Below are 144,179 nucleotides of genomic sequence, written 5' to 3'. Positions count from 1 at the left end.
CTTGTCATTGACTTTGCGCTTGTGTTTTTGCAGGAGGTTGGAAGCATCATAGGGAAGGTATTTATCAGCAACAATGGATGATTCACATCAGTTTATTGTCTATTTAAAAAAAACACACAGCATCTAAACACTGTTCTTCTTTCCTCTAATCCCCAGAAAGGAGAAACGGTGAAGAAAATGCGTGAAGATGTAAGTATTAGGAAAATGTATACAGGAATGTCTCAGAAAATTAGAATATTGTGATAAAGTTCTTTATCTTCTGTAGTGCAATTAAAAAAACAAAAATTACTTTTTCATGATATTCTAATACTTTGAGATAGGATTTTTGAGTTTTCTTAAGATGTAAGCCATAATCAGCAATATTAAAATAATAAAAGGCTTGCAATATTTCAGTTGATTTTTAATGAATCCAGAATGTATGACATTTTTGGTTTTTGTAATTGCATTACAGAAGATAAAGAACTTTATCACAATATTGTAATTTTCTGAGACAGTCCTGTATTTTAGAATCTGAAAATATATGGGGAAAAAATGTATTCCTGTTTCTTTATTTATTCATGGACAAAAGTTACCAAAAAAAAACCCTGAAAAATGAGAAAAAATTTTAAAGCTTCAAGATTCAAAGCGTTTATTGTCACATGCACAGTGTAGAAACAAAACATTGAGTAAATGATGATTTTTCAAAAATACAGGATCACTAAGAGAAGTTAACTTTTAAGAAAATAGAGAACATTAAAAAGGGTAAAAAGTATCAAATTACTGATATCGATTGGGGTTCAGACCAGCAAAAGATTTATGCATCCACTAAAATGAGAGTCAACTAAAATGGAATAACATTAAAATAAAAAAAGATCGCATAATTGCAACAAAAATGTTATTTTTGTTGACTCTCATTTCACTTCCTACTTACAGTACCCAGTCTGATCAGGAATCAAATACAACTACATTCAAAGATTCAAATTCATATATTGTCATACATTATATTCATATTCATATATTTTATTATAAATTCCTACTTTGCTGTCCTTAGTGCATTTGCATGTGTGCTGATAGGAAGAGTTTAAACATTATTACAAATAATATTATAGATATAGAGCAGTGGTGGTGCATTAAGATATTTGAGTGCAGCTTAGTGTGTAACTCACTTTATATGTGCAAGAAGAATGAGTGTCAGTTGTTTAAAAGTCTGAAAAGTTATCAAAAATCCATATTCTAGGGTTAGATTTGTTCATTTATATTTTAGTTTGACCCAACTGATCATTTTATCTCTTTCTTCCGCACAGAGCGGTGCCCGTATTAACATCTCAGAAGGAAACTGCCCCGAGCGAATAGTCACCATCACCGGACCGACAGATGCTATTTTCAAGGCCTTCGCTATGATCGCGTACAAGTTTGAGGAGGTACAACACGAACATCCTCAGCACCACAAATAAAAGCCTGGCCCTGCACAACATCGCACAAATAGAGCCGCTGACGGGTCCGCCTCCGCATATCTCCGCATCCATGCAAACTCATTTTCATTGGAATTCAAAGCAGGCCCGGCCCTGTTATGTAGGACAGAAATGTGCTGATATAACCTTGCAGCGCCCTCTGACAGTTGGCCGGTAAAGTGTTTCGATTTGGGAGCCCCGACCGAGCCCTGAAAAACATGCACCCCTCAAATATCAGACAGACCTCAGTGAAAAGCAAAATCGGAATGAAGGGAACAGTGTCATTATCATTATTACATTATAATATTGATTAATCTTAGAATGATCGACCACTGTATTCATATCCAAATGGGTCCTGCAGATTATCATAATTATGTTATATTATTTCACTTTTCTGAGTATTTTGATTCATGTCAAAGTTCCTATGTGGCTCGGTATGACCTAAAAAAGATTTAATGAAATCATTGTCTGTGACAATAATGCTGATTTTACTTGTAAGATGTCATTGTATGCAGACAAAGGGTCTACTTGACTGTTTGATAATTACACCACATTGCTGACGTGAGCATCTCCCGTTCACGCGGAGGTCAATTCAAAACGTCCCGAAATGTGACCCTCTTAATTTACATCTCTAGAACATAATACAGCTGTTTATCATGTCAAGTTGTGACAGGAAATGTTGCTAAAAGTGCTAAAAGTTAATTGAAACTGTTAAAGGGGATTTTTTTTTATCTTATCAGTAGAGGCATTGTCCAACAATGTTCTTTTTCCTGAAAAAAAAAATCAAAATATATTGTACTTGGCATATAATGTAGTAAATGCAAGTACTTTGGATGTTTCCTTTGATACTGCTGAGGCTTAACTACAAAAATATTTCATTCAAAAAGAAATTAAGTCACAATGAACTGGATTTTCCTTTTTAAGCAGCTGCATGACCACAAACCCAAACAGACCCTTGATACGGTAAAAAGGTTACAGTCAACAGTTTGGATTTAGCAGGCAACGCCTTCAGGAAGGCTTATCGGGTTTCGAATTGTGCTGCCGGGTGAACGAGGAGGCGCTTGGATTCGATATGAGGTTTGTCCGTAGACCTGCCGTACATCTGACAAGGAGACCACCCCGGCCCGCGGGCAAAGTCTGGACTCCGTTCTTTCTATCTGCCGCCTCGGATCTGAACTTCCTGCCAACCTGCGGTCGTAGTTTTCTGCGGAAACGAGGCCGCAAAACCGCTCGAGGGCGGATTCCTACACAGCCAGAGTTCCACAATACCGGAAAAAAAAAAAGTGTCTGTCCTCCTTTCAGGATATAATCAACTCCATGAGCAACAGTCCGGCTACCAGTAAACCCCCTGTAACCCTGAGGCTGGTGGTCCCGGCCAGCCAGTGCGGCTCCCTCATCGGCAAAGGAGGCTCCAAAATTAAAGAGATGCGCGAGGTGAAATTTCACAAAATATTGTTTTCTACAAATATCAGTATAGCCTGGAAATAGGAGCATTTTTTTATACTACTTTCAAATATTTATTCATTTTTTTCAGTTGCTGCTTTGCTCATTTTTGAAGGAGTTGGCTGATGATGATTTTAAAAGCGGTTTTGTTTTCGCCCCAGTCCACAGGGGCTCAGGTCCAGGTCGCGGGCGACATGCTTCCCAACTCCACCGAGAGAGCGGTGACCATCTCGGGGGCGCCGGAGGCCATCATCCAGTGTGTCAAACAGATATGTGTGGTGATGCTCGAGGTACAGCATGAAGGAGCGGAAACTAAATCACAAACAACCGTTATGGGTGACTGGACAGCCGGTCCCAATTAGTGGCTTGAGCTTCCTTATCGTTTCAGTTCTGATGGTGAAAAACACTCGATATTCACGGCCGGAATCAGCATCGGTGATGCTTTCGGGGTCAGACTGTCTCTCCCAGACAATCAAATACGTTTAAAGGGGAGGCAAAGTTACATCAGTAATACAATTTTATGATGTTTCTTCACAATCAAAGTTTCTACTAGCGGTTTAGCATCGGGAAACTGTCTTTTTAAGTCATGAAAAGCTCAGACTTCCTTTTATTAATGATATTTTCCTGATTGATTTTCTTCATTTTCAAGCTATCCTTTTCCTTTGTTTGTTTTTTGGTTGCTTTTAAATTGTCATCTAATTCCCTGCTCAGACTCAAGTAATTGTCTGTACATTTTAATCTCATGCATTTATAAAAATTATATCCGGGATGATACATGAAATCAACGGGATCAAGTTTAGTCCACCGAATTATCAGTATTGAGTTTTATTTGTCACATTCGCGTCTCTAACCTTTACAGTGCAGCCGCAAACGTATCTGCGTTCTACAATTCCCAACTGATGACCTTCAGTGTAGAAAATGAAACAAAGTCATAAAAAACGATAGAATCTGCCAGGAAACGATCAGCGTGCCGTCAGATCTGCAGGCACGATTTAACATCTGTTGATTTTGACGACATGCTTTCATCCGGCGTCTCAGCTGTCAGACGGGCCGATGAATGGAACATGTCAGCAAATAAATTCAATTCACACAGACGTGTTTTGCTTTTGACCTCTGAATCCCCCGCCGTTATTTTCTGTCTTGGAGAAATAAATGGGAAACTCAAATACGTCCGTAAAGCGCTTTGGATCGCAGGAAAAGATCAGAGTGGTGATTCTAAAAGGTGATAAAAAGTACCTATATTTTCGGTGAGATGTTTTAACCCTCATATTATGTTAAGGGTCAATTTGACCCATTTCACCCATTGAGCCAATGGGTCAAATTGACCCTTAACATAATATGAGGGTTAAATGCAATGAAAATAGCAGTAATACACGAAAAAATAAATATCCGATGGTGCTGATTTACAACATGACGGTATCGCTGATCCCGATTCAAGCATCCGTACATGTTAACTAACTTAATTTTACAGCCCGTTTCTAGCCTTCGTGACTCTCGCAGGGTTTCTAGTCGCTAATAGTCGGTGAACGCGCTTCTCTACATTTTGTTCGGGCTCTGCAATGACAGGCTAAACATGTCGGGTGTCTCTCTGTTTCTTGCACCATTAATTCGAACTATCTGCACAGCCGGTTCTCCATTGGACCGTCACGATGGCACCAGCCATGGATACTAGGACTTTTGTCACATGACTGTAAGTCTCCGCGAGCTCGACCGAAAAAGATGTTTTAAGGAATTTCTAAAAGCCTTAGCGTCATCATTATCCAGTTGAAAGTGATGTTGCGGGAAAAGTTTAGTCGTGCACAGACACACATTCTGGACGTGCGCATGTACACAGTGAAGAGCACTTTGTGTCACAGGTCTTCCCTCAGGCACTGTCCCTCCTGGTCTCACTTTTATGCAACTTTCTCTCTCTCTTTCTTTTGTTTCTGCTCTAACACTCTCTCCACGTCTCACCCTTTCTTCTTCTCCCCCCTCTCCCCACTCTCTCCTCCTCTGCTCTCCCCAGTCCCCACCGAAAGGTGCCACAATCCCCTACCGCCCAAAGCCTGCCTCCACCCCTGTCATTTTTTCAGGTGGCCAGGTAAGAGCAGACCCACTGGGGGCGTCCACAGCCAACCTCAGCCTCTTACTGCAGCACCAGCCACTGCCTGTTAGTGTCGCACCAGGTTTTATTCACTCGTCCCCGACCCGTCCCTCCTCCTCACTCCCTCCACCCTCCCGCCCACCCTGAGACTAGCATGAAACCGTCACTGCTGTCGACCGCGTCCTCGCTCTCATCCTTCACCGCAGAACCGGGATAAATGGCATTAGTCATTAAGAGGGTGAACTTCTTTCACTCCCAGACAAATCCATCAATTTTTTCGTGGGAAATTGGCCAACTTACCGAATAATTGATGAAGACGGAGGGAGAAAAAATGGTAATCCGTGTATCTCTGACCATAACCCCCGCCCCCCCCCAAAAAAGTCCCTTTAATCAAAAAAAAAAAGTGTCAGATTCTTTCCAGACAAGGTATAGAAACTCAGGAAAAAGGAACCAAACTGACAAATTCATTCATCTGAAGGAGTTTGGCGACACGAAATGAATGTCAGGATGGAAAAGATTTGGGATCACTAGTGGACAGGAGAGGCATGGGGGGGTTTAAATGACGAATTACACATCCGAAAAAACGCAATTAATTATTCGTAAAAATAAAATCTGCTATATTGTAGTCCGCTATAATTGACAGCGCTAATTTTATCATTAATGAAATGTCTACCTCAAATAACTGCCTCAAGGACCAAAAACAAGCACTTGTAACAAATAAATTAAATTTCTGATGACTTGATAAATCCATGCATTTATTTATCTTTTTTGGAGTTGTTTTAAATTCTCTTTAAAGTTTTTTTTTTGTTTGTTTTGTTTTTTGCAATGGAGACATCTAAACCACAAATCATCTCTCTGTCTGTGTTTTACAAATAAAAAACCTGAACACAATCAAAACAGGGTTTCAGTTCAGTCACCTTGGGCAAACATATCATAGATAAATGGAAATAGCTGAAAACAACACCATAATACCAATAACAAAAACATCTTAGGCCATAAAAAGGACAAACCCTACCTTCCTGACATTATATTTATTAATTTGTATTGCACCTTAGAAAATATCTAATGGTCTGAATGAATCTCCTTTTATTCTGTAAAATAGCAAAGTGACTCTAAAATAAAGCCCAAACTGTGCTTGATGCTGACAAGCATCTCAAATTATCACAGAATGACTGGTTCATATTTGATTACCGACATTTAAAATCTATTGTATTGCACAGTCTCACACCTCCAGCAAGAATATAAAATATTCATATCTATATAAAATTGACAGTGTGTTTGTTTTCAGTAAAATCCTATTAAATAATTCTTTGTGTTTGAATTAGTTTGAAGCATTCTTTGTTTATATCACTTCACTGTTTCTTTTTCTTTCTTACTGCCCATGGGTGGATTCCACCTCTTGGTTTGTCCAGCAGGCTGGTGGCCACTGTTTTATGCTGGAAAAATAAAGAAGTTAAATCATCTGCGACACAAGATTGATCATGGCATCAATTTCATCACCCACCAAAAACCTAAGGTTATGTTGGTGGAGTGCATAATAGTCAATGATTTCTTGTATAGTTGCAAAGGAGTCTTACTTCAAATCATTTACACTACAACATTTCTTTTTAATGGCTATTTTCTGCCAGTGAAATCTAACAATTCTATCAGCAAAGTCCAAACTCTTGCCCCGTGGATAAGAGAGAAATTATTTCCCAGCAGGATTAAATTAAAATGGAGAGCAGTGAGATCTTCCATCACAAATAATGAAAAGGAAAAACATTGATTTTGCATCATCTCGCAAGAAATGAGGGCTCTGCATAAATGCGATCCCTTAGAAGAGCTCGTAAAAGACGTCCTGGATTTGCCTCAAAATAAATTCTCCCACGTCCGGTGAGTTTACAGAGAAAAGCTGAGTTTTCTATTTGTCGTCCCATTACTGAGATTAAAAACAGCAACAATGATAGTAATAATAAATACAATGGATACGTGATAAATGATCACACCATAAACAGCTGTATTTCAATGGAGCTGTGAGATGGGACTTAGATATAGTCTGTTTGTCCAAGACGACAGAATCACTGACTTGTAGGTTAAAAAATGATAAATTCACCGTGGCTCTGATTTTGCATGTTGTTTTCCTGTGAGCGGGAAACAGACAGCGTCTGAATCCTGTTGAAAAGCACCATTTTTTCCATCCCAACGTCATATGACATTTTACCGTTTTCAATCTGAATTCACATGTTTTTCCACCTGCACACAACGTCTATCTATTTATTTGTACGTTTGTGTGCTTGATTATTCATTTTGATTTCATTCACTCAGTTATTCATTTGTTGTTTTTTTTTTTACCAACAAAGGTGATATTGTCCAGTAATTCATTACACTCATGGCAAAAATACATTTCACATGAAAGTCTTCTGTAATAAAATTGTGGCATGAGTGACTACATTAGTCATTAATAACAAAAAAAATTAAAAAAAATTAAAAAAAATTCTAGATCATCGTGAGCCATCGAAAGCATTAGATGTTTTTAGAGAAAAACAAGGTTAAATTTGGCCATGGACTGCCTTTGAGTGAAGATGTTTTCTTTCTTGCACCACTTTCTGGCTGGGCTGATGAAACGAAATTTAACTCGGTTCTGACCTCTGTGACCCCCACGACCCCCATCCAATAAGTTAAGGCACATCATTCCTGTGAGGGCGGCTCCTCCGGCTCCGCTCCTCCTCCTCCCCACTCTCTCAGTCTTCCCTTATTGATTTGATTCAACTGGATCTGATTGATGAATAGTATGGGAATATAACAGGGATTTTGTACCACTTGATTTTTCTTATTACAAGGAGAAAAATTAACTTAAATAAAAAAAACTTTCTGACTACTAAGTGTACAAATGTTACCTTTTTAGATATTCAAAAAAAGTGTTTTTTTGTGTATTTTTAGCATTGTATCCAATGATAAACAAGTTCTTTTTCTCATGTTCGCAGGCTTATACCATTCAAGGACAGTACGCCATCCCACATCCAGATGTGAGTGCTAACCCCCACAAAGCAGCGCGCACTGCATACTTCATCCAGTTTTCTCTCTTATTTCTCTCTTCCAGCCACAGGCTCTCTTCCCCCCATTTATTAATATTAAATGTTAATATTAATACATCGTTTTACTGATATGGAGCTTTCTCTGACGTCTCTTTGACGTTCAAACCTCTTGGGGCTTGGCCTGCTGCTGTTTTCAGATTTGGCTGGAAATGTTGTTATCGTTTGAACTTTAAACCAAGACGTTTATTATTCAGGACATTTTCCATCTGCCCAGGCAGCTGGTGGTTTCACCTTACTTTTAATACAGTCATCCTCTGGAAAAGCCTTATTTGTGGGTTTTCCAAATACATTGTCATTCAGATGTCAGTGACATAAAGGCCAGGATCAGATTTGGGAATTCACCAAATTACATGGACTATTTTCCCAAATATGCCAACGATGGTTATTCTAGAATTATATTCTATTCACGATTTGCGTAACAAAATACCTGTTAAGAGTCTCATGTCCAATATCCTATATGAGATTTCCGAATGGTGCTAGAATTTACCAACACATTCTGCAATTAGGCTGTCTGTTTTATATTGCATCTATGAACTGGCACATAAAAAAGACAGTAAAAGCACATTATTCATTTAACAGTACTAATGATGGAAACACATGAGAAGTTAATAAGACACAAAAGCACATGACCATTTAAGCCAAGAAAGGGGAAATTAAAACCTACAGTAAAGCCATTATTCACAGAAATTGCTTCAGTATGCTGTATGTGTTGAGTACAATAAGTATTATTGAAATTATTTGCAAGATTTGTTTAATGGGCAAGTTCAATAATTAGCAAATTCCAATATAAAATGTATAGTTCTGGATCCGCGTCATTATTGATGAAATAACTATTCAGTAAAAAAAGTTTGTATGTGTGTGTTTGTGTGTGTGTGATGTTCATGATTTCATAATTTCACCGGCTGCCTTAACTTCTATAGGAATACAGCATATTACAAAATTCTGGAAATCGACAAAAAAAAGAAAGAAATGATTTAGTCTCCTTGCCACATGATCAATAAACATATGGATTTGGGGCAAATAGTGTGTTTACAATCCAAACTGCCGATTTTGTAACAGTCAGTGACCAAGCTTCCATTCTTCCTTCTATCCTTGAACAAGTGTCCATTTTGCTATTTTTACCACACAGTGAGGCTTGTTTAGTGCCATTAATCCTTTTGCCTGTGAATTTGAACACTTTCTTTCATTTGATCAATCTGGAAGAGAGATATTTCCTCGCTACATTGTTATTATTTGAGTTTTCTTTGCTTACGCCACAGTGGCACAGTGAGTCAGTATAAGATGTTAGCTTGCCAAAGTGTCCTGAGTTCCTGGAGTCCTGGTACACCTGGTATGATAAGGGTTTTTTCTCAATATCAGGGTCACGGCGTAAACTGCGTTTCTTAAATTTGGATGATACATGTATGTCTGCAAACCGGTGACCATTTTTAAAGCAGTCCAGTCTGAACAGGTTTTGTATGTCCTGTTTGTTTGCCGGATAAAACTGTCTCTGTGTGCCGGGGGGGGTGGAGAGAGTCCATGTTGCAGTCGGTCGCCGTGGCGTCCCGTGCAACAAACTGGCATCGCACACCGATACCGGCTAGTTTGGCTTGCATTCGGCAGATACCTGTGCAAAACAATTCCTCGGTATTTTCGACACAGCTTTCAAAGCTGCATTCTCGAATGCCAGAATATAATGCACCTCCAGGGAGTTTACGGAGGCTACTTAGTTGCTGTGTGTCCGCTGGTTGCCTGGCTCCTTAAATCTCAAAGCAAACAATAAGGAAGGTTTGAAGATCGTATTGGGAATTTGAAAAAAAAAAAAAAAAACACCACTCTTAATCTCAGGCCAAGTCCTTTCTGGGCTTCTCTTCTCTCTTTCTGTGTCTTTCTCTCAGTCTTTGTCCTTCACCTTTTTGTGCTGTTACTTTTCCTCAGATCCTCACTCGACTCTTGTAGCCTTTACGGACAGACCTGTACGTGCGAGTCTGTGAGCGCGCGAGTGTGTGAGAGAGCGAGTGTGTTTTTTTAACGATGACCTCATAGCTCTGCTGTCCTCCTCCTCCCCCCCTCAGCAGTTGAGCAAGCTCCACCAGTTGGCTATGCAGCAAACCCCCTTTACCCCCCTTGGACAGACCACCCCTGCCTTCCCCGGTACGTACCCACCTACACGACGACCCTCTTGACCAAAGCTCCTTCTCTCGTTTTTACCTGTAGAGATGAACACACTCTCTTCCTCCTCACTTCTTTTCTCTCTTCCTCTCCTGTCACTGTCCTTTCTCTTTTTCTTTTTCTCGTCGTTCTCCTCCTGCTGGTCTCTGTGGTGCACTGCCATTGACATGGCCTGCTGGTGGTCTGCTCTTGTTGATGTTGAGGTTTTTTTTTTGTTTGTTTTTGTTTTTTTTTTTTTGCTTTTTTTTGGTTTCTCCCATAGCATCCTTTTTTGTTTCAAAAAAATGATGCACAAAAGACTTTTTGTTTAGAGAGTACCTGTAATAATCAGGGGCCTGTTCAGGGTTCGTAGGCTCCGCTCGGGGCCGAGCCAGACTTCGCGGTGACGCACAACTAGGCAGGCAAAGACGATCACGGTCTCCACTCTATCAACGTGCCAAACTGTATTTTATTCCCTCCTCCCTTTTTCTCTGTCATTCTTTTGTGTTCAGCAGCAGGTCTGGATGCCAGTAACCAGGCCAGTACTCATGAACTCACCATTCCCAATGATGTGAGTACATTCATTTATATGCTATTTATTTGTTACTTTACTTCTGGCAAAGATGCGGTGATTGTAAATCAGAATGCGTTCGCTTTCAGTGAATTATTTACTAAAAGGAGGGTATTTATCATTAGAGATGCATGGTTGCAACATTACTGGAAAAAATGCACTAAGTAATGAGACAAGAGAATCATCTGATTATAAGCCAAATATAACCGAAGTCACTGAAGAGTCAACAGCAAATTAATTTGCAAAATTAAATTACAAGCAAAACATTTGCTTGAAATGCGCTCAAATGCTCTGGTCATCCTAAGTCCCGCCCCCATTTTCTTCCCAGCTAATAGGCTGCATAATCGGACGCCAGGGAACCAAAATCAACGAGATCCGTCAGATGTCTGGGGCGCAGATCAAAATTGCTAATGCCATGGAAGGGTCATCGGAGCGCCAGATCACCATCACAGGGACCCCCGCCAACATCAGCCTGGCCCAGTACCTCATCAATGCAAGGTCAGAGCGCTCTTTGCAGGGAAACATTATCACAATACTTGGGGTTCTTTCAAAGCAACAAGCTGGAGGTTTGTGTTTATTGAAAGTTCTCAACTTCTGCCTGGACTTTTTTGCATTCTAAAAATCTCCTCGCACAAATGTTAAAAATCCTTTGGCGTGATTGGCATGCGGTTACAGTTCGAGATTGTTGCTCAAATACACCATCGCATTGTTTTGTCGACGTGGTTGAACCGTGTTCAAGGGGTTAGAGCCATTTGAATATGGCTACTGACTTTGCTTCATATTTACCTGAACAATTTGCTGCTTTATGTCACGCTATTAGACCAGGCCTAATCCATGTAGCTTTATTTCCTATATCTTGAATCAGACACTGAGATTGGAGATTTTGTCTTTGTAAAATATATTTATCTGGTGTTGCTGCGTGAATGAAATTAACTTAGAACAGCGTGCAAGAAGGACATCATGCACAAGGGATATTTGCACAAATACAGATTATAACTTGGTCCACTGACATTCAAAGAAAATGTCCGAAGACTTCAACCTTCCTGTATGTAATTTGGATAGTTTTCTGTCAGATTCGGCTTGGGCTTCTTAAGCGTTTATCTTTTCTACAAGGAATAAACTCTTTTATCCCGTCCTCTGACCAGCTCCACTGACTGTTCGGCTAGACTTTTGTGTAGCGGTTCAAGCATGGTCACTAGTCCTCTTCTCTGAATATTCGTGTGCCGGCGGCATTGATTATCCGTCAGCGATTAGCAAATGTATTTCAAAACGTCAAAAAGAAACTAGTGAAAACATATCATTTTCCAGCAATGGGAAATGGCTCGATGTCGGAACGCCTTGACACATTTGAGAGGGCTGCTTGAACTGAATCAAGTAGAAAGCAAAGTCTCATTTCAACAATTTTAACTTTCAATTGAATTTGGTAGCAGTTTTCATTTGAGTGGCAAGCGGTTGGAGTTTTCTTTTTTCCACCTCTTAGATTCAGTTACAATATTTGCCGCCTCATTTTGGCTCTTTATCCTAGTTTTTCAAATAATAGAATGGTCTATTGTGAGTCCAACTCACAATATATGTAAGAATAAGACATGTATGTTGCATTCTTGTATATATTGATTCAGTTACGGATGGTATATTTGAATGATTTATTTGTTTATCCATTTGCGTGTCTATTTTTTTCACTGCTTATTTTCAATTTGGGGACAAATTAAACAAGGCTTACTCATGTGATGACAAATTCGTTTGATGCAAAGTTCAAGTATACTGCTTCCAGTTGCTAGCCAATCAGAGGCTCCGATTGTGGGTGAGATCGTCCCAAAATTCTCCCTCGTTCTTCCAATACTAAGGCTTGGTGTTGAAATTTTGGGTTTCCTCGACGGAAAGCAATGCAGTGTGGGAGCACCGCAGGACTCGAGCGCTTGAGGACCTCAGCTTGAGGTCGAGGGAGACCAAAGCGCGGAAAGAATCGAACCCTGGGAGCATTGATTTTTATTAACGTATCGAATCTTCATTGATCGACTGTCGAAAGAAAATAAAAAAAGCGGGCTGCAACGTTTTCCGACCCATCCAAATGTCCCCCTCTAGGTTTAGAGACGTGGCGGCTATGTGGAACGACCCATCTTCCATGACCACATCCTGAGATCCCTGACTGGCTCCTCCGTTTGGCCCTCTCCAATGCCTGACTTCTGCAACCCCGGTGAAGCCCTTTGGACTCTGGCTCTGGCTCTCTGAAAACCATGACTACCAGCCACCCCGGTTTCACTGTACTCCAAAGACTGGGGTGGGTTGGGGGCTCATTACTATTTTCAGAGAGCCAAAATCAATCAAAATTGAAAAAAAAAAAAAAAAAAAGAAAAATACTCTGTTGATTAGGTTTTTTTTTTTAGACAATTGTTGAAGCATGTTGAATGTTTATTAGGATCGAAATTGTGTTATTCTATTCTATTTCTTTCTTTCTATCTATTTCTTTCGCTTTCTCTCTGTCAGTGCTGCGTCATAGAACATCATTTTAAAAAGTATTAAAAGTCATAGTAACTGATCGAAAACATTGTAGAACGTAGTTATTTGCATATATTACAGCTGCTCAGTGATGCTATCGGCAGAGTGTGTGTGTGGGATGTAGCCAAATTATCAAATTTTATAATATATTTTACAAAGAGTGATATTAAAAAAAATTGGACTGCTCTGCTTTCATCCCAATTTGCATCTTTGTCTGCTTACATCACATGACCCTTTTAAGCCAATGGTATCACTCCTTGAGCCTCCCTTCTCATGATCATTTCCTAGATTTTCATCATTTATTATATTGCATGTGTTCAGTGTCGTATCGTTGTGTATTTGAGTAAACCTGTTCGGTGTACGTGTTCCTTCAAATGCTATTATTATATCTTTGTGCTCCTGTTCTATTCCGCTATTTTTCTTTTTTTTTTTTTTTTTTTTCTGTGTTTTTTATTTTATTTTTTTTTTTTGGTTTGTTTGTCTTTGGCCATTCACATTCAGTCCTACACCCTGCCCAGACAAAAAACTTTCCGAGATAACCTCCCTCCAACAGTACCAATTTTTAGGATATAGATGCATGAATGGAAATTAGTGACAAATCAGTGGCTATAGCACTAACTGAAAAATTTAAATGATTGTTTACTAACTTATTATTATACTGTTTTGTTTTGTACAAGGACTTTTATGACTTAGCACATTTGTCAACTACGCGGCGCTCATGCAATAGTCTATTTACCACTTTACTGGACTGCCTCTGACGTGGGAGGAATTAGTTGGACTTAAAAGCCAAGTGTTGCGTCTTTTCAGCTTCCTTCCCTCGTCTGAAAAAGAAGGAAAGAAGCAGAATCCTCACACATTTGGACGAAGCCAAATGGTATTTTTAGGGCCAAGGAATGTTCAGGGGTTCATTGGGGGGAACCCATGGGGCCTGGGCGGGCGTAACCACTCAGTCTCTTTTTCACGATTGTTCATTTGTCATGTTCTTTTTATTGTCATATAACGGTTGATTTGATGCTTTAGGTTTGAATGTCTTTTTTTGTCACCACTTTGTCAGCAACTTAAACGTTTTTATTTCTCAGAAAAAAAAAAAAAAGAGGACAAGTTGGATGACAATTCCTCCCTCGCTGGTTTTGCGCCCCCGTAAAATACAGCGAGTATTAATTTATGGTGTGGTGATGCACATATGACTTTTTTTTTTTTTTTTTTTTTTTTTTGTCGATCATGAAGCTAAATTATTTATGTCATACTGTTTTTCATTTGAGAGGGAGGTAAGGATGATATTGGGTACAGCATTGAAACCGGAAAATTTTAAGGTCCTCTCATTACAGAGCCTCAGCTGAGCTCAATTCAGTGTTGATGCATATAAACAGCTGTTGAATGTTATTGTCGAATCACATTATCTACTGTCCAACACATCTGTATTTTTAGCATCTTCGTACGAACTACTTCGTTTATTTCCCAGCAGCCAGCGCTGGGCATGACTTTGGCTCTGTGGCAGAATTGTAATGATGTAAATGGACCAAATGCTGTATCAATATACTGAACAATGCATAGTCAGTGATTACTCTGCAATAATTCTTATATTTTGTGAACTGAAGTAGTAGTGCTTAGAATTGAAACTATGAATTTGTTTTCTTTCATTATTAGCTAGAAAGTTTGTCAAACAAACAAGCTGAGATTCTGTTTCTGACAAACTTTAGCTCGAGGTTATTCGTCACGAAAATACACCCACGTCCTGGTACATATGCGCACCCTCAAGTGTGTCAGTATCAGCGTGTTAAGCGCTCCAAAACGCCACATCTGTATGGATAAACAAGGATTCCTGGCTGAGTTTGACAAATTCGATGTTGTTGTGTAATGGGTTATGAATTTGATTGCAAAGCGGGAATGTTATGTAGCGACAGTGTGATTTCAATAACATCAATATTCATGTATTATTCAGTGTTTGAAAACTGTTATTTATTTGAATTTGTGTATATGCCTGACTTTGAAACAAACTGCAACTAATGCAATAATAGGGTGCAATGTGCAATTATTTATTCATTTTCTTACTTATTAACATAGGAACAAAGGAGCTGTGTAGAAAAAAAATGTCGTTTTTTTTTTTTTTTTTTAAACTCCATTCATTTTTCACGTGGCAGCAGCAGCAGGTTTAAAAAAAAGAATGATAAGACATGTTATTGTTTTTCAGCTTTTCTTTGTGTGTATTGCAGTTTTGGGCGGGAGGGTGATAGAAGTTGGTAACTATTTTTAATTGATTTATTTGCTATGTGCAGATCTATATTAGTTGTGAGTAACTACATAGGTTTTAATTTCAAAGTGTTGGTAAGTATAAAACAAATAAAGTTTCATTTTTTTCTTTCTGTGACTGCTTTTTCCCTTGTGTCTCTCTGACTTCCATTTATTTACATTCCGCAGAGGGTTCGAGCCTTGATTGACAGCTCACTCCATTGCAAAGCCATTGTTGTAACCAGATTATGAGCGTAATCTCATTTTAACCATGAGTTATGCAATGAGTAAATAACATTTTATTTCACCTTGATGCCGACCGAATCAACAGCATTTTATGTATTTACAACAGTGCTCATACTTTAGGGATGTCACGGGGGTTTATTAGCATTTAGCAGCAAAATGAGGACACCATGTAATACTCTGTGATTATTGCCACAATTTAATTTGAATTCTTTCTTTGTCATTAAGAAAACTGTTATAATTACTCTTTCATCACATGAATATCTTCACCAGCAGCACGGGGGGATAATGTAATATGATATTTTATGATAATTAAACCCAAAAATTATCATTTAATGCTGAAACATAGCAACTCACAGCCTTCTTATAAGTGGTGTACCACATCCTTATTTGATTATTTTTTCTGCCATTTATCTCCTTGCTCGCCATTTGTTGATCCTCTTTTCCCTCCCAAAGGATCTTTTCAGTCATGGGGGGGGGGGGATTCTTCGGACAGAAACGTCACCAAAACCAGCAACAAAAACAACAAAACATATAAATTTAAGACAGGGCCTTATGATGCGTCCTCCTCAGGTTTGTGGCCATAGGGTTAATAATGTGTCATGTTTTAACATCTTTCTCTCTCCTTTCTGTAAGATTGCATCAATTTGACTGCTGAGCTTTTCTTGAAACAAAGAAAAACACGGACAAATTATTGTGGATACTGGATATACTTTCCATTACAGCACAGCGATGTTGTTTTCACGCCCAAAGCCCAAAACCACGTCAACTAAAACTCAGGTGAATGCTGACTGCAAAACTCAGAACCCTCTCTGTTAACAATCTAATACCTATTTCTTCATCTTCTGGTTAACAGGAAGCCTGTTTAACACGTGAAGTGAAAATATAGAGAGAAAAACATGCAACACACTAAGCCCCTTGCATTTATCAAAGGATTAAAAAAAACAATAAAAAAAGCCTCCATACTACTTTGTGACGGTGATATCAATCATGGTTAATGCTACGCTGGGCTTTGAGATCCTCCTCCTGGGTCCTAAGGCCTCTGGGTTCTCCACCTGAATCCTGAGGAATTTCCCAACAATCTAACTGACTCCAGATGGTCACAGTACTATTTTTCCTTATTATTCTAATTTCTATATGCTTTTTTGAACAGTTTATTTTTATGTGTCTACCATTAGTTGATTTTTCCTTAATAAATCAATCTACATCAAATTGTCCAGGCACTTCGGAGCTGACTTTGCCTCTGTTATTAACATATGTCCTCCCTGCTTCAGTTTTACTTCACAAATTAACAACAGAATACAGTACTTCTCCTTTTACTTTCTACTTTTCAAATCAACCACTTCCACCTGACACCTATTCTCTGTATCCTCTTACCAACTAACTTCCAGTGGCATTCCTCTGGAACGATATTGGCAATTGTAAGAACTCAGAAGAGTTTCTTCTTCCTGATAGTCTCATCTCATTTTTTTTTATAAAACTGACACCAATTTTAGGTCTTTTCTTCATTTCTGTATGAAGTCCACATGCATATACTTCTTCATGAAAAGCTCTGTTACATTGTTGTAAAAGTCCTTCTTTTTTTCTTAAATTTATCTTATTTATTTTATCCTAGGAGGAGGACAGCACTATCTAGCACCTGCCAACTCACATACGCCCCCTTCAGGTGAGGCACAGTATTATCTGCCTCACCTTGTGACTTTGTACTGAGGTTTATTTCCTGATCGGCAAGAATAATTGTATCACCCATTTACGCTGAAAACATTACACAGCTTGTAGAAGGTTGTGGTAAATATGATAGCATAATCATTATTTTCCACAAACATTCTATTGGCGACATACTGAGAAACAGAAACAATCATGCGTTTGTGAGGGACTGCGTGTGCAGAGGTGAGCTCGGCTGACGCACCCTGGGTTACATTTGTTCAGGAAATGCGCAAATTCAGTGATTTTTTTCACTTGGGAACATGTAAAAAAAAAAAAAGACTGGAGTCATACAAAAAATATAATTATGAATCAGATCAGTGGAAAAATATTTATCTTGTGTTATCCTTGTTTTTTTTTTGTTTTGTTTTTTTTTTCATTATGACAGGTGAAGCTCTGCCTCATCTGCCTCCCCTGACCACACGTCAGTGCAGACACAAGTCCTTTTTCACTAAATCCATAAATCTTCTCTTTGGTTTTCCATGAGGCAGCTCAAAAAAATCCACAGGATAGCAAATTAAAGTTAGTTTCTAGATGTAACATCCTGCCTGTAAATATTTTTTCCAGGTGTTTTATATTAAAGTGATTGGTCATGTATTAATTGGCTGCTACAAAGTTGGTATTGATGAATTTATCTTTGGGGGTAACTAAGGGCACTGCACTGTCAACCGTTTCCTCGCGGCAAATTATTTTTTATTCAAACAAATCACGCCTCCCCCCTCAATCTTGCTTTCGGCTTGATGGCGGAATTTGTCAGATAGAATCCAAATCTATTTTTTTGCCCATCGATGTTGAATTTATTTCAGCGCCTTGATTTAAGCTGTCTTGCCGATGAACTTTGGAAAAAGCTTTTTGAGAGAAACACTGTTTTGTAGCTTTTCAAATTTTTCATACCTGCCGAACATGAGACAGCCTTTTACGTTTTTAATTTACAAACTTAGATGCTTTTCTTTCCATGATTAATAAGAACAATGAATAAATCCACGCGGGTGCTCTCACTTTCTTTCAACCTGCTAATAGGATTTGAAAGCAGCACAAAACAGGGGAAAAGTTCAGAGGCAGCACAGGATTTTGAGAGGATTCTGTCAGCTGAAGTTCAGGAAACGTTAGGGGAGTTGGTATGTCGGTGTGCGTCCTCTGGATTTGCTCTGTAAGGCCGAGGAGATACCGATGGACGGAAAGCTGGACTTATTACACAATTTGTGACAGAGAGGTAAGAAATGGCCAGAATGATAAGTTCATGTCAGACCAAAAAGTAGCAACAGGAAATGTAAGGTTCACACAGGTCAGACTCCGATACCCCCAGGTTTAACACGGATTAAGGCTCAGTGGTGGAGTGGCAACGAAAGAATAAGAATTTCCTGGTGAGAGAAAAGGATCTTTCAGATGAATTTATAGGTTTTCAGAGTTTAACAGTCGAGCCAACAAGCCTGACTCAGCCACACAGCTGTTAGGAGAAATGTATCCACACTGTGTAGTTTATGTACAGAAATGTCAAGGAGTGTTTTATCAGGAGAAGATTTTTTTTTTTTTTCATATTATTAAAAAAAAAACAATTACTCATGAGGTGACATTTCATGCGGCGCATATAGCAGAAAAACTGAAGGAGGCGGTGAAGCCACTTTCAGAGTCGTGATAAAAAGCGAAAGGAGTCGTCTTTGTCTTTCTCTTAACATATAATTTTCCCAAGGTTTGTTTCACAACCATCAAGGATCGCAACGAGACTGAAAGACTTGACGCATCACCTTGTGTGTGTGTGTGTGTGTGTGTGTGTGTGTGTGTGTGCGTGCATGTGTTTGTGTTTCTGCACCACCCTTTGAAAAATGTTATTTTCAGCATGTAAAACTCATTAATCATTAACAACAAATGATATTAGAAGTAATCTATTTATATATAACAGATGTAACAAGACCTGTGTGTGTGTGTGTGTGTGTGTGTGTGTGTGTGTGTGTGTGTGTGTATATTTACTCACTGAAAGCAAATGAGGATTTCTCCTCATATATTGCCACATAGAGGATATACTGTATATTAGTTTTTATGTATATGTGCATCATGATCCCAATCAATTTGTGCAGAGTTGACATCTCCACTTCCAGACACCCAGGTTCACCTCACTTCCATTGCTATAGAGTTATAGAACATGGAGAGTGAGTCGAGACACCCATGAACAATATTTCACGTCAGCATGTCAAATGATAGAATGCATTTGAAATGTGAATGTCTATACATGCAATTAAAGTAATGATGCTGACAAATAAATCATAGAATACACAGGCAATTTAGTGATGTGATAACATTTAAGGTAATTGCACAACCGCATAGTGATAGACGTACATAACTTATAATTTCATTAATATACAATGTTACAATAGACTATTGTAAAAGAGTTTACTACATTAAATTGACTTGATTGATTTGTGCAACACACACACAGACACACTCAAACTTTTCATCTAAATATTGCAACGTGTTCTGAAAACCTAAAACAAACTCCAGAGTAGACAACTCAGCCTATATAGGAAGGATATAGAAACTTTCTGTGACATTTTCATGTTATATCTGAAATCGGAAGTATCAGCCTTATGATTCAATTTGGATGACCAGTTTTGAAGTTTTGGATAAAAAGCAGACGAGCCTGATGAAACTTTTTACATATCTTGTTTGAAAAACACACCTTGGTGAATCATAGACCGAGAGCTGGAAGTAATACAAAGACATACAACACAACTGAATTGTTATTTCAATGTCTTTTCTATTTGGGAGACGGCAAAAACTTTATTTGTATAATGAAAATGACATCTAGCCAACAAAGTTTCCAAATGATTCAAATCAGATGACAACTGAATCAAGAAAGTCGAATAGGCGTGGGTGGACGGCTTCGACGGCACAGAGATGCTGACGTTAATTATAAAGATACACTGAAAGTTGACAGTATTTTTTTTAACTTTTATAAAGGAAAGAATCAATTATTTTAATTTAGAGTTTAATGTTAGTTTAGTGTTGCAGAGGTAGTGAAAATACAGCAGTTTAATGTCTGAATGAGCTTTGGAAGTGTTCCAGTTGCCAGTCAGCTAATACTCTCCTGTATATGCGGAAAGGTTAAAATAAATTCAGAGGAAAACCTGCAACTTTATTACAGTGCGCCCTCCGCACTGAAAATAAGTCACCCCCTTCGAAACTCTCGTGGAGTCAGTTAATCAGATGATGGAGCTTGGCCAATACTCCCTATATCAAATGCAAAAGTGCAACTGTAATCAGCATATACATCTGGAAATATTCTCAAGAATTACCACACTCTTGAATTTCATAAAAGATCAGTGAGTTATTTTTTACCATGATGAATCCCAACGTGTTTCTTTCTTTTCAACACTCTTTGTGATCATGCATTTCAATACAGCCCAAAAACATGACAAACTACAAACTGAGCATCTGGTCCTTATTGCTGAAATTCTAGTTAATTGACATGATATTGTCTGAGAAATAAAATTTTGATTATTCTTTGGATAATAAACTTGCACCTGTTCTAGTTTCGATGAGAATTTTCCATTTGCATTGTTTTCACTGACACTGCTTTAGTCTGGGATTGATTCTCTGACTTCCACGGCCCAGGAAGATTTTTTTCCCAGGCCTCTGCAGAGTTTCTATCACCTCCAACTTCATGGAGAGATCGGCCTCACAAATTTGTAAGAAATGTTGTGCTTATTTTTAATTTATGTATTTTATGTCTGTACACACTTACTAGAAAATTAGTAAAGATATATGAAAAAATAAGTATTTTATTTTATTTTGTTTTGTTTTATTAAAACAACTTTTTGATTAAAATGATATATATATATATATATATATATATATATATATATATATATTTTTTTTTTTTTTTTTTTTTTTAAATAAAATAAAATAAAATAAAATTAATGTGTTTTCACCTTGAGGGGAATGATCTTTGCCTGCTCATGAGTCTCCTGCCTCTAGACATGGTGGATCCAGATCCAGTTTCGTTCCTCAAGACAGAAAGTTCTAAAAATCTCAATGACAGTGAGTCCTGCAGCCGGAGAGCATTATCCAGTGTACTGGCTGTGGCTTGGGAGAGGTCAGTGAACACTGTAGGGCAGCACTGTGCCGCTTTCATGAAGTGGCTGCAATGTCATCTGCAATAAATTATGCAGGAGTGCATATGGAGGGGATGATGTCAAATATCCTGTGGAATAATGTGAAATAATCATCTGCAGCAGTTAATCTGTTATGACAGTCTATAATTCAGTCCTAACAAAGCCTCAGTCAACTGGCTGAGCTCCATGTCATTGGCATCTTGGAGAGAAGTTTGAATACATTTAAGATAGGTGACCTGGCAGGAATGTTGCCAAGGATGAAACAAGACGCGGAAGATGTTAAACAAATGTCTTGGCAAGTTTCAAGACTGAAATGAAATTATCAGGCCGATATCACATCTGGATTGTTTGATTTTGAAAATAAAAAAGTGAAAATTTTTTTTTTTGAAATATAAAAATGATCATTTTGAATTTGCATTACCATATAAAAGGCTACAGCAATCCCTCCTACACAAGTCAATGTAATCAATGATTGTGCCTTTCAGCAGAATGACAGGTCTGAACTCTGCACATGGCCACCATTTAATCATAGCGAAGCTCTGGGAAGTGGGCTGGCTCCTTTCAGGTGGCCATAACGCTCCAGCTGAGACACCCTGCCAAGGTCCTCTGTCAGCACGGGAGTGTCGAAGTCCTCCATTAAGATAGGACAATGAAATCGATGTTTATGAAGAATGACGGAGCGTGAAATGTGGAGCAAACATCAGTCATAGTCACTGCATGACAATGAGGTGGCGCAATGTTGCTAGAAATGGGGTTCAGGGGCCACAAGATGTCCTCAGAGGGATTCAAGGTGAGTTGTTCGTACACAATTTGGTCTTTTATCTTATTATCTACAGTCTCTAGTTATTGACATTTTCATGGCTAATCTTCCTCGAACATTATTACTAAATCGCACCCAAAATACATCAGGTTTAGTAATAATTTGCACTTTTTTCACCTGTGTGTATCCTTATAGAATAATTGATAAAGTTGTACTGAAAGTGATTTAGAAGCAAAACCACTGTTAGAGAAATAATTAAGAGTGTATTGCAGACCCGGGCATTTTTTAAGCCCACGGGCCACATCCGGCCCATTTTGCTTTTTTATCCGTCCTGCCAAACTATTGTCTTTGAATAAGTATTTTCCATCAAAGTTGAATTCAGAAACTCCTAATTTTTTCCTTTTGTTCAATTTTGTATGGATTTTTGCATACAAAATAATGTCGATACATTTATACGATCATTAATGATTTTGAAGTTGAAATAAAATGCCAAAGAAATTTAGGTATTTAGATTTCAATTTTTATTTTGTTCAGTTTCCATGATACCTAGTTGGCCCGCCCCTCGCATAAAAATTGAAAAGTCAAAATAATTGCCTACCACAGGTATATTGGAAGTACAAACTTTTTCTAATTAAAATGTTTAATTTGTAAAAAATGCATTTTTTATGTATTTTTACTAGGCACGTAAAAGATATTTGCTGATTGGTCATCACAGGAATTACAGGAATACATACATGTACTGTTTAAATGAACCATTAAAGGCTTTTGGGACTTTTTTAAAAGCAGGAAAGTAAATGTTTCTGCTTGTGGGTCATGGAAGAGTTTCAAATTTACATCTCCAGCATCCATTTACTGAGCTGGTGTATTTAAAAGAAAATCTTTTTCTAGGTTGACTCGTTCCAGATTTACAAACATTTAAACATCGATCACCTCATAAAAGTATTGATCTCTTGTCAAGCCTGGCGTATCCAGACCAAATTGCCATGGTTTATCGTTCTGGTCTACATCGCGTCCTGTCAGATGTCCAGGAAGCTTTAACAACGGCCACAGACTAAACGCTGCCGGGAACAGCAATGGCTTCAGACTCACAACCAATCGGAGTGAAAAGAAAGGGGATGGACGGCGAGTAAGAGATAACACATAAGGGACATTGCAGTCAGAGTATCAGAATGTAGGAAAAATAATGGAAAAAAAAAGCTGCTAACAAACACCTTTGAACTCAAGAAAACGCGGGGGAAGTTTTAAAGGAGATGTCTGGAGATGAACTGGGAAACTTGGCCAGTTTTCATGAGTGTTGACACCGTTTGGAAAGATGCGAATATGCTAAAATTAAGAAAATATACTTACATTGATCCAGAGAGAGCCATTGGCTGATTTTTATTTGTAGTTCCTTGAGTGGATTGGATTTCCCTTGAATGTTTTATATCTCTATTTTTGTTTGTTTTTTTTGTCACTGAAATGTTTTTGACCTTTTTTTCATTAGTTTTTTTTTTAATCTTTTCAATTCTCAACTGAATTATGCCTAAGTGACCCCAATCAACAAAATAAATTATCTTTTACAGCAATTCATAATAAATGTTTTTTTTTTCTTTTTCTGGCAAACGTCTATTTGACCTTTCTAATAAGGATTCACTGATGGCAGGTTTCTTTATGTGTACATGAATAAAATACTAAAAGTGTGAAATTCGAATGTGACATGAAAATCACAGTGGGAAGACATCCAGAGAAAATAAAGAGGAAGCTTAAATGTCATGCAGTTATTCAAGTGAGCATGAAATTTGAATTTGATACATCAGTGGCTCGGGTAGAGTGAACAGACACATTTTCATAAAAGGGCAGTTCCAAAAATAAAAAAATAAATTCTCCATCCAATCAAATTGATTTCAAAAAATCATAAGCGGCAGAAATATTTCCATCGCGAGACAGTTTCCTTGTACCTTTTCCTTGTTCCTTTAGTCGTCTCCCGGAGACGCGAGAAGATGGTTTGCGTCAATCGACGACGTTGCTAACATCTATTTACTGTCAGCTCAAAAGAGCATCAGTCAGTCACTAAACAATAAACATTTATTAATAAAAACAGTCACATCCAGCAGCTGCGGCTCTGTCTGAGGCCTGTGACCGATAAACCAAAACAACAATAGAACTCTTAGTAAAAACACAAAGCAACAGAACTGGTGACAACTATGCTTCCAAAGATGTTTGAACATCCTGCAGCCAAAAATCCCAAGATCTCATTCATGAAAGGATAGAAATAAACCCATATGACCATACGTTCGCCCTCACGTTGTACCGGAGCAGTTGTTATTGTGTATTACTATCAAGTATTAAGGTAGTTAATGTTAAGTTCCGCCCAAATGTGTGGTGCTAAACAACGCGGACGTACGTCTACAGTCGTAATAAGAAGCTCTGCAGGCAAAGGTGATGTCAAACTATCTCTACGACTCCGCTTTCAGAATGATCTCAAAGCTGTTTCCCTCGGAGACTGGCTAAAAACACAGTCCGCTGTTTCACCTTCAGTCTCTAAAAGCCGCATAGTTCACACATACAGTTTTACTGCCGCTTCAGCTGCTCGCTGCTCGCTGCTCCGAGGATGATATCTATAAAGCTGTCTCCCGGCCTCTCGCTCCAAACAAGGCTTCCATCGCGGACTGCATCACTAAACAATTGCTTCTTTGAATATGTAACTAAATATTAGATTTCTTAAATTTGTGTCCAAGTGTTCCTGACATATTATCTATAAAGTAAAGCCTAATCAAGAACCCTTTGGCATAGGCTTTTATTAATATTATTTAAAGATTTAATGGACAAGATGTTTCCTATTATTCACTCAAAATTCTTTGTGACCTGAGGGATTTTATTTTCCATGTCACACACATGTGGTGAACACTGGGGCAGGATTGTTCTCACTGTGCACATTTTCATAATTCTCCTAGCAGGTTTCCTCCTAAATAAGACTTTATTTGAGAAACAATGAGATTTTGAATGAAAAAAAAAATGGTGAGGTTAAATGAAAAATACCTTTATAGTGTAAATCACTGATAAATATAACCATTTTATTCTTGTTGTCAATTTAAATTTTTTTTCTTTCCAAGATTGGTGAGTGAGGCACGGTATCTCCTGCCTCCCTGTGTCTGAGTCTGTGTCTGTCTGTGTGTGTGTGTGTGTGCGTGTGTGCGTGTGTGTGAGACGCATCATTGGGCCAATGTGCCCCAATTTGTAATGCAGGCATCCCTCTATACAGAAGGTTGGCAGTTCAACCGCTGTCGCCCCGTCTGCACGCCAAAGTGTCCTTGGGCACGACCGCCCCATTTGCACGGTTGGCTGGTACTCAGAACCAGAATGATCGTTTGGAAGGAAAAACCTTGACATGTATGGGTAAAAACAAAAATATCTTTTTTTTTTTTTTTTTCCACAATGAAATTCCTTTTTTTTTTTGTCACTCTGTTATCTGTTTTTATCCCTGCTGTTGTCTTCGTCCTTTTAATTGTCTCTTTCTTTCGGCTTTTCCCTTCAGGGGTCGCCACAGCAAATCCACCTTCTCCATCTGATCGCATTCTCTGTATCCTCCTCTGTCACACCAACTACCTTCATATCCTCTCACTACAACCATAAATCTTCTCTTCGGTCTTCCTCTAGACCTCCAATTCCAGCATCCTTCTACCAATATATTAACAATCCCTCCTCTGTTCATGACCCAACCATCTCACTCTGGCTTCTTTGACCTTCTGGCCAAAACATCTAACGTGCTGTTCCTCTGATGGACTCATTCCTGATGCTATCCATCCTGGTCCCTCCCAAAGAGAGCCTCAGCATCTTCATCTCTGCAACCTTCAGCTGTGCCTCCTGTCTTTTTGTCATTGTCACTGTTTCGAAACCATAAAGTGTCGCTGGTCTCACCACTGTCTTGTACACCTTTCCCTTCATTCTGGCTGATGGTCTTCTATCACATCGCAATCAGAATTCTTTATTGATCCCCCAGGGAGGAATTGTTTTACATTGAAAGCAGCTCCTGCTACAGAGTCAAGTGGGGAAGAATCAAAACAGAACTCTATGTAAAAATAAAGAATACAAGAGTGAATCATGAAAAGAAAATAAAAAGAGCAGTCAAGATCAAAACAAATAAATAAAGTTAAATGTATGTAAGATTATATATAAAAAATGTAACGTATATACCTGTACCCCTGACACTTTTCTCCACCCATTCAAACCGGCTTGAACCGGTTTCTTTACCTCTTTTTTTCCACGCTCTGTTGCTCTGGACTGTTGACCCTAAGCACTTGAAATCCTCCAACTTCTTGTTGTCTCTCCTATTTATATTCATATTTATTAATATTGTTGTGAAACGAATTTCCATTCTGGGGATCATTAAAACAACATCTTATCTCTTATCTTATCTTATGGTATTTAAATCTGTGTGTTTTCCTAATCCTAAATTGCTTTCTTCAAACCAAGCAGAACTTTACTTTGTGCGTGTGTTTTTTCTGATAAAATGGTTTAATTCGATTTTTTTTTTTTCTCCAAGTCTTTCAAGACTCTCACCCGGAGCTTTGCGTCTTCGGGGTGAAGTTTGGCGGAGTGGGCGGGACTTTCTGCGGGTTCCCCGCTCTCTGAGGGCGGGAGAGAAAATAAGACCACCGCGGTGCTGGATGCGCTACCGCATCCACGTGCACGCACACATGCACACGCTCTCTCTTTCACACACACACACACACACACACACACACTCAAAACCGATGCATCCGACAGAGCAGGTTAAAGTGACCGGACCGCTGGATCCACGGCGGTTTGCGCGCTTGACGCTGCGCAAGTGCGTGACGTGAAGGATGTTCTCCAGGTCCTGATGCCTTCCGGATGTTTCCCTGGAGTCCAGGCAGACCGAGAAGATCCTGCAGAAACCAGGACCGGGACAGGAGCCCCGAATCCACTCTGCAGCCCCGGGATGGAGTTGCGACTCTGACGAGCTTCGGAGGAAGAATTGGTGAGTTTGCTGTTTCCAGATGTTTCCAGATGTTCATAGACAGATGATCTTCAACAGATGCTCTATGTTTGCAGAAAAAGTTGCTCAGGATACATTTGGTTAATACTCCCCATTTCAAATTTTTTGTTCTGTTCATCCTGTTTTTTTTTTAATTATTTTTGCATTTTTTTTTAATATAAGCCGCGATAGATACACTAATGCTCTGGGTGAAAAACTGGGAAATTGAATTTCTCTTGTAAGTGCGAGGGGAACGATCAATTATACTTTAAGCAGTTATTTGCAAACACTTATCAAAATAAATTTCCCTTGTGTTGTAGCTTTTATTTATTTATTAATTTAGATAATTTGCTTTATTTTATTTTATTTTAATGTTTGATTAATTGGGGCCAGGGGTTCACATTAAGGTAGAAGCTGTTTAATTTTGTTACAAACATTTGTTTTTCCTCATTCTTGCACATTCCTGGTTATTAAAGAGATGGTAAGTTTGATTTCAATTTGAATATAAATGTGTTAGATTAAAAAAAAAAAACAGAGGGCTGATGTTGAAAGTGTTTACAGAGATTTCTAATCATCCTTGATAAGATTTGCCAATTTCTGCATTTCTCTGAGATCATTCTCTGATCTTTCTTACCTGTATTTATTTCTAGTAACTTATTGCCTTCAGGTAAGTTATTGCTTATTTTTAAGGCTTTACATTATTGAACAGAATCTTTTTGTACTATTTTTGCTAGGATTTCTCAAATATGTTCCTATGATCTTCCTGCTTTCTGCCTCTTAGTAAAAGAGACATTACGTTTATCAGTATTAATTTCATTAAAGTGTGCAGGGGAGTCAGAAGCAGGTCCAGATTAGCTCGCTTGACATTCATGCTCCCGATGCTTCCTGCTTATCAGCTCTGTTTGTTGCTCTGATATCTTTCAACCCCCCGCGACGTGTCATCGTGCACGCTGACCTTCAGTGCTCCCACATGCATCACCATTCATAATACAGAAAGAAATCCGGGTTTTTCAAGACTTTGCTCGGGGTTCGAGCCAATCGTCGTCTCGCAGGGATGCGCTTCCTCTCAGCTGATGGATAGACGCCACAGAGGAGACATTTTATTGTGATAATCCTGAACTTTTGCCACTTCTCCCTCCAAAAGGGAGGTAAGGTCAGAAAAAAGGAAAACCTTTACCAAAATGAGACGTTGATCCAATCACATATCTGCAAATATTAATTGGATTAAAAGTTTTAAACAGGGGGGATCATTTACCTGACAAATTGAGCACTGACAGGGTTGCAGAGCCTCCTTTGTGTCATGTTTTCACAAGACAGCGATAGCTTAACCTGCCAGAATCAGCCCTTCACCTTCTATCATCTATTTTGTACTTTAATTATTCATTTTTTCCAACCAAATCCTTGCTTCGGAACTGATTTGACAACTGTAAAGTGGGGGGACCCATTTATCTAAGCAACATGGTTTTACTGCAAAGTTCATTTTTTATTTTGTCAGAAATAAAAGCAATCCAAAACGCAAAGCAATCCATCAACGCAAATAAGAGGTTTCAGACATATTAAAGGCAAAAGTTCAATTTGGTTTAACTCTATCTATCTATCTATCTATCTATCTATCTATCTATCTATCTATCTATCTATCTATCTATCTATCTATCTATCTATCTATCTATCTATCTATCTATCTGCACATTTTGGAGTGATTTTATAAGTCCAACATAAGAAAGTGTTAAAAATTATAGACACGCGTTGAACCTAAGTGTGGTGTTTGGTGGTCAAGCACCTCATGAAAGTTGAACCTGCAGCTGGAGGGAAAAGATAAAAAGTTTAAATTGCAAAGTTTTGGTGATATTAACAGACACATGGCCAGTTCCATCTAAATTGGAACCAGGTACAGAACCATGTTATCAGTGCAGAGCGAGTGGAGCAACTGAAGCAGATCCATCTCCTGTATTTAGTCAGCAAGGACATTCTATCCCTTTAAAATAAGCGTATCTTAATTTTCTCTGACAAGTAAATGAGGAAATTCAAGCAGCTTGTAATCAGAATCAGAATAAGTTCTTAGATCCTCAAGGGCAGCACCTACTCAAGAGATAAAATATAAGCATCATTATACTTAAAAAAATGTAAAAAAAATATGAAAACAAATTGTATATAAAATGAAATATACAAATATATATATTATATTATATTATATTATATTATATTATATTATATCATATTATATTATATACTTGGTATATCCTTTTATATACAATTTGTTTTCATATTTCCTTTTTTTTACGTTTTTTGGAATGGGTTGGAATGGGTGGGTAAAAGTGTGAGGGTTACTATGAGATAGAAGAATATCAGCCAGAATAAAAGGAAAGGTGTACAAGACAGTGGCGAGACCAGCGATGCTGTACGGTTTAGAAAAAGTGACAGTGACGAAAAGACAGGAGGAAGAGCTGGAGGATGCTGAGATGAAGATGTTGAGGTTCTCTTTGGGAATGATGAAGATGGATAGCATCAGGAATGAGTCCATCAGAGGAACAGTACGTTAGATGTTTTGGAGAGAAGGTCAGAGAAGCCAGACTGGTTGGTTCATGTGCAGAGGAGGGATGGTGAATATATTGGTAAACGGATGCTGGAATTGGAGGTCTAGAGGAAGACCAAAGAGAAGATGTAGTGAGAGAGGATCTGAAGGAAGTTGGTGTGAGAGAGGAGGATAAAGAGAATAGGGTTAGATGGAGAAGGTTGAGTCGCTGTGGTGACCCCTGAAGGGAAAAGAAGAAGAAGAAGTTCTGGGTCACTGCACTACACTCACCATAAATATAAGTTACTGCAAAGAAGGAATTATTGTACAAAATGAGTCCAGCCAAATAATTCAAATGCGTGTGAGACTCAGAGCGAGGAGTTTGATTCCTGCCAAAAGCAGGAATGATTTCCTGTGGCGCCCTGTAGATTCAAGATTTGAAGGGTTTATTGTCATATGCACAGCGTGGTTTCCCTGTCCAGTGAAAATCTTACTTTGCTGTCCGCAGTGCATTTGGATTTGTACTGACATTAGACAGGTAGTGTAGACATTGTTATGTATATGAACAGTTTCTCGTTGTGAGGACGGCGCCACACTAATCCGCTGCCATCAGGGAGGACAAAGGAGTGATCAAATTTATAGCGATGCTGCAGACATTGATTGAGCTGATTTTATAACTTTATTGTCCCTGAACAACTGAAGTGATTAACCAATCAGCTTTGGCGGTCCACCAGATAATAGCATTGATTAGCTTGGCCGCAGTAAATAAGGCAACTTTGTCAATCTTTTCTTTTATTTGAATTCCAAACATTATAATACAAACCTGTAATTACCTGTGACTGGTTGGTCTACCCTCAGGTTTAACAGTTACCAGTTTTCTTATTGTGATAAACATAAAAATACTATTTCTGTCATTTATATCTTAAAATCAAATACATTTTTGTATTTGTATGAGTTGTTATCTGGTGTTATCCGGGCATGTCACAGCCCGCAAAATTATTTTCTTTGAATATTTTAATAATTATATTCAATTAATATTAAATTTAGAAACTCCTTAATTGTTTTTCTTTTGTTTAATTTTGTATGGATCATTACATACAAAATAATGTCAGTATATTTATATGATCATTAACGATTTTAAACTTGAAATAAAATGCCCAAAAATGTAAATATTTAAATTGCAATTTTTATTTTGTTCAATTTACATCATACCTTGTTGGCCCGAGCATAAAAATTAAATAAGAAATGTGGCCCACCAGCCAAAATAATTGCCTACCCCTGATCTACACCAATGTCTCACTACTTTTGTTAATTGGATAAGGCCTTTAACGGACAACAATTTTCAATTTTATCCCCTCATGTCTATATTATCCTGTTAATGTATTATTGGCCTCATGCCTCTGTACGATTATATTATATTTTATTATACAAGCGTGGAAGATTGATTAGGGGATGTGATAATGTACTTTCCAAACTTGCCCCCCCATTTATATGGAGCACTATTGGGGTTTCATGTCTGAGGATATTTTACCCAAGCGATAAAACATAATGCGCTGTGGTAAACACGATTTAAGTACTGGCAAGTTCAGCTTGGCAAGAAAATCAAGTTTAGAGTAATGTTATGAATCTTATGCTAAACCTTCCATATTTCAACAATCCTCTCTCATCTTTCAGTGACACACTGATTTCCCGGAGTCAGCGAACTTACGGCGGCCTCCTAAACCCGAAACGCAGCGATGACTTTGCCCGTCGGAAGCTTCTCCTCCCGCCTCTCCTTGCTGGATTACGTCACCTCTGCTTGCTGACACCTCCGTTTCACTGCAATGCAAACCCGTGCACACTTGATCCTTCGGTGTTGGATCGGCGCCCGGTCACCCGCAACTGCCACTGTCAATGATGAACAGTAATTTGACGGTGAATGTTGAAAAGTTCCCGGAGAATGAAACTTTAGCCGCCCAAGTGCAGACTCATGGGGACCTCTCAGAGTTGCGGGTCATCCATTGCGGCTTCTTCCCATCGTTCTTTTTGCTTAGCGGGAACATTGTGGCTTCTGCTGACGATCATGGCGGCGTACGCTTGCCCTAGGAGCTGCCACTGCTCGGAGCGGAATGGCGTGGTGGTGCAGTGCACCTCCCGGAACCTGGAGAGCATCCCGCCGAACCTTCCCAAGGAAACGGTCATTCTCCTGCTCTCCTCCAACCGAATCAGATACATCCCCAAGGAGGCCTTCACGGATCTCCACCGTCTCAGGGAACTGGATCTATCGCACAACGCCATCGAGAGCGTGGAGATCGGCGCGTTCCACGGAGTCTCCGAGGGCCTGAGGGCCTTGGACCTCTCCAACAACCAACTCAGCAGCCTCCCGAAGGACACTTTCGCCAAGCTGCACGCACGGATCCGCCTGTCCAACAACCCGTGGCACTGCGAATGCTCGCTGCAGGAGGTGCTGCGGGAGCTGCGGCTCGACCCCGAAACGGTCAACGAGGTCAGCTGTTACACCTCGACGCAGGAGGAGTACGTGGGGCAACCGGTGATCCAGGTGCTGGACTCCGGGATCAACTTTTGTAACTTCCACCAGAGGACGACGGACGTGGCCATGTTCGTGGCCATGTTCTGCTGGTTCTCCATGGTGACGGCTTACATCATCTATTACATTCGGCACAATCAGGAGGACGCCAGGCGGCACATGGAGTACCTCAAGTCGCTGCCCAGCTCTTCCCACATCAGCAACGACACCGCAAGCAGCGTGTTTTAGAGCGCCATTACGCCCGCGGAGAAAGACGACACGACGGATGAAATTGCACGGAAGAAAACTGATGACGGAAATTACATTTTCGGGAATGTGAGGGAAGTCGAGAAGTGGCAGCTTTATAATGAGGGACATTCTGCTCTGTGATGGAAATGCGACACAAGCACAAAAACGTTACGTAGACGTTTTCAAATCTCACTCGAGCTAGAAAACTATGATTATGATAATTCATCTGGTGAGTTTTACCACTTTACGCAAATGTGTGACATCGGGGATGGTTGAGATGTTGAAGATTCACTCCCCTGCCTTTCAAAACGACACAAGAGGGTCAGATTTAGAAAAAAAAAAAAAAAAAGTTGACGTTTTATGCGAAATACATAAAATAATCCCGGAGGAAAACTGTTTTGGAAATCTTGATTGTGAGCACAATGGGGAAAAAGGATGCAAACCTGCAGACAATCAGAGCTCTGAGGAATGAAGTACCTGGAGCAGCAGGGTAGGATCCTTATTTAGATTATAGTTGTTTCCTTTCTGAGGAAAAGGGAGAATGTTTTAGTTTACTTTTTTAATGTACACAATGGATCTCTATTTGTGTTGCAGTAAACAAAATAAGAATACTTATCTCAAAAGATGGCCCAGATTTTTTTACAATCTCTGCTTTCACTGTTGTTACTAGATATCAGAGGAGGATGTTCTGTATTCTATTGAGAAAAACGGACAAACAAAAGTTATTCAGATAAGAGAAGGGGAAAGAAAATGCAGGGAAATAACTGCAGCATGTGAATAATGCAGGTGAGAAGGATAAAAATGAAGAAACTTTTTGAAAAAAAAAAAATGAGAATATTGTTATGTTTAAGTACATTTATGACATGAATGACCAGTTTTTAAAACTTTTTATCTGATGATTGTGTTGGTGATGATTGTGTTGGTTGACCCAACTCAAAAAAAACAAACAATGCGTATAAATTAACAATAACATTTTTGTCTTAAACTAACCACTCTGAAATCTTCTGATATTCATTCAGCCTGAATATTCTGGTTGGCAACACAATCATATAATCATGTGGATTTTTTTGACTTTCAAAAAAAAAAAATCAGGAGGGTCAAATGAATAAAGATATGCATTAATTCTCTGTCAACGACCTGTATTTTTGCACTGAATCGCTTCATTGTAATTTAAAATTGCTTCATGTTGTGGAAAAGAAACTTGCCATGTATTTTGGAGACTATGGAGAGACCTTTTATTCAAGAAATTGGATTAATCTGAGGGCAGCGAGACTGTACACGACGCAAAGCAGGATGGTTTTAGCTTGAGGGAAACCTGATGCGATGACGTGTACACACACACACACACACACACACACACACACACACACACACACACACACACATTCATCGTGAGTTTTTAAGTCATTAATCGCACAAAATGATTGTAAATGACATGTAATTGAATTATTACATTTGTTTTAAATTGGTTCTACATTGAATATTTTCATTTGATCAGGTCAGTGTTCAGTGAAACATCTAAAATTTGTTGATAAATAAAAAAAGAAATAAAACCATTACTCTTCTCTTTTACATAATGTTGCGGCGGTGTTTCTGTCAATCAGATGTGTCACAACCACAATCAATCTGAGTAAGATGAGACACATAAATCTTTCATATTAGAATTTTTTTATTATTATTATTATTATTATTATTATTATTATTATTATTATACTAACTATGCTTCTGTGGCAAAACAAGTGAGCAAGAGAAAGACAGGGATCATAATTTGAGTTAGACTGTAGAATAACATATTATTCACTTTGCAGCAACTGATCTCAACCCTCTTATGAACTTTATGACTGTAAACAACCTCACACTTATTCCCTCATGTGCCGCTAATGGACACGAGCAATAAGTCATCCAGCAACGTATTCTGCCAAATTGACCGGAGTTGCCGTTTTTCTTGGACAGGCTGTCCCATCAGTCAGTGCTTTTATCAGCTAAAGCCCTGCTTTTTGATTTAGAATGATAAGACGTGTTGCATTTTTAAATCAAAATCTACTCCTGCGTGGCTGCCGCTTCGAGTCCATTTTCTGAAGGCTGTATTTACGCTGAGCTGCCGTCCCTTCACGGCTCTCTGAGCATCACTGCCTGCCACTCACAGAATCAGACCGCTTCTTATCACACAAAGCTGAGTTAATCTGGCTTGATTTGGACAGAACAGTTCAACAAATTGAAATGCAATTCAAGGGTTTATGTTTGAATTACATTAACTGTCTATTTCACGACATTTATTAAAAACTGACAGCAAATTATAAGAAGTTAAGAGCGGAACAATAAGAAACGCAAGCGATACAATACATAAAGGCTTAGAATAAATACTACCCAAAAAATATTGCTTGAGTACCCCAATACAATTATAAATTAAAAAAAATAAAAAAAACTTATTTTTTTGATAAAGTAAAATGTCAGTGTTATACTGTTTTTAATGTTCATATGTGGTAAAAGACAAAAGTGGTTAACATTAAAAAAAACACCATAAATTAAGCCTATATTCTGCTAATTAAACAATGTCTATATCCAACTATTATTTTCATTATTTATGAATCAATTATCATTTTCATTTTTATTTATGAAATATTGGAAAAAAAAGCCAAATCAAAGCCTTTAATGTAATTCAATGAAAACTTGATTTTTTTTAGGGTTATTGTCAAAACCCATAAACACACCGCCACCCCAAATAATGCTCGCGGAGCTTCCATGCAGTCTTTTACCAGCTCGTCTGACGGCAGAACACATCCCTCACAATGAGATCCAGTTATTTATCCTGCCAAATGAAAAATAGCCGCAGCTCCAAATATGGAGCACATTTGTCTTCGGCTCCATACTCGGGGATGAGGGAGAGTATTAATACCTTTCTTGCTCCCCAAAAATAGTTTAATTCCACGAACAGATCAAATCCATAAATCTAACAAGGCTTGGTGGGACGTATTTCAAAGAGACACTCAATTGTCACAGTCCATTTACTCTATATAATCATCAGCCCATCTGTTTATTCATCAAGTGCTATTCACTTAGATTTTTATTACATATTTTGCCCTTCCTGTCTTTGCTATTTCTTTATTTTTTTTCAGGATTTCACCAACCTTGTAGTCATCAAACGGACTGCAAATGCTCCCAATATGTAACCTGTGCCAAGAGCCAACGTCATAATGAAAGGAATAACATTAGTTTCAAACTCTTAAGGTCAATGTGCTTTAAACAGGTTTCAAATCAAGTGAAGTAGTTTGCCTCGGCATCAATTAAAGTTTTTTTTTTTTTCCACTAAAAGTAACAAGGCTGATCCATGCGTTAAAGAATTACCGCTCACTGAGTTCAATTCTCTGCTTAAACATCACCTGCACACAGGAGCCAGAGAGATGTGACCAACTTTGGAAAAAAAAACAAATTATAAAGCTTGCCATTTCTCTGGCTATCTTCCAACCGTCTGTGTGCCAGAAACGTTGGCTCCTAATAGCTTTTTAATTCTAAATTTTAAAGCCTGAAACCACAGCCCCTCTTCGACTTTGCGGTGTTTCTCAGGCTTACCCGGGCTTTCGTAAAATGACTTTCTGAGATTCGCCCACGGGTTCACGCACAATGCAGTCGGGCTTTTTCTCAATTCCCGGAACACTTTTCTGGCCTATCGTTCGATGTTTTAAAATCTCAGATGTGGTCCTGCTAAAGAAGAAAGCTCAAGATGAACATATCATCCAAGATATCGCACTCTCAAATCAAATTGCCTGTTCATCCTGAGCCTACGGTGTCTATTTTACTGAACGACGGGGACGATCGGCAAACGGACCAGCAAATTGTATTCATTACAAAGAGAAGTGGAACGTGGGCCTTCAGGCACCCCAAGGACAGATTGTGTTCGATGGATTTTTGTTCTTGCCAGTGAAATTAGGGACGGGCAATTAGCTAACCTAGGAAATTCTGACGCGCTAAATGAAGCCATTTTGTTGAGAGGCTCTTCAAAAGGCAGAAATTTGGTTCCCGCTGCTCAGAAAATAAGACATCCATTTGAAAAATGGTCTTGCGATAACAATGAAAGTAATGCCACCGGGTGGCTCTCACTTCCCCTGGACGAGTGATGAATTTGTAATGTGTTCAGCAGCATTGATTATTTGATGTCAAAAGATACATTTTTCTACCTAATTACAGAAAATATAAATTCAGTAAGTAACTTGCACTTGGTGCCCAGTCATAATTTGAAATGTACAACACAAATATATCATATACTTAGTTGGATAAGAACCACTTATCCATGTTATTAATTTGTTCAGATCTCCTGATGGTAAAGTGAGAAACACACTATAATAGAAATTTTCTACCTCTTTCCCCTTGATGCGATTTTTCCAACAACGCCTGCAGATTATGGGATGGGCGCCAGCCTGCAGCTGGAAACAGTCGCCGTCAAGAAAACTGAAAACAGCAAGGAAGTGAAGTCATATGCAGATCTTTCTCCTCTTTTTTTCTTTTCTTTTTACTCTAAATAGCCAGTCGGATTTAGGGTTCTTTTGAAAGTCAATTAATTTATTGACAATTGGTGATTTAAAGTCAGAAAGACTTTCGTCTGAAGGTGACACCACCTTTGCGAAACAAATACAAAAAAAAAAATGTGGATTTTGTGCCCAGTAAAAACTGAAAGGTGTGCGGCAGACCGATTTCTGCTCCTGGAAGCTGAACTTCATTTCTGACACCTCACTTTCCTCAACGTTATTAATAAATATACTCGAAAATTAAAGTGAAAAGCGCTGGGTGGAATAAAAAAAAAGGTCTAGACAAACTGATTAAATTCGTTTATTCAGAAAGACTGTTGGCTCATTTTCACCCTGCACACTCAGGGAGCCAAGATGAAACTTTGGAGATGAGTACGACGGAGCGTATCCTCTTTAATCGTGACTAATGGGCAGTGAACTGAGCGTGACATGTTTGCTAAATGCAGCCACTGAGCGGCTGACCTGATTTCAACTCTGTAATTTACACTGTACAGTCCATAGAAACTGAAATAAATTTTAAGAATATATACACTTTTTTCAATTACTTTGATGAGCAATTATATCCTGTAAAAAAAAGGGGCTGTGTGAATATAGAGTTCAGAATACTGAACTGTCATATTCTTTTTTTTTTTTTTTTTAATCAAAAGGAACCCGACTTTAGTTTTGATATCCACGGTCTCTAACAAGCTGAAATACTTTGAGGGCCAGTGAACTTGCAGCCTTCATTTTCCCATGGAGGTGTGAGACGTGAATTCCCTTGCAAACTAATTTTGTCTTTTTTTTTTTCCACCTCAAAACTCTGAAGGTGTGTTGGCTGTGGAACTCACACAGGACACGTTCTTCAGTCTTTGACCCCTTTTTCTCCGAAAAACAGAGAAAAGAGAGTAAATTACACCGAGGCAGCGCAGAGACAAAGTTCATTTGGAGCCTATAGATATTCACAGAAGAGGATCCTGATCCCGCTTTCACCGCAGTGCCAATGTTTAAGGTTTAATAAGAGAGTGAGTATTAACACCTGAGCCGTGCAGCTCAAACACCTCCGTCCAACAAAATTAAAGCACATTCCAATTTTCAGCGCCGTATGAACATTAGCATCCCATTGTCTAATAGGTGCCAGACTGTAGGTGCAGAAGATCTTATGACCCATCTTGTGGGCTGCAAAATAAACCGAGCGTTCTCCAGTAGATTATTTTCCCGCAGGATAATCATGGAACTTGGGTGAACTCCTGCTGCTTTCTCAATTAAAAATTAAGTGAATTTAAAAAAAAGCCCAGCTAAAGGTATTAATGATAAAACAATACGCTTGTGCAATGCAGTAGAGCACAAAGACAAAAACATAAAAAAAAAAAAAAAAAAAACCAGAGTGGACAAAGGGATGTAACACCTCTTTCCTGAGAATGGTTCCTCACAACGGCCAAAAATTAAAAGGAAAAATTGATATAAGAAAAACAGGTCTGCAGGATCATCCTCCTTGGAAAACTAAGAGATCATTGCTTCTACATTAAAATAAATTTCACACAAAGTTGCTCACCTGAACACACAGATAATTGTCAGATCAACCTTGGTATCAAAAAATAAGCTAATAATCTCAAGTTGTCATTCATTCAATGTGGTACAAACCAGAGCAAATGGAGACGCACAACAACACAAACAATGTAGAAAAGGAACAACTGAATGACTGAACAAAGAGTTTTTTAAGATTAAAATAAATAAATAAAATTATTGTTATTACTATTTTGGCAATATCTAGTAGACATAGGTTTTGGTATTCTAAAGATAATCCTGAATAGGTTATTGTTTTTTGGGTGTCACGTTAACAAATAGTGATTGAAAGTCATGCAACAGCAATTGATTTCACTTGAAACCTGCACGGCGTTATTCATGAATACGGTATTATGAAACAATGTGCATGAAATCGCAGAAAATGTGCTAACACTATTTATTATTCATTAATTCATAATTTATACCACTTATCCTGCAGTCAGAGTTGCAGAGCTGCTAGAGCCTAGCCCAGCTTTCATTGGACAAGAGCCTGGTTCACCTTGGACCGCCTTCCTGTCAATCAAGATGTACAACCATTCACATGCTCGTTCACGTGTTTGGGCATTTTAGAGTCTCCAATGAAGCCTCTGCAGGTTTTTGGGCAGATGGAGGTAACCGGAAAACCCGGAGGAAACCCACATAGACATGGGGGGAACGTGTAAACTCCAATATCGATTATACGTTTGCTAAAAATCATTTGAAAAAAATAGGGATAAATAATTGTCGTAAAAATGATTCATCGATGATCTAACAAGATGCAAAATATTACTGAAACCTTCTGCAAGAAACAAACTTGCCTAAATTATCAGATAATTACCTAAAAAGCTGCAATCTTCTTGTCAAAAATTGAAGATGGCAGACTGATGGTGTGTTTTATGCCGCTCGGCTCTCACACATCCAATGCAATTAGTAAAATTTCCCCTTTGATTGGACAAAGCAGACACTCTGATATTTGTTGCAAGTTTCCTGTCCTTTGAGTCATGGAGATTTGTCAGGTTATATTCTTCTTCTGACGCAGACTAAACAATTTGACGTGCCGTGTCTCAACTTTTTCCCCAATGCAATACTTGACATGCTTGTCACATACCCATGAACACACACACACAAACACACAGACTGAGAAATTCATTTGATGGGAAATGGTTTCTGAGGATGAATGGCAATAGGCTGAACCCATCTCATCACAAAAGACGGAGGGATGCTTTGAATACAAACGGATGTTGGGACACTTAAGGACCACAAAACGTCTCGTGGTCTCCGTCTGTTCCCCTGAATTGCAGGGAATGTGTGATAACAGGAAGGGCTTCAGATTTAGGAAGCGTCCCCAGAGCGCAAAGATGACTGTCGCTGCATTTCTTTTCTTATCTCGGACTTCATCGGACTATTCATTAAATATGTAATGCCAATGGAAACGGACAGAAACAGAGAAACGCAGGCACTCACGATTGAAAAGGCTGAGGGACTGCCGGGGACGGTTTTCAATTTCGGACGGAAGATGCACTGTTTGGGCTCAGAGAGAATCATTCACGGTCATTGTGTCACACAGGGGTGGATGGACACTTTGTGAAAAGGCCATTCAGCTTTGGGATGAAGACTCCAAGATGAAGAGTTTACGAGGAGTTTGTGCACGCAGGAGCGAGACAAAAAGAAAAAGAGATGAGGATGATAAATTTAAATGAATTCTTCAAGTAAACTCCTAATGCAGCATGTGATTCAGGATGGATCCGCTGAAAAAAATCTCAAACGAGTTAGCAAGGATATACTGAGTGCATTTCTCTGCCAAAACTAGATAGATAACCTTGCAACCTTAGTGATAAAGAATCTACTGTTTTAACTGCAAATCACAGTTTTACTGAAATCAAGCAAAATAAGTTGTATAAAAGGACTTTGGTCTCTCTACAGGTTTCCTGCCGGACCGTTCCAGCCTCAGCACCCTTCCACCACTATATTCACTATCCCTTCTCTATACATGACCAACCACCTCAGCAGTCTGATCTCCAAAATGATTTTATCTAACATACCTAACTACCTTATCTAACATATGCTATCCCCCCCTGTGGATTCATTCCTGATGCTCTCTGTCATCGTCACTCCCAAAGAGAACCACAACATCTTTATCTCTGCTGCCTCCAGCTCTACTTCCTGTCTTTTCTTCAATTGTACTGTCTCTAAACCATATAGCATTGCTGGTCTCACTACTGTCTTGTTTGCTTTCCTTTCATTCTGGCTGTTATCACATCTTACAACCAAGATGGTGGTGAGATGTGCTTACCACACATCCTCCTGCTTGAACCCGTTTTTTACCTTGTTTCCACACATTGTTCTAGACTGCACATCATAAGTACTTAAAACACCTTCTTTGTCACTCATTTACATGCGTTCTGTCCTACTGTGACTAACCTTCACTCAAGGATTCAAGGATTTCCTCTCTTTCCCAGAGCATACCTCTACCTCTCAAGACCTTCCTCCACCTGCTCCCTGCTTTCACAACAGATCACAATGTCATCTGCAAACATCACGGTCCATGGAGAGCCCTGTCTAACCTCATCTATCAGCCTGTCCATCACCACTGCAAACAAGAAGGGGTTTAGAACTGACCCCTGATGTAGTCCCACTCCACCTTAAACTTCTATGCAACACTTTCTCACACAGCTCAACAGTTTCTCAGCTGGCATACATGTCCTGCACCAGTGTAACAGTCTTTTCTGTCACTCCAGACTTCCTCATACTGTATCTTAGTTTCACTCGTATCACTCTGTTGTATGCTTTTTTTTTTTTAGGTCCACAAAGGTATATTGTAGCTCTAGCTCCCTCTGACCTTCTCTGTACTTCTCTACCAACATTCTGTTAATAAAAGAGATTCTTGACGTAAAGCTCAACACTGTCTCAGCTGGCATACATGTCCTGCACCAGTGTAATATTCTTTTCTGCCACTCTAGCCTTCCTCACACTGAATGTTAGTTCCTCTCTTGGCACCCTGTTGTATGCTTTGTTTTTAGGCCCACAAAGATACATTGCAGCTCCCTCTGACCTTCTCTATACTTCTCTACGAGCATTCTGATAATAAAAAAGATTGTTAACATAAAGAAAATCATCAAGATTTCTATTGATATGCTAAAAAGAGAAGAAAAACAGCCCCAAATCATGTGAAAATGTGCAGGAAATGCAGCAATAAGTGATATCATTACACTTATTTTACTGAAGTGTTTTTGAGTTGTTGAACAAATACCTGAAAGCTGCATTCGAAGTTATTATTGAGTTTCACACTCAAAACAAAACTCCCTCTGATGGTTCCAAAGTATTACTTATTGATTCTTCTCAAGGGAAGTGTTAGAGGCTCCCCTTCCCCAGGAAACCTTCCACAAACTACGGACGCCTTTCTGGAATATGTACTGCACATTGTTCTGCCTCCATGGATTCAGACTGACCTTCTGAAACATTTTGATGTGAGTTTTGATTTGTTTCCGTAAGATAACACTGAAACAATTGGTTTGTAATTAATAGCCTCCTTCCCTGGAAAGTTTAAATAGTACTTTGTGTTTTGTAATTAGTGAAAACATTTTTTATGATGTTGCCCTAAACCCTGTTTTCCCCCGAGGAAGCCTGACTCACAGGCCGTTACGGAAGATTAGTAGCAGATAATGAGAAAAGCAAGACCCTTGTGTTCTGTTAGTCACCTCAGTTAGTGTAAAAATACGGTTAGCAGCTCCATTCTAACATTTACACACCTCCTGTGTCCCCAAATCGATATTGATACCCCAAGATAGATCCCTCTCTATTCCTTTTTTTCGTTTTTTTGGGTATATATATATGTCACTTGTTCTAATGTTGAAGTGTTTGGCTCTGAATATCAAAACCTAGTTTGAATAAATCTGCTATATATTATATATAACCATGATTAAGCGTGCCTGCAGATGGAGAGGTTCTTTAACAACGCTGCATTCAGACGCTGCAAAATCAACATTTTCATTCGTCAAGTTTAGAGATATACACAAGCGTTTTCTTAGAGGAGAGGATCTTTATTGGTTTGCAAAGCCTCACCCCATCGTCGCGCAAATAAGCCACGGCCTCTGCAGCCGTATCAGTGCCCTCAGCAAGCCATTATAACCACCAGCTGGGGAAGTCATTTATCAGAAGGGGCTGTGGCTCTTGTACCGAACAGCCCACAACAAAGAGCTTGTTTATATCTATAAAGGAAAAGTTAAAAACAACTGCATCACTGCTATAAGTGAACCTCTGCAGAATGAGAGGTTTAATCCCTCAGGGCTGCAGTAAGTACACTTAATCTTTTATTCCTGCAGCTTTTGGGCCGCAGGATCGCCTGTGCCGTAAAAAAAAAAAAAAAAAAACACGAGTCGTGTGAAAATGTTTAAATACATGAAATGACTGCGAGGGGTTTCTGCAGGTATTTTTATCATCTCTCCTGAAAATAAGACGGACGTAAACTCCTCCACGACATATTTCAGTTTCAGCTTTTTGATAATACAACTGTCAACACATCTTTCTATATCACACGGACACAAAGTGTAAGCGCAAGAGAGCAGTTTTCTGGATTAAATGTCCACGCTGGCAAGAAATGTTATGCGTAGAATAATATATCTGTAGATTTAGAAGAAAGGGGTTCGTGAAAGAGCAGCCTCAAAGGTGTGTCCTTACATGCCTTCTTATCAAGAGAGCCCTAATCATCCCAACCTGGATCTGTCACCTCTCTGACTTGGTGAGCTATCAGTGGATTTGCATTCTTATGCTAAAAAGACCTTTCGTGGATTTCAAAGTCAAAAAAATACAAAATTGAGATTTTCCAGGAATGTGCCTGAGATATGCTCAGATCTAAATAAACAACCGGGGCCAAAATATCACTGACTTCCAGAGGACATTTCCAGGAGGGTGCTGAAGGTCTTTGAGTTGTGTGTGTGTGTGTGGGGGGTATTTTTGGCAGCCTTAAAATGCACGGAGCCTCTCACCGGACAGGATGCTTGAGAGAATCATCCTGGCTCAATTATGGATGCATAGCTGAGCAAGCAAAGGACTCCCGAGAGTGCTGTGTGCCAATATCACAATGCTGTAAGATACACTCTGGCACCCCATTGAGCTTAAGTTTCAATGCATCTGCACAGTGACAAAAAGAGCCGCAGAGAGGGGATTCAGTCGATAATCCTTTTAGAATGAGATTTTATATATATTTATATGAACCCTTTTACCCTTAAAAAAAAAAAAAAAATCTGAAAAAGTAATAAATAAATAAATGATTTAAGCGTTCTCACACAAAAATGGTATGACAAGTGGATGTTACTTCTTGGTTTGAAAACAAGAAGCCTTTTTCAACCTCCCTCGCTCTCTGGTTACGGTTGCTATGTTTATAAATTTGTGTTTGATCCATACTTCTACAAACTGCATAAAAACTGGAATAACACCTCTTAATGTATTTTAGACTGCATGACATGGTTTAAAAAAAAACTTTCACTTGTTAGCTACCATTGCTGTTTACGTTGCAGTGCTGTCTGGGTAGTGATGTCATTAGGTTGAACTGGGCTCAGTCCCATTCATTTTACCGTACGGTGCAAAAACATGTCATCTGAGCGAGCCTTCTCTCTGAACCCCAGAGAGACGGGAGTGAGGAGTGAAAACGCTGATGATAGAAGTCAAAATGAGCTTCAAAATGAAGACGAACAAAGAGGCAAGAGTCAGGAAAAGTCACCAGTGTGCGTACAGCAACTGTGTTGCTATGCTAACAGGATTTTGTTATCCACTGATCGTGCTAAGTTAGTAAGTTAAAAGTGAGTTAAAATGTGATATAAATTGCCATTTTTAAAGAAATAACAATTCTTTGTGGTTTTTAAAGAAAACATCCTGGTGTGGGACAAACACTGAAGCATGTTTATGCCAATTAGTCCTCCCAGACGGGGGTCCTTTATATACCCAGCATCTGAATCGACGAAAGTTTTATAAGAAAAGGACATAATTCAGAGAAACAGTCTTGCAAAAGGAGCACCGCATACAAAGTTGGTTCAATTTAAACTTGCAACGGAAAACCATACGCTTACATCAAGAATCGCACAAGCTCATCCATGCAGTCATATCCAGCCATGACGTCTTGCTTGTTTATTTATTTATTTGTTTGTTTGTTGGAATTTCATTCTTTTTCCTGTCCCCCGATAGCCTGATGGTCCGACGGACAGTTGAAAATGCAAGAATGGACTTCATTGATTACTTTCCACCCTATCTGTCTAACTTTGGATCCGTCTATAATCATTCACTTCCAACAGAGGCTGAGGAGTAAAGTACCGAGTAGAGGAAATAGTACCACCTCTATCGACCTCCTCTATCTAACCCTATTCTCTGTTTCCTCTTCTTTCACTGCTTCACCCTGAATCAAAAAAACAAAAAAGGGTTTTGACAAGTGACCTCTTATAAGATGGCATGAAAGTCGGCAGAACAGGGTGCGTGCTCTAACCATGACCCCATCATAACTCTTGAAGTTGTGAGTCAGCAATCTAGCCGCCGTCCGGACAGGGACACGGGGCTCACCTTTGAAAAGAACGTAGATAATTGGACAGAGAACCCGCAGCTTTGAATAATACAAGTAGAGGAGATGAAGTGACCTACAACATTTTAGTAATGTTAAATGGTGCCGTATCCCTTTCTCGATCCATGACACCTTCGGTGACATTACCATTCCTTACACTGGACGGAAGGCACGCACAAAAAAAAAGCGACGTGCTATGCATTATAATTCGCCAAATATACTGATAACATATTAATGATAATACTTGAGTGGATCCTATTGTGTCACTCTAGATACATAAATATGTGTGTGTGTATATGTACATATGTATCATGAGTCAAGAGGAAATATCTATTCTCTAAATATTGAAAAATCTATTCTCCAGTGGGCCGGATGGGTAAAAATCATGGCATAATGACAATTTCTTTAATTGAAAAATCGCAACTCGTTTTTATGCTTTGTAAAATAATCTTGCGGGCTGGATTAAACCTGTTGGGCCGAAAGTTTGACGCCCCTGGTTTAGATCAAATTTCCATCGTCACACATTGCTCCGTAACAGAGGATAAAGCAGGGTGTACACACACACACACACACACACACACACACACACACAGTTCTTGCTCATAGTCGAGTGCAGGGGAGGCAGGTGAATTTTGTATTTAAGTCAAACACTTCCTGTATATGTGAAAGTAACAGTTACCCATAGCTTTGATGGGTTCATTTTTATTTATGAATCGGCTGAATGGCTGGATGATAGCAGTAATATAACTGTAATATTTGTTTTCTGTCTCCAAAGAGGTATGCCTGCAGGACGCTCATTCATAATTTGATAACACTTTAGTTGATCCTACTTTAAGAGATATATTGTGCTCTAGATATAATATTTATCTAGTTATACATATTTACACACATTAATTTGTGCGTGTGTATATACGTACATATACAGGAGTGTCTCAGAAAATTAGAATGTTGTGATAAAGTTCTTTATCTTCTGTAGTGCAATTACAAAAACAAAAATGTCATACATTCTGGATTCATTACAAATCAACAGAAATAGTGCAAGGCTTTTATTATTTTAATATTGCTGATTATGGCTTACATCTTAAGAAATCTCAAAAATCCTCTCAAAATATTAGAATATCATGAAAAAGTGTTTTTTTGTTTTTTTAATTGCATTACAGAAGATAAAGAACTTTATCACAACATTCTAATTTTCTGAGACAGTCCTATATATCAGATATTTCCTCTACACCAGGGGTGGCTTTTGAAAATAATAAGTAAGTATTTAATGAAATTTATTTTATTTTAGTTTGTTTTTGTTGCTCTTAATAAGCAACTGCACACGCCAGTAAAAGGGTGGCAGGCAGAGGGAGGTTTGCATTTTTGTTTTGCTGCCGGTGGATAATTTAAGTTTGGATTTCTTTTTTCATAAATACAAGAAGGACTCAAACAGGCATTGAATAGTTTGCTTAAAAGTAATCTTCTTTCAAAACGTTCATAATGTTTGTTGCATGTAGAAATGTAGTTTAGTTTTCTCTACATTTGTTCATTGATTTAAAAAAATGCAAGGCACATTTTTTTTCACACATAACATAAAGGCAAAATAAGAATAACATTACATGCCATGTTCAATTTCAAAATGTCCCTGTGTTTTCTTTACTGTGGAGAAACGGGTCCAAAAGGTTGCCGACCAGCAGTAATATAACTGTAATATTTGTTTTGTGTTTTCAAAGCGGTGTGCCTACAGGACACCATTTCCTTTTGTTGTCCTTCCTGGAGATGATTATTTCACCCTCCTTGTGTAAGTATGTGTAATATGCAATTGTAATCTTCTTCATTTAAATGGATATGTCCTTCGGGATCCCGAACTATAAAGAATTTACAGCCGTGTGTTTAAGGTGACTTTACAGATGACAAAGTAATGATGATGAAGCTGGTGTAACTTTGAATACTAAAAAAAAGGTTACATTTAATATATTTTCAGGTGAACATATGACATGGTAGTGAGACAAGGGGATTATATCAATGTCAGTTTTGGAGGGAAGAAGCAAATGGATTTCAGAGATAGAAGCACAAGGGTAATTAATAATATTCAGCCTCTCACTGGAGTAAGCCTCGCTTCATTAATGGCATTGATTGCCCCCGTGTTCTTTTTGCATGTCATTTATCTCTGAATATTCACAGACAAGTTGTGATTTAACCTCGCAGAGTTCAGAGGAGGGTCTCTGTGGGTAAATAGATAAAGTCCAATAATCATCCAAAAACCAGACCGAGCTTCTCTTTCTCATGTATTTTTCATGCTTTTTGTGTGCACGGAATTTTACGACATTTTTTTTATTTCGTTTATATTCAGATTTATTCTCATGTTGCAACTATTTTTCTGGAAAAGGTCAGGCGTAATCAAAACGGGTAATAAAAAATGATGATAAAATGAATATACCAGCAATAATTCAAAAAGACATAATGGAAATGTTGACAAGTTGACTCTTGACATTTTCCCAAATGACAGAACAATAGCAACTACATATTTATAAAATTTTTAAATTACACATGTATATTTACAAAAATACAGGGAAATAAAAAACAAAGTACTTAACTGTGCACATAAATGTTGCTTATTGACATCTCTTACACATTGAGGTCCTCTGCTGTGCGGTGGCGTAAGAGGGAACGTTGGTCCTGTTTTCGGACAGAGTTTATGGACAATCCCTGCGCCGGGCTGACGGGTGGCGTCGCACCGCCGTGGCCCCGCTGCTTCGACGGCCCCTTGGGGAGGGCAGGGCTGCGACGCCGGCCTTCCAGTCCCAGATGTGTGCTGATCTGAGATGACCTCAGGCTCCTCATCAGGCCTCGCGCTTGCAACTCATACAGCTCAGCTGATGTTTTCTTGTACCTGCAGAAAACAGGGCTGTTATTTTTTTCTCTGACGTTTAAATCATTTGAATAAACAGCAGAAAAGAATCGTTGTATGGTTGGTAGCAAATTCTTGGGACAGAATTGCTACCAATTAATAACAATTTTTGTTGTTAATTTCATATTTATCCTAAATATTACTTATTTAAGCTCTTGCAACTTTGGGGTTCCATGAGAGGACATTTCATTTTAAGTTCTCTACACCTTCTAATACAAACTATGTAGTTTTGACTTGCGATCTTTACATATGGCAACACTGTGCACCTTCTTGCAAATAAAAATAAATAAGCAAATTTAAAAACAAAATTGCCCAGAAACACTTAAGCAGATACATAACTACTGTTAAACAGATGCAAAAACTCTTTCACTTTTATGAAACAAACTAATTTCTTTTGTTTGCAAACTGTTATGGTCTCCTATACTCTGACTCGATGATATGATATGATATGATATGTTGTTTAGTTTAGTGTTTAGTGTTTGTTGATGTGTGTTTTGGTTTATTTTACTTTATCTTATTTTATTTTATTTTATCTAGGTACCGGGGAGTCACAGAAGGTTGAAGAGCAACTGACTCAAAAACTATTTATTGGTTTTACGGTCGGATACAATTACCTAAAGCAGGGGTTCTCATCCTTTGGGTCAAAGCTGCCTGTGACCCCACAAAGCAGGCTATTTCCATGCATTATTATGGTAATGAAATGGAAATTTCAGGTAGTTTTTTTACTATTTTTTTTATCCTTTTCAGTCGTCTCATCTCTTCCCTGACAGACAACACACCAAGTCCTTTGTCGTTCTCTCTTGTTACTGGCCAGGGGGGACTTGTATGTAAATAAAGCAAGGACTGAGGGATAAGGGATATTTACCAAGGGACTGTTGTGTCTATTTTGGAGAGGGTTTGTTAAGGTATATACAGTTAGATATGTCATAACTATTCCTAGGTCTATTAAAAATCAATTGATGAGGTGACATTATTATTACTATTATTTGAAGAGGACAATACATTTTAATTTCCTTTTCATTATGCTCTTGTTAATATAAGGGTGCAGTCAACAGCATTGCATTTTTTATCGTGCAGCATTTCCCTTCACTTTTAAAAGTTGTATTATCAAGTTGAAATTAAGGACCTGTTGTACTTAAATGGACAAGAGGGTTTCTATAGTGTGCAGAAAATAAATATGCATTTACTATGCATTTTTAATCATTTATCCTTTATTAATCCCCATAGGGAAATTTGTTGAGGCTGAATTCTCAGGACTCACATTCTGAGCAGTAGAGAGGACATCACCACGGAGACCGAGGAGGCGGCCATGGCAGCGGAGCCCATCCAGGGCTGAAGGATGATGCCAGCCGGCATGAACACACCTACAATCAGCAAGAGACGTGAATGCAATGACCTTTGAAATAAATATTGTTTTTTTTAGAGCACAGTTTGCTTCAATTTCCCTCCTGTTCCTGGTTGCTTTTTGATTTTTCAGCAGAAATTTGTCCGATATGTCTTAAGGGACTCACCTGCAGCGATGGGAATTCCTAGAAGGTTATAGACGAGGGCGAAGACAAAATTGACCCTGATTCGCTGAACCGTCTTCTTGGACAGCTCCACGCTGGCCACCACATCTAGCAGGTCATTCTGCAGCACGAAACACTCTTTGGTCAGACAGAATAAAAATGCTATTTTGTCTTCAGATAAAACTGTCACTTACTCTGATGAGGACGATGTCGGCCGCTTCTATGGCGACATCCGTGCCCGTCCCGATGGCGATGCCAACATCGGCCTGGGCAAGGGCAGGTGAGTCATTAACGCCATCCCCAACCATGGCGACTCGCAGGCCTTGCTCCTGAAGCTCTTGCACTTTGGCCACTTTGTGTGAAGGCAGCACCTCGGCAAATACTTTTCTAATCCCCACCTGGAGTAAAACATCCTGGAGTGACTTCCTGCTGCTTTATTATATGAAAACCAGTGTACAATCTACGGATCCATTCTTTAAACTCAACAGCATGGTAGCACAGAAAATGCTGTGGTGGAATTATTAAAAAAAAAAAAAAAGTCTATTTCTCATCAAATCAAATGTGACGTGCAGAATCACCCACTTTTACATGAATAATTTTAATACAATTACTATACATGCTGAATTGACCATGATCAAATTTTGCATTTGTGTGTTTTTGGAGAGAGGGCATTAGTCAAAGCCAGATTCCTCCAAATTTACTTGCCTAGAGAAACGTTGCACAGCAATATAGATATGTTATGTCTGTATAAATATACATACAGTTCACAGACAAATTACTGGGGAAATGAATGCATATTTTTTTTATTTTCTACTGGTCAGTTTCTGAAATAGATTAAGAAATAATTATAAACGGATGCATGTATGAATGATCTTCCATTTTTAGCCTGTTTACCCCCTATAATACCTTTTACATGCTGTGTTACATAAATTTACAATACATTTTATTGGAGTCACACTGATTTCACAGAACTTATAAGCTATATTTTTTTTATTTTATGATATAAGCTACATCTATATACTTCCAGTTCAGCTGCTGCAGAATATCGCAATATTACATAATTAATTTTAACACAAATACTATGCATGCTGAATTAAACATTTTCAAATTTTGCATTTGTGTGTTTCTTCTAGAGGACATTAGTCAAAGCAACATTTCTCTGTGGAAATGTATACATATATTTGTTCCTTTCAATTAGTCCATTTCAGAAACAGAATATTTACACTTCTTATCCTTGAGAAATAGAGTGAAAGCCGCTTCTCGCCCAATGACAGTTGGGATTGGCTCCAGCACCCCCCGCCACCCTATACTAGTAGAGCACTACAAGCCGTATAGATAATAAATGAACGAATGCATGAATGAGCTTCCATTTTTAGCCTGATAGCTCTATAATACCTTGTACATGCTGTGTTTCATTAATTTTATGATACATTTTATCATAGTCACACTGATTTCACAGAACTTGTGATCAGCTCTATTTGCTCACCCTGTGAAAATGAATGTCGCCATTATCGTTTGAGATTACACTTTCTGTTCAGCAGCTGACGGTAATGCGGCCAAGATTTAACATTATATCTGTTAATGTAACCGCGTTTGAGATACAAGAGGAATCTGAACCTGAGCAGCTATGGCTTTTGCTGTTCGCCTGTTGTCTCCGGTTATCATGGCCACCTTGATGCCCATGCTGTTGAGTGTGTGCACTGCCAGCGCTGACTCTGCCTTCACCGTGTCTGCAATAGCAAACATGGCGCACAGGACGCCTACAGAGGAGGAACAAATACTGGAATTATTAGACAGTTGGGAGCAAATGCAGTAAAAGCTGCAGGGGAAGTAAATGTCAGCCATGTTATCCTCACCCTCTATAGCAACCAGAATAGCAGTCTGCCCTTTCATCTCGTGACTGGACATGGCGGCATCGACGTCCGCTCCAATGTGGTGACCGTTCCTCCTCATCCATTCTCTGTTTCCGATCAGCACGGAATAAGACAAAGCCTCACCTGGAAATGTCACCGAAAAAAAATAAAAAATGCTCAAAACTCTATTTTACTATAACTAAATTTTAGTTAGCTGAAATTGATTCACCTTTATACTCTACCGTTTCTCTGCAATATTTTTTTATACTCTTGTGCACTCCTTGTCTTTCACCTGGTACTTAAGACCTTAAGACACTTTATAGCCTTGACTTGTTACTTAGACACTTTATAGTTTATTTGTATTTCTTATTCCCCCCCCCCCTTTTTTTATGTTTATACAATTTTCTACTATTATTTATTATTGTTATTTTTTACTCTTAACTCTGGCACAACAATTCTGTTATAAATAGAAAGGCAGAAGGCAGGAGATGGCAAGACAAAAAAAAATTAAAATCCACAACAATTTCCTTCGGGATAAATAAAGTTGTTCTTATTCTTATTCTTATATAATCACATTTGACCAGTGAATGAATTATGACTACAGATTTGAAATATGTTTTTGATGAGTTTATTAGGCTAAAATACAGGCTGAAATATATTATAAATATATCAACTTGTTTTTTTTTTATACTCTGGAGCACTATCACCAAATGTAGAAATATCTTTGGGAAAAAAAAACAACAAAAACTAAGCTGTTCTTTCCCATGGATTTGTTGGTAGAATCGTCCGTTACGTAAAGCCGACAAGCATCAGACCTGCAGATGGAACATCGTTGGCAGACAGCAGGCTGCTCTCGTCTGTGGTTGCCCCTGGCAGCACGAAACGCTCGTCGCTCTGTTGCTGCAACAGATGCTCGATGTTGGAGACGCAGCAGCTGATGCCACAGCCTGGGACGGCCTGGAAGTCCTGGCAGAAGCCCAGCAGGTCAGAACCCAGCTCCTGTTAGAACAGCATCCCGTAATGTTTATATGATAGCTGCACGCTGAAACACACGCTTCCTGAGAATCCGGAGGAAACCCACGCAGAGATTTGGGAAATTCCACACAGAAAGGCTCCCTTTCTGAATCGACCCCGGACCTTCTCGCTGTAAGGCAGAATTAATAACCGCTGCATCACCACGGTGCCCTGCTCGGAATAATGTATTTAAAAAATCCTGTGTTTGGTGGAGATACGGCACCTTACGCTGAACTCGAAAGTTACTAAAGACAGAACAGAACCTGGTTGGGGGTTAAAGGTGTTCAGACGATAACTTTTTCAACTGACAATATTAAGTACGCAAATCAACATTGCGGGCCTTTTTTAATTCAATACCATGAACAGAAAATGAATGTGATGATAATGAGGGTAAGTTTTATTATGGTAATATTATTATAGAGGAAACTGAAAATATTGTTGTATTATTAGAATGAGTTTCACCTCTTCGCACACTCCGATCAGTGTAATAATAATGTGTAATAATGTGTTGTAATAATGTAATCGGAGGAGGTTTCTGTGAGGAGGCTAGCTAGGGGAACGTCATGCCATGATCAGTATAAGAGTATAAGAAAGTATAAGTATAAGAAAGCAGGTAGACAGCTGAGTGTGAGCCGTATTATATTGGCCAAACAAGCCGCTGAGAAGAGATCGGCCACTGACGTCACTCTCCTGCGCCACCTCGGATTGCTAATCCAAAATGATTTTGGTGATTTTTTTTGCTTGGCGGGGCATAAAAATGGGAAAGCAGAGTTCTTGTTGTTTTCTTTTTCAATTGTGTTATAAAATGTGCGACCTGAAGAAGAAAATGGAAATGCAGTTCGGATTACTTATTACTAGTTTTATTTAGGAGTCAAAATATGCAGCCGCATTCTGACAATGAAAAATCACTTCTGATAATGCATTTAAATTTTCTAATTTGACCTTTCTAATTGAAATTTGATTAGGAATCTGTGGGGGTATGTTTTGAAAATTAAATCCTATTTTTTTTTTTTTTCATTTGGTTAAATCATAGAATGAGCAGTCTGGAGGAATAAATGAAAAGGCATATTGCAAATTTTATTTATAACAGTGGTCCCCGACCCCCTCGGTCCAGGGACCAGTCCGTGGATCATTTGTTACCGGTCTGCAAAGTAAATCTATTTTGGTACAAATTATAATTTTTTCATTAGACCTTCTGGATCTTATTTTGAAAAACGACTGTTTCCGCCTTCGCCTTACTGCCACCTAATATAAACTGTAATCATCGTGATCAGATTAAATACTGTGAACTGACAAAAGTTTTTATCATTTGAACCCCTGTGCTTCCAACCAGTCCGGGGAAACATTTTCATGGATAAAATCAGTACCTGGTACAAAAAAGTTTGGGGACCACTGACCGCATTTACATTTGCTAATTTGACATTTGTAATTGAAATTTGGTAAGAATTTGCTGGGGTATGTTTTGAGAATTAAATCCTAAACATCCTTTTTTTTTTTTCCATTCGGATTAAGTCACAGAATGAGCGGTCTGGAGGAACAAATGAAAATGCATATTACACAATTTAGTTACGAGCCAAAACACGCATCCACATTCTGATAATGAAAAAGCGCTTGAATTATGATCATTGTTTACATCCATATAAATGTAAAGCAACTTTTGCATTTAAGGGATTCCTTGTGCCACAGAAATGACGCCTCTCCATGCTCACCTGTTTGCAGTGCTTGGCGACCGCCATGCCGAGCGGGTGTTCACTGCTGGCCTCTGCCGTTCCAACCACCGCAAGGATCTTCCTCAGGGGCATTCGCGCCATTTCCCACAGAACCAAGACACGCGTGACCCGTGGCACGCCGTTAGTGATGGTGCCCGTCTTATCAAACATCACCACGCCAATCTGAGAGGAGACACAAAGGTCATGGCCCATTCTGATCTCTTCTCTGTGGTTAAGTTGATTCGCTTTTTTTTTTTCTTAATGGAGAGAGGCTTTACTTAATTTTCATTTAATAAGGCATCGGCACTGAGATTAACATCGAAAACATGCCCCTTAATACTAAAAAAGAAAACAATTCATTTCTATTTTAAGCGTCATACTAACTACACAATAACCAATTAACAAATAGGAAATTAAGAAATGACCCTTATTTTTCATTATAAAGGCTTGTGTTTCTTATAGTTGATTATTAATGAATTACTAAAAAAATATGGGCTGCGTGTATAAATTGACATTTTATATAATTACAAAAATGGCCTGAAAGTTTGCACAAAATAGAATAAATTAATCAATAATGCAGACTTGGCAAAGTCCTTTTGAATAATCTTCTTGTATCTTAAGAATGCAGGTGAAACACCAAAACAATGTCTTGCTGTGACTTTTTAGTTCCTTCAGCACCCTTGTATTTTCTTTTAAGTTTTCATTGTTCAAAACTGCCACATTTGTTCAGAGGAGCTGTCACATTTTTCACATTTCTCTGCAGTTTCTTGCTCTAACTTTAAAGTAAAAATACAAAATTGACCTTATGGGCCATCTCCAGCGGCTCGCCCCCTTTGATGAGGATCCCGTTCTGTGCCCCCACCCCTGTTCCCACCATGACAGCTGTGGGAGTCGCCAGTCCCAGAGAGCAGGGGCAGGCGATGGACAGAACTGTAATGGACGCCTGGAAGGCAAAGCGGACGATGATTTCCGCCTTGGATATGTTGGGGTTATAACCCTGCGAGGGAGAGTGCATCTGTTACAACACGTGTCAAACACAACGTCATTTTATGTGGCTCACAGGAACATCTTAAAAGGTCTGATTGTCTTAAAATAAATAAATCAAACGCATGCATAGACCATAAACAACATTTCGCACAAGTCATGCCGATCATGTTACCCGGGAAACAACGGCATCCCGCCATTAGATTGCAGTGTATCCACATCAATACGACTTTCAACGAGTGGAATTGAGTAATACAAAATGATCGCCAAATGTCAAGGAAGAGAAAAGTTGATGCAGATGGAAGGCTGTTTCAAGAAAGGTGGGAAGGCGAATACATGTTTGTGGTTCAAGGAAAAAAAAAACCAGTATGTCTTTTGTGTTATGAGGCCGTAACGGTTGTTAATGAATAAAATCTATGTGGGCATTTTGACGCCAAAAATTGTGCTAAGAATGCCAAAGTTAGCCTTCCAGAAAAACAACAAATCGTCCAAGAATTTAAAGCCAAACTACAATGGCAGCAGAATGTGTTCACAAATCCAAAAAAAAATGCAGCAATGAACGCTAGCTCAATTGTGGCTGATGAAATCGCCCAAGCTCCGAAGTCTTTAGCGGATGTTGCCTTTTTGAAGCGGTGCATGTTGAAGGTCTGTGAGCAGGTGTGTCCTGACCAGATACCAGATACGGATTTAAAAAAAAATGTGCATTTATCAAGAAACACCATCACGGACCGAGTTACGGAACAAGCAGGAAACCTGGCAACACATCTGGCCAAAGAGGCACGCAGATACATTGAATAGCTTTTTCGTTGGCTTTTGATGAAAGCACAGATACAGCATAACTATCCATTTTTTTAGATGTCTTAAGTCGCACCTCTTTGTCACGGAGGAGCTGTTGAATGCAGCTGCCATGCATGAGGTCATGCAAAGCGACATTTTTAATGTAGTGGAGAAGTCCGTAAATCAAAAGGTTGTGAACAAAGTTACTATTGCCGGATGATATTTTTCTTTATTCACTTTGACAGTTTTATCATTGATTGATGGAGTAATGTGGGTTTCTTAACCTGACAATATAAAAGGATTTATGTTGTAAAAGAGCAACTAGTAAACTTTTTTTTTTACATCAATATCAGTAGCATTTTGCATTTGAATGAGTAATAAATTCAGAGTTATTTAACATTAACGAGTATTATTTTACATTACATTTGGTTACGTTTATACTGTTATCTTTACATGCAGCCTTTTGAGGATAACCATTGTGCTTATGTGGTCCCCGGTGAAAATGACTTTGACACCCCCGTGTTAAGATATCACCCGGCTTCTCGATTCGAAAAGGCCGTCATTCGCACCTACCGGGAAGTTGTCCTTCACAATGTTGAAATCAACAAACCCGATGGCCAGCCAAGCCACCAGGGTGAGCACAGAAACCAGAACAATGAAGGGCACGAAGTATCCGCTGAGCCGGTCAGCAAACTGCTGGATGGGAGCCTGCGCAAACAGAGGAAAGTCAACAAGCTGCAATTTTATTTAATAATAATAAGATTAGGGCTCCTGAAAGGGCTGAATTTAAATATAGTGTTTTTAATGACTTTTGGAAGGACGATTCGATAGTCGGCAAATAATGGTCACACGATATAATAGCCATCTGCAAAAATAATGACAGAATCAAAAACATTTGCAAATGCTCTTCTCCAATCAATTCTTATCTTTAAAAAATGAAATATTAATTAATATAATTATTTTAAAAGTAATAAAAAAAGACCACTTTTAAAAGCCCAAAATCCTCTCAGTCCAGAGAACAAATAACACTTAACATTATGAATTATAATAAAATTATTTTCTATTTCTTTCTATTTTCACCTGCAGTACATTTTTGAGCCACAAGAGGGGATTAATCAGTTTTCTACCTCACAAGTTGTCCCCTGAAGAAAGCGATTATAGACCATTATGGTTTGTCAATGACTAGTTGATATCATATTTCACTTCGAATTCATTATCCAACAAACCTCGACAATGACAGTGTAACCGAGATGTCATTCATCTGGTTATAATGTAACCTCCACCAATTTGTCCCTTTTTTATTTCCTTACAAATTCACTGTGACACCACAAGGAAGTGCCTTCTCCCATGGTGTTTGTCTCACCGGGGCCTCTCACTAAAACCCGCACCCTCCCTCTCAACAAAATTTTCAGTCACTGTAACCGCGTGACTGCAATAAATTTAAAGGTACCTTGGTTGTCTGAGCCTCCTCTACAAGCTTGACTATCTGTGAGAGAGTGGTGTCGGGCCCAACATGTGTGGCCTCCACCAGCAGCGCGCCGTGGCCATTGATGGAGCCGGCGATCACCAGGCTGCCCACCCTCTTACTGACGGGCATCGGCTCTCCTGGAACACACACAGAGACTTTTTTATGTCTTATTTTATGACCACCTGCAGCCGTAAATGGAAATTTACAGCTGGTTTATTGTTTTATATCTGCACTGTTGAATGTTGGTCTCAATCCTGGATTTTCTTCCGTGGCTAGAGACTGACATCGTCAGAATTATTAATTAAATTCTGAAAGGTAACTTCTTTTAAAAAAAATTATCATGACTAACTGAATATATTTTTATTTATTTATTGTATAATTAGGTTTTTTTGTTTTTTAGAAATTAAAAAAAAAAATGTTATTACAAATGATAACAGACATAGTATATAAAGATATTCTTTTTGAGTCCAAAGACCAGAGTTCATATGACAGGATGGAAGTAAATAAGACAACCTTATCATATTTACCTGAACATATTCATACAATAACTACAGTGCAGAGGCTTCTTGAAGAAAAGCGTAAATGAAATCCTACCCGTAATCAAGGATTCGTCAGCCATGGAGCTTCCTTCGATCACTTTGCCGTCCACCGGGAACTTTCCTCCCGGGACGACCTTCACGAATTCCCCCCGCTGAACCAGCTCCACCGCCACCTGCTCCTCGCTAAGGGATTCACATTTCCAGAAACACAGTCCTTTTGTTTCCTATTTCATTTACAGACTTTATTTCTGTAAATCCAATTTGTGAGATCTGGTTTTATCCTCATGCAATAACACATATTTTGGCGTATATTAAAACTTTACATATTGGTATTCGATTTGTGAGGACGGTGAGTTTACGGTCGTGTCTATGGTCCCTACTGGAGGTCGATTTTTGTTTCAATATGGATCATAGTGTGGTTACTGGGGGGGAATATTTCATGTTTAATTCAGATACTCAAACAGCTGATACTCATATCAGATATGCATACAAAGAATCCTGAATAGGTCTGGGTCTGTTTGCTGTTTGATAATATGCTCCTGTGACGTGTCTCACCTGACAACGGCATGGTTGGGTCCCAATGTGACCACGGTGGCACTGGTAGCCTGAAGTGACATCAGCTTGGATAAAGCCTCTGAGGTTTTACTCTGAAAAGCGGAAAATCTGCTGTTCGTCACTTATAAAAACACTTTATTTTTAAATAAAGCTATCAAACAAAAAAGTTTTATGCGGTTAATGCATGAGCTGAGACACAGGTATAATTAGATACTGACCATAGCCACTTCGGCAATAAACTACGATAAAGCTCACATTCACAATATTGTTATGACAGTTAATATAAGCACAAATGGATCTCATTCCTGAAAGTATCCATTCCCCAAATAACAACAAAGAGACAGATTACTTCATTTATAATATTTTTGGCTTCTGCAAACAGAAAGAGAAAATTGATGCAAGCGATATGATATATTTCTTTTGCTCCTCGTCACCTTGGCGATATGTTCCAGCCACCTCCCCAGCGCAATGAACACAAAGAGCATCGGTGGTGTGTCGAAGAAGGTGACCGGGCTCTGTTTGGCTTGTTCCACCATGGCGACCACCAGGACGATGCAGGAGTAGACGTAGGCGATGGAGGTGGCGAGCACGATCAGCACGTCCATATTGGCTGTGCGGTGTTTTAATGAGCGATAGGCCTGGATGTAGAAGTATCGGCCTCCAAAGATCTGGAGAGACAGGAGGTAAGAAATAGCCGTCAAATGATTTGATAACATTACCTGTGGATCTCATTGACCGATGATTAACTCTGATGGTCACTGAAAGAGTCATGTAATAGGCACTTTTACTGTTCATTTGCACTTTATTATTATTATTTTATTTTGTTAATTTCATGACACCGTGATATTGTGAGAAACGTCTTCTCGATTCCTTTATATGTCCAGTACATAAGGTATGATATGTTATGATATAAGATAAGATAAGAAAAGATAAGATAAACTTTACTGATCTCCATAGGGGAAATTCCTTTGTCACAGCAGGGCAACAGTTATAATGTCAAAAAAAGGAAATAAATATGAATATAAATATAAGTATAAATATAAATAGAAAGGCAGAAGGCAGGAGATGGCAAGACAAAAAAAAAAATTAAATCAACAACAATTTCCTTCGGGATAAATAAAGTTGTTCTTATTCTTATTCTTAGACAACAGGCAACAACAACAACAACAAACAACCACAACATCAGAGATGACGATGGGAAACATCAAGGAATAGTGAGGGTGAAAAATACACAACTAGAACTAAGCAAAAATATGAATTGAGTGACAAGAATAAATAGCAATGAATAAAATAAATAAACAAAAATAGGCAGGATGTGTGCAGGCTGGGACAAACAGCAGAGTTAAGACATGATGTGAGTAGGTGAGGTAGTGAATGCGGAAGCGTAGTGAGATTGTGGAATTGTGGAAGCAGCACAGGTGCATAAGTTATGTGCTGTCCAGACTGTTGTACTGTCTGATGGGAGAGATACGGAAAATTAAGAATAAAGCTGATTTTTTACATTGACTTTTTAATTTAATGTGTGAACCTCTTAATGGCAAGTTTACTTTTTTAGATTGCAGATAGCCATGTTTCTATTACCACCCATTTTATTAAATAAACTCTACCTTAGAAGTGTTGAGCGGATCTTATGTCCCTACATAGAAAGCTCTAAATGCATTTTTGTTAATACAAATTTTGATCCAGAAAGTTGCACTTTCTGATTTTTTATTTTTTTTTTTTTTAATTTTGTGCACCTCCAAGTAGAAATGTGGAATTTCCGTGACCTGAACTGGCGTGCAGAGCAGGAAGAAGGCCAGGTTGATTATGGAAAGACCCGGCAGCAGGTTCTGCTCCTCCGGCATGGAACCCCCGTGTTCTTGGTGCTGACTATCCATCACCATCATGTAGATCATGAGGCCCATGACCGGCAGGCCAAACACAAGGCTGAGCAGGAAGGAATTCTTCCATCTGGAACAACAGATATTCAGGAATTAAAGATAATTGCTTGTTTTTGTAAACTATCAAAGAGTCAATTTTAAATTCCCCGTGTTGTCTTGATGCATGAGTACTAGGAGCATTTGCGCCTCCTTTGCTTTGACAGACCTTATCCTACTACACCTTCATCATCCTGGACTAAGTGCAAGTGCAGGGCAAAGCTCAGGGCGCTGAGCACATTGGATGCAGACGACTCTTTTATAGTGTGAGTAGAGCTGAAGTAGGAGGAAAGGTTACGAGTCCATTTCTCCAATAAAATTAGCTCCTGACGTGTCCTTCAATGACAAGATTTGTCTAATAATCAAGCTCCCCAGTTCTCTCCCAACTCAAAATTATAAATAAGTTGACATGGTCCAAACAGTATCAAAAGTGGTCAGTTGGCCTTTTTCGAAAACAGCCGGCAGCAGCTGCCAAACTACATCACACTGAGATAAACAGAAATGCTTCAATTCATCTCATGTGCAGTTAACCCCAACAAATGGAAATGGTTATATTCACTTAGTTTTACTTAATCGGTGAGCATGAGGCACAATAGCCGATACAGCCGATCCATACGGCTCATAAAACACAGCGCAGCGGAGGAGGAGGAAATTTAGATCCCGTTTTGATCCTGGATCAGGTTTCTTTGCCGTCTTTCGAGACAAACATTTTTTTCCTCGATTAGTATCAACATCTCAACTACGGTGGAAAGTGGATGTATGGAATAGTTTTATTTTCCCGAAGCGTTTTTTTCTCCCCGTCTGTGCAAACCATACTGAGAGAAAGCACCGGCTGCTCTTAACTGCTCAGAGGCAAAGCGTGTTTGGAAATGTGCCACAATCGGAGCGCCTGACAACAGCCAACTGGCTGTTCAATGACAGCAGCCAGAAAGGCCCAAAAAAATATCACTTTCAACAGGATTCAAAATCCCTGTGAGTGTTTTTCACATTAAATGTAGTAAAGGTTGCGCATAACAGGTGCCAGCTTGCAGATTGCACTTGAAAATAGTACTGGTAAGTTAAGAAAGTTTGTGATTTGTACAAAAGTTTCATCGTGGCTAAATTATTCAAGAACTTTATTGGATTTGGGACCAGAGTCTTTGTCAGAGGATAAATGATAAATGGTAGCTACATGATCCTGACCCCCTTAAAAGCAACCTGTTTTACGATGCTGATTTATTATTTTGAATCGATAAATTAAATGTTTCATCACCATTCAGGTACACAAGGGTGGAACTGCGTCAGCTAAATCACAGCTGGTCAAACAGGCCATGAACAAACTCCACGTGCCCAAGACGAGCAGAAAGGCAGTAATTTATGGAGAATCGGTGAAAAAGACTTTTTAAAAGTTTCCAATTATTTCTCATCTGCGGTATTTTCAGAGGATAAGATGACCAGATACTTGCTGTCGTATCTCTTCAGTGTGGTCGAGGTTGTTTTTGAAGCTTCCCTTTGCCAGGCTGGCCTCGAAACCAAGGCTCTGGAGAAAGAGACACAGCCGGTCGTTATTCAAACAAAAGGCGGCGAAAGGCAGAACTTTAAAAACAAATGACGATTACCCGAATGATCTTGATGATATCTCGAGCTCCGAAGACCTCGGGGTCGAACTGGATCTGCGCTCTTTTGGTTGCCAAAGCAACCGAGGCGCCCAGGATACCTTTGGTCGTGGTGAGTTTGGATTCGATGGTGTGTACACATGACGCACACGTCATTCCTGTAATCTGGTCCAAATCAAGGGGCTGATTTTTGGTAATTGGGGATTAAGAGTTTTCCTCTCACAGAAAAAGTAGTATTAAACTTACAATGAGATCCAGTTTCCCGTGAGTTACTGCATTGTCCTCCATCAGCTTGGCACCAAAACCCAAGTCCTCTATAAGCTGCGTGATGGCGGCGGCTTCAATGATGTCTGGGTTATATTTCACCTCTGCTTTTCCGGCCATCAGTGACACCAACACCGAGATAATTCCTGAGAATCGAAGTGTAAAATACTGGATTTCCTGTTAAGTGATATTTAACTTTCTGATTAAAACGATGACATTTACCCTTGTGTTTTAGCAGGTTCTTCTCAATGTTCCCCACACACGAGGCACAAGTCATTCCAGTGACACAAATGAAGCACTTTTGTGCATTGATGGTCGGAGGAGCGGGTTGAAGGCTCCCAGACGGCGTGTGCGAAGCTGTTCCATTACTTAGTCTGGTTTTCCCAAGTGATCCGGAGGAAGAAGGGTCAGAGGGTCCAGAGATGACGGTCGTGAATGTTTCATGACTCTGGACGCTCGCCACAGATTCTGCAGAGATGTAGGAATAAATGGCATCTGGGTACAAATGCTTAAGTGTGATGCAATCTATTACTGAATGATTGTGATGACAAAAATACTACGCTCTTTTGACTTCAGATCATGATGGATTGCTAATTCAAAATTATGGATATGAAGGTCAAATTTGCTTTCCATACATGTAAAAATAAGAAAAAAAATGCTTTGAATGTTCTCAACATATCTGGGTCCTGGTTTTCCAGTTCTTCCTCAGTTAATGGAAACCTGAATTCTAAATTGGCCAAATGTGTGAATGAGAGGGTGAATAGTTGCATGTCTCTATAGGAAGTGAATGATTTTATGTCTGTTTATATTACACCCTGTGATTGACCGGCAGCCGGTCCAGGGTGAACCACACCTCTAGCACAATGACAGGTAGGAGAGGCTGCAATGCCTTCGCAACTCTGACTGCAAGACAAGGCGTATAGCTAGTGAATTAATACAAAAGTGCAAAAAACTGACTTTCTGAGTTACAAGAAACATTTCACTTTATTCATCTTTAATTGCAATGCAAAATGTTATTTCTTTATGTGCTTCATCCCATTTAAATGTAATATGAGGAAGAGGCCGTGCCTCACTTGCCAATCTTGGAAAGAAAAAAATGTCAAATGAAAAAAAAAAATGAAATGGTTATATTTATCAGTGATTTGCACTATAAAGGTATTTGTCATTTAACTTCACCGGTTTTAGATTGTTTTTTATTCAAAATTGCTGGATTTTCACATTTACCATTCAAATTCTGAGAAGAGACATGCGATGAGGCTGCGGACTGTTAAGCCTCAATGTAGATTGCGCAATGACGGGTGACTGCTGGCATGCTCTGTACTAAGACTATATTGCTGTCTCTCTGTATGTCTCTATGAAAATGGTTTAACACTTTTGCTATATGAACTACATTTCCAATGTACAGTGTTTTTGTCAACAATGGTACTGTATGTGTTACAATTTTCTTGTGCTGAGGGATCATAAAACGGCTGCAAAGAGCCACTAAGTGAGGCACACAGTTCTCCTGCCTCATGGGGGGTTAGAGCGGTCATCCTTGGAAACAAACATTCATGTTTCGGTTCCTGGTTCCTTCTAGCAAGTTGAAATATTGTTGAACAAGACACCGCTCCCTTGGCACTGTTCCTTAGCAACCTTCTGCTCACCATTTATCCGGGATGGGTTAAATGTAGTGGTCAAACTTTTTTTGTACTCTATGTATAACTGAATGTGTCAATTAAGGCATTTCTTCTTTCTTCTTCTTCTAAACATAACCCGTTACCAGCTGCCAATCAAATGGCAATATATATATACATATACATATGGACATCAGATATATATGTTCAATGATATGTACAATATGTATAGCATGTATATATATATATGTTCGTCAGTCAGTGTGACTATCTGCCTGTTTTTGTTTAAAAGAAAAATTAAGAAAATACAATAACTTCAAACAAATGTATTCATCGGGTGTATCAGGGTGCATTTCATGCAGATATGCTTTATAGATAGCATAGCAACTTTAACATTTTACATGCAATCTGCCGGCGATGAGCCGCAACGCTGACCATCTCCTTAACCAAAGCTCCCGACTGAAATTAAAATGGCGGGTTAGAGCAAGTACTCTTAATCTGCCCTGGTTAATTCATGTCTTGGCAACCGGTACATATCATTAAATCCAACAGGAAAGCCCAGCCGGCGTGAGAGCACTTCATGTCATCCTGTAAACCATGCATGTCTGGTTACCATAGTAACTTGAGTGCGCTGTTGGCTTGGTAGCGTGAGACCCTTAATCAAAATAACATTGCTAAAAGTGGTCGCTTAGAAGTCGTGCATGCTTCCGGAACACACAAGGATTTGAAGATCACGATTCTCCTGAGCACAAGTTCAGACAACTTCATTTTTCATTTTGTCATAAATCAATTCAATCAATCAATCAATACAAACAGAAGTTTTCAGAAATATTTGAAAAATTCCCATTAGCTTTAACTCTATCCATCCATCCAGTGTATCATGCTGAAGTCGCTCAGTTTATCCACATCTCATTAGCTCCTTTCTTTCCCCACTTTAACAATTCCATATATACATTATAGTGAAAAAAAATCATAAAATATAGTGTCATGTATCATTATTATTATTATTATTATTATCATCATTATCATTGTCATCATCATTATTATTATTCACAAAGAAGTTAATAATTATCAACCAGTTTTACCATGAAGGTATTCTTGTATTCTTTCTTTCTTTCTTTCCTTTTTGTATCCTTTCCTTAAATGCCAGATCTCCATCAGCAGGAGCTGCCGAGACAAACTTCCTATGTTACCCGGCTGCGGAATTGCAAGTATTGCAGATATTGTATTTGTCAGTTGGACAACTTTGTAGAAGAAGCTGTTTTCCCTCAAATATATTTCCTGACAATCACAATGACTGAAAGAGGATTCATAATTCAAATTATGGAGAGAAAAGCCACCAGAGCAGAGATGTTGTTTTATTTTTTATGCCCCACTTTTCAGGCAGTTGTCATATTTTGTTTGCATAGGTCTGGATTCAAATAACTTGTGTCTACATGAGGTCTGAATTGACTTTCCTAATCATTATGACAGTGTTCACACCGACAGTATGTGAGCTGCTGGTGCTGTCAGCTCTCTGTCTAGTCAAGTTTACCTTCAGTCATGTCAAAGTGATTGTATTTTATGAAATGGAAGTTTCCATATGGTCTGCAAATATAAATTGTTGTTTTATTTTACAGAAATGTTGCCTGGTATTCAGGGCATTGAAAATCCAGTCAGCTGTTTATTTACTACAATAACCAGGTCATTTTGCTGGGTGTGTCCGTTGCAAACTGTGTCTGATTCATTTTTTCGACTAGGTGAGACTCCCGTGGATGAAACGCCTTGAAGGAGCTCTGTAAACACGCTTATCTGTTAACAGCAGCAACACATTGAAAACGATGAGCGGCGCCTCTGCATCGCAGGAGGCGTGAACCCAACGTAAAAGACCTCCGTGGACATCTGTAGCGACTCGCACGCTGAGGCAGCATCACGGTCAGGTCATTGCAGAGAATTTATGCAAAAAGGGTTTGAGAGCATGGACCAAAAAATACAGATAATGTTACCTAAAGGTCAGACTCCACTGTTTCACATTAGAAAAAGCAGCTTACGAATATATCAGTTGGGTTCTGCGGTAAACACTGTATCCAGGTCTGCTTCTATACCCAACCATGTATGGCCTCATCCATTTTATCTCCTCTGTGAACAACCTCCACTATTCAGGGTGGAAACCTCACATTAGACACTTTGGAGGAATATTTTATCATGACATTGGCTACATCATTTTCCCTGTCAGCGTCAGCAGATAAACCTTTCTCGAAGGTCCTTACCTTGAAGCGATGCTTCAAATCCCATGTCCTCGACAGCCGCTCTGAGCTGCTCCGGCTCCGTAAGACGGGGATCAAAAGTTACAATTCCCGTCTTGTCTTTCAGTGAGACTAGGATGGACTGGACTCCAGTCATCTGAGAGATTCTCCCTTCTATTGACTGCACACAGGAGTTGCATGTCATCCCTGTAATCCAAATAGTTATAGTCTGGACAGCTGCATTTAGGACATCCATCTCCCAGAAGCGACTTCCTTCCCCTTCCTCTTCTAAAGTTGCTCCGTATCCCATTTCCTTGATCTTGTCTCTTAGTTCCTCTCTTGTAACCAGCAGTGGCTGGAAAACAATCCGTGCGGCGCCCCCTTGAAGGGACACTTGGATATGCGAAACCCCCGGCAGAGGAGCGATGCGTTGCTGGATGGACTGCTCACAGGACTGGCAGTGCATCCCATCCACCCTGACCTGCACCACTGACTCCACACTGTAACCCATGTCCTGGAGCTCCAAGACAATCTCTTTGGTGGTGATAACAGAGGGGATATAGTCCACCCAGATCAAACTGCTTGGCGATACCTCAGCGCAGAGAACTCCCGCCAGTCTCGAGAGCCTGCTCTCGATGTCCGGGCCGGGGGGCTCCGAGGAAAGTCCCAAGAGTCTGAAGGTTGTTCTGGAGCCGGTTTTGGGCGGAGGGCAGAGCTCGATCTGGCTGCCACGCTCAAAGGCCAAGTTGTCGATGCCGTGCTTCCTGACGTCAGTACCATTCATCTGGAAAGACACCAATGGAAACAAGATGTCTGAGCATTTATTAAAAGTGATGTCACATAATCACAACACTGGATGCAACCAAACTGGGAAACTGAAAACAATTCCAGGACTATTTATCTTTAGAATATTATTTCGCATTCACTATCCACAGGATTTTATTTGCATTCATTCTGCGAGAAAAAATTAAAATTAAAGTAAAAAAAAAAAAAAAAAAGACATTTTACATTCAAATATTAATGTCATAACCATAAATACTTCATGGTCATTTCAATGATAAATAATCACTTTATTTTGACTTATTCTCCATGGCCTCCTGTGACACTGGTAATCACAGACATACAGAACACTTAAGTCATAACAATAAATTCACTTTTTGTTCACATTTTCTCTCCTCTCAGTCTTGAGGGGGGAAACTATCTGATTCTCCACCTACCAAGGCACAATGTCCAAAGAAATAACTTGTGCTAGACAGGAGTAAAGACGCTGCAAACCCCAAGAACATTTTTAATTTCCTGCTCTAGCAATATAATCTACCCTGTAGCAGTAATGCACTTTCATTACTTTTACCGTTAGTGCAGGAAACACACAACTAAATAAAGTGTTCCCCGCGCTGAGTTTCAGCTCTAGAACCTCCAGCACGATATCGGTTCCCATGTGGGCAAATAGTTCGATTCGCTTGTGTTCTTAGAGAAAATCCGACCAAACCTTTTCCAAATTTTAGAGATTCTGTGGTTGTAAAACTATTTCATCCTGGTGTCGATCTATGGTCGAAACCATCCAACCGATCAGTGACTCTAAGCAGTGTGTGCACGTAAAAAAAGCATCGCGTTAAGTGACGCTTTCGTGACTTATGCTTATCAATATCGGTCACCAATTAAAAATTCTTAAAATGTGTTTATACTCTCACTATCAGCCTCTCCTCTTAACCCCGATGGCACCGCCAACCACATGATCGTCCCATCGTATAATCTTTCCAGCATGACTCAGCTTAAAGTCAATCACTGGCATATGAAAGTTAAGTGAAGTCAAGCCCATCTGGGCAGCAGCCAGAATTTAACAAGCCATTCAGAAACACTCTCGGAGTTGTATTTTAGTTTACCGTGTGTTCAGTGAAATATATCCACACACATGTTTGCATTTTATTTTGAAACCACATACACTTTGAACGGGTGAATAGCGCTTGTGTACCTTTTGCGCTTCAAAGTACACGGGCCTTACGGCCGAGAAAAATGGCCCGCTAAACCGGGCGACCCGGGTTTACCCCATTTAGCTATTTACGTTGCTATTTACAAACAGCTTTTACACTTGCAGTTGGACAATAATATTGTTAGAAGAGAAAAGGTGTACGGAAATCGACAACGTTTTAAGTGCGCAAAGGAGGAGACGCACATGGATTTACCAGGATCACCACTGAATACATCTGTGTGGTGTCCCCTTTCCATGTTGAATTCAGTAACGCAAACATGGTCTTTGGCCTTCACGTACTTTCGCTGAGTCCGTGCACGAGTATCAGAAGTACTTTCCTCTTATGAGGCTGTTTTGACCCGTCACCCTCTGGTTTGTAGCTCCTGCTGGGAATTTTGAAGTGAGAGAATTGAATAAATAATTATCAAATTAAGTGATATTCCTAGGCGGTGAATGCAAAACTATAACATCTTGCTGATTATTATTTAAAAATGAATTTAATTATTTGTAATGAAATGTCTGAAAGGCTCTCAGTGCCTGTGTTTCACAACAGCAGATTCCAGCCTTAATGAGCTGTTTTCTTTTTCACACTTTCTTTATCTAATTTCAGCCTCAAGAGATCCATATCAATGCTAATGAATAATAAAGTTACACCCTAATACACATTATGCTATTGTATATATTTATTTTACCGAAAAAGGAGGGCATAATTGTAACATCAAACGAAGTCATCATAATCAAAATAAGAGGTTCTTGGCAAAACGTTGACCTTAAATTAAATATTAATTGTCTATTTTGTTTATCCTAAAACCATAGTCACACTGGGACAGTGGCCTGTCGGCCTCAGACGCAGTCATACTTGCGACCTTTTTGGCGTCGAGGCAGCTTGACTGAAGATCGCACCACCGTGCCGTCATAAGATTTAAAAACTCTCAACAATGTTCCACTTTAAAAATCTTTCAACACAGCGGAGATTTCCTCCTGTTAAAATACTTCTACTGCAACATATTGAGTGAAAGAAGATACATTCCTCCCCCCCAAAAAATCATTGGCTTTACATCCTCAGGGCTATTTATCAATTTTGCCTCAAAATCCTTGAAAGCAACGACGATGTCTAAATGGCTGACCTTGCTGTCATGCATTTTTGCTGCTGTTCCGAACTCATTTATAGTGAAGAAATGACCCGTGCAGCAGTTTTCTGTTCCATCTCGGATGTGTTGAGTTTCCTGCCCAGCGGAATCTGTGACCGATTCTGCACTTTTTCGCATTTCACGGGATTGTACTTCTTTCAGGTTATTGCACTTGTACGTAAACCTATTATCTCAATTGTGTGCAAGTATTTTCTGAGCAGTCAATAGAAAAGAAAATGATTGGAAATAAAATTCTGGAGACAAAGGCCAGGTGGTCGCAGCGCTGCTGACATTCCAAGGACCTGCATGATTTGATGAGAAGGAAATTCTGGATAACCCCCACATAAAGCCAATGCTGATGGTAACAGAATCTCAGCTCAGCAATGATCATCTATTTTAACCCTTTTTTTAAATGTAGCCAATGGTGGAAAATACCGGTAAGCAGAAATTGAGCCCCTCTGTTATGTTTCTGTTTTTGGGGGGGGAATTGGAGAAACAGGAGATGAATTGTCATCATATGACTGAATTTAGTTTGAATATAATTTGAAGTGAAGTTCTGTCAGCGTGGCAGCAAAGACATCCATCTGCACTTTAAGACATGTTCGATAGCATTGCTTCTTACAATAAGTCCTTTCAAGCCTCCGTAGCAACATGAGCTCGGCTGTGATACAAATGGAACACCAGCAGAGCTCGGTGACTTTCACTTCCAGACAATAAAAGTCTTGTCCAATGCAAAGCGGGAGGATTCCGTGCAGGAAGTTTGCAAAGTGTCAGGCCCTTTACTCTCATTGCATGGAGGGATATCATGTCATTATCAAGAGGATCAAACAGTCTCCTAAATGTAAGCGATTCGGGTTAAGATTTATCGCAGGGAATTTACTGGTTTTGATATCTTTTTTTTTTTTAAATCAAAACAGTAGGTTGATGATTTACTTGATTAACTGATGGTTGCTTCATCAAAAATACGCTAAATACAATTCAACAGCTGCTTCCCAAAGTCAAAGATAAAAAAATTTTAACGTGTGGTTTTGTTCTGAGCGGTATCCTGATGCGGTGGCAGAGTAAAGAAAGCACGAAATTCAACATTTTTATATTTATCATATGAATTTAGTCTTTCACACTGCAAAGGTCACGCTCAATCACATGATCAGGACCGACAACCAATTAGATGCGACCTCTCCGGCACCGTGGCAGGCATCAGGGTCAGAAGGCTGAATAAGGAAATTTTGGATTTGATAGAAAACTTATACACACTCACACACACCAAAACGCACAAATGTATGCATATACATACACAAATAAGTTGTTAAGATGTTAATGGATGTTTAAGGTGACAGCTTTGCAAGACATCTCTTAAAGGCGTTTCAGTGTTTCCTCCTTCGCAAAAAAAAAAAACCAAACAAACACAAAAACAAAGTATACGGAAGTAATGAAAGTTCTAGGACAACCACAAGACTCCAGAGTTTAATATAAGGTAAAGAGATAGGAACCAAGTTAGGGAAAAAAAATACAAATACAATTCAAAAATAAAAATAAATAAAACAGTACGACGTGTAGCTGGATAGAAGTAGCTTCTCCTTCATTAATAAATAAGATTCTGAATTATGATGAGCCCAGTGATAGACAGAAGTCGTGCGCGGCGGCGCTCCGCGGGCCTACCGTGCACTCCGGCGCGCAGAGCCTCCGGTCCCCGGCGGCGCAGCGGGCTCCACAGGTGCAGTCCGGCCGGCACCGGCACTCCAGCATACAAATCTGCTCCCCGGCGGCGGGGCCCGGCCTGGGAAGACACTTGGACAGACTTTGGGCAGACATCGGGGAAAACATGCTGGAGCTGGACCGAGGCCGTCCGGCGCGTCGTCGGCTGTCAGGGGGGCAGAGTCCGCGGGGGCCGAGCGCCGCTTCCGCTCCTGGAGATAAGAGGAGACCCGTTGCGCGCTCCGGACGCGCGTCATATTTGGGGTATGGAGTGGATCCGGGAGTGCACGGTGGGTTGCCGCCCACCCCACTTCTACCACCCACTCCCACCCCCACGATCACGTGATGTCTATATGCTGAAGATCAGAGTGCGAGGACTGACCAAACGCGCGTACGGAGACCCCACAGCATCTCCTTCGGCTCTTACGTCACACCCACGCAGGACAACTGATTACAGAGGTCACGGGTTATTAAAGGCCTTGGAAAGAGAATACTAGCACCAATGTGTTTTTAAAGGTTCTCTTCAGCAATGACAAATAGAAATTAGAAATTGATCAGTTACGGTGTAAATACTGTTTTACTCCTAGTTCTCCAATATTCACTCAATTATTATCTACCGCTTTGACAAAGTTCTCCAATCCTTTCCAATTATTTTGCTGCCTGATTAAGCTTTTTGTTTCAGTTTCACCGGTCGTGTAGTTTGACTTGCCAGCGATTTCTGCCTTTTAAAAACATAAAAAAAAACTTTTAGTAGTTGAGTGACGCATCCGAAATAATGATGGGGGTCCATTTCAAAACAAAAAGCCTGACACTTTTTTTTTGAGCATCTTTTCGCGATCATTCGTGATGAAAATAACCCATCGTTTGTGTAGAAAAATAAGTTTTATTCAAGTCCACATAAATTCAAACACAACAAACTGCATAAAGAAAAATAAGCTTCCCCCGTCGGCTGACAATTCTTTCATAACTTTTATCTATTCAAATAAATGCCGCTTTTTCTACTTGCTGTACATTTAATGTTGTAATAATCATCCAACTGCCTAAATGCCATTTTTGGGAACTTGACATCTAAAAATGACTATTTATAATAACTTCAGATGTTTGGCTCAACATATTGAAACAAAAGGACAGCAGGTTTTATAACAAATCCTTTGAATTGCACAATCTGACTCTAGAGCTCAAGTTTAAAGAAATGAAAAAACATTTTTACTGACTGCACATGACGCCTCCACTATGCCACTGAATGATGCACCTGCTGAATGTGTGTGTGTGTGTGTGGCACCAGCACAGAAAAGGTGAGCATAAAAAAGATGCAAGAAATGCAGGGAAAATAAGCAATAAAACCAACAAAGAAATTAATAATTTCATTATTTATACTTCATATAAAACTATTCACACACCAAAAAATTCCATCAGGTCATTTCATCTACTGGGTTTTTACCACCTCATTTTGCTTGTAGAGTGAAAAAAAAAATATCAGCTGGAAGCTTACTCAAGGACATCTCTTGACTGTAGAGACATGGCATGAGTGGTAGATTAGAAACCCTGCATAGCAAACTGGAAGGCACTAAGAACATTTTACCAATATGCTTTTAGTCCTAATTTCTTTTTAATTCACTTTTATCTGAAGAAAGTAGGATTTTACTCTCATTCTCAGGGTTTAACCGTTCACCTGGCCATATAAATTCTAGATCAACAAGATTTAACACTGTCATCATCCTGGTACAGATACCAGATGCTTGTAGACCAGGAGATTTTCTGCAAAACCAATGAGAATACTGTTTAGCTGACCAGTCAAACTCAATAACGTTGATGGGGACTTTTGCAGTGTGGTGCTTTACGACAGAACAGGATGTGGGTAAAAAAAACAGGTTCCTTGGGTTACAGATGTGATCAGCGCTGCCGGTCCCAGCGCCAGATAGAGGCATCGTCACACACAGCGATCAAGATGCTGCTGTCGCGGCTGAAACTGGTTTGCCGGATGGCTGATGTGCATTTTGGGAGGGTCAGTGTGATGCACCTGAGGAGAGAGACCCTTAGTCTGAAGATTGAACATCAAGGCTGAAATGGTCACAGCTGACAGGAAAGACTAGAAGAATTGACATCCACAGGTGATAAATCACAACAGTAGTAGCCTGCCATTAACATCTCTTGAACTGGAGAGTTTAACTTACTTGGCTTTGTGAGGATCTTCCACTTCTAGGTCCCAAACATAAAGCTTCCCCACCTGGTTTCCCAGAGCCAGCATCTGTCAACCAGCAGCACATTAACCTTGTCTTTACGCAAGACCAATAGTATCTATATTCATTAAAGGCCATTATGAACAGCACATTTTCTCCACTTAAAAGACAAATAAACAAAAAACAACAACTATTGAACATATGTTTCACCTTCTGCCAGAAATCCATGGAGAAGCGCATGTACCAGATGTCACACTGGCTGTAATCAAAGCGCCCGAGAATTGTAACGTTTGACTCGTTTGGTTTGATGTGATCGATGTCATCCTCCATTTTTCCTGGTTTCCAACACACAATGGCATTTTCACACGACTGCAATAAGACAGGGAGAAGAAACCAGACGTTAAATGTATGGTGGACCCCAAGTATTGATCCATCGTGTTTGACTTTGACAGAAGATTAAGTATTGGTTAACTTGAGAAATGCAAACTTTATTTTATACATCTCTTAGTAAGCATATATAATGTACATATTTTTTATCTCATCCTCCTGCTGCCGTTACGACAATAATTTCACAAGTATTTAAATTCTATTTTTTCATGCGTAATTTTGTCAGGGCTAGCATCACACCGGTATCTCCTAACTCTACTGCCTCTTGGCAGGCCGAGGGACATATGATGTACATTGACAAAAAAAGAAAGGATCGACAAAGAATTGTAATGTTCTCCATGTGACCAATGCAAATTATACTTGATTGATTGATGAATAGCCTTCCTTCGGAGCTCTATGACTTGTATGACTTACTTTGGAGAGAATAAGGTCGCCTAGCCACCTCACGCAGTCCACGTAGTTTCTATGAATATCCCGCGTTGAGAAGTCGGGAAAGTGAATTTTCTGTGACACAAAAGGTCTTGGAAGGGGAAGGAAGAAAAAACAAAAACAAATGGTGAAATACAGAAAAGGGAAAATCTTTCCTGTCCCTCACCGAGAGCTCCATTTTACAAAGTATAAATCCTGGATTCTTTCACCTGTTGGTCTTAGAGGGGTTGTATTCATACGATCCACGAATGGCTTTCTGCATTCTCTCTGAATTAATACGCCAAAGTTTCAGGGAGTGATCCATTCCACAAGACATTATCTTTTCTCCTAGAAGGTCAAAATCCTGCAGCAAGATGGAAAAATAAATGAATAAACATGTCAAATGTTGTTTATAGTTTCGTCTCCCAATATGACAGGTGTTTTGGTATAACGTACAGCACTCAGGACTTCATCTCGATGACCTTCTACACCTCCAAATATGGCCACTAGTGTGTCAGTCTGTATGTTCCACAAACGAAGAGCATGATCTGGGGAATTAGAAGACATTTGCCACGGGGAGAAAAAAAAAAAAAATCAATCACAACTTTTGAATAAACAAAATGATTTGGTCTTTGGTTGTTTGGTTACTGTGGTAGATGAGATGAGATGAGATGAGATGAGAACAACTTTATTAATCCCGAAGGAAATTGTTGTGCCAGAGTTTCAAGTAAAAACATAACAGTAATAGACAATAGTGGAAAGGAGGAAGAATAAGAAATATAATGAAATATAAATTGTCTTAGCTGTTTGCAGTAACTACAAAATCCATCATATGATATCAGATATCCATCATAGTATGGACAGGTGATGGGAATTATATCATTATTGGTAATTCTGGTGACGTGAAGTAGGTGACAGTAATAAACTTTTACAGATAAACAAGTCAGATGGCTATGTCTCAACTGAAAAACCAAAAACAGGGTCACTGACGTGGAATTTCCCAGTCACAAAGGACAACTATATAAACGTGACAAATATGTTACGCAAACAATCAGTCAGAACATATTTGAAAATTATACCCCTGCAACTTTTTACTTCACATGAAAGGACATCAATAAAACCTCAATGCAATAACATAATACAAAGCACAAGCAGCATGAACTAAACTACCATTCAGCTGGGCAACATTAGTATTTCAGCGATGTTCATGTTTTGTCATAACTTAAAAGTCAGAAGTGTTGCTGTTAAAAGGGTTTGCAGACAATTATCATCTTTGTCGTTCTTGTCCATGTGTGTATAAACATATTTTTTTGACTACGACATGTAAGTAGTGTCAACAGTGGGCTCAATAGTTTCCCTTACTACTGGAAAACCCAAACCTTTGACACTTGGTTCATATGAAATGAAATGTTTACCCACGAACTGAATTTTGCAAAACTTTATGGGAAGAAAGATTACCTGAACCCTGAAAATTTGATATAGAATCAAACCTGGAGGTCAGAAATGTTGTCTGCTCAAGCTACTAATTTTATGCATCTTTCTTCTTTCTAATTTTCAATCGAATATATCCAACATGCGAGACTAAGGACAGATGACAGATTGGTGACTATTTTAGTACCTTTGCTGACAGAAAGGAGAAGATTGGGGTCCCGCGGATGAAACTTCAGCTCATTGATGGCATTCCCATGACCTACGTAATGCTAGATAAAGCAGAGAAATAAGGTGTTGGAGGCAGATTCAATAGACTGCTCAGGTACAAGAATGGGCAGAAGACATCAATATAAAATATGGATCAATATGGTCATGGTGCAGATTTCAATTTGTAAATGATGTTCATTCAATAGGTCCACCCTACCTTGATGCACTGCATTGTGATATGATTGATGACCCTAATGATGCCCCGGGACCCAGCCACAGCCAACAGGGGGTGACTGGTGTTGGTATCGTAAGTCCAGGCACACGTGTAGAAGTTTTCATCTGCCTTTGCACAAGCTCCGTTAAGGATAATCAAATTGCTCTTTGCATTTTCCAAAACGTCGTTATTTACTATCATTCTTGTATGTTTTGTATTTGGGCTTGGCCACAAAGAAAATGTATTAAAAAGCAAATATTGCAAAACATTTTCTTGTATTCCACAGTAGTTTATCATTTTTTTTCATTTCTTGCTGATTTTCAGGCAATTTGGCCATGTTTCCCCACAGACTTGTGGGTACTCTAACATACTATGGGGAAATGTTAAATTCAATTTTCTGCTGACTTGAAAAATAATGTATTTTTTTAATATTTTTCCTTAATACTGTTCCTTTTACCCACAGTCTAAAAACAAGTATTTCTTTGAGATTTTTTTAAGCAAAAATGATCAGGAAATTAGAGTTTCCAAACACTTTTACCAAATAAAATATCTATATCTGGATACACATAGTAAATCCATCTATTGTTATAAGAGTTTCCTCTAATCTTTATTTTTGGCATTCCAGGCAGAAAACATCTCTACCCACAGTAGTCCTCTTCAACATGGTCAACGGAGGAACATTCAAAGCTTTACTGAACGAGCATACTGCGTCACTTTGTCGTGTTTGGACCGTTTCCATCACATAAAAATGGAAATCAAGTATGACCTTATCTGAATTCAGACACTGCCTCATTACTGAGCATGAAAGGAATTTGAGTAGTGTCAGCTTAAAAGTTTGTACTTCAACCTCAATGTATACAAATTAAAGAGTCAGTTGAAAAAAAAGGATACATCAGCATCAACATAAGACTGCAGGAGTCTTATTTCACCCTGAGAGTGACACTCATACAGAGTTACCTGGTGAGGAACAAACAATGTGAGTTTTGCAATGGCAAAGTCATCAAATAAATAACAACATATATCAATGCGTATCTCACCTAAATACATTGATAAAGAAATGTGAAATACTACAATAAAGCAGCTTTTCAAAAAGGTATCCTGGGCAAAAATCATTACTGACCCTGTTACTGCCTACGGTGGCGAACACCAGAGGATCTCCCTCTTTGCTGTGCCAGTTAAACTGGACTCCAAACAGTGGCTGGCCGTGGTCCTCCTGTGGCAATTATTGGGTAATTAATTATAAAATAAATAAATGACAAGACGTCCAGACAGTAGAGTTATGGGAAAAAAATAACATCATGATATGTAGAAACCCTTATTTTGACAAAATACATATAATGTCTGCACAGAAAAATAGAGATCTGCAACCCAAAGAGATAGTTTGTGAGCCCATTTTACTGAAGTCAAAATATAAAATAAGATTAGATGACCTTTATTGATCCCCATAGGGGAAATTCTTTTGTCATAGCAGCTTATAACAGTTATAAGTCAGTTAGGAATATAAATACAAAAGGACAGACAATTAGATGGCAATTACAAAAAGCGAAAGACATCCACTAATAGACAACAGAGGGAACAACAGCAGCAACAACATCAAGAATAAAAACGAACAGAATGAAAAAAAAAAATGACAGTAAGGGTGAAAACAGACAACCAAAACTAAACAACAACATAGTGACAATAGCAATGGCAAGAATAAAATAAATAAACAAAATTAGGCAGGATGTGCGTGGGCTGAGACAAGCAAGGATAAATATAAGACAACAGAGTGAAGGCATGACACGTGAATAGGTGAGGTAGTGAGGTTGTGGTAGCATAGACGCATCTCTGGCCGGTCATAGTTGTGTCTTGTGAGTTGTGACAGCATCCAGACTGCTGGATGTTTTGAAAATGGACTCTTAAGAAATACAACTGAGGTTGTGCGTTGCGGGTGAGAAGTAGGTGAACTCACCCTCAGGCTGTTGACACATTTGAAAGAGTATCTACACTTTTTAGCCTTCCATTTTCCTTTGCCATAGCTTTTCCTCCCAGGGGCATTGGCCGTGTTGGTGGGTGTGTCAGGACGTTCTGCATTGGTCCCACTTTCCACACTAACGGCGTCATCCTGAAAAAGTAAGACGTCATGCGATACATACAGATTATATTTGCTGATCAATTAATAGTATTGTTTGCAACTGCTACCCTCTATGGGTGAATCATCTTGTTGCAAACAGACGATACTGATAATTATGTAAAAAGTTCTGCAAGAGATTAAATGGTGCAAATGACCTTGGAAAAGTGATGAATCCATTCACAATTCTGAGGATTTTAGTGATTTACTATGACTAAAACCAATCCAAATAATGCAGTCTTCCAAAATCATTGACTTAAATTAGCTAACTTTGAATCACATTGCATTCATGAAGGGTTAATCTTGGTCAGACATACTTTGCTCAGGTGTTTGTTCCAATTTTTTACTTTCTAATCTATCTTAGTTCGGGTTCTAGTTGAGCCCAGCCATATATCTCAAAATTCCACAAAATTTCGTGGCTATTAGCCAGGTTTGCTGATAATGAGATCAAACGTCAACTAGCATCGGGGAAAAAAATTGGGCAATGCTTTCCAGGTTTTATCACATGAGTATCCATCACAAGCGACGTTTCAATTCGTCAGCCTTGATATTTACGAGTTAAGTCAAAAACAATCAGCAAATTTGGAGTCAAATCTAATTACCTCCTCTTTAATTTACTTATCTATGGACAAACACTAGCTGCTACTGCTAACGCCGAAGTTATTTATAAAAAAAAACATGGGGATTTGACATTAATAAAACACGAACGAATAACGCACATCCAAGGTTGAGCTACACGCAGTGTTTTCACAAGAATAGTTAACTATTTCAACTCAATGAGGAAAATCTGATCAGGTGTTTACGACATGGACAAAGCTGCAAGCTAACCACTTTAGCCGGTCGGCTACTCAGACACGATGCTAACTCACACCACTAAAAAAATAAAAAATGGCTCATTTGTAGTTGAAACCCCTCACAGTTGAAGCGCTTACATTCTCGTCTCCCGATAAATCAGGGTTGCTGTTCTCGTCACTGCTAAGTTTCTGTTTCTTCGCCGGTATTTCTTTTCCCGCTTGAGAGGGGGACTCAGACATGTTCTTATTTTCCCTCATGTTGGCTCAAAATTCCGCCTCTTCCGCTCCACAGCCGCAAGTGCTGCTGGATAAGGTAGTTCGATTCACACTCGGCTTAAACTATTCATATTTGCAGCCTTTTGTACTTACTAAGGTTTTTTTTAATTGTAACAGCGTTTTGAAAAGTTAACATGTCAGGGTAACTAACCTATCAAACAAACTAATCATTCAGTGGTGGTTGAGAGTTAAGGTTTGTAAACGGGTTATTAAGTCAATTATGTCAAATCAAATTAGCGTATGCTAAAACTATGGCTAATAATAAAGAAGCCAAAACACACAATCTTTTGGGTGATGGTCAGATCAACAAACAAAAAAGGCAATTTATAACACTGAAACAATACAGGCCAAATAAAATACAAAACAAATCACATTTACAAAATGAATTTAATTAAAAAAAAGTGTTTACAGTCATTTCATTTTTTTTTTTTTTTTTGCAAAAAAAAAACAAAAATAAAAAACGGGTCCATAGATGTTATTTTCCTCATTATTCCTCTCCATTTATGGCCATGTTGCTAGAATGAGACATTTGCAAATGGGGGACCAACTACAAAATCATGTCCGTATCCTCCAAGTTAGCATCGCTCATCTCCTCAGAGAGCTTTTCTGCTTCATCATCCTCTTCCTGACTATCCTCTTCATCCTCCTCAGCCGCCCTCTTAATGCCCTTTTGCTTGGAGAGGGCTACAGCGTAGCGAATGTTGTACATGTTGAAGTCGCACCTGAGGATGGGCGCAAAATCGTAGGTATGTGACAAAAGCCAGGGGGGGATTTTATAAGCAGCTATTAATAACCATTTTTCTGTATTGTCATTTCTTTAAAATCCAATGCATAGGTCAACTTTTTGTGTGATCATTTTGAATAATAATCTGAATTGAAAATGTCAAGCAAAGTGTATTAAGTGTAAAGATTTAAAAAGCTTTTACTTACAGTTTTGTCAGGTTATCGTGGTGTCTCTGGATGCTCTTCTGCAGTGCATGCAAGGTTGGCAATATGGCTCCTGACCTGCAAACAAAATGATACTCAGGCAGGTCCATGAAGAAATCTCTCATATTTAGACTATATCGTGCCAGTTCAATTACATTTTACAAGACATAAAAAAAATGTAATAAATAAAAAAATCTACAATATTCAGCTTTTAGCCTTTGACCGTCTTTGATAATAACCTGACTTGACATGTGCTGCAATTTCCCTACAAAGAAAATAAATAAACCAAAACTGCAGGACTAACGTTTGATCCAACTGGCTGCCATAAGAATACATTTACTTTGGCCGAATTTATTTCCAAGTAAGGGAATCAGATCAAATATTTTCTTAAAGCAGAAATATCATTAATGCAAAAGTAGATAGTGTTTAAAAATAAAAAGCCTTATTTTATGTCGCAATTAATTATTCTCAGTTCAACTTAATTAGATTTCAACGGACCTGTTTTTGAGTTTCTGTCCATGTAGCATTAGCAGGTTCTGAGCCCAGGTCATGTAGAACTGCAGGTGTCCCGAGCTCTCCAGGCACACGGAGATGAACCCCAGTAACTTTTCGACGTAAATATCAGGGAGGCTGCCGCAAACAACTGAAACTGGAATACAATCACATGATATATGCCATTCAGGGATTTTCTTCTACAGAACTTGGCCAATTCACACTAAATGAATCCAAAATATATGAGTTTAAATTGAAGGTTACAGCATGGATTTCATTTTTCACCTGGCTGCAGTACAGTAGCCAGTCACTGGGACATGCTGTTGTGCAAAGGAAGGTTTACTCACTCTGTTCATGAGGCACAGTTTCCAGAACCTCCTGCTTCAGGGCTTTTTCATTGAGCCGGAAGGCCAGGACGATGGCCGACACCCACTCACGAAGGCGCAGCTGTTTGCGTATGCTGGCCGGTGTCACGTCTAAGTCCAGGTCGTAGGGGTCGAAGACCAGAGATCCGTCAAGGGAGTAGATTAGCAGGCCCTCGGTGGTGGTGGCTGCCCAGCTACGACCTGGGAGGGGAGAGGAGCATTTAGTCAAGCTGCTGAAAGAGCAAAGGGAAATGTTTCGCTCCCACTTTTAAGGGAAAAACTTATCATGAACTTTTCTTGAGGGAAGAAAAGGTGTTACCTAAAGCAAAATTGTCTTAAAAATGCTATCGCTACTGCCAACATTTGGAATTTTTACACTCTGTCGGAAAAACTCGAGGGTTAAACCAGCATCTCTTTAAACTAATGATAGTGAAATTCAATACATTTCCAAAATTATCTGCCTAATGGGTTGAGCTTCGCCTATTATGCAGTTAGAAAAAAAGTTGAACAAAATTCCATCACATTAATCTTATTAACTTCATAAAGATATCATATCAACAAAGATTTTTTTATGGTGGAAAACTTCACTTTTTTAAACTACAAATTTAACTATGATTGAAATCATTTCCTTTTCGGTCTCATTTATTCCAGACAGCTTTAAAATCTGTTCAGAATTCAGCAAATTGTGATTGATTAATTTATGGACAGATGGCTTACTTCCCCATAACTGAATGATTTATTGACAGAACATGAGTGGAGTTTGAATAAACATTGGAATGAGTTCTTTTTCTTCTCCCTGGTGCTTGGAAAAAAGAAACATTTCTGGCAAGTTCGCTGCTTAGAATGTCGTACGACAGGAAAATATATTACTTTGCCTCCATAATTAGTGCCTTCCATACATAATTGTATATTTTCAAACATCATGGAGTTTTGTTTTTGTGTTTTTCAAGGAGGAAAATGTAGTGGAAATGCTGCTAAAACATGGAGATGTAAGCTTCTCCGCAGCTGAAAAAAAAAGAAAAAAAAAAAAGAAGAAAAACACATAAACAAAAAAAAAATCCCTTGTTTGTCACTAACCAGTAGGGGAGAACTGTAGGGAGCTGACTCGAATCTCAGGCTTGAAGTGTCTGGAACTCATGTCGCCTTGGTGGAAGCAGAGAGAGACGATGAGGAGAGGAAAAAGAGTGTGCATCATCAATAGACTGCGTGGCCTTAGCTGACTGATGGAAAATACAAGAAACAAAAAGAAAAAAAAAAATCTACAATATTAATTTACAGACTAGTACACAAGAATAATATCTCCGGATTTGTTGTGAGGAGCAAAACATAGAGGCCACAAATCCATTGTTTTTGTTTTAAGGCAAGAAAAAAAAAGAATGTAGCAAAAGTCAGTGAGACAAACTGACACACATAAACCCTGAAAATTTGCACTTTTGCACATGATCTAAGTAATCCATTTCTTTGAATGAGGTCAGGTAGAGAGTTTCTCACCTTTCCTGACTCCAGGGAGGCTGATGTTGACACCGCCTTCATCTCCAGCTCCCTCGTCCACCAGGGCCAGACTGCCAAACTCTGTCATCTTCCGTCGGTCCAGAAACTCCTGGAAGAAAAAAAAAACGTGACAGAAACCATCAAGATCGACCAGCATTCTCATACCAAAACGGGCTTTTTTTTTCAAAATAACCAGATATGGTCCTCTAACAATAAGAATTCCCTCCAGCTGAGCAAATGTCTGAGTGTGTGACTGTACCTCCATGGCGTCGAAGGAGAGATTGCAGGAGATCTCAAACTTCTTCATGAGCAACTGGTCCTTGACGTTGTAGATGCAGACGAACTTCGACTGGCCTCCTGCCAGAATAGACTCCCCGTCAGCAGCGTAGCACAGTGACGTGAAAGACCTGTACACACACACACACAGGGTTATGTGAGCGCTGATCGTGTTTGCCCAACAGGAAATGCAATCCCAGAGCGGTGCCCCGTGCACTCACTTGCCCTTGGCCGACTGCTTGGCCGAGATTTTGTCCGTCTCTTTGCGACCCATCTCCAGGTCGTGACGTCCGGCCACCGAGCCGGTTTGTGCGGCCGAGTCGGGGTTCCAGAAGGACACCTCACCGTTCAGCGTGGCCACGGCCAGCTCTTGACCATCAGGCCTGTATGCTACCGCCAAAGCTGAAGAAGCAAGCCAGTTACGAAAAATAATGTAGATTGCAGTGTTAAAGGAATAAACTGGCCATTTTGCCAGTTCTTAACTGAGATGTGGATGCTATAGGGCAAAAAGGCAGACATAAACACAGACAAAATAACTGTGATAAATAAAATAGCATCAAGTGGTGGGAGAGAGGAGGATGGGTCAACATCGCCTCCCAACCCATGAACATCATTGCGACACTGAGCAGCTCCTTCAGCGACAGACTTCACCCCAATTGTGTGAAGGCGAGATTTAGCAGGTCCTTCTAGCCAGCTGCTGTTTGACTATTCAAAACTCAACTCTGCTCTCAATAGGCTTTTTTTTCATTCATTCATTCATGCGTTCACTCTTTCATTCATCTACTCATGTGTCCATTCACTCACTCAGACCCCATAGGTGTTACTACTACACTGATACTACTGTAAATATTGCTGTTGTTTGCTGCTAGTCGCCACTTTTGCACATGTTTATATTGTTTATACCAGAGGTCCCCAACCTTTTTTGTACCAGGAACCAGTTTTATGTATGAAAATGTTTCCATCAGTTCCATCACTTCACAGTTTTTAATCTGAATACAACGATTATACTTTATTTTACAGGCAATTACAATATTAAGTGCGCTGGTAAGGCGAAAACAGTAGTTTTTCAAAAGAAGATCTGGAAGGTCTAATGAACAAAATTATAATTTGTACCAAGAAAGATGTTCTTTGCAGACTGGTACCAAAAAATATTTATATTTATTGTCAATGCGTTGTTTAGTTGCAACTTGTTAAACAAGTCCTATCTGTTTATATATATTAACACTGCTTATTGTCTATTTTTACTTTTGATAATTTTGATCATATTTTTCTTGCACTGTCCACTTTCTGCTGTGAGTGGTTGAAATTTCCCTGCTGTGGGACGATTAAAGGAATATTCTATTCTAGTCTGTCAATGAAAAATCAATTCATTGAATTTTTTTAAAGCATGGACATGAATTAAAAACTCTAAAAAAATACTTTTCATTAGATTATATTTCCTCAAAGTTTTTATCAAACTTTACCTTATAGCTCTATTACGCACGCATATCCATATATGGCCCCTCAATACATACACAATATACCAATGGTCACGCTGAATATTGTTTTTATCAGATTATTAAATACATATTAGAAATATCAAATCTATTTTATTTGAAAGGAAGGAGAAGGAAGCTTATTTTGTCAACAAAAGCTTCAAGATTACCATCAGAGTTCAGAGGAAGTGTCTCCTTGACTTGCCAGCTGTCCATCATGTCCCACAGCCGTACAGTGCGGTCCCAAGAGGCGCTGGCGAGGATGGACTTGACCGGACTGAAACAGAGGCCACTGACCGGGCCCTCGTGACCCCCGAGGACCTGATCCAGCACAGGAAAGAGACGGGGGGGGGGGTTTGCGAGACGGTTCGGTGTGGAAATGTCTGAACGTCATGTGGATCCAAACCTCCAGCAGCCGGCCGGTCTGCATGGACCACAGGAAGATCTCGAATGAATCCTGGGCGCCTGCGCTGACCAGTTCGCCGCTGACATCTACGGCGAGCGAGGAGAACTGGGCGGGGCGAGGAGACGTGAATGTGCGGAAGTTTCGGTACCTGTAAAATAAACCGGGGTGAGCGGATAGACGAATTTCAGCACACAGAGAAGAGCCCCGCGGCTTCACCTGTGCAGGTCGAACGCTCTCACGGTCCCGTCCAGGGAGGCGCTGACAATGACAAAACCGCTGGAGGTGAAGGTGACGTTGGTGATGCTGCTAGAGTGTTCGGTGAAGGTGACGAAGCAGAGGCAGCTGTTGGTGTTCCACACTTTGACCTGCGGGTGGTGAAGCGAAGGAAATCCAATACAAAAACATGCAAACCTCTATTACAAACCTACTGGCAGTACCTTTTGCTCGCTCTAAGCGATCTCGGGCAAAACTGTTCTCAGCTCTACTACCTCAGTGGTGGAACAAACTTCCAGAAGCAACAAGACTAGCATCATCTCTCTCAACCTTCAAGAAACAGGTAAAAACTTTTCTCTTTCAGGACTATTTACTGCGCTGATGCTTGAGCTGCCCCAGATCAGGTTAGGCACCAAGTTAGGCTATGTAGTGTGTGTGTGTGTACGTATGTGTATGTTTTTGTTTAAAAAAAAAAAAAAAAAAAAAACTAACCCCAGCTTACTGTTCTGTATATTTCCTGTGCATCTTGTATTTGCAAGTGTTAATTGCAGTGCTTATGTCCTCTATTGTAAGTCGCTTTGGATAAAAGCATCTGCCAAATGTAATGCAATAATGTAATGTAATGTAAAAAGAGTGATTGTAGGTTTTAGAATAAAAAAAGAGACATTTGGAAAGGCGGCGATTTCAATTTTTCGAGTCCGACGGCTCACCTTGCCGTCGTCTCCTCCCGTGGCGATATACTGGCCGTCAGGGGAGTAAGCCAGCGACGCCATGTTGTTAAAATGTCCCTGCTGCTTGAAAACGTACGATTCACTCTGCCACTCCCACACCAGCAGCTGGCCCATCCCTGAAACCATCATTTTTTTTTTTATTATTCCTCTCATCGATATTTCTAAGTCATGCAAACACATTCATGTTTTTACCAGAAGTTACCATAATTTCCAGACTGCAAGCCGCTACTTTTTTCAACACGCTTTGAACACTGGGACTTAAACAATGATGCTGGTAATTTATGTTTTTTTTTTGGGGCTAGCGAGCGTCATGGCACAAAACATTTAGCCTCCTCACATCAGACCAATGAAATTACCGTGAAATTCTGAGGCCATTCAATTCCACCACTAAAGAAGACAACTTTAATTGTTTTAGTGCGCAGGAGGAAGACAAAGATAGCGATCAGCTGGAGTAGGACAAAACAGGGATAGAAAATAGATGGACGGATGGATTTGTCCTTGCTTTATTTATTAATAATCTTTTTTATCAGCCTTGTCACAGGCACTGAGTGGAAAAAAGCACTTCCAGGAAATATTTGTAGATGTTACTGGTATGTATTTCATTAAAAGTTAAAAAAAAAAAGTGTAACATCTTTCTGTGTAAATATCTCATGTTACAATGTGTACACTTGCAGCTTATAGACAAGTGCAGCCTGTATGTGCACACATAGAATTATTTATTCATGTATTTTTAGCCGGTGCGGCTTATATTCGGGTGCACTCAATAGTCCCGAAACTACGGTACTAAGTGAACCAGGGCTGTTACGATACAGTTAAGGCAACAACTGAAAAAAAAAACAGATTATTTGATTTTTAATTGTTTCCTTCAAGTGCATCGACTGGTTTGGAAGCCTCATCTTTGTTTTGTTTTTTGCCCTGTTTCCTCAGGCAGCTGGCCTGCCGCCGTGCTAGCGATTGAAAAGTTGAAAACAACGCAAAAATCAGACTGCGACTCCCACGGGGGGGGGGCACAAATATCAGTTAGCTTCAGAAACGACTTCCAAGTAAAGGAAGTAACAACAGCACAGATTTCTTACCTGAGCATCCAAAGCCGATCCAGTCTCCCGAGCTGTTTAGGGCCACTGAATTGATTCTCTGGTCTGAAATGCTGCAATGAGGAAATTAAGGACATCATTCCAAGTCAGTCCCGCCATATCCTACTCTTATTGTACTTTGCGGAGATGCTTACAGTTCCGTCAATAAGGCCAACCTTGAATCTCACCTGAGGGAGTGAATCAGGTTAACTTCCGGAAGTTCGTGCAGGTGGAAGATTCCTGAGGCGAAGCCCGTGACCAGGATGTGAGTGGGCTTGTGATAGGCAGCTGCAGTCAGTTTGTTGAAATCCCCCTCCTTATTGAAGAAGTGCCTGCATGGTACCAGAAATGCCCTTTTAGTGGAAATGCTTTACATGGTTTTTGGATGGCTCCTTTTTGAGCTTGTGGAGGGCCGAAGAAGAACCTCAGGTGTGCAGCTAAAAAGTGCCTTCGGGAGTTTGAGTCAAATATATAAGACACCTTAGATTTCCCTGTAAATACCTTTCCTGTGTTGAAAGTTTTACACCAGCCAAAGGACAAATAAACTTGCACTTTTGTAACAACCAAATAACTGAATGCAGAGTGGAAAATGGAGCTGATTTTGATGCTCTGCAGGTCAACATTAAAAAAAAAAAAAAAAAAAAAAAAAAAAAAAAGGTTTTTCACCTCAATATTCACTCTTCTTTGCTTCAATGTAAAACAAAAGAACATTGGGGGAAAAAGTCCCAGAAAATCACAAGAAATTACCTGAGAATTCACTCACTTGTCAGTGACGCTGTATTTTACATTAAAAGGAGATCATCACAAAACATCCAAATTTGAAACAATGACACGGTTTTCAAACTATCATCTTGACAACAACAGACAGATAATTCTAAAAGCTCCATTTTATTCTGATTGTACTGAACAGGAACACATGAATCCTTATGTCTATGAAACTACTGGATCATCATCCAAAGATTTGCTGGTCTGAATAAAACAATGAAGCATACAAAAGAAGAAAAGTGATGGATTTCTTACTTGCTGACGTGCTTGTATCGAACATTCTTGATCTTGCCTTTGTCTGTGGGCGTCTCAGCTTTGCCCCTGATGATCTCTCCCGAAGTTTCCTCTCCTCTCAACTCCCGATCCTCATCTTCATCCTCCTCTTCGTCCGTCTGCTTCGAATGCTTGGCCTCTTTGCCGCTGTTCTTCAGGACAAGGCCGTCCGGCTCGGTGTTGCTCTCCCAGACGCACAGCGTCCCGTCCTGGCTGACTGTGTACAGCTGCCGACAGCAAGGACTCATCTGCACCTCTCATTCATTTGTGTCAAAAAACTTACAGCGGCGAGAAAAAGCACTCACATTTAGACTGTCTTTCTCGAAGAAGCAACCCACGATGATGTCCTTGTGTCCTCCCAGTGAATAGTAGATGAGGTTGGCCCAGCGCTCGGCGCCAAACACCCACGTTGACATGTCTTTGCTGCCCACTACAAAACACCTGGAGGAGACCAAACAGTTGCTTGCTCACTTTCACACTTCATGTTAGATCGCCGATGTCAAAGAGGTCACCGGGCTTCGCTCACTTGGAGTCGTCGGTCCAGTCGATGCAGGTGGTTTCATCGTAGGGGCCGTAATAGCTTTTGTCCAAAACAAAGGCGTTGAATTCTCGCTGCTTGCCCGGAGCGTAATACATCAACGCTACATTTTCTTTCGTAACCACAAACTTCCTGATGTGAGAAAAGTCATGATGGTCATAATTTGTCTCTGAAACAGGTCAATGTCAGTCACGAGTATCTTTTCATTTGCAATTTTTTTTTTATTCATGTTTTCCACATGATTAAGTTTCTCAGACAAACCTGTATACATAATGATGGACATCTGTTAGAAATTTTTTTTTTTTTTTTTTCCCCAAAAAATATCAAGATAGAATTGAAACTAACATGGTACTACGAGGGCTCTCAAACCCAGTTTATGATTAAATGAGCATCAGCTTTTATACTGATTTAACATCCTAAGGACTTCATAAATTCATTTAATTATCAGTTAACAAACAACTGCTCCACGTCCATGCGAGAAAAAACAATATTTAAAATCAAACTCTTGCATTGTGGGAAGACTACATTAGTAGTGTTTCTTTAAGGGAAATAATCAGACATTCCTTACCTGCCATCAGGGGAGAAGCGGATACTGTTGACCGGTTTATGAAAATGGAAATGATGCAGGATGGCACGGGTCACGAGACTAATCAACAACGCGGCACCATCTGTACATCAATGACAGGCAGACACATATTATTTTGAATAAACTAATACATGGGAAAAATTGCCCAGGTGTGAATAAGAGTGAATGTTTTTTTTGTCTATATGTAGCCCTGTAATTGACCGAAGGAAAAGATCATAGATCAAAATTTCTGTGTACTTTCTCACCTTCATCCACCAGGATTGCCAGGCTTCCATCAGGGGAGAGACCCACACAAGTAATGTTCTTTGTGGTTGAGACTGGCAGTGTCTCTGATGTGTTGCTGGAAGAAACAACACACTGTTTTATTCCCTTTTACTTTAAAAAAAATTACATATGATTTGACACAGCTGTAATGTCCACTTGCATCTACAAAGCTATATATTTGTTTCTGACACCAAAGTGCATGTCTTACTTTTTCAAGTCGAAAACAGATATTCTATTTCCAACAGGACTGATTACGGCGTTGCCATCTTTGGAAAAACTCAGATTTCCTTGACGGTAGACTGCTCCGAGAAGATTGGAAAACTGAACCCAAAACAAGAGATTAAACTTTTTTCACTCATAAATGGCAAGTCAATGAAACTACTTACACGCAAAACAAACAGACAATAATGAAGGTAGATACCAAGGCAAAATAGTAAGTACAAAAATTAACTCTTAATCACGCTAAAAGAGCTTATACTCGATAAACACGCGGGGAAACTGTAGAATAAATGAATGAATGAATAAAGTTTAGTTGATCGCTGCACACCACATTGCTAAACGAAACGACCAGCCAGCTAGCGCGCTCACCTTATAAGCAAACTTCATTGTGCGATTTAATTCTTAAACTTCATGCATCTATCCACTCAAACGTTTTTTTTTAATACTGGCTTAGAAATTGATTTAAGGCGAGGTGTCACGAAACATGCTGCTTTTTCCCCGAAGGTATCCCACACGTGTTTGCGTTGTGTTGACACTTGATACATCCGGGTCGAATGGACCTTAAGTCGCCCGCTAGCGCCCTCTAGTGGCCGGAGGGTGAATTGCGGAAAATCCAGACATGATACTTCAACCTTTATTAAAAGGAACACTCAATTTGAACAAAAACACAAACGAACACATTTTTAAAAAGTGTGTCCTCAAAATAAGATTTGTAAATAAGCTCTAATGATATTTGATAGGAATACTTAAATTTTCCATATTACTTTGTTCTTCTGTGTGTCAGTACAAAATTCTGTATTATAGAATTATCAGTGTATTTTTTAAACTTCCCAAAATCTGAGGAGTGCAAAATGCAAGAAGAGTTAAATATTCTAAACTCTAAATCACCTGGAGAGAGCGACGTTATTGCACAAAAAGCCGGAAGCTACCTTCCCAAAGACTGTATATCCTTTATGAGTTACATATCCTTTCAATAATTTTATTAAAGACTTTCTCAGTTTTCATAAAACTTGTACAAATAGTTAAAAATAATGACCTTGTTTTGATAATTAACTCACTTTGAAATGTTATATTCTCACATTTAAAGACACTCGAATTTGCCTTTGTGTTTGGAATGAAGCAGACACCCAAAAGGCTAATGTTGGGAAAAATAAAGCAAGTTCTCAAAAGTAATGTACAAGTACCACCTTTAATAAATGAGCCTCTTCTGGCGGTTGGATTATAACACCTGCCAAAGAACACAAAATATATCCTACAATGATATGCCTTCTAGGAGCTTAGAGGACACTGACAGGGTTGACAATATCCTGATAGGAGGTATTTTCACCTCATTATAAATGTATGCTAATGCGCTCATATTTTGGTAATCAAGCATTTTGTTGCTAATTAAGGTTTACTTCAGTTGGTTTAAAAATGTAAAGAGGTTCAGGGCTACGTGCAAAAAAGGCACTAGACGCAAAGGAGAATATTTTGTTTATTATTATATTTTTGTGATGGAATTCAGTAACTCTATTACTGAGATGTTACTGCTTTAAATCTGCAATTGCTATTTATGGCTGCAGAGTGCGCTCTTCTGCCAGAGTTCTCTCATACATATACAGATCGCAGATCCACATTCACACACACCTTATACCAGGGGTGGGAAAACTACGGCCCGCGGGCCACATCATGCCCGTTGGTCTTTTTAATCCGGCCTGCAAAAGATTGCTACAGAATTCATACTTGATGTGAATGATTGAATGATTGGATCATGAATGTGGGAGCTCAAACAGGAGATTATTTCATTTTTGGAGCTACTTGATAATTTTCCTGAGCTGAATGACACAGATTGGCTTCGTGATTTAGCCTTTATTATGGACATACTGACACACATGAATGAGCTGGACGAGAAGCGAAAAGGGAAAAAACGGTTTGTGCATGAAATGCAAGCAAACGTCAAGAGTCTTCAAAACCAAGCTGGTTTTATTCTCCAAGCAAATGTCAGATAATGTTCAGAAAAATTTCTGAGGAATATGTATCGTATCTTGTGCTGACCCGGCCCGTCTTTCAAATTTTAAAAGTCAACAGGGCCCCTGAGCCAAAAAGTTTGCCCACTCCTGCCTTACACAGTTGCCCACTGACTGAAAGTGGACACCGGCAGTATATACATTGCACTCACCAATAATGCCAAAAATGACAGTGACTTTCTTTTACTGAGGTGTTTGGCTGCTGCTGAAGTGATTATGTTGGCGTGATGGATTCATTCACTGTCACAGCTTCAGTTTTTCACCTCAGCGTTTTGTGCCAGAGGTCAAAACAGGGCACGGCATGCAGCCGGACATATTTATGGCCCCCGGTGGAGCACTCCAGGCAGCCGTAGACCGTCTCTCTCCTCTGGCTGCCCATTCCACACAGAGCACACGGACCCTTGGGGATGTTGTGCTTGAGGAGGTTGACTCGTGTGTGTGAGCTTTCCCTCAGGTAGGCGGTGGATACATCAGTCATGCTGGCGGCTTTCTCGTAGTAGTCTGTCACCATGTCGTCCACGTACGTGTCGGTATGCGTGAGTTCCTCAAACGTTCTGTCGTCTGCAGCGGCCGTGGGGGGAAATGTTCGGGGTTTGGTGAAAGGTTATATTGTATGTTACTTCCTGAAGGTTATATCTGTACCTGCTCTGAAGGGGTTTCCATAAATGATCCCAGACAGGAAGCGGCGCAGTCGACCCACAGAGAAGCGACCGATGAAACCGCCGAGCTGCTCCCTGATCTGCTCCCGCTCGAAACCCCCTCGCGACTCTGGAGCCACACAAATGTCTGAGGCAGAACGATGAGAAAATAAGTGGGATGTTTGCTCGTGTTCATTTCCTATAAATATGCTCAGAGACCTGAGAGACATGTGACCTCACCTACTCGACAAATGGATCAGCAGGGTGTTTTTTTTTTTAACTTATTACTTATTTTCACAGTTTTTATACAGAAACTTCCACTTTCCCGAAGTACAAAGGTTTCTTTAAGAATTATCCCTACCATTGACTGCTGTTGACTCCTTACTTTCCAAAGTGGGAGTCCACAGAAATGCAATGACCTCTCTTATAGGTTAAATGTCTCTTGTCATTCTGTTATCTATTTTTATCCTTGTTGTTGTCTTCGTCCTTTTAATTGTCTCTTTAATTTCAAGATGTCCAAGTGTTTATTGTCACGTGTGCAGTGTAAAAACATGTTTCCCGGCACAGTGAAATTCCTACTTTGCTGTCCGCAGTGCATTTGGATATGTGCCGCGAGGAAGAGTGTAAACATTGTTATAGATATGATTATAGATACGAATATGAATAGTGCAATAGAACAGTGGCGGCGCAGCAAGACATTTGAGTGCAGCTCACAAAGTGCAGGTGTAAGAAGAATGAGTGTCAGCTGTTTAAGAGGTTTATGATGGCAGTCGGGTAAAACGAATTATTTATATTTATATTTCGTGTTATAGTTGTGCAGCTGTGATATCTTATCTTATCTTATCTTATCTTATCTTATCTTATCTTATCTTATCTTATCTTATCTTATCTTATCTTTTCTTATCTTATCTTATCTTATCTTTTCTTATCTTATCTTATCTTATCTTATCTTATCTTATCTTATCTACTGAACATTCTTTATTTTAGTTCCTGTCTCAGAAACATATCTATTTCAAACCACTCCCTCCTCATTGGTTTGTGTCCAGAGGACTGCGGAGCGGCTGCACCCCAGTGCCCGATGAGGCTCTCAAGGGTGTGTTTGAAGCCAGAGGGAAGCTAAATAAAGATGAGTTAGGCGGATCCGCCTTTAGAACAATAAAACTGCAAGACCAGCAGGTGGAGTCCTCGGTCAGGATGACCCAACCCGATCAAAGTTTTCTTGCATAGGCCTTGACCACGATCATCTTAATGATTAAGCCGTGGTACAGTTTACAGTGAAATAGATGATGAAGCAGGATAACTATATTAAGGGTGCGGCTTCTTTGTGATCAACAGCTGAATCCATGGAAACTTGTGTTTCAGTCTGATTCTCCTTTTGCTCTCCCCCGAGCCCGGCCATATCATCCAAATACGGTCTAAAAGCCAAAATGGTAAACTTGAGGGTTCGGATTCCACTTCTTGAATAAGCCCCATTCTTCTGCCACATTGCAGTGCTTCCTATGTTTGTATTTCTAAGGAAAGTCATGTCGATTTTTTTCTATCTTTCACGTCATAACTGGAGGCACTTTTGAATGCAGGACATTAAAATCAATGTAGTGCCCTGTGAGACCGAGGTGAATATTTCAAACGGTAAACCCCCGGTTTAAGACTAACTGGCAAAGTCGTGTGACCAGCTGTCACCATAACAAAGAAAAAAAAAAACAATTTAGAGTTAGTGGTGGACAATTGTGGTGCAACAACTTTCATAAAAGAAAAGAACGCGCCGTGTGGAGTTTGCCAAAAATCTTGGGCGATGAGGCCTTTTTCATGTGGAGTGATTGTTAATTTCATTACATGTATGTTAGGGCGTCTTTGCTGTTCGACTTGGAAATGAAGAAGGCAAAATACAAGGAAAGCTGAATTCAGCGTTCCTACCCAGACGCCCATCCAGCCGAACAAACAGCTCACAGATGCTGTAGGCGATGGTGGTGTGGGCCGGGATGACGATGGCTTTGTCTCGACCCTTTGGATTTCTGCCATCGTCGATCTGAAACTATCGGACAGAACAAATCCCTCCATCGGTCCGTTAGAAAGAGAGGATTTGAGTGGAAGGTGGTTGGATCAATAAGGATTTGAGGCTTAAAAAAAATTCTAATTAAGGATGATTAATGCAATTTGTCATCAATAGTTTTTATACCCTTGTATTTATACTTTATTCCCCTCACTTTTATCACACCCTGGCTTTCTTTGTGCTTGATTTCCAAGTTTAATTGGAAGCATTGATTCATCTCTGATCGCATGTTATTCTATTAACTAACCTCTTGCAAGTCTTTATTTACTTAATCCCTTGATAATGTATTGATGATTTACAGAATTTAATTATCACAATCAACTGTTTGTTCAATTTCTTGTCAGTGTTAAATTTCCTGCAAATTGTGCATTAAGTCTGACCTACTTTTATGTTGAGGTGAGTTTTGTCTAACCTCTTTTTTTTTTTTTTTCTTGACCCAGGACATTTTCAGATTGTTTTTAAAGTATACACGGGCTATTGCGCAGGTAAATGAAGTACTGAAATAATTCATCAACAATACAATAAATCTCAAATATGTAGATTTAAACAAAATGATCTAAAATTGTTGTCCTTGGGTCCAAATTCAGAAACTGATCTGTTCCTGGTTTTGTGTTTGTCAGAGGGATTTGTGGATTCCCTCAACATCATTGTTACTTGTGTTTTACCCTCATGGTGGTTCCTCTCATGCCGGCGTGGACGGTGAGAGAGCACTGGCGGGTGGTGCGGATGCTCTCCACAACAACGCAGAGAATACTCCGCCTGCTGCCCCTGGACTGACGGACCAGGCAGTGGTCCAGGTCCACTTTCCTGAAAGACACAGCGAGACACAGCATATCCTGCAAAGACGTCTGTGGATGTGTCTTCCTGGGGGATGACCCGTGTGTTTTCTGCTGTTACACGCCACTCCTTGTGTTTTTTTTTTACAAGTGTCAGAATAACAGCATTATTTATTCATCCTCATGGAAAACCCTCTTCTCACATTTCTTTTTGCTTAACACGTTGGAGGTCAAACTTGAATCCCAATTTTCTGGATATTTTTGTAAATTTGAGAAAATGTTTCACAAATGTTTCGGGGTCACCTCAGAAAAGCGTTTTTATGAAGGTGTTTGACCTCCAGTAGTGTTTGCATACAATACAATTTTTTGATTTCAATATCTAGCCAATATTATTTGTGCAAGAAGCACATATTTTTATTTAACTTTGAAAATACGAATTTCATTTGTTTTTTTTTAGATCTCTAAATATGTTGGAATCTTTCAGCTTTTCAGCAGATTTACATCTGATTTTTATGTGTCACAGTTTGCCCGTTTTTGCCATGTCCTGAAATAAACAGATTGTGTTTGCTTGAAAATTGAAGTACAACTGAGCAAAAAAGGCTTCATAAGAAAAATACTTGGAGGAACAATAATATAAATACTTTTCTCCCAATTTTTCCACTTAAGGTTAAACACTCCTCACTAACATTGCATCACTACTTAAGTGTTTTTAATTATTTAAAAATCACCTAGTTGGCCCACATCCCTACCATAAAGGAGCTGGCACATTTTACACCCTTTGGAGAGGCAAATAAATATTTGATATTCATCACCAATATTCATCACACGCGGCTGCCCCCGATGTAAACGATCTAATGGCAATGACACGGAGACAGCAGCCACCCGGTGGACGGCCGTGTCGTGATACCTGGAGTTGAGTTCTCGCAGTAACGTGGGAACTTCAAGCTCGTGTTTGGTCACGATGCCAAAGGAGGCTTTGACGGCTACTGAATCGGAGCCACTAATGTTGAAGCCCACATCATTGATGATATGGTTGCCCAGGCGACCATTAAGGGCCACGTCTGATTTGTCCTCGTAGTTGAGCAGCTGATAAGAAGAGACACCTGCACGAATGAGACCAAAATTTTCATTAAAATGTTCATGTGGCTGTAGGAGATACATATATATCGATGTATATAAACTATTGCTAGGATTGCTGAAACTATTGCTAAATTTGTACTAATTTCTGTAATAAATCTGATAATACCGGTGTGAAATAATGGAAGAAGTGAGTCAAGATATCATCTGCTTGTTTTTACATTTTTTTTTCAATTTTCAGTTTTTTTCGATCCAACGTGCAAAATTCAAATTTCTAATACACTCCCAAAGGAGACATGTGAGGAACAGAAACAAATCTAAAAACTGCATAAAAATCTCCGGGAAGTATTGTTAATATTGCTTTGAGAGACCTAAGTATGTTTCTACGAAAGATTTACTTTATGTTTTAGAAATATTATCAAGATGAAGTTAAAGCTATAATATGTCCATTCATGTAAAATCACTGTCGGAATGAGAATAAATGTTTTATTTCCCTAAACAGAAGATTCAGTTGCTGTTTTCATCATCTTACTATGTGAAGAGCCATAAATCAATAACTTTTTCTGTGATTTAAAGAAAAATAAATTGAAACAAACGGAGCCCAATCATGTGAGTTCAAATGAATGATTATAGGTGAATAATAAGACCGAAGTCCAACACAACATATTATCAAGCAAAATATTCCATATGACATTGTTTTTCCTGTATAAAAATTGGACTCCTTATTTTTCAAAAGGCCGCGATGAACGTGAATGCATTCATACGGTTGTTTAATACAAACATTCACCTTTTTTTGTGACAAAACAAATCCCGGCATCACCCCTCTCAAACCCTAAAACCAATTAAATGCACATCCGCAAATCCGTTGGTCACCTGCTGCGATCTCCTTCTCCCCCACCAGGATGTCCTTCAGGGAAAAAGGGGTCGAGGCGTACTTGCTCTTCTTCCAGAAATGTCTTTTCCTCTTCCGGGTGACCAGGCTGAGCGGCTGGTAGCGGTCGGCCTCGCTCAGGCTCGGGACGGGGATCAGCCTCCCGGTGTCTCCCACCTGCTTTACAAAGTTCTTGGTAGCAGCTGCAAACATGTTATGTTTGTCTCTTGATCTCTGTCTGTCTTTCTCTCACCTCAGTGGGTGAACTTCTTCAACGGTCTTCTCTCTGACTTCGCAAGTGTTCAATAATCCAGGTGCCCTGTAAGGTGATACATCTGTGTCAACCTGATATGTCACTTCCAACCTGTAACCTCCTGTCACATGACCATTCTGTTGGAAAAACAAATTGTAGGAGAAGCTGACAGGAGCTGACGTCGCACATTTTTCACTTTTGTTTCAAATCTTTCAGCATTCTACCAGATATAATTGATAATTGTTATTCATTTTGTAATGCAATGAAATGGTTTTAACAAAATGTTTCTTCGTAACATGATTTTTTTTCCCTCAAAACATAAACATTGTTCGATAGATGGACTAAAAATGTGTTGACATGAAATCCTTTACTTGAGAAATTGATACACATGATTCTTAAAGGGAATATTCATATTTTAACATTTGAAATTTCTTGTCACAACATTATACTATTCCTTCATGTCTTGTGACAAAGAGTCCGATATGAGTTGTCCACTCATTATATTGTATGAATGTGACATTTTGATGGAAATTTTGTACAAAATTTGCAATTAAAAACATGTAAAACATATAAATTTGGGGATACCTATAAGGGTAGGGCTTGAGTTCTACATATAAGTCCCTGCAACTTCAGTTGAAGGACGTTAGCTATACTTTAATGTGACAAATATATTCATGGATTAGGAAATTGAATACTGCTTATTTAATTAATACCAAACCTCAAAAGCTTGGAGAAATCAAAAAAAAACAAGACAAACCAAAAGTAACATCGAAGTTGGTCAATGTGACTTGCAGAAATCTGCGGTCAGTGGAAAAAGTCAGAAAATCAATAAAATAGAAGCTAAATAGTGTGAAACTCTTTCATTCAGCTCTGCCACACTGAAGATGCCAGTGTGAAACACAAGATCCACGTTCTCTTTACCTCACGGGACATCTGTGCACGGCAGAAGCCTCGCACTCCGAAGAACTGCTTTATTATTTCATGGGATGTTCCTGTGGTTTTTTTTTTTGCCGGACTTCATGTTTCTGCAGTTGATCTTTTTTTAAAGTTTGAATCCAATCCATCTCTTTTACTGGTGGCTTGTGTGTGTGTGTGTGTCCAGCAGAATCTCCCTCTCTCTCTTTCTCTCTCTTTTTTGTGGTCTCAGTCGGCTACTGTCTAGTCTACTCGGCAATAAATAGCCAAGAAGCTAAATGCCACATTTCACCGCAGAAACTGTGTCAGTAATAGTTTCTTTGCATTTCAGCCTGTAATTTCAGAAAGTAGAAACATGCTGCAATTGACACAAAGACATGTTTCGCTATGTTGACTTTGAAAATGTCTGGAATAACTCTTGTATGTTTCTACTGAGTCTATTCTCAGTTGATTCAAGTGACCTGAAGAGATCCCTCAGATTTCACTCGGATTCACCAGATCAGACCATTAAAAACTTTGAACCTGTTAACTTGCTGCAGGTCAAACCTCAGTGGCTTTTTTATTTTTTTTCATTTTCTTTAATGATCAGCCACACGTGTCTAAATGCTAAATGTTTCACACGGAAACTAAAATTTCAAGTCACATTTGAATTTCAAATTTGTAACTGAATGCGATATTTAGATCTATATTTGTTGGTGGAATTTGTTGAGTTTGGTCTTCATTGAATTTGAGCATAAACATTAGAGGGATGAAAATAAACAGGAAAGAAAAAGAAAAATGCAAAATAAAAGTCTTGTGTGTAATGTAATAGAGAAGTATAAATAGAAAACAAATAAAATGAAGATGTAATTTTTCCCATTTAAAATAGTCAGTTAATGCAGCTTTACTAAATCAAAATAAATGAATGGGGGCAGCTGTTGTGTCCAACCTAGTCTGACCAACTGATGCATGTTTAGGGATAAACAGTAAAAATATAAAAATCTCACAGTTTAGCTGCATGTTGAAGGTAACCAGATTTATAATTTTATAATCCGTGCAGAACGTCATTCTCTTACCATGTGTTCGTCACCCTGCGTCCACTGAGAGAATACGTTCTTTCAGTAAATACCAAAAAAAAGCATACTATTATCCTTATTCTTTTTTGGGACATGAAATATTGCAATGTATGTGTTTAGGTTCTACGTCAGGGATCATGGGTCCGCTTGAAGTGGCAGAGTTTTCTCCTGGAAAACAAATCATATCACCTTCTTAAAATAATCATCTAATTTTCAAGTTTTTCAAAAACCACAAAAAAAACTAAGCCATATTTTGATTAAGAATTTGATTGAAGCAAAAATATTTTGGTCAAAAAAGAAAAGAAAAGGAAAGAAAAGAAAAGAAAAGACAAGAAAAGAAAAGAAAAGAAAAGAAAAGAAAAGAAAAGAAAAGAAAAGAAAAGAAAAGAAAAGAAAAGAAAAGAAAAGAAAAGAAAGTGACAATATGTAAAATGGATGGTTAACATGGTTAACTGTTCAGTCAGACCAAATATGTCGGTCAATTTAAATTCATCAAATCAGGCCTTTTACATTGACTGTTATAATCTCACACTGATGTATTTTTTTTTTTTTATTGACTCTTTTTATCTTGAGTAATGAAGAATTTGTCCTTAAATTGTGAATGAAAGTGAAAATAAAACCAAATAAACACCAGCGGTTCAATATTTCATAAAATCAACAAATATCATTTTTGTAGTTAAATAAAAGCCTGGAGAAAAAGAAAAAAAGCCAAAATAAATTCTTTATCAGCAAATGTGTAACATCATAACTGTTGAAGTCATCCACAAAGCAGATCAGCGGAAAGGTCACACAGGTTTAAAAGAATGTCGACATTTTTCCCTGAAGAGTGACTCCCTTGCAAAAATAAGCTCTTTCTCTAATCCCTGTACGGCATCATTTCCTTTCATCAGCCGCTGGTTGGAGCGTTCTTGTGCGTCCTTTAATTAGTCGCATCTCGGAGGACGAGGAGGAGGACGAGGAGGAGGAGGTTGGCCTTGGAATCAAAGCAAAGCATGATGAGAGAGGAGGAGAGTGAATGAAGGAGGGCGCTTGTTTCAGCTCCTAGCGAGCGCTGCACATCCAGGAGCCTGTTCCTCTCAGGGATATTCTGGCCCTCTTGGCCTGGATGCTGTAGTCGGGACCGGACTCAATCGATTTCTAGTGGACGCTGCCCGGCTGGCAGTCAGACATGGGGCCCTCACTGTATCGTAGGATTACTGTGTGCCTGGCCTTCGCGCTGGCCCAGGTGATCACTGTCACCTGCCAAGAAGATATCAGCATAGGTGAGTGACGCCCGTGGATTATTTTCTGTTGCCATATCCAGTATGTGTGAGTGGAATCAGTGAAAACAGAGCGGAAAAGGTCAGAGATGCGGTTTTAGTGGGTCAGGAAGGTCCATTAACCTGGAATTGTTGTTGACTAATTTTTACTCAGGAACACTAAACACTATGAAAGCGTGTTCAACATTAATATATATATTTTTTTTTTTGCATTTTTATTCAATATTAATATATATATATATATTTTTTTGCTTTTTTAAATTATTTTTCCTCCATATCTTTTTCCAAAGAAGATTGGGTCTTTGTTTTTAATGTTACCTTGCTTTTCCCCCTTTCTTACACAGCCTCCTTCTATTTTTAGGATTCATTTTTCTTGGTGCTGCTTTGGGAAGTTACTCATTTACCTGTTTTGGTTTATTTTGTTAAATTCTTCTTACCCACCCCGGTCTTCCAGTGCTCTGGTTTTGTGGTTTGTGGAACTTAGAGTTAAAACCCTGCCACAACCATGACCAGAGAGCTAATTTTAGCTTCATAAAACCCAAATTTGCTGTTCATGAAGCTGTTACAAACCACAAGGTGAAGATAAGGGGTGTTTTTTCATGCTGATACAAAAAACATCTGGAAGGAAGTCAAAAGTTACAGGACACCATTAAAAATGGGCAATGAGATAAGTAGCTCTGACTCCTCCACCGGCCTGCAATTCACGTTTCAATTAAAATAGATTACTTGTGCAACTGAAATTTGTATTTTATTAAAAGTCACTGCCAGACCAGGAAATGGATTCATCAAGATCACGGCCAGGTCAGGATCCACAATTTGCAGCCCCAGGGTGTCTCCATTGAGGAGCACTCTATTTGAAATTCATTGTGATTGCGTAATTGTAATTGGATATTATAGTTTAAACATCTTCTCCTTTTTTTCCTTTTGCCTCTTTCCATCACAGCCAATCATCTGCCTCCATCTCACCCTCTCTGCATTCTCTTCTCTTATACTAATTAACTTTATGTCCTTTTTCACAACAACCATAAATCTTCTATTTATAGTATAAACATCCCAATATATAAATATTGTTTTCAAATGTGCATTACTTTCCTTGTCATACAAGAAAACCTTTAGTCGTTTATTGTCCTTTATGTGCCCTGTATTGGTATCAATGAATAGAAAATTAGATTTTCATTTGCATGGGGCAATGTTTATAACCAATGTCATGGCCATAGAAGGCAATCAGGGATCGAAATAACAATTAAAAATAAAAATAAGCACGGCAAAAGAAAATACAGGAAGTAACATCTTATTTAATACAGACGATTGACATTATATTATTATATCATGATAAAAGCTTTGAATAGGATTTCCTCCTGGCGTAAAAAGTGAATAAAAGTCACATAAAAAGGATAAGGCCTGAGTTAAGCACAGAGAAAGTGAGGATGGATATTTGTAAGTTGTAATAAATTTTATCCAGGATTATTGTAAAAAATTGAAATGCCAATGCAGCTACTTATTAATAAAAATCCAGAAAAAGAACTTTATAGAGCCATTTTAGCCCCAAGCTTTATCCCTACGGTGGGTGGAGCTTCAAGGTTATTCAGAACATCCAAGATGAGGAATTTGCTAGAAAGAACATTTTAAATTTCAAGTGTTTTTTGCTGAAAAATAGAAAATGGATGAACAGTTAATTACGAGTCTCTTCAAAGAGGAATGAGCACCACTTGTTGAAACAAAAGCTTAAATTCAAAGATTCGTCAAGAGGGGTCACGACCGAGCCTCATTCTGCTTAAAAGAAGAATCCCGGTGGATGAGATGTCAAATTCAAAATACCACCCTTATCCTGCATTGTACGGGCACCAAAGAACGCACGGTTATTTCAGTTCGAGGGTTGACACTGAATGACGGGGTTTTGAGCGCCATGGCTATAATGATGTGGCCTGGTGGATGGGACGGACAAAAGCAGGCCACTAATTTTGGTCAGACTTCTGGCCGGAGTCAGACATGACACACCCAAAGTGAAAGGACCAAATATCACTCTCATCCAAGTTGACCTCCAATGAAGTGTTCATTTTGCACAAAGAACATTTTAACTCACGCTCGAGGTGGGTTACCTACTCGCTCAAAGTAAAATATTTGCAGCTGTTTCCATGACTGAAGCTGTTTTTCCATCTGTGATTGACAGGTGTGTGGGGTGTTTGATCCACAGGATAAAACACTGTTGCACTCAAATACATATAAATGTATCCTTATACTGCAAAGAATGGAGAATCACACACTGTATAAAACACAACGTACTTTGGTCGAATTTACAGGCGATGTAATTTACATGAGCATATCAAATTTAGGACACAATAATTCAAAAACATTATGAAGCTACATAATCCTTAAATATGAGGAAAATGTAATTATAAATACAACATGTAATCATGTACATGTACTTGTAAATACACATGTATATACCTTTAACTTTATTTTTATTTATTTATTTCAATCTTGACAGTTTTTTATTTGATTTGTATTTTTTATTATCCGCTATTTCATTTTGTATTTTTATATGTAGAGTTCTATTTTGATTCTTCCCCACTTTACACTGTAGCAGGAGCTGCTTTCAGAAAAACACAATTTTCCCCTGGGGGATCAATAATATATTTATTGATTGTGAGTGTGATTCTGAAGGTAAAAAAGTAGATTGATTATAATCTTGATCAATTCAGCAGTTGATAATTTATCCTAAAAAATGTTAACAGTGTTTCCATTGGTCGAAGATGACATTTTTAAACGTCCACATCCAAATTTTTCTTCCTTTTCTGTCGTAGAAAGGTAATTGTATGTGTGAGGTTTTAATTAATGACATTCTATGTTTAAAAGCAGCACAAATACATTGGCAAACCATACCAAGTAGTTTATAAATATATATATATTTTTTTATTTAATGTCATTTCATGATAGAAGGTATCTGATATCTCTTTAGAGAACCTGTTTTTTTAATTACTTTTCCTTTCATTGTTATTCAGAAGTTTAAAAAGCAAGTTGAAAACAAAACAAATTTCATAATGAGCATTAGTTCTCGATCATTAGCCACAGGAGGCTAATTCAGAAAATTCTATCGTTTGACTGATATCTGTAAAAAGCCGTTAAAGCCTTGACACAGTTTGGAGAATTGTAAATATGATGAAAAATATCTATCATTTATTCTTAATTCTTATTTTAAGCAGCGGCATTCTGAACGTTTATACACAACATAACACTTAATCTTTCCTCATTATACAGCAATAAATGTCCTGACATAAACTTTACATTTGATAATGCTCAAACCCCAGAGAGCTCAGCCCTCTCCGCTGAAGGGTATAATGAGTCGGTGCCAAGAAATGTGAAATGCTATTTTTCTCAATGCGAAAGGCTGAGAAATGAAGTGAAAGCTCAATTATAGTTTAAGTTTGAAGACAGGCATTTTTGTTTTGTGGAAAGTGACCCTGGCCGGGAGCTGCAACTTAAAATGACAGTGTGTTCTTCTTTGCTCGTGAATATGTTGGTAAGTTCAGGAAAAAACAAAGTGCAAACCGAAAAAAATTGAAGATTTTTTGCTTGAAAAATGAAGATTCACCTGCAACATGTTTAAAAAAGCAGCTAATTGAGTAAATTCTTCAATGAAACAATTTGGAACTCAATTGATTTTTTTCCAGATTTTCATGCTAGTCAAGGAACAACATTAGCCCAAAAAAATAAGTGTTTTTCCATGTAATTCTAATAAAAAAGGCTTATTTCAAAGTAGCTTCTTTCATAGAATGTCCTTCTACCTGCCTGCTCCCACTGAGACTGATTTGAGGGGCCTTGGATTTTCCTGTAGTTTAATTAATTAATGATAAATATTCAATAATCTATGATTTTCATTCCCAATTTATGATCGATTGCTGGGCTGGGGTTAGGGTCTCTCCTATTTCACAACCCACCAAACCACAGCCATGATGAAGATAATTATTTTGTCTCACAAACGCTATCAGCAACTGATTATATTTGAAAATGGCGAGATAAGACTGTCTTACAAGGAAATCATTGCAAATCTGGTAATGGACTCATTTCTAAGCCACCTAGAATAAACTCCTCAGCACTCTTCGGCCTACATTCTGTCATTTTATATGTACGGAGGGTATAAGATTGGTGAAACATGACTTGTATTTGCTATTTGTATTGTATGCTATTTGTAAGCAGTCCATTCCAATAGCAGTGCTTCTATATTCCCCCGCATGTCAACCACATTGTCAATATTCAAAGTTTTGTTAAGACACGGTGTAAGACAAATGAAAATTTCAGTTCCATCGGCTCAGTTCCATCATATGAGTATGTTTCTCCAGCCTGCAAACAGCTGCAACCAAAAAGAAAAAAAACAAGAAAATCAGTTTGTCAGGAGGGCTTTAATTTACGTATGATTTTAGACATTTCTCCCTGTTATAGATCTAATTCTATTATGAATATCAGCGACAGCCAGGATCCCCCTTTTAGACCTATCATTTTAAAGAGACCTGGGACTCTACCAGGTGACCAAATAATGTCTCCTGTTCCACAGAACCCAAATAATGTGGGATGAATACTGCTTAATAATAAACCTGAGTGGAGGAGGTCAGGGCGTCTGCAAACCACAAGGTCAGAGAGCAGTGATTCAGCCCACTTTAAAAGAATCCGAGAGTTAGTCATGATAATTACACGCATGCTGCACTGTAACGTGTCTCCTTAAAGACCAGCGCTAAATCGGTCAGTTGGCCTAAACCTTCAAAATTTTCTGATTGTAGGGTTGCAGCAAACATTCCTACATCTTTTATCCTGTCTCAGTCCTCCCAGAGTACTCGGAAGAAATGTTCAAAACTGATAATAAAACTCATGTCTAAACCGCAATTTCCCTAGAACACATTTATATAAAAATACACACATTTTTAACTGCTTTCATTGATTACTTTCCAATAATGAGAGTGCCATGAGCAAATTATTGTTAAATGTCCAGTTCAGAGTCAGAGGATGCAGAAGGGACAGACAGGTGATTGAACGTAGCCACCCTTGAAGGGAGGAGCCTTCAAGAAAAGAAGAAGCAATCACCAAAATCCCTTAGAAAGTACCTCAAAAATGAGCAAAAATCGGGAATAAATCACTGGAAATGAAAGAAATCACCTCATATTGCAAAGAAACAATCGGCAAATGATAAAAATCTGCATGGTTTGGACAAAATATAACATAGTACAGTTCGTTTTTAACACACACACATACAGAAATAGGAACTATTTCTGTATGTGTGTGTGGGTAGTTGTGTGTTTTCTAGTGAGAGCCGGGGTCAGGAATCTGGCACCTGCGCTTTGGTGGCCTGGATGAGCTGAGTTGGAGAATCGGACAGCCTAAACAACCCGCTGCCTTCGTGCTCCGCCGGGAGAGGCGGCTTCCTAGCAGGAGGCCTCTGGGCGTCTCCTAAATACAGTCAAACCACAGGTTTGCTCTAAACCCAACGTATAATAGATCCACGGCGGTTTCCCCTGAAATAACTGCTGCTTCTGAAAGGAGTCTCTGGCGCAGGGAGAGGCTCCACCACATAATGAGTACCCGGCGTCCTGCACTGAAATACGCTCACATGGCCTGCAGCAGGTGGCTATATTTACTTTTGCCTTGATAGTTTTCTTGTTTTAACAAGCCGAGAGACAAAGGAGATTAAAACATTTTAAAAGGAGCAGTACTAAGTTGTAATGTACAAGGTTTCTAAAAATGTCCCGTCACTCAAAATTTCTTCCATTTGCAGGGACGAAGGCAGATTAATGAAGAGGTCTTTATCATCAACGTAGATTTTGGTTTAAGCTTCTTATTCTTTTATGTATTTTAACGGTGAAATTCATTTAAAAAGCAGACAGATGAGAGAGAGGAAGACGGACCCCTGGCCTCTGAGGGTTTCAAAACTCATTTCAATGTATGATCACATTTTCTACATTATTTATTTACTATCTATTCCGCTTATCCTGCAGTCAAGGTCGCAGGGACGCCGGAATTTATCCCCGCTGTCACACGTTAGACACGTTATCGACCAATCAAAGGGCCACAAATAGGGACAAAGGGACATTCACTTACTCTCTCATCACACCCAAACAGACACATTTCTAAAAAGTTAGCCTCAACATCCTCATATTGAAAATATTATCTTTACTTTGGCACAAAAAGTTGAAAATTTTCAACAAAGTCACAAACATTGTGAATAATGAAAACTTAAAAAGCCACTATGTACAATTTACTTTATATAATGAACCACTTCAATTATTATTCTTTTCACAGAGAAAATGCACTTCAGGATTTCTTTGTCTTTGTCTTAATTCTAAGAGTTGCTGCTCCTAAAATTGCACGATTCAGCACACCGTGTTTTGCTAAATACAAAGTATAGGTGTCCCCATGTCGAGAGATGCAATGAGACACGTTTATCATTTCCAATCCAGCCGCCGTCTAGTCACCTTCATCGCTTTCAGCGAGAAATTCTCTACAAGTAGACGCATGTCTCAAACATCTGATGCATGTTGATTATCTAGTAAAGTGAAAAATGAGAGATATTAAGGGATTTTGCATTCAACTGCTGATTAAAATATAATTATGTTCTTTTCAGTTGAGATGCAGTCTCTTGACTTTACAGGGGTCTAAAAAAAGTCCCACATGCATTTAACTATATTTTTCTTTTTAAAAATGTCTTGATTTATCTTTTTTAAATTAGATAATCATAGCTTTTATATCACACAGCTGCCACATTCATTTCCCAAACTGAATTATGTAGCTGCAGGATATTTGTGAAAACAGACAGAGTACAATAAGTTGATGCCGCCATAGATAAATGAGACTGAAATAAATAATAAACAGCCTCTGTAAAATCTTAATTCTGCACCTGATGATGTCACTGAGACTGATTCATTCTGGCTTATTAAATGCTTTTATTCCAGCCTGAGCAGAACTCTTCTCTCCTGTTCGTAAAGCTGTCCGGGTGCTCTGGGTCTTTGGAAAACCCCCACAAACTTAATGGCTTGTAATTTAGTTGATTATATTGGCGTGTAGAATGGTTTATGTCTCGCCCCTGCTGCCGAGGAGCCCGATCCCCTCGAGCCTCTGGGAGGCTGTTGGACTTTCTGAAATAATCAATTGAAGGGCAATAATACTATCAGAGAACGTCTTAAAATCGCTTAATGTTTTTTTTTTTTTTTTTTTTTAAATGACAGCGAGCGATTAGATAGTAATTCTTCAAAACCTGCTACAGAGAAAGAAAAATAATTTGATATTTTCACAGCCTGCATGCTTTCCTTTTTTATCAACTGCAAAGTGGAACGTTCGATTGTGCTCATTTTACAATGATAATCTTCATTCAATGCAGGATATTTTGTCTGCATAGAATATAACAGTTAAACTGACAGTCAAACTTGCAGCACTGTGTTTTCTTTAAAATTAATATTGTATGATCTGAAGTGTAGTCTCGTGCAATGAGGAGAGAAAGTTGACTGGCCTGGCCAAAGACACGACCTACTGGCTACGTCTGGAAAATGCGCCTTATTTTATACATTTTTACAGATTGATTTTCTTTGATTTTTATGTTTTGAATCACAGGTGATTCAACTCAAATTAAATAAGCGTACCCAAAATGCTAGTCAAAATGAGGTAGCTCAGCTTTGGCTTTGCCAGCGTAAATAGACAGATTTGAAAAAAAATATACCCTGCCAGTGTTTGCCAGTGCTAAATTTGTTTTAATCACCATTTAATTATCAAATATTTAATCAGTGTATAACTGTGCGACACCTTTTTATACAAACTACCAACCCCGGCTCTGACCTGTATCACTGCCGTTGATGTTCTGTGGATCTGGTTCTACATCAGTTATTTTGAGTAATGATCGTCGTAAAGTCACGAAGACTTATTCCACATCCGGCAAGACAGTTCGCAATGTTTTTTTCGTGTTGACCTACGAGAGGGAACTTTGTTCTTCCTGCATGGCTGGTAGTCGGCAGCTGAATTAATCAGATTTTTCCCCACATCCACCCTGTTATCATGATGATCAATGGATTATTTAGAGTTTATTAACAAGGACCCTATGCCTTCATACAGCTGTGTAATTAAACAAAACACAAGAAATGATAGCTCCTGCGTGAGTGTGCCATTGTGCCTGTGTGTGTGTGTGTGTGTGTGTGTGTGTGTGTGTGAGTGCTAACTTTCTCACACCGAAGAAGCCACATTTGTTTGTTGTTTTCTTGGGGTTGTGAATGACAGGGCTGAAACGTAGGTGGTCATTTGTGAGCCAAAACTCACCATCCATGTGAATTCAATGGATAACAACTTTGTCAGCTCTGTGGTTTCCTGGAGTGAAGAACAATACTTTGGGTCAGTGCTGGTTGACGATCCTTTACGGTTGTGACCAACTTGGTATCCAAATTGCATTTCAGTATCCATGTCTGTTTGTGTCATGGCCTCTGACAACTTAAAGGAATTTAAATTTTCACACTGGCTGTACTATAAATGCTTTAAACTAATTAGCATCTGGGAGTTAATGTTAACTTTTATCATTCTTTTTTATCTCTACGTAAATGCACAGACTATTAAAGTTCTTTATGTTATACTATATGATAATTCAATATTATCTGTCAAATACTGTCATAGAATATCACAGCTGATTTTTAAATATTCCTTTCTAGCACTTAAAGGCATGAATCCGTTATTCATTTTTGTTCTACACATTTTGAAGTTCTTGGTCACAGCAACTTTGCGTTTTTTTTAAACCTATTTTATTTTCCATAAAACACCCAGTAATATAGTATTCCAGTTCTTCATGGTTTTTATACACACAAAGAACTTTATATAGATTTAGGGGGAAGATGATGATCTGTGGAACAGACATCATGCCGACCGCCGGGACGTATCATATGGTTTTACAGAAAAACGTCCACAACATTACTGATGCCTCCAAATAGATACATAAACAGCTGGTTTCTTTCCCATAATGATGCGTTAAATCTACTGCAGGCTGACATCACTCTGAACGGGATTCACTGCAGAAATGGGAAACCTCAGCACCTTGATATGCTGTGTGTGTGTGTGTGTGTGTGTGTGTGTGTGTGTGTGTGTGTGTGTGTGTGTGTCAGTAGAACAATGGTATGTGAGGCTGCAGGTAAAACATTCAAACACAGTTCTGATACTGTGAGCTACAAGAAAATCGAGACGCCCAATTCTTAAAGAGGCGACCCGCAAGTTCCCCTTTATTTCCAGAACTCCACACTCAAAGTCTCACTGTTCAATAACATAAGGGATGAGGATTTTCATTTTACCAGACAGCTCCCTTCTTCTAAACTAGTTTGTATTTGTGTATGTATTTCCAACTACACAGGAGTGTCTCAGAAAATTTGAATATTGTGATAAAGTTCTTTATCTTCTGTAATGCAATTACGAAAACAAAAATGTCATACATTCTGGATTCATTACAAGTCAACTGAAATATTGCAAGCCTTTTATTATTTTAATATTGCTGATTATGTATTACATCTCTAAAGTCCCATCTCAAAATATTAGGATATCATGAAAAAGTATTTTTTGTGTTTTTAATTGCATTACAGAAAATAAAGAACTTTATCACAATATTCTAATTTTCTGAGACAGTCCTATATGTCTCATATCTTGCCCTATCCTGTAGTTTGTGTCGGTTGAATACAAATTGAATTTTGCTGGATCTGTGTTTTACACAGATAGCTGTAAAGAAAACGGAACGATCTACGCCAACACGGAAATATGGAATCCCAACCCGTGCACGATCTGCGTGTGCGACAAGGGGATTACAGTTTGTGAGGACGTGGTGTGTGTCGACCTCGGCGGCTGTCGGAAAACCGTGACCCCCGAAGGCGAGTGCTGCCCGGTGTGTCTGAGTCCATCTGATGCCTCACCCAGCGCAGACCCCACCGCAGGTAAATATTAAATCAATCGTGTATTCCCTTCAAGAATTAATTGTCATATTGAAAATCGTCTGGTCTTCCTCTGCGTCCTCTGCAGTCGCTGGGGAAGAAGGGCAAAACTGCACAGTGGACGGGGAGGTTTACCTTCATAAGGACCTCTGGAAAAAACAACCGTGTCAAGTGTGCATGTGTGACAACGGTGTCGCCGTGTGCGATGAAATTCAGTGTGAAGTCCCATCCAACTGCGAGAAGGCGGTCACTCCAGAGGGGGAGTGTTGTCCTGTGTGCGACACCTTCGCCAGCGCCGGCAGCACCATCGGTGAGGCTCACCGGCCTGTCACGGCAACTCGCACGACTACATCTCAAATTTTTATAATTTTTTTTAATCCGGTATGACTGGTGTCAGATGTGTTATAAGAACATGTTTTTCTAATATGGATGAAAGGGGGGTAAAAATAAACCTGCCTGCAATATTTCTATTCTTTGTTTAGCTTAACAATTCATTTTTCATTATTTAGTGTTGTCATGATTGTGTTCAATGTTTGGGATTAAAAAATGCAGTATAGTTGGGATTATTCGAATAGCAGGGGGGGACGAGTCGTGTGTTGTTTAAAAGAGTTTAAACTGTCAAAATGAAACAGAAATAATGTTGACAGCACTCATACTCATATTTAGTTTGAGGATAGTGACATGTGACAAGCTGCAAAATTCATGCACTCTTTCTTGCAAACTTTTCAACTTTTTAAAGTTTACTAACATTATACTAAATACTACTTCCAGCCCAATGTCCTCATTCAAAATAATTATTTTCTTGTTACCAGATAATAATAATAATAATAATAATAAAATTATGGCTTACATGCCTTTTTTTCAATCAAGCCTGCAATTCTGTAACATCCAACAGTTTCATCACGTATGGAATCAGTCTTCCATATTTTAATTCATTCATGTTCGCTCATATGAATCAAGCAACTGGAAGAAACTGTTTAACATAAATAATTTAGAACTATTTCGATTTAAAGAAAACAGCATAGATTTTTAATTCTATAGAGAATCCTCTACGGCTGGAAGACTGACTTCTCTAATAAGTGATGAAGGTGACAATATTTGTTAATGGCTAGAAATTACAGACATTGTTCAGTCCGAGGTTCGCTGATGTGTAGCTTTTGTACAAATGCAAATCACAAACTCTTTTTTTTTCTCCCCATTTCTCCCCAAGAAATGATGGGCTTTAAGGTATTTCCCAATCTATCAAATTGTCTATCAAATAACAAAAATTGTCTAAAACATAAGTAAATGTGAAAATGAAAATAAATGTTTCTTTGTTTCCTCTACAGGGTCAGAAAGGAGAACCCGGTGATGTCCCATATGTAAGTTACAAAAACAATATATTTAGCTAAACAAGCTTTAAGATATACTGTATATAAATTTAATGTATCTTATCTGTCAGATGGTGGGACTCCCTGGAGCTCAAGGCCCCGCTGTGAGTTTTCCCTTTATAAATGATTAAAGCATAAACAAGAACAAATCAGCAAATTAAACCTTATTTTTCCAGAAATTTTGACCAGAAAATGGAGATATTTGACACTGCACCTAAACATTTTATGAATTTTTATATTCTAGGGTCCTCCAGGAGCTCAGGGCAGAACCGGGCCGAGGGGATTCAAGGGTAGACGGGTACGTGTGAACCTTTGTTATCAAAATTTGAATTATTAGATTCTTCGCCAAAAGCATTAGCAATTCCTGGTCCGTTCTCAAAAATAAGATTCATTGCAATATTCAGTATTTTGACGATTTTTTATAAAATGTCTGATGTAATCTGCAGGGATTCCAGGGACCTCCAGGTTTTGATGGAGAACCTGGTATACCAGGAAATCCAGGAGAACCAGGACCCCCAGGACAGCCCTCCGCTCCTGGAGTTAGTCCCGTCCCAGACATTTAACCGTCTCCAGTTGTTCGGCATAAGATTGATTGCTAGGCAACTAATCATAATCCAAAACACCCAATGACGGTCTAGTTTAACCATTCATTTTGTTTCTCTTTCGCTGCAAAAGGGTAATCTTCTGTCCCAAATGGCGTCGGGTTTCAATGAGAAGGCTTCTGGTTTGGCTGGGATGGTTTCAGGAACAAGGGTGGGTCAAGTTGACAAATCGGTTATCGAACCGATGTAATTCACATGTTTGGAACTTTGTCAGGTTTAAGTTTCAACTAAAATTTGTAAAACTTGATTTTATTCAAGGGGGAAGCAGGACCACGAGGACCTCCGGGGCAATCTGGATCGGCTGTACGTACAAGTGTCACACAAAAGTCCAACAGTGGAATTCAACTTTTAAAATTTGACTTGTGACTACAACACATATTAAATAATACACAAATAATGGTTTTAGTCATTTGGGTCAGTGTTTCCCAACATTCTTTGAGCCACGGCACATATTTGACATTAGAAAAATCTTACGGCACACCACCAAATAAATATGTCAAAAACATTTTTTAACGAATTAGAATGAAACCATAGTCTCCATTTACTTGGTGTAAAATCTAATATATCTAATATCTGTAGATTCATCAAGTTGCAATGCAAATTTCCCACCGATGTGCAACTTTTCCAGAACACTTTTTTGCAATGTCTGAAGACATGTCATCAATATGTTTGGAAATGGTATTATTTGAGAGAACTCAGGCTATTTCTTTATCAACACCAGAGCCGAGCATTTCTTCTACTATGATTTTGCCGGCAGGTAGTATTAATGTTTTGCTATGATGTGTGGCTGTTTGGATTTAGAGATGAGCTCAGCAACTTTGTAGCAAGCTTTCAGTGCTTTCTCACACGTCTTGGTAGTTTTCAACAATGCTGCCTGTTTGTTTACGCAGATACAAGCGCTTTTTATTTTAAAAATGTATCAGGCAAAGCGTCACTAATCACTCTGATACACAGATGCACAGGTTAATTCACTACCTGTTGCCATCAAATGGGAGCGCTGCCCACATAGACATAGGAAGACACATTATTTGCACTGGATAAATAATTTTCAGACCAATCAGGTGAAAGTGGACATTTTTCCACGGCACACCTGATGATCTCTCTCGGCACAGTGGTTGGGAAATTCTGATTTAGGTAACAATAATATGTAATTGTGAATATTGAGCAGATTGTTGGTGATTTTGTTCAATATTTTATGAAATATATTTACTGTATTTATTTCATCATCTTTATTCTTCTCATATTAAGGGTCCCAGTGGAGGCCAGGGAATTCCAGGAGAGGCTGGAGAACCAGGACAAATGGTGAGTGTGTTGTTGCTCCTCTATCTGATGCAGTGACGTGCAATGAGGTTAACGGCTGGTGAGGCACTGACGTCATCACCGTCAGATTTACAAACATAAGAACCCTACAGACTGACTTATTCACCATTTTATTGGCAGCAGTTGACGTGTTTAGTTTAAAATATCATATCAGCATTCTTTACATATACAAACTGTTGCATATGAAAAAGCACATGTTAAAAAAACGTTATTGTCTCTTACCTTTACTTATAAATAAAGTCCATGCGCTGCTCCTTCTAAAGCATTGATAGCTTGCTTGTAGAAGTCTTCCGTTTCTTTCTTCAGTTTTAAGTCTCTCTGTCTCTATGAAAATCGCTACCAGTGAAGACAGTCGTCCTTGATCGGTCCTGTTTCGACTGTATATTTTGAGTCTTTTCGGTGCTGAGAATGAGCGCTCCACCGATGCTGTTGTAGCCGGAACGGAGCAACTTTGTCGCCTCAGGAAGAGTTTGAATGAGATCCTTCTGGGACAAAAAGTTTAGAAGCTGCCCAGGAGATTTACATTCATCCCTAACCGTTTGTGAGCAATACAGCCCGATGAGATCGGGAAAAAATTGCCGGATGGCTGCACTTGACTTGCTAACTGTTTACTGTAGCTTGCTATTGCTAATTCTCTGTAGCCGAGTAGTAAGAAGGATCCCTGGGATCAGCGGTGCCCCCTACCATGAGGCACCGTCACTGCGTGCCTCACTTCATGTCTCTTCGCAGCTGTTTTACGATTAGGAGAAACACGAGAAACACGTTACAGTTGTTCACGAAAAATATTCGACACATCAGAAAAACTATGGAAATTGAGTTCATATATTAAAAGTGTGTCTTTTAAGAGTGACATCCACAGAGACAGCAATACGGTCTCAGTGCATAGCATGGTAGCACAGTTAGCCAAATCATTGCGCAATCCATCGTGGGCTCAGCTGGTTGCTACCTCACTGCACGTCTCTTCTTCATATTTGCATGGTAAATGTGATTTTTTTTTTTTAGCGATTAAAAAAAAAAAAGACCAAAAAATGGTGAAGCTACTTGGAAAATAACTTTATAATAAAATCACTGAACAAATATTACCATTCAATGTATTTTTTTATTTTTCATTTTTTTCTTTCCATGATGACAGGTGAGGCCCGGCCTCCCCTGCCTCTACTGATTGCTCGTCACTGATCTGATGTTTAAAACCTCACTTTGCGATCCAGCTTAACATTTTGTATGTAAACCGTTACCGGTGGAGTTTTAGAATAAACGTTCATGTGTGTGTGTGTGTGTGTGTGTGTGTGCCTCCAGGGTGAACCAGGTCTCCGCGGGCCAGATGGACCACCAGGAAAAACTGGAACTGATGTCAGTAACCCCAAAACAAACACACATGTGATATCTTATCTGTGAACCTATTGATCGGTTGTATGGACACAACACCACCAACTTTTACTGATTAGTCAAAAACTCGTAGCGATTCCTAATACTGTCTTTTTCTGATCAGGGGGAACCTGGACCTGCAGGTGCAACAGGCGAGCCAGGATTTCCAGGATCAGTGGTAAAAACTCACTTCTAAGACCTCAAAAAAATGTGTTCACAAAAGATCCCGTCAAGTAACGTGTGTGAAGTTTGCACTGGATATAAAGTGTAGTTCATCTGGATGGCTCTGTTTAACTAGATTATTACACTATCTCTATTTTCTTCTGCCATTCTTGGTTTAGCGGCACAATTTCCTGTTGTTGGTTATGGTTTCTCAGAAAGAACCAGTGACTCCTGTAACTGATAAATCCATAATAGTTCAAAAATATTCAGGCTGATGTCAAGTGTCCTTGTGGTGGCACTGCAGAATGCATCATCACATAAAGTAAAAACAAACCTAAACTATACAATACACTTTTTTTTTTTTAATTGAAATGAAAAATGACAAAAATGAAACCAAATAAGAGTTTAATATATAAGTGTGATTGTCTTCGTGAAAGGCAATAAACAATTTTGTTTTCTCTGATTGACTCTTTCAGCTGCTGTGAACAAGTGTGTTGTTAATTCTTTCACACAATAAATCCTCAAGAAAATCCTATTATATCTAAAATGAATTTCCATATTTTTGACTTTTCTTTATTAGGGTGCAAGAGGATTCCCAGGACTTCCAGGAGTTCCAGGACTAAAGGGTCACAGGGTATTTTGACAGTTCGTTCTTTTTTTACATATTCTCAAACATGTTTTGAAGTAAATGCACATTTAAAAATATAAATCTTTCTTACAGGGCTTGAATGGTCTCCCTGGACTCCGAGGCGAGGCTGGAACCCTTGGTTCTAAGGTACAAGTCACCTGATCAGTCATTTTGCAGTGTAGCATCCCTAACAGGAGACACAGAGAGAGGAAAAAACAACTTGTCGGTGTGTTTTTTGTGACAGAATTTAATCACATCAGTGATTTTTTTTATTGTTAAATTCCACTTTCTGTGAGTGGTTGAAAAGGTGCAAAACATAGCTATCTGTTTAGAATCCTAAAAAATATTTAATAGTGCTTTAATTTCCTTTTCTCAATGGTTATTATCACTCTTGTATCTTTTAAATCTTACTCTACTTTCTTTTTTCTCTTAAAGTTTACATTGCTCTGTGCTTGAATGCGGAATCAATAGATGCATTTTCCTTTTCCCCTTGTGGAAATGTCTTAATCTTTCTTTTTTTTTTGTAGACAACCTCAAATGAAATCCGTATTCTATGATCATATCTGTATATTTTAGTACATCTTCAAACACTGTCCTCGGATGCAGTTGCTTTTGCGTCCTCAAGTGGTAATAAGTGGAAATTACACCAGTTTGTGCAAAATCAATATTCAAAAAACAATATAACAATATTCAATGCTCAGTAGTTCAAAAGCGTCCAAAGATAATTCTCAGTTTTTGATTCTGATAACAAAAAGGCAAAAGATGTTGAATATCAATAAAATTCTGAGGTGGATTTTTTCCAGAGGGTTAAAATCCAAACTGTTTATCATAATATGAACTGTTATATACAGTATCTATATAAATTTGTATTCATTTTCTCTTTTATTTCCAGGGTACTTCTGGAACTCCTGGTGGGACGGGTGCTGCTGGTCCTCCGGTAAGCAATGCATAAAATAGACAAATAATTATGATATCTTATTGAGATTTCTGATGTTGAGATAGTAAGAGTGCCATCTGTTTCAGGGCCCGCCTGGTTTGCCAGGAGAAAGAGGCAGAGCGGGCCCAGCTGGTCCGGCGGTAAGAAACACAAGATTGCATATCTTGTTGAAAAGTGCCTCAAAATTGATCAAAAATTGCAAGTTGAATATTTTATATCTTTATTTCATTTTAGGGAAAACGAGGCGCCGCCGGCCATGTTGGTAAACCAGGTCCTCTGGTAAGGATCAATCTCAACGTCAATGTTGTCTTAGGATTAAAACTATTTACTCGACTATGTATTTTTCTTTTCATGCTCCTTATGTCTGTATTTTTCTTCGACTTCAATATCAAATGTGCTTTATTTTCAGGAATATTTAATGTTAACCATGGGTCATTTAAAATCATGGCATGCCATTATGACTTTTAAAAAAATGATTTTTCTAACATAATATTATCTTTTTTTTTTATCAATTCTAGAGCATATTGAGCCTCATTTCTGGCACCAAAGTGCTCCAAAAATGATTTTTTGAGATAATTAATGACAAGTTAACAAATTAAATGTTAGCTTAGAGTCTCACCATGAACCTCCATATCAACATTATGTAGAGTGAACATAAAAAAGAACAAATTTTGAATATAAATGTGTTTCTTCACAGGGTACAGTGGGTACTGTTGGTGTTCCTGGTTTCCCTGGCGGCCCAGGAATGAAGGTAAAATTCATTAACCTGATGATTTTACAGATTCAGATTGAACTGCAATGTATTCAAAATGTATGCCAAAATCCCTCAAATGTAGGCTGCTATGATCAGCATTTCTAACGTGTTTGTAAAAACCAATTAGAGACCATTCACTGGCCAGTGAAGAGGTTTTGTATTGTTTTTAGATTATAATTTCGAAGAAATAATCCGAGTTATTCAACTTTAAATTGAAATTAGACCATACAGCGTGCCACTGGTGAGGTCTTCTGAAGGTCTGATGTATCTGCTGTCCCTCAATGGATTCATAAACAGGCAAAATTCCTCAAAACAATAACGATTTCCTCTTTCATAGATGCTAAATCATACATGTGATGCTCATTTTCAGCTGGACATGAAGGCACTGAGCACTGTGTATAAAGTATGTTCCCTGACTCCCTCCTGTAGGGTGAGGCTGGACCGACAGGCGTCCGAGGAAGTGCAGGCCAGCAGGGACCCAGAGGCGATGGGGGTCATCCTGGAACCCCGGGGCCGACAGGAAAGCAGGTGTGTGATTAATCAGTGCTGTGGTTTGTTATGGTGACAGTCTCAGACTGATGACAATTCTCTTTCTGTTTTCTAAACAGGGGACTGAAGGACCTGATGGAGCACCAGGTGCCCGTGGCCAAGCAGTGAGTGTTTTAATGTATTACAACAGGTGCCCTTTAAGTCACTGCTAGTACTTCAACCAGTCATTATTATTATTATTATTATTATTATTATTATTATTATTATTATTATTATTATTATTATTATTATTATTATTATTATTATCATTATTATTATTGTTTATTTTTTCATCTTATTATTTTCATTATTATTTTCATTATTCACAGACCATGTATCTCCTTCTTGCCTGATCACCTGGAATTCCCTTGCTAACATTCAAGTCAATTCTTGTTAATTCTTGGAAATTTACTTTTATTGTTACTTTTTTTTTTTATTTACATTTTTGTGAAAGAGCAGTATGATCAGACAGACCTGTCAATCAAATATCTGCCGTGTTTGTTTTGGTTTGACATTTGAATTGTCATTATATGGAATGTCATATTATCAAAATGTTATATATTGGGGCGACAGTGTACTTCTACACTCTTTACTACCATCTCAAGTTTTAATGTCATATTTTTGGGCAATATTCATACAGGTGTGATGTTCTTTTTTACTTCTAGTACATTTACAACATGTGATGATATTCTTTTTTTCTTCTTCCCCAGGGTCTAGCAGGTGTCCAGGGTCCTCAAGGGCTGGTGGGCCCCGTGGGCCCTCCAGGCCCCCAGGGAACCACAGGAGCACATGGACCGAAAGGCCAGTTGGTATGAGCCTTAATTTTCCTTTGAATTTATTAATATGCATTTGTCTGTCTTTTTTTGTCCGCTTTGGTTGTGGACATCCTTTTTCTGTCCCTTTTCAGGGTGACGTCGGATTGCCTGGATTTAAAGGAGAAGCTGGAAATAAAGGCGAAAGAGTAAGAATAAAACTAAAAGTAACCGTGAAAGCGAGCATGATCACTGCAAATCATTTTACAGAAGTTTGTTGAAGCTGAAGGAGATGATGACCTTGAAAATAATTGTCTATTGTCTAAATCTAGAATTCTATGGAAATCTCTATGTCAATATCTATACTGAGATAGATATAATTTATAATTTATACAATAAAATGGTTATTTTTTTCATCAATCATTAAAGCTGTTGAATTAAAAGTGAAAAAAAATGTTTCTGTGCAAATATCTTAGGTTGCAGCATGGACACCTGCAGCCTTTATATGTACACATATATGTATTTATTTATTTTTAGCCGATGTGGCTTATATTCAGGTGGGCTCAAAAGTCCGGAAATTAAGGTAGATATAGATGTAGATATACAGGTAGATATAGATATTGATACGAATAATGCAGTGCCTTGATAGACTATAGGTAGGATTCTTACTAAATCAAATCCACTGAATGAAAAGAACTTAAAGAAATATAAAGATAGTTTTTCAATGTTGACTGAAAACAAGGAGTGACAGTGAAGGCTCAGAAGAATGTCTCATGCCTGCTGTTGAAATTGTCAAAATGACTAATTTTGTGAAAAAAAAATCTGTTGTTTTAAGACTAATTTTCCTCCTTTTTTGCATTACTGTCATGTTAGGGAGACCACGGTGCCCCTGGTACAATCGGCCCCATGGGTGACGATGGAAAGCGTGGACCCCGGGGTGACGCTGGGTCCATCGGACCCCCCGGACCTCCAGGAGAGACTGTGAGCAACAGTAGTTAAAATGCTTTAATTTTGTGGCTTCGAATGATGTGATCAGTTCCCACCATGACAATTTTAATCTGGTACAATTGGAGTAGTTTTAAAAGCAAAAATCATAATCATGAGAAAAATGCATTTCTTTATGACATTATGGATTACGATCACAAAATGATAGGATTCTCCTGACCTCTTTCCAGGGACCTTCAGGAAACAGAGGCTTTCCAGGTTCCGACGGTTTGCCGGGTCAGAAGGTGAGTCTGCGACACAAACAAAAACACAAACAGCACTGAAACTAGGAATTCAGCTATTAATCTGATCTTGAATATATTATAATTGCCTGCAACAGGGAGCTCAGGGTGAAAGAGGACCTCTGGGAATCACTGGACCAAAGGGTTTACCCGGTGATCCAGGACGCAATGGAGAGCCGGGTCTGACAGGAGCTCGGGTAAGCCGGATGTTTGGCTGTATTTGAATCCTAAAGAGAAAATTTTAACGGTCCACTAATTCTTTGGGCGGGATATTTATATCAAACTAAATTACAGGATTTGAGAAATACGAGTTGAGAAATGAACTGGTACTTGCTGGGATAAAGAGAAGTTCAAAGTATTGTCATTTTCTATTTGGACATTATCATAATACTTGTCATCTGAAAGTAAAAACAATGCTGGAATATTCTTGTTGCATGCCTGTATAAGATTAAGATGTCACAAAAATATCCTAATGTGATTTCTAATATCTAGTTAATTTAGCATGCAGTAAGTTAACTGAAGCCTCTAAATTACCCACGGGGTTGGAATAAGGACTGAATGTTTGGATGTTCCATATGTAGCCCTGTGACTGGCAGGCCACCCATCCAGGGTGGAGCCCTCCGCTGAGCGGAGATATTTCAGTTATTAAAATGATCTGTTATCGAGATTATTTTTGTTTTCTGCAAAATGAAGTCTTAAATCAATAACCTCGTGTGGTGAGTGAGGGAATTAAGTATCATCATATTTTTTCAGGGTCTGTCAGGACTTCTCGGTGCTCAGGGTGAAGAAGGAAAGCAAGGACCAATGGTATGCGCCGCGAGTCATTTCAAAGACTTTCACACAGATATTTAGCAGATCTTTCCATGATTTGAATCTGAATGTCTCTGCAGGGCTCAATGGGAGAGGACGGGAAACCGGGCCCCGCCGGGTCGACCGGAGGCCGAGGAACAGCAGGACACATGGGCCTGCCGGGACCCAAAGGCTTAGCTGTATGATGAGTCTTTGTCACTTTGGTTTTTGGACACATATATCAATATTTTAGTGATTGTAATCCAGCCAGGCCTTCAGATGATGCTTGTTCTCTGATTATTCAGGGTGATGCCGGGAAGGGCGGAGAGCCTGGCAGCGCTGGACCACCTGGTCAAAGAGTATGTTGTTTTCAGAAAGAAATTTAATATCACATTCACCTTTGCTGACCAAACTTACCGAGAGATGCCGTGTGCTTCCCGCAGGGAGTGAATGGAAAGGATGGAGAAGAGGGACCTGCTGGTGCAGCCGGGCCTCTTGTAAGAATCTACTGAAACTGATAAAATATGTCATATTTGTTTGTTGAGACCATCTGAAATTCATGCTGCTTCTCTGCAGGGTCCTGCAGGCAAACGGGGAGAACAGGGACCCCAGGGTCTACATGGTTTCCAGGTAAAACAATCTAACCCAGATTTAACAATTTTTATTTAATGAAAGCTGCATAGGTTTTTTTTTATTTTGAAGCAAAGAGAAACAAGGTATTAAAAAGAAAAGATGTGTATTTATATATGCTTTAAATTATGATTGAAATATATTCTAGTCAGTGTTACTGGATTAAATCCAGTAGTCTAGAAGAAGTGCGGCTAAAAATATGAAAATCCTTGGTGAATAAAATCACTTCAAATGAGGGGCTTGTGGTTCATTGAGAACTGATTCTTAGATGGAGCAAATGTATAACGCCATGTGACAACGACTGGTATGTGATCATAGCAAATCACATCTTCTGTTGCCAAATCACATTCACACACACACACACACACACACACACACACACACACGCACACACACACACACACACACGCAGGCACACACACACAGAGCGAGAGAGAGAGAGAGAGAGAGACAGATTTTGAGACTGATAACCATCCTCTTTATCAAATACAAAATTGCAAAAATTACATTTTCCAGCTATTACTATCCATCTTTTTTTAAATCTTAAATTCATTAAATACTACTCAGATCCACAGTTCCTTCAATGGGTGATTTTAGCTGAATTCAAAACCAGGAGCAAATTGCCCAGAAACTAGAATTAGAAAGAACGCTCTGCCACTCTTAAATTGCAGCTCTTGAGTTTTATAGCGGACGTTGCTAAGTCTTCTTTTCCGTGGTGTGTTTTTAAGGGTTTGCCCGGGCCATCTGGTGCTCCTGGAGAATCTGGAAAACCGGGTCATGAGGTGAGACAAAGTCACACAAAAATAGGGATGTCACACATTCAAGCGGATAAGCAACAAAAGGGCTGAGAAACTGAAATTTAATGACAAATTTGATGCTTTTCTCAGGGCCTTGCTGGTGAGGCAGGGGCTGCTGGAGCTACAGGACCAAGGGTGAGTCCGGGAGTCCCGCTTATGGATTCCAGTTAAGATAAAGTGAAATCTAAGACCAAACTGTGTCCTGATCTTGCAGGGAGAAAGGGGTGCTCCAGGAGAGAGAGGAGAAATCGGACCAGATGGTCTGCAGGGACCCAAAGGCAGCCCGGGTGCACCGGGACCAGACGGGGAGAAGGTACCGCAGTCACACCACAACTAGTAGTTGCGTGCTAACTATGATCCTGTTTATAAGCGACTACTTTTTGCATATCTTAGGGAAGCCCTGGTCCGAAGGGAGCCGGTGGAGAACCAGGGGGTCCGGGGCTCACAGGAATGCCAGGGGAGAGAGGCATCTCTGGACCCTCCGGACCAAAAGGAGATGGAGTAGGATACAGTTACCTTTACAACCTCCAATGAAGCTGAAAATATATGTTGATTTTTATGTTTAAATCCAGCACATCTGTAAATGAATGATACCAGTGATGGCGGTGGAGTTTAAGGGGACAGGGAAGGGATTAATAGTGTGACAATTTGATTTGACACGAGCTACTGATAAAGTTGGTTTCTTTTATCAGGGTTCTGCCGGTGACAAAGGACCAGAGGGTAAAGCTGGAGCGGACGGACCGCGGGTGAGTCTTCTCTGCATGATGGAGGACAAAATCAGAAGGTCGAGATGAGAGTAAGAAGCTACATTTTACATGAGGTCCAAACATGGCGCATTGGGGTTTAATCAAAATACTTGCAAAGAGTAAATATTAAATGATAACACAGGTTCACAAAAAATATTTAACTTCATTCTCCTGTTTTATTCCCGTTTATTTATGTATGTTCTCTATTGAAAGGGTCTTCCTGGTTCTGTTGGACCTGCAGGCTCAGGTGGACCAAATGGCGCAAAGGTGAGTTCAAAAATCACTTTTGTTTTAATATTATTGCTAGGATGGCAAATTTTTTCACTATCATTTGTTACTATGTGAAAATATAAAAGGCAGAGGAAACTGTAATGAGCATTTTCAACACAACCAGCTTATTTTCAGACAATTGTATTCTAAATGACCACTTGATGCCACTAAGAACCCTAAAAATTTCAATTTAAATCATCATTTTCATCAATTTCATTTAAATAACAAAAGGCAGTATTCAAATAACTATTATTGCCAAAGAAATTATCTGACTACACATTAAATATATAGGTCTGTGAGGCAGTTTATATATAAGTCAGCCAAGGAAGTAATATTTAAACCGCTGACATGTTATAACGTTGCTCAAACCTCTACATATATCACAGAGACACATTTCAGTTTTCACCACATCTAACAGACCAGCCAAAAATGTAAAAGTGTGGAAATTTAATACATTCAAAGGAAGCTGGTGTTTTAAGTCTTTGAATTAATAGGGGATATCGCTTCTTTATTTCAGGGAGAGTCTGGCCCACCGGGACCCACAGGTCGTAGAGGGACCAGAGGAACACCTGTCAGTAAAACATCAGTTTTATCTAAAACGGATGAGAAAATATCAGCGGCTGCTTATTTTTAAAGTGTGTTCTGTTTGCATCGTCAACAGGGCACAACCGGCCCCCTCGGTCCCGCCGGCGCTGCCGGTTTCCCCGGAACTCCCGTAAGTGGCCAGTGTAAACACACAAAATCCCCAAATTTGTCCGAACTCCAGACTGAGGGATGATCACCTGTGACGGTTTTCCCCCAGGGTTCTGAAGGTCAGCCTGGAGCCAAAGGTGATGTTGGTGAGCCTGGTCAGAGGGGAGAAGCAGGAGCACCTGGACCTCAGGGCATGGCTGGAATAGGAGGAACACAGGTGATCAGCTAAAAACTTGCACATCAGCAGTCATGGAAAGCTCAAGAATCTGGAAGGGACTTCAGTTTCATCCTTTCAAGGCATTCGCTATTCGGTGTATGGTTTTATTCCACAATGTGTTTTTGATCAGACATGATGGGATATTATACTCTGTCCCAGAGATAGAAAGGAAATGGAAATAAAGAATTGAAATGTATTATTTGCCTCCAACAAATAATACATGTTTGGACTCTATGTATCACAAACATACACATAATTAAATGTTACGTTACCAACAAGCAGCGAAACCAGGGGTGGGCAATTATTTTGGCTAGCGGACACATTTCTTATCTAATTTTTATGCACGGGCCAACTAGGTATCATGTGAATTGAACTAAATGAAAGTTGTAAATTTTATTTCAACTTTAAAATCATTAATGATCACAAATGTACCGACATTATTTTGTATGTAATCATCCATACAAAATTAAACAAAAGGAAAAAATAATTCAAAATATTCAAATAATTTATGGATTCAATATTGATTGAAAATACTTATTCAAATATTCAAAGAAAATAGTTGTGCGGGGCAGATAAAAAAGCAAAATGGGCCGGATGTGGCCTTAAAATGCCCAGGTCTGGGCTAAACTGATGATTATTTCAAATGAACTCAAATAATCCCTTACCAGAAAAATATTGAAGCTCAGGATTATGATATTCTGCAAGCAAAGGCAACAATTAAAAATAAGTGTCAAAGTTTATGCATTTCACTTATTCCGATTTTAAATGAAGAGTCACGGGTTTTAGAAGGTGCAGTTTTAGAATTTTAAAATAAAAAATAAAAAATAAATGTTAAATAGAACTATGGTAATAAGAAAGTAAATCTTCGAATGCAGATGTTTTCTTATGATTTTGACTGCTTGTGTGTTTCCAGGGGCCGGTCGGTTTGACCGGGCTCAAAGGTGGCAGAGGAACTCAGGGCCAAGCTGTGAGTCTGACTGTATATTTATAACTTTGCCCCACCGTTAGTCTCGATGCAACACCAGAACCATGAAAGCTTCTCTCACCGGGGCTGTTTCTCTCCCACAGGGCTCTGCTGGTTTCCCTGGGCTGCCCGGAGGAGTCGGCGCACCGGGACCCACCGTGAGTTCACCTGCCATAGAACAAATTGTGCATGTTGTAGTCATGTTTGAAATGAGTGCTGATGGAGATTTATATCCCAGGGGGCTGTGGGTGCAGACGGGCCAATCGGTGAACCGGGAAAACAGGGAACTGCAGGAATTCGAGGGGAGAATGGTGCTGTTGGAAGCCAAGGAGAGCGCGGAGCTCCGGGCCCAGCGGGTACCTCCGGAGACAAGGGAGAGTCTGGAGAAGACGGCCCGAAAGTACGAGTTGACAGATGCATATTCGCTGATGACACCCTTACATTCTTGTTTCTATTGCTCGCCTTCATTCACCGATCTGATGTTGCTCCGTCAGGGTCCTGATGGACCTCCTGGACCTGCTGGCCTCGCAGGACAAAGAGGTATTGTTGGTCAGCCTGGAGTAAGAGGAGAGAGAGGCATGGCTGGATTGCCTGGCCCTGCAGTATGTATTGTGTTTATGTTAAATCACTGAGCGAATAATCAACAGATGACAGTAGAGAGGAAGGAAATGATGAATGTGTTTCTTATCAGGGTTCTCCAGGTAAGGCTGGAACTCCCGGACCTCAAGGTGGCAAGGGACCTGCTGGCGGAGTCGGTTTACCGGGAGCCACAGGACCGAGAGGGGATGCCGGCCCTGAGGTGCGCATCATCGGTCTCCGTCTCGTCAATGCATAAATTCACCATTCCCGACATATAAGTTCCTAGCAGTTAAAATAAGTAACACCATCATTAACGTTGGGTATATTTTACCCAATACAATATCCTGGATAAAATACAGTTTTCATCAATTTATAGATGTGCCGATGAGAGGAGGGAAACAAACATACAATAATAACATTAGTGAGCAGCCTGAAACCCAAGGACCCATAAAACTCAAAAGGCAACACAATGAAAATCACATGACAAAAATTGTGTGGGTGAAAATCACCCAACGTTAGTATTCAAGGGTTAAAAACATGAGCAAGAGTTTTTTTTTTCATTTCTGATGCCCTGTGTTTCTTAAGCAGTCACACTTTAGCTGCTGTGATACAAAATATCCTGCGGCGCTAAAACATTTGTAAATTTAACCTCTGACTTGACCGATAAAGTCTGAATCCCATGTTTCAGTTCATGTGTGTGCAATGCTAGATTGCCACATATTTTTATTTATTGTCAATTTTTTTCAGCTACATAAAATCTCCTCAAAGGAAAACTTTGTCAGTTCTTGTATCAAGGTTTTAGTTCGTGTTGCTTTTTATTTCTGCAAAATGTTACCGTGGATAAAAACAGACTAATTCACAACCCTTAACAGCTGTTGCTACTCAAAATATCATTAGTCCATGCTTTTGGGATTGATTTTCCTCCCGTTTAGTTACAGGATGTACAATTGCATGGTAGTGTCTGCAAAAAAAAGAAGAAAAATAACAATCAGAAAACAACAATATATATTTTAAACCAAAGATCATAAGGAGCCATGTGCTGCCATGTGGTTAGCTGTTTGTTTCAGTTGTAACATTGAAACTCAAAAACAATGCTACAGTTAAAGTCTTTCAGGCTACATGAATGTAAATTACTATTTGTCATGGCACCAACAAACACAAAAAAACAAGAGATTGGAAAAATGTTTGACACTGTCATGCTAAGCACATTCTTGTCATTGACTTTATATCAACAACACGTATGTGTGGTACAAATTTTTGTCCATCACAAGTTGGATCTTGTGACGAAGGTGTCAATTTTACTATTATGTTCAAATATGACAAATAAAATTTTGATTTATCGCATTTTATCAACTTATGCAAAGTAACTGACTTACTGAGAAAGTTACACATATCCAAATATTCCTTGTGCCTGGAACCAGGGAATTACCGGAACAGAGGGACCACCTGGTACTGACGGCCTTGTGGGACAACGGGTAAGATGAAGTACTTTGTGACTATTCTGGGTTTTAATTTTTTGGTGATTGTGACACACAACCCGCTTCAGCAAGTACTGTGCATTCACAACGCGTGTTTCTACAGGGCGACAGGGGTGATTCTGGTCCAGAGGGTCTGGCTGGTGGTCCAGGTACTCCAGGAACAGAAGGTCCTGTGGGACTGACTGGCAGTCCCGGGAAACCAGGCGAGAAAGTGAGTTAAGAACCAAAAATTGACAATAACAAAAAAATGTGCAAAAAAATTGCAAAATTTTTTGCAAAAATATATTTTTTTTTTTTTCATTTTTATGATGTCAGGGTCCTAAAGGATCTCCAGGAAGTCAGGGAGCACCTGGTGTCCGAGGCAAAGTGGTAAGACATACGTCTGTCAGACGTAATGGTTTTAAGACAGCAAACAAAGTGTGAAATATTAATAGTAATAAATTGAATTATTCTAAATTATTAATTTAATTAATATATTGTAATTAATAAATCAAATTAATAAATATTCATTCATTTGCTTCCAGGGCCCTCAAGGACCACAGGGAGAGAAAGGAGCAGCAGGAAATCAAGGAGAGAGGGGTCAGAAAGGACACAGAGGATTTACAGGACTTCATGGTTTGCCAGGCATAACAGTAAGCGGTGCTTATAATTGAATTCCAGCAATAAAAGAATTCACATATTTTGTTTTGCAGAGAGAAGGTAACGGTGGAAATACAGAAACTGTGAAGGTGTGATCGGATTGTCTTCTGTTCCAGGGAGCTACAGGGGATGTCGGAGCAATTGGTATCACTGGACCTGCAGGGCCAAGGGTGAGCGATCTACAGTCAACCAGTCACTCAACATTTCCATACTTTGCCTCATTTTACCTTAGCAGTGGACAGCAATTAAGGAAAGATAAGACAAACTTTATTGATCTCAATAGGGGTAATTCTTCTGTCACAGCAGCGTAACAGTTATAATGTCAATATATATGAATATAAATAGAGAGACAACTAGAAGATAGCAAAAGATGTTCACAAATAAATAGACAGTGAACAACATCAAGGATAAGAATGGACAACAGAAAGGGAAAAAAAACAGAAAGTCAGAAGAAATATCTTTTTAGCATTTGATAATTTTGACAAAAAAAAAAAACAACGTTTTTTTTTGTTTTTTTTTTAATTTCCAAATACTGCCATCTGTCTTGTTCCAGCTATTTGGTTTCATTGCTGCTTGAAACCATTCGATTTTGTTCTTTAGAAAAAAAAGGCCCTTTCTTTTGAGCATTGGACTGTATATTATTTCCTGTTCCATCAAAATCAAGGTGTATCTCATGACATGTAGGCATGTCTGAATGATGCTTATGGTGAGAGGTACTTATATAAGGATATTAGGGCTTCATTATTTAACTGCACAGGTTTGCTGGGGAGGAGGGGAATAGGCACATTTCCCATTTCATGTTCATATTATAAAATAAACCCATGATCCCTTGATTTGTTCATTGATTTTGAAATACAAACCAAAAACAATTATTGAGACAGGGTCCTACTCGTCCAAATGAATGTCCAGGTGTCTCTTTCATGGTTTATCCATCTTTCACTGAACCATAATTCCAGGGTCCTCCAGGAGTAACTGGACCTTCTGGAAAGGAAGGAAATCCTGGGCACCCTGGAGCGATGGGCGCTCCCGGCAGCAGAGGAAGCAGCGGTGACATTGGAGCTCAGGTACGTGTGAACCAACTCTTTTCATTTCTGTCGCTGCTGCATCGGGGAGACTTTTAACTGGAAAATGGATCTTGAATTAAATTTTAAAGATAAAAAATAAACAAGAAACATTGTTGGCTGCATGGGTATGGTGGTTTTAGATCACGCATCTTGAGTTGCTAAATGTGTATGATATAATTCTCAATTCTGTTACAGTAACATAATAATATCTTCATTGTCTTCGATAGGGTCCACCTGGAGAGCCAGGACCTCCAGGACCTCCAGGGTCCCCCGGACCCCCCAGTGCAGCGGTAGAAGAACTGGTTGCACCTCCGGATTACGGCGTTAAGGGAGTTGTCCTGGAAGCTGAGGAGTTCTTCAAGGATGATGTAGCGGCAGACCCTCCTCCTCTTCCAGAGTTCAATGAAGATGAGGCTCTTCCTAACAAAATCCCAGCCATCCTTCGCGCCAACACCGGTGTGCAAACCGCTCTGAAGACCCTCAGTGGAAATCTGCAGAACCTTCGTATCCCAGACGGTAGCAAGATGAATCCTGCCAAAACATGCCAGGACATCAAGCTGTGTTACCCCGAGAAGATGAGCGGTGAGGGGATCTCAACTCTTTGAGCTTATTTGGAAAGATATTCTTGCCTCTTAAATGTTCAAAATATTCATATCCCATGTTCAATATATATATTGATTATGATTTTGATACAGGAGATTACTGGATCGATCCAAACCAGGGAAGCATTAAAGATGCCATCAAGGTCTTTTGCAATATGGAAAGTGGTGAAACGTGCATCTCTGCCAACCCCCCCACTGTTTCCCGCAAAACCTGGTGGACCAAGTCTAGTCCCACTGCAAACAAACCCGTCTGGTTCGCAGCTGATATGACTGGAGAGAGTAAAGTAAGTCCTTTCTACTTTCAGGGGCCCAACATTACTAATGTCTTGGTTCACCGTCATGCCAATATGACAGTACTGTACCAAGTCGCCATCAAAAATGAGGAAACCAAAAGATTTGGAATAATTTAGTCACCACATCTGCTGTTAAAAGGAAATGAGAAATACAAACTTTTGTGACCATGGTCTGAAAACTCAGAGAGTAAAGTTTCTATTGCTTAAACTATAACTATAGCCTCACTGCAAATCAAGAATATTGCAAAATTTAGTGGGAACTTGCCTAAAAAAGTCTCATTAGGACCCAAAGGCCCAGTGGTGTGCATCAATGATGAAAAAGAAACTTAATTAACGCACAACTGCAAAAATTAGAGCAAGTTTAGATAAGTCTATGTGGCCTTTATGTGACAAAAGTATTAACAACATCACCTATACTGTCAGTTCCACTACGGAAGGGAAGAGGAGCAGCAGAATGTAGTGGCCGTCCAGCTGAAGCTGCTTCAGCTTTTGTCCAAAGAGTCGCACCAGAACATCACCTACCACTGCAGGAACAGCGTGGCCTATAAAGACGGCAAGAGCAGCAACCTGAAGAAAGCCCTGGTCCTCCGAGGCTTCAACGGCCAGGAGCTGAGGGCGCAGGGCACCACCCGCCTGCGATACACCGTCATTGACGATGGCTGCGCGGTACGTCACCGGCTAGAGAAATGTGTGCTTGTGTGTGTGTGTGTGTGTGTCTGTCTGTCTGTCTATTTATAAACACAAATTCTTATGCGACATTTTTTGTTGCTTTATAGCAAGATAGACTTATAAGACACCAAAGAACTGAGTTTTTCTATGGAAATGCAACACACAAATCCATAATGATAGTAATAATAATAATAATAATAATAATAATAATAATAATAATAATAATAATCATCATCATCATCATCATCATCATTTGCCCGTGTAGAGAGTAGCCACCATTGTGGCTAAGCTGCATATCCATATCATGTTGTTCTAATTCTGATAAGTCTTTTTTATGACATAAATTCTTTTTTAAGGGTTTTACAGGCCCTATGAGGTCAGAGGTCAGAGGTCCTAACTTTCTTAATATGGACAAATGTATGGATGAAATGTCTAGATTTAGAAAAAGATCATTTGAATATGAGTTTTTTTTTTCTCAAAATCATCAGCAGAGGACATTAATCTCATATACTGTGCCTTCTTGGAGAATTAATTTTTAATGTTAAATGCTATGATCTCTCAGTAAAACTGTTGATATGCTTTTTCCATTTGATCTTTTGCTTTATAGCAAGAGAGACTTAGAAGACACCGAAGAACTGAGTTTAGCTATAGAAATCCAATGCACTATTATTATTTATTATTATTATTATTTTTTTTCCATAACTATTTTATTATTATTTTCATGATTATAATTTTATTAATCACTTTGTTGTTTTTTAAATATTATAAAAAGACAAGTAGGTGACGGTGTTCAGGGCCCCTGTAGAGAGTAACCATCAATGTGGCTGCATATCCTTCAGCATATAATCTCATATATTGTGCCTGTTAGGAGAATTCATTTTTTAACGTTCAATTTTACGATCTCTTTGTAAAATTGCTGATATGCCTTTCCCATGTGATCTTTTTCCCCAGAAATCAAACGGCGAGTGGGGCAAGACAGTGATTGAGTACAGGACTCAGACATCTGCCAGGCTGCCCATTGTGGATGTAGCGCCCATGGATGTTGGAAAGGCGAATCAGGAGTTTGGCCTGGACATTGGACCTGTGTGTTTCGCATAGAAAGATGGACTTACATTCTAGAGCATCGGAAGAATTGATAGAATAGAAATAAATGACTCCTCTCTCTGTGAGCATACAAGTGGATGAGGGTAAAATCTTCCCCTGACATTGGTGAAGTGCGATGTTCTTGCTGCAAGATTTTGATGTGAACAAAAGCTGTGCGACTGGTAGGATGCTAACTTATGGCCAACTCCCCCGAATCGGTGCCTTTTTGTAGACGCGCGACAATATGCTCGAAAAATATTTATACATTACAGTATCCATTGAATTGTCCGGTTGTTACTTTGATTAAAATTAGAAGATGGATAATGAATCAACTACCTCAAACACTGGGAAAGAAATTTGATGACAGTTCAAATGCATAATTATTTATGATAAAGTTTTCGAATTGGTTTCACCAAGAGTCACACAATCCAGAAAAAACATGAATATAAATGTCATTAAAGTCAATACATATAGTAAGTTGCATTCTTTCAGTGGCTTCAAGGCAGAAATACTTCATTGCTCTATTTTTGGAGTTTTATATCCATGTGTCAAACTGTTAAAAAAAAAAACCTGGCATTTCAGTACTTTTAATCGGTAAATGCTTCTAAAGATGATGTTTTAACATGAAGAATTTAGCAACAGCCTGCAAATGGCACTGGTTCAGTGCAGTGGCCCTTATGTCTTTTGTCAGTAGTCCATAGTGGAGAGCACAAGTAGGGGAAAAGAGGAGGGGGCAAAGGCTGGAAAAAGCAGTGTTAACTGGAAAACAGAAGGTCATGTTCAAATCTAACGTCCTCTATAAGAAATTTATTGGATTTGATGGGGGTTATAGTGAATAAATAATTTTATTTTATGGTAATATTGTTTTTTTTTTTTTTATTCCAGGAAATTCACTTTTACAATCTTAACAGTGTTGATACTGTAATATCTGTAATTTTGATGGAATAAAAGATGATGCTTGGACCTAAATTATTATGTTCTGTGCAAGAACTTATTTACTCTCCAGAAAATAGGAAATGTTTGTTTTTTTTCTTTTTTTTTTATTTAATCTCCCTCTAAATCTTCCAACTGTAAATGCAACATATGGCTGTAAATTGCAATTTATTTGTTTGTTGTTAACTATGGATGTGGAATAAATGTCTTTCTTTGGAGTGACTGTAGTCTTCCCACAAACTGGCACCAGAAACGATAAATAAATATTTTGTTTCCCCTGGACTGGACAAACATGGCTTTTGATGAGGCCTCGAGTCAATTTGGAGCATATTAACTCCTTTTTTAGAATTTAATTTTTGCACTTATCAGTTCTATTGCTGGAGTTGCATGAAAAACAGACCACAAATCAGGTTTCTGAACAATTAGCAAACAATTCCAAAAATGAGCAGTTAAGATGTGGAAAAAAAATGATAGAGAAATGGGCAAATTAACAAAAAAAAAAAACACATTATTTTATTTTTTATCAGATGTGTTAAATTCTTGCCAGTAAACTGGGAGAATAAATCATCTGCAAATGCTTCCTGCCACTAGAGGGAGACAATGCCCTCTAGTTCACCTTCAGATGGGGGAGCTGGAAGAGTCTGAAAAACAAAATAACTATTTCAACTTCCATCCTGTACTTAACCCCATTATTTTAACATTTTGCAAGCTTGCTATCTGCTTGTCTTCAAGTATCCAATGCGATTGACTAATTTCAGCTTTCAGTTTGTTTGGTGCACGTGTGCTTGGAGAAGATGTGTAAAGAAAAGGAGGGACGGCAAAGGCGTCCTCACAGGAAGCAGAAGAGCCAAAGGTTAGGCAGCACATGTTTCTGGGTCGACCTCTCCTTTGCAAGCGCACTGAAAGACGTGCCACTCTCAATGCTTCCTGCAGCCGACTCTCGGTGCACATCTGTGGACGTTGTCATTTTTAGCTGGGCTGCTATTTTCATTTTGGAAAAAAAAAAAAAAATCTGACTGAAGGTGACAAAAGTGGTCATATAACAACTTCTGCATGAAAAAAATGCACTTTAGAAATGATTGTGCTAACACTAATCCCTATGATATAGCCACTACATTTTTTTTTTTTAGGGACCACCATTAAGTTAAAAATCCCAAAAAAATTAACCAAATAAACACTCCAAATATGTTCACTTCTATGCATAGTGGATGAGCAGGGGACTCAGGATGTGCTTTGGCCTCTGGTGCCGAGCTCTGGAGCTCATAATGGAACCGAGCCATTGATAATGTTAGTGTTCACACGTGGGCTCTTCCTGCTGTGATAAAAGTTTGCCGTGAACGTGGCTGTTCAAAAGAAAAAATCGAGTCTCCTGTTTCAGAGCAGAAGTATTTTGTTCCAGCTTGATATCATCATGTTTTACAAGCAGTTGAATATTTGTTTTTGTATCCTTTGACAATAGCAGTTTAACACATTTCATGGGAATAAATGGGAGACTAAAAGGGAGGGAGTTGCAGCTCTGAGCGATTTTCAGTTTTTATGACATCAGGCCAAGAAAAAGAAGCTTTAGAAATGATTTTCCCATACATGAGGTTAAAGTGATATGTGTTAATTACATCTCTTCTGGAGCACAATTACTTGAATTGCCTCATATCATGAAACCCAAACTACTTGATACGAATAGAATAGAATAGAATATTCCTGTCATTGTCCCAAGGTGGGGAAATTTCAACTACTCACAGCAGAGTGGACCGTGGAAGAAAAAGTTATTAAATATAGAAAACTAAAACCAAACAATGAGCTCTGTCAACAACACAAATAAACAGTATAGAACTTGTTTAACAAGTTGCAACATACAAGATATAGAGTCTGTATATTGTTTGACACCCCTGATGTAGACAACATATAAACGGCATAAACATGTGCAAAAGTGGCAACTTGCAGCGAATAACAACAATGCTTGCAGTAGTATCTGTGCAGACTTCAAAAAATATGATTCATAGTCTTTTCATGATGAAATGAAAACATATTCTTGCAAATCTGGCCGTGGAAAAGTTGCATCTCTGAGTGCAGTGAGCTCGCGATTTTAACACAATGATGCACCGCACATCTGTTTGCACCGCATTGTGGTTTCACTTCAAGAAGAGTGATTTTTATTTCTTCGAGAAATCTTATCAACAATGATTCATTGAGTGGGAAAGGTATTTTAAAGCCTTTGCCCCTTTGGAGCAACATATACGTTTGCTTTCACACAGTATCCATTTTTATTGCCACGTACAGATGTTAGCAGATGCTATTTTGCAGAATATCTATGATCCAGAGGAACCAGTTCCTGGACTTCTAGCGTTTTATTAGCTTCCTATCCAGCACATTTATGACAGGAATAATCTGTTTCTCATGTCAAGGGGGAATCAATGAACCTTGCTCTTCCTCACCGTCGTGCTGTAGTTGAGGTGTCCCTGCTTCACTTTGACTTCACAGAATAGGGGAATGTAGGTGTGTTTATGGCTCTTTCACCCACAGAAGGACGACAGGAGTCTGCGACCCTGAGATGACTTAGCAGCAACGCCCAGATCCTGGCTGGGTGTCTCTTGTTCACCGAGGAGCCTCGATTAGATTTCCCAGCTACTCCTTTTCCTTCCTGTGCCCCCTCCAACCCCACCTAGCCGCGGCCCCTCCTAAACACTTAAAGAACACCAGCAAAGGATCATGAGAAAGGATCACACAGTTGGCCCGAGTTCTTCTCACTGGCATGACAACACAGAGCTGGAAAAGTAATTGCACGTTAAAGGGAAATTGATGAGTCTTTTTTTTTTTACTTTCATGTAAATAATTACTAGATGAAACAAAATGCCAAACTAGCAATATTTAGCATCATTCAAGAGAAAAGTCTAATTTAAAACAGTTACAAAGGTCATGATGCTCATTGAGAAATCTGATCGTATTTGAGTCCTGAGCCCGACCGATACTCTTGTCTGAAGAGGTCGTGAGCACCTTAGATGGAAATGATTCAAACAACCCAACATCGCATGAGCATCTAGCTTAGGAACAACTTGTAAGTAGCTGAAAGATTTTCCTAGTTTGACGGAGAAGGCTTTGTTTCCAACTCAATCTATCTGTCCTCCTGACACGATGCAGACGTTTCTGTCTTCAGAGGCGGGGCCCTTGTCCTTGAGATGAAAGTGGACCGCTGAGTCCTGACCCGAGGAGCCGGCTCTCCTGCGCGAGGGCCATATATTTACGTTACGGTCCACAGCTCTGTACATTCCTCACTGCGTCAGGGGAGGCGTACACCGCATTCTCCAGCTTGCATATGAGAGTACTGTCCTTTAGGTGTGGCGCAGGCTTCTGCCTTGAGGCATAAATTAGATTGAAATTAGATTGAAAGACGTGAAGCATTCAAATAATATGACAATATCCCTCTTTTACATGGTCCTCCTTTTCTGAGCTGTTTCTTTTTGTTTGAATGGTCTTTGGTGATGTCGGCCACCAAATCTATTCATATATATTCCATAATTCACTTCAGTTAGTCCTCTTGTATCTAAAGACATGTTTCACGATAAAAACATCCACATTGTGTCATCAGTAATAAAACAGCCATGTGAAACATCAGCTGACATGACAACTAAGTTCAATAAACCCACAAGATTTTAATCCTTGGTGTCATTTTGTCACCTATTTTTATCCTTGTTGTTATCCTTTTGACTGTCTCTTTTATTTATACTTACATTTATATTCATATTCATATTTATTGTTATTGTTGCACTGCTGTCACAAAAGAATTTCCCCTATGAGGATCAATAAAGTACTATTGTCCTTATTATTATTATAAAAGATATTTACATTTTGATCTGTTGATGTGACACCATTAACAGGGAACCAGATGAGCCACATGAACTCATCAATATCATGGAATATCTGGTTTTGGACATATCGGGAACATGTTGCATATTTCAACATGAATAATTGAGGTTATCGAGTAGTTCTTGCGAAGGAGTGATATATTAATTAGTAATTGGAGTGAGATCCACAAAAACCTTTGCACCCCTTTTGCTGACATATCTAATAAAAAAATGCATTTTGTGCAAATAAGTTTATTTAGTCATGTATTCATTTATATAACAATAATAATAATAATAATAATAATAATGATAATGATAATGATAATGATAATGATAATAATAATAATATATCACTATATATTATATATTATATATTATATATTATATATTATATATTATATATTATATATTATAGATTTACAGGATAAATGGTTGGGTATTAGATTTGATGCACCGTATTAGAATAAATTCCCTGACACATACATCGACCCCACCACCCGGCCCCCATTGGTGGAGCCGATCAAAAGGGAAATGAGCTGCTTTAACACCCCACCTTTTCCCAGATCCTGGGAGGAGCCTGCTTCTGCTGGCAGGCCGAGAACAATGGCAGGAAACTGAGAGAAGAGTTAGGGAATTCCTGTTGGCAGGACAACGCTGAAGACGAGAGTAACGATGCACCTCGTACAAGTGGACATTGGCCACCTGCCCTCGGCGAGAGGAACTGAGCACTTCATAACTGAAAAAGGCTCATTGTTTGAAAATGTAATTTTTAATATCTGCTGCTTAAAGGGTGGGATGTCTTGGGTTTTCTGCATCTTTACTTGAATAGATGACTTCCAAAAGGACAAGTCATTTCCTTGATGGAAGGGATGCAGAAGTCATTAGTGAGGTCACTTTCATACTGTGATCGAGCCTGTTAAAAAACACGGTGAAATATAGGAAAATAGTGTATGCTATGATTACATCATATGTGCTGGTAATATTCCTACAACAATGGCCCTTTAACACCAGAGAAACCCAGTTCGCTCCCATTATCTATTTATTTTTATACCTAGAAATATGTCTCATATCTAAATATGTAAATATTTTGCAGTACCTTATATATAGCTTTTTGAATTTGCACATATTCCTTAGAGGTTTACAGGTGAATTCTTGCGGATTCAAACATTTCATGTCAAGAATCACTGATCCCTATCTTTATTAGCACCTCCATGTATTAATTTTTCAGTTGTATATTTATTCAATATCTCACATTTTTTTTCTCACATTTTGAGTTATTTAATCCCCAAAGAATAGGCCTGAATAGAAGGTCATTGTTTTTAATTACTTTTTACCGTGAAAAGAAAGAAAGGACTTAGGACCTATATTTCTGAGTGGGGCATTTTGAAAGATACTTTTATTTTTGTGGTGATTTAAAACCTTGTATTTAATGGTTGATAAATGGGAGGACTGGGTGCTTGAGCAGCTGGATGTAGTGACGTCTCCGGAGACCCACAGCTGTTGAGGAACTAAGAGGTCATGCAGGATTACTTCATTTGGATGCTCCAAGAACATTACTCCTCCGGCGGGCTCGATCGTCCTCGTCATGCCGCTGGCCACGGCCGTGGAAATGAACCCGCTCGTGATTTACTGGCAAGTCTGAGAATGACGAACGCCGCCACGAAGCTGAGCGTTGATTTCGGCATGCGATGAGCTATTCCGATCATTTGTGACCCTGCAGTGATGCACGTGAAGCTCTCTCTCCGAGAGAGATGAGCAGCACGGATGGCAGGCTTTCCTGTGGTTCCACCCAGACCAGGTCAGATCTCTGCTGCAGGGCCACCAATGTCACCCTCCACCCTGCACACACTCTACACCCTTGAGTACAGCCAAGAACTCATTCCATTGTTCTATCGGTGAGGCATCCCTGAGCATAAGTGGCCAGATCACACTAGGGGGAGATGTATGTGTGTGTTTAGGAATGGTTGGAATGTTCAAAAGGAGGAGAGGTTCAGGACATGTTCAAACGTCAAACCAAGTAAGGTCAAACAATAAAGTGAAATAATATTATTAAAAAAAGGTTTAAAACATAGCATGAATTCAGTTATTACTGGTAAATCTGATCTTGTATGGTCTGTCATGCATGATGAAACATTAACACACACACACATATATATACATATATATATTTATATGTATACACTGCTCAAAAAAAATAAAGGGAACACTAATACATCACATACTAGATCTGAATGAATGAAATATTCTTATTAAATACCTTTTTCTCTATATAGTTGAATGTGCTGAAAACAAAATCACACAAAAATGATCAATGGAAGTCATGTGTATTAACCCATGGAGGTCTGGATTTGAAGTCACACACAAAATTAAAGTGGAAAAACCCACTACAGGCTGATCCAACATTGATGTAATGTCCTTAAAACAAGTCAGAATGAATCAGTGTTGCCTCCTAAGTGGACAGTTTGATTTCACAGAAGTGTGATTGACTTGGAGTTACATTGTGTTGTTCAAGTGTTCCCTTTTATAAGATATATATATATTTTTTTTTTTGGTTCTTTTCATAAATTGCTTATATAGCATTTGCAAATCCTTCAGCATATCTTATGTTTGCTGATTTGTTTTTATCTGTCAATATGAAAACATTTTTCCTCTCATTTTCTGGACTGCAAACGTCTGGCCACAGGTACTTCTTAAAAAATACACTCATTTTTTGATCTTGGTTTGTAAAGTAAAATCAAATAAGCACGAGTTACATAAGATGTCTTACGATAGCAGCTACCGGTGATTCTATAATTTGTTGTGTACATTTTTTGATTAAAAAAAAAAAAAAACCAACTGCAAGTGGTCATTTCAGCCAGTCTGACATGACAATATCTGTGTTATGAAAAGCTCAGGTGTTCCAGCTTGTCACGCTACCTGCGTACAGAACGTCAAAGATATGATGAACACAAACTTATAAATAGGATGGAAATATGGCATAACCGTGAGCATAGAAAGCCTCTTAGATATTGAATTTGGTTTTCTAGATTTTGTATAACCCAGAGATATGGATGCGGGTCGGGCATTGGAAAAATCCATATCAGCTTCTTTTCATCCCAGTGTATTTACTTTGGATGGAAAAACTCTCCATGTCAGCCATGTCAGCCCTTTCATCTAAAAAGTGTGTTTTGCCTTTTCAAGCACTTGCCTGCTGGTATATCAGCCACGTCCTACGGACAATAGACCTCTTTGACTCTGGGCGGGTCAACGTAACGCCTTCAAGGATTCTGGTCGTGTTTGCCTCCTTGCCCCAAGGCTTGAGACGGACAACCAGAGCCTGGCAGGAACAAGGTGCTTGAAGTCCCCTCCAAAGTCATTTTCATCATTCTTCAGGAGACAAGTTGGGGTTTTAACCCTTATCAAAGCCTGCACAGCCTTTGTGACCACAAGGATGAAACCAAGACTGAGCAATTCCATGCTTGTCATAATTATCTGGATGTCTTATTGGGATTAAAATCCCAGTTCTTTCTAGCAGAACTATACATACACATACATCTCCCCTAAAGTGTCCTCGATTGTGATCGACGCCAGCCACCCCGCACACAACCTGTTCACCCTCCTGTCTCTACGTAGAAGGCACCGGAGGCTGTGGCCCGCTCCAAGAGACTCATCGACAGCTTCATACGCCAGGCTGCCAGGATGCTGAACTCTCCCCCCCGCTCTCTACCGGACTCTGATTATATATCAAAACTTTACCGTTTTTTTTTTGCACCACTGCAATGTTGCACTGAGAAAACCATCATGCTGCTATTGCGCCATTTTGTACCGGTTTGTATCTGCATGCATGTCATACTTCATACCTCATAGTTCAATGTTGACTGTTAATTTGCACTCTATTATTATGATTTTATTTTGTTCATTTCATGCCACCATGGGATTGTGAGGAACATCCTCTTAATTCTTCTGTATGTCTACTCCATGCGGAGAAATTGACAATAAAGCTGACTTTGACTTTGACTTATACTTGCAAAAAAAAACTGAATGACCAATATAACCTGAATGAGCTAAATGCAGATTATCTTCATCTTCTTCTGTTAAAACCTGTCCTGCACTAATCTTAATGTATTTAATGATGTCAAACAGATATTTCCAGTGGCATCACTAGCCAACATGATATTATTATATAAAAACAGTATGAGGAAATTTCATATCTGAAATGAACAGTGTGTGCAGCATTGGCTTTGGACACGGATCAAATTTTACTGCGGTGAAAGATGAATTATTACGGAGAAAGCCATTCAGTGGTATCAGTATCTTTTTCCTGTGGCTGCATTTCTTCGGTCAAGTAGAAAATGACGTGTTTGGAAAGTTGACATGGGGTGCCATGGGAATGTATCTCGACCAGACAAGAAGGCTCTCAGGGAGGGAGGGGCATTACAAGTTGCTTCTTATGTGGATTGAGACATAAAAATCCTTTAAAAATAGTGAGGTTGTGTTAACGGCAGAGGCTTCGTTAGACGATGTTTCTGAGGATTTCTTTCTCCTGCCGTATGAGACATTGATTGTATGCCTTTTCCAAGACAAAAGAACATCAGGGAACTGAAAAATAGTTATATTTCAGCCATTCCATCTGCTTTTTTGACTGGAAGCTCTTACTAGAGTTTGTCTCCTGATACCAGACGAGCCAGGATATCAGCACCCCTGGATGGTGTGGAGAAATTTTAAATCCTCTGAGGTTCGTCGTCTTCAACCGGCTTGAAAATAAGAGCTTGAAGGAATTCCTCCAGCCTCTCACCTGAATATGAATTTGTAAAACACATTTTTTTTTTTTTTACAAGCCCAGTGATGCTAACAGAAAAGCAAGGGGTGATAAGAGTTACTGATAAATTCACAGATCTGATGGATAGCTATGTCTGGGACTATTTTGGTGTCTATTGCGCATTAAAATATGTGTGATCCCACTGACAGCCAGATAAGATCATCTCTATTCTGGTAGAGACAACCTGTCACAGATAGACATCCTGGACCCCCTGCTTTGCCACAAACAAGAGCTGTTTCATGTTTTCTGTGGACAATATTTTCTCCCCCTTGTCTAATCCTGTCGGCACTCAAGTCCCTTCATTGACGTATTGTAGTAACCTGATATTGTCTCCTGAATCCCTGAATTTTGCAGGTTCCCTGGGGACACGGCTTGATCCAGCGGTCATACCCACCATTATTTCCTGAAATAATGTAAAAAATATTACTCTATAATATAATAATCTTTTTTTTTCTTTACCTCTTTCCCACACACCCCATTGCTCTGAACTGTTGACACGAAGTTCTTGAAATCCTCTAACTTCTTGATCTTCACTCCCTGTAGCCTCACCATTCCACCTGGGTTCCTCTCATTCACACATATATATTCTGTCTTGGTGCAACTCACCTTCATTCCTCTCCTTTCCAGCGCATACCTCCACCTCTCTAGATTTTCCTAAACCTGTTCCCTACACTCACTCACAGATCACAATGTCATCTCCAAACATCATGGTCCATGGAGATTCCTGTCTAACCTCCTCTGTCAGCCTGTCCATCACCACTGCAAACAAGGAAGGGCTCAGAGCTGATCCCCACCAAAGCCCCAGCTCCACCTTGAACTTCTCTGTTACACCTACAGCACACCTCACCACTGTCTCACAGCGAGCATACATGTCCTGCACCAGTCTACCATACTTCTCTGCCACTCCAAACTTCCTCATACAAGACCTGAATTCTACTCTTGGCACCTTTGTAGTATATTTTCTAGGTCTAACTCTATAATTTAATTTATTACAGTGTAACTTTTAGCGCTACTGTTTTTGTTAGTAAGTGATCATTTGTGCCTTTCCCTCCCAGCCCTCATATCCGCATTCTCTCTTTCGCACTTTTGTTTTCTTTCTCTGTCCATCTCTCTTTCTACCCTAACCAGTCGAGACAAAAGGCCGCCCCCATGGAGCTGGAATTTGTCTGGTAAATGGCACTTTTTCCTTGACCCTCGCCGACTGCTTGCTAATGGGAGACCTGAGGATTTCTGTACATCATTTTAAAGAGTGAATTCAAGACCTGCTCGACAGGAAAGAAATTATGAGACAATTGTGTTGTGACTTGGAACTATGTAAATAAAATCTTATCTAAATTCTGAATACTGTAATTACCAGACTAGAAGCTGCTGCTTTTGTCACACACTTTGAACACTGCGGCTAAAACAATGCTACTGCTAATTCATGGATTTTTGGGAGCTCACAAGCTTCATGTTGCCAAAACATGTAGCCTTGTCACATTAGACCAGTGAAATTACTTTGAGATTCTGAGGCTGTTCAATTCCAACACTGAAGAAGACGACTTTAACGGTTTCAATGCGCAGGAGAAAGTGATCAGCTGGAGTGAGACAAAGCGGGGATAGAAAATGGATGGTTGGATACACTTTACCTTGTGTTTTTATATCTCTTTTATATCTCATGTTACAATGTGGACACCGTGGCTTATATATGTAAACATATATTTATGTATTTTGAGCCCATGTGGCTTATATTCAGGAACACTCAATGGTCTGGAATTATGATATTTCAAGGTGGACCATCAAAAGTTATTGTTGAAAAGCCTTGAGTGCAAAAATGTATACAATATCTGTTGAACGATGAATCCGAATGGTTACTGTTGCTATTTTCGATTTGGCAGTGATAGAGACGAGATCAAACTTGCACTGCGGTCTTGTCACTATGCAAGAAGCTCAACATATGGCCCCCCCACTGCCATGTCCTGTGGAAACGTCCTTGAAAAGCACACACGACAACCCAGTCGCACACTAGAGACCTGTGTGAAAACATCGGCTAATTGCTTTAAGTTTCATTGGCATGCGGAAGTTGAGCCAGTAAACAAGCATTAGTCATGAGACTGAGGAAGTGTTTGATGCCAGCACGCAGAACCAGCAGCATTCAATAGAAAGGTATTCTTAGAAACAGGATGCTGGGAATGCATCCACATGTTCTGGATTCTGCTGAAGTGATTAAGGTCTGGTTAAGTGTTGTTGGTAAACAACAACGAAAAAAAACATCTCCATGTCACCTTTTCAGGGCTTGGACCAATATAATTTGCATAACTTTACCTCTGTTTCAGAACATATTTCAGTTAAACGTCAAAAATGTGAAAATTTGGTTTTATATTAGAGGGAAGGAAATGTCCTCTTTTGTTTGCTTCTTCCCTGGTTCGTTCATTTTACTCTGCATAATCAAAGGTCCAATAATGCCACTGATGTGTTGATTTTGTGAAACAGACACGCAAATCATTTCTATCCCATTTTCCCCAAATGACTGCTCTTTCTGTGTAGCATGTAGCTAATTGCAGAATGGAGCAACTGTCTTCTTGGATAAAATGGCAAAATAGTAGGTGGAGGTCTTCATGAGAGGTATTTCCAATATCATGTAAGATCATTTTCCCGCAAATGAACGCATTTGAACTTCATCATGAGGATGGTGCAGTGGTTGGCACCTCCACCTCACAGCAAGAAGGTTTGATTCCGAAAGGGGGATTTCTATGGGGGGTTTGCGTGTTCTTTTGTGTCTGCATGGGTTTCCTCCAGGTTCTCTGGTTTCCTCCCAAAGTCCAAAAACATGGAAACATTAAACATTCACTGGAAACATTAAATTGCCCAGACGCGTGAACCCTGCATCTCACCCCAATGACAACTGGGATGGGTTGCAGTTTCCCCGTGACCCCCGAGTGCAATAGTGGTATTAGGCGGTATGGATAACCAGTGCTAATAAATATCCATTACGTATAGTCATTCCCCTTAACTTAAGATATTTACAACTACAATACTTTTGGACCAATAGTTTTATTCAGATTATGATGAGATACACTAATCCTCAGAAAACTGCACATCACTGGTGATCATTCATTTTCCTTGAATTTCAGAATTCACTCTTGGATAAATGTATGAATATTTCCCTCCCAAATTCAATATTTTCACCTCGTAAAAATGGAAATGTCATCTAGTGACTTTTATATTGATGTATTGATGCAATGGATGTCCTCAAACTCATTGTTCCAAATAACTGCCTTGACGTTGGATCAAGTCCAGTATCTGATGACAACCAATCTCTCTTGCAAGTTAAGTAAAAACTGATCGCCACTGTGTTTAATGTCCTGACAAAACTGCAGACGCAGTAAGTCTTCATATATATGGGTCACGCTATGTAAGGCATGCACGTACCCCATAAACATCACATAAAATTCACAGATGCTTTTGATCAGTCTACTTGCAAAATAAGTCTTTTGTCTTACCCTTACTGAGATGAATCATAATAGGTCAGACTAAGTGCTTTTGCAGCTTTTGAAAGTTGATAAATGACGCATTGGATGGAACACTTTTCCTCTGGGACTTCCTAATTATACCTGTTTGCATATACATGGAGTGGGAACAGACAGTAACATGCCCTGCTTTGTCTGAAAACAATATCCATTTCAGTGATATGTATACTTACGCCCAGATGAGGAAATCCCAACCTTACTTAA

At 39.1% G+C, this 144,179-nt stretch overlaps 6 protein-coding genes and 1 pseudogene across 11 annotated transcripts in view; 3 read left to right on the top strand and 4 right to left on the bottom strand.

The window, feature by feature from the left end:
- Positions 1-15,593, top strand: part of LOC147233538 (poly(rC)-binding protein 3-like) — a 27,025-nt gene extending 11,432 nt beyond the window's left edge. For 2 of the 5 annotated variants that reach the window (XM_086148447.1, XM_086148446.1), the window contains exons 3-13: positions 34-57; positions 157-189; positions 1,284-1,400; positions 2,733-2,864; positions 3,035-3,163; positions 4,879-5,022; positions 7,920-7,961; positions 10,085-10,163; positions 10,673-10,731; positions 11,060-11,229; positions 12,814-15,593. In XM_086148447.1, the coding sequence (XP_086004573.1) occupies positions 34-57; positions 157-189; positions 1,284-1,400; positions 2,733-2,864; positions 3,035-3,163; positions 4,879-5,022; positions 7,920-7,961; positions 10,085-10,163; positions 10,673-10,731; positions 11,060-11,229; positions 12,814-12,868 (984 nt within the window). In that variant the 3' untranslated portion in view covers positions 12,869-15,593. The remainder of the gene's footprint in view (positions 1-33; positions 58-156; positions 190-1,283; positions 1,401-2,732; positions 2,865-3,034; positions 3,164-4,878; positions 5,023-7,919; positions 7,962-10,084; positions 10,164-10,672; positions 10,732-11,059; positions 11,230-12,813) is intronic. The other 3 variants (XM_086148451.1, XM_086148448.1, XM_086148449.1) reach the window with 3 other exon arrangements.
- An 11,505-nt stretch (positions 15,594-27,098) lies between these two features.
- On the top strand, positions 27,099-32,514 carry LOC147233537 (leucine-rich repeat-containing protein 3 pseudogene; annotated as a pseudogene). The gene is made up of 2 exons (XR_015106228.1): positions 27,099-27,250; positions 31,434-32,514. The product of XR_015106228.1 is annotated as a leucine-rich repeat-containing protein 3 pseudogene (transcript).
- Positions 32,515-47,355: 14,841 nt separating this feature from the next.
- On the bottom strand, positions 47,356-71,075 carry atp7b (ATPase copper transporting beta). Its single transcript, XM_086148445.1, has 21 exons — positions 70,774-71,075; positions 66,040-66,799; positions 62,400-62,645; positions 62,160-62,323; positions 61,917-62,078; positions 61,764-61,837; positions 60,169-60,352; positions 58,837-59,070; positions 58,403-58,494; positions 57,903-58,030; positions 57,291-57,445; positions 56,414-56,548; positions 54,882-55,076; positions 54,080-54,262; positions 52,172-52,355; positions 51,360-51,500; positions 51,121-51,263; positions 49,698-49,901; positions 49,507-49,624; positions 49,257-49,359; positions 47,356-47,977 (listed from the first exon to the last, which is right to left on the bottom strand). The coding sequence occupies exons 1-21, from the start codon at positions 70,936-70,938 to the stop codon at positions 47,713-47,715; spliced, it is 4,035 nt and encodes a 1,344-aa protein (XP_086004571.1). The 5' UTR covers positions 70,939-71,075; the 3' UTR covers positions 47,356-47,712.
- Positions 71,076-71,672: 597 nt separating this feature from the next.
- eed (embryonic ectoderm development) lies at positions 71,673-78,829 on the bottom strand. Its single transcript, XM_086147513.1, has 12 exons — positions 78,679-78,829; positions 77,588-77,740; positions 76,757-76,849; positions 76,528-76,593; positions 75,640-75,765; positions 75,403-75,484; positions 74,241-74,332; positions 74,015-74,148; positions 73,791-73,896; positions 73,200-73,358; positions 72,984-73,057; positions 71,673-72,829 (listed from the first exon to the last, which is right to left on the bottom strand). Exons 1-12 carry the CDS (start codon positions 78,796-78,798, stop codon positions 72,703-72,705), a joined length of 1,332 nt encoding a protein of 443 aa, XP_086003639.1. The 5' UTR covers positions 78,799-78,829; the 3' UTR covers positions 71,673-72,702.
- Positions 78,830-79,184: 355 nt separating this feature from the next.
- On the bottom strand, positions 79,185-89,419 carry pwp2h (PWP2 small subunit processome component). Its single transcript, XM_086147512.1, has 21 exons — positions 89,280-89,419; positions 88,900-89,012; positions 88,673-88,767; positions 88,410-88,509; positions 87,830-87,973; positions 87,609-87,744; positions 87,286-87,530; positions 86,454-86,597; positions 86,269-86,339; positions 85,172-85,308; positions 84,465-84,613; positions 84,249-84,396; positions 84,013-84,163; positions 82,589-82,769; positions 82,351-82,498; positions 82,092-82,200; positions 81,678-81,743; positions 80,583-80,801; positions 80,242-80,392; positions 79,747-79,821; positions 79,185-79,538 (listed from the first exon to the last, which is right to left on the bottom strand). Exons 1-21 carry the CDS (start codon positions 89,295-89,297, stop codon positions 79,364-79,366), a joined length of 2,775 nt encoding a protein of 924 aa, XP_086003638.1. The 5' UTR covers positions 89,298-89,419; the 3' UTR covers positions 79,185-79,363.
- Positions 89,420-90,904: 1,485 nt separating this feature from the next.
- On the bottom strand, positions 90,905-96,541 carry pjvk (pejvakin). The gene is made up of 6 exons (XM_086147511.1): positions 96,331-96,541; positions 95,288-95,483; positions 94,270-94,411; positions 93,469-93,586; positions 91,559-91,702; positions 90,905-91,477 (listed from the first exon to the last, which is right to left on the bottom strand). Exons 1-6 carry the CDS (start codon positions 96,539-96,541, stop codon positions 91,176-91,178), a joined length of 1,113 nt encoding a protein of 370 aa, XP_086003637.1. The 3' UTR covers positions 90,905-91,175.
- A 3,135-nt stretch (positions 96,542-99,676) lies between these two features.
- Positions 99,677-132,047, top strand: LOC147233532 (uncharacterized). The gene is made up of 55 exons (XM_086148444.1): positions 99,677-99,813; positions 109,527-109,742; positions 109,828-110,049; positions 110,950-110,966; positions 111,068-111,100; positions 111,181-111,213; positions 111,354-111,407; positions 111,556-111,648; positions 111,785-111,862; positions 111,970-112,014; positions 112,960-113,013; positions 114,328-114,381; positions 114,521-114,574; positions 115,139-115,192; positions 115,280-115,333; positions 116,079-116,123; positions 116,210-116,263; positions 116,358-116,402; positions 116,821-116,874; positions 117,307-117,405; positions 117,486-117,530; positions 118,116-118,214; positions 118,313-118,366; positions 119,031-119,138; positions 119,333-119,386; positions 119,482-119,580; positions 120,137-120,190; positions 120,274-120,372; positions 120,478-120,531; positions 120,616-120,669; positions 120,749-120,802; positions 121,531-121,584; positions 121,690-121,734; positions 121,814-121,912; positions 121,993-122,100; positions 122,292-122,345; positions 122,559-122,612; positions 123,133-123,186; positions 123,277-123,330; positions 123,418-123,525; positions 124,439-124,492; positions 124,594-124,647; positions 124,728-124,889; positions 124,984-125,091; positions 125,181-125,288; positions 126,490-126,543; positions 126,650-126,757; positions 126,862-126,915; positions 127,071-127,178; positions 127,302-127,355; positions 128,142-128,249; positions 128,477-128,831; positions 128,945-129,135; positions 129,568-129,810; positions 130,765-132,047. Exons 1-55 carry the CDS (start codon positions 99,720-99,722, stop codon positions 130,909-130,911), a joined length of 4,764 nt encoding a protein of 1,587 aa, XP_086004570.1. The 5' UTR covers positions 99,677-99,719; the 3' UTR covers positions 130,912-132,047.
- The last annotated feature ends 12,132 nt before the right edge of the window (positions 132,048-144,179 follow it).

Source organism: Fistularia commersonii, chromosome 6 (assembly GCF_037954325.1).
Source record: "Fistularia commersonii isolate RoL2024-O1a breed Wild chromosome 6, RoL_Fcom_v1.0, whole genome shotgun sequence".
Classification (NCBI taxonomy): Eukaryota; Metazoa; Chordata; class Actinopteri; order Syngnathiformes; family Fistulariidae; genus Fistularia; species Fistularia commersonii.
This window is presented reverse-complemented; position numbering and strand designations above follow the sequence as displayed.

What these genes read in the sequence shown, in the direction of transcription:
- atp7b (XM_086148445.1), bottom strand. Translation starts at nt 70,938, where the DNA reads ATGTTTTCCCCGATGTCTGCCCAAAGTCTGTCCAAGTGTCTTCCCAGG. An exon ending in TGCTCTGCACGCCAGTTCAG is followed by an intron (nt 59,071 to 60,168) that starts GTCACGGAAATT and finishes CTGTCTCTCCAG; the next exon opens with ATCTTTGGAGGCCGATACTT. An exon ending in TATTCTGGTTGCTATAGAGG is followed by an intron (nt 51,264 to 51,359) that starts GTGAGGATAACA and finishes CCTCCTCTGTAG; the next exon opens with GCGTCCTGTGCGCCATGTTT.
- eed (XM_086147513.1), bottom strand. Translation starts at nt 78,798, where the DNA reads ATGAGGGAAAATAAGAACATGTCTGAGTCCCCCTCTCAAGCGGGAAAA. An exon ending in AGTCTTATGTTGATGCTGAT is followed by an intron (nt 75,766 to 76,527) that starts GTATCCTTTTTT and finishes GCTTGTGCAAAG; the next exon opens with GCAGATGAAAACTTCTACAC. An exon ending in GAGATGAAGTCCTGAGTGCT is followed by an intron (nt 74,149 to 74,240) that starts GTACGTTATACC and finishes ATCTTGCTGCAG; the next exon opens with GATTTTGACCTTCTAGGAGA.
- pwp2h (XM_086147512.1), bottom strand. An exon ending in AGACCGGCCGGCTGCTGGAG is followed by an intron (nt 84,164 to 84,248) that starts GTTTGGATCCAC and finishes GTGCTGGATCAG; the next exon opens with GTCCTCGGGGGTCACGAGGG. An exon ending in TCTCCTTCGACGCCATGGAG is followed by an intron (nt 82,201 to 82,350) that starts GTACAGTCACAC and finishes TTTTTCTTCCAG; the next exon opens with GAGTTTCTGGACCGACGGAA.
- pjvk (XM_086147511.1), bottom strand. Translation starts at nt 96,541, where the DNA reads ATGTTTGCAGCTGCTACCAAGAACTTTGTAAAGCAGGTGGGAGACACC. An exon ending in TCGGCTGGATGGGCGTCTGG is followed by an intron (nt 91,703 to 93,468) that starts GTAGGAACGCTG and finishes GTTCTGCCTCAG; the next exon opens with ACATTTGTGTGGCTCCAGAG. An exon ending in TGGAAACCCCTTCAGAGCAG is followed by an intron (nt 91,478 to 91,558) that starts GTACAGATATAA and finishes CGGCCGCTGCAG; the next exon opens with ACGACAGAACGTTTGAGGAA.
- LOC147233532 (XM_086148444.1), top strand. Translation starts at nt 99,720, where the DNA reads ATGGGGCCCTCACTGTATCGTAGGATTACTGTGTGCCTGGCCTTCGCG. An exon ending in CTGGAATAGGAGGAACACAG is followed by an intron (nt 123,526 to 124,438) that starts GTGATCAGCTAA and finishes GTGTGTTTCCAG; the next exon opens with GGGCCGGTCGGTTTGACCGG. An exon ending in CTGGACCTGCAGGGCCAAGG is followed by an intron (nt 127,356 to 128,141) that starts GTGAGCGATCTA and finishes CCATAATTCCAG; the next exon opens with GGTCCTCCAGGAGTAACTGG.